The following is a 144,179-nucleotide window of genomic DNA, read 5'->3' as shown; positions in this document are numbered from 1 at the left end:
CTTGAGGGAAAATGAAAATTTTAGATTTTTTTAGTACTGAGCAAATGGAAGTTGAGCTCGCATGATACGTCATAGAGTTGCCAATTTGTGTTTGATTGATCACAACTTCAAAAATCCTAACTACCTTATTTTTAATCGGAATTTGCTCAAACTTTCACTGACTTGTTTCTCTCATTTTTCTACTCCTATTAAAAGTAACTTAATTTCAGGGTGGACTTCCCCTTTAACGTTATATTTTGCGATTTCGGCTTTCTGTTCATTCTTGATGAGTGGTTAAAGGAAAATTTCAGTACGTCACTATTCATGCTGATATTCTTAATTGTGTTGCTATTTCACCGTAGCATTGACCAAAATTAATGATCAAAGTGTATTCCATGTTGATTCTATTTTCCTCAGACTATGAAAATGGCGTCAAAAACCATGATCGCTCTCTACTCTCTGATTGCCTTGGCCGTGGCAGCAAGTGCTTTGGTCAAGGAAGATTTGATCCAAATTCCTGATGCGTTGAATGTAGAGGAGAACCAGAGCGAGGGCCCCGACGGTAAGTAATTCATTTTTAATCCTGTCAACCAACTAAATGAATAACTAAAACATGATAATTCCAAAACGATCAGCCTAAAGCAATACCCAATAAACAAAATCACGTGAAAATCACGTCAATATCAAGGTATCGACTTGAGGAGAGTTACGTTCTTCAAACACCGGACATTTACGTAAATGTGTTAATACGTTTTTTGCATTAGGTAACTTAAAACACACGTACACTAAATCACGCAATTGTCATTGCAATATCACCATTATAATAACGTGATTATCCCTACCTATGAGACCATGGTTTGTAAACCTAATACTCCCGTGTTTGTTTGGTTATGAAATTACATCTTCATACACGAAATTATCGCGTCACAGAAACACGTGAAGCGTTAGTGATAGTTTTAGTCAAAATATCTGCATGAAATTCACGTGAATATTACGAGGCTGACTTGAGATGAATCATGTTCTTCATTCACGTGAAATTTACGTCGAAGAGGAAGTATATTACTGTAACCCGCGTTCAACCCAATAATTACGCAAATGTTACACAATAAATGAACCAAAATAATGACGTTCTCATCCCGTTTCTGAACATCGTGTCTTGGATCTTCCATAATTACGTCCAGGCGCGCCGGAAGCAGTTTGGGATTAGAGGGGGTTGGGTGGGGGGTGCAAACATCCCAGAAGAGAAAGCTAGTTGCAACTGGTCCAGTTGATGAACCATTTAATGCCAACTGCATGGTAACCCTGGAAATTGAAATGGGCTAAATGATCCAGATGATCCAGGCCAGTTATAATTCAACTGGTCTAGCTGAGCCATTAGAACCATTTGGTAAAACTTCCAACCAATTGAACAGCAACAATACTTCAATACTGGTACGTCTGTATTTCCAATGTAAGGGCATTGGTAATAAGTAGACTTACATAATTGAATTAATCGAAAAAAATTCGTATACTTGTACTTTATTGAAATTATTTTAGTTCACAGTTAATGTTTTCCTTATTCATGTTTAACTATTTATACGAAGTAGCGAAATGTCCTAATAACTGGTAATTTATATTTGTAGTATTTTCGAAATGAATGGCATATAACTAAATCATCAGTAATTAAGAAATATGCTGTAAATTCAGATAAATTGTTTAAAAAACATAGACCTGCACGCACCCCATATTCAATATGGAAATGAATTGGTGTCAGCTGGGTCAATTCGAAATATGCCAACGCTCAGTCATCAACTGGTGCAACTTGAAATATGCACACTCCAGTTATTAACTGGTGCAATGAAAATATGCCAACAGTCAGTTATCAACTGGTGAACATAGAAATATGCCAACAGTCACGGGATTATCACCACGGAACTTAAATGGTAACTGTGAAACCATCAAGACACCCAAGAATAACTCATTTTCACACATGGAAAACACGGAATACCCAGCTTATATTAATAATCCGTTTGAGTCACGCGATCATCACCGCGGAACTGCTGGCAACTTTGACTACGATTTAAATAGGTGTTTTAAGACACCTAATCATGACTTATTTTTCACACCTAAAAGTCACGTATGCCCAGCTTAGATTAATAATCCGTTTGAGTCACGAGATCATCACCGCGGAACTTATGGCAACTTTGACTACCATTTAAAAAGGTGTTTTAAAACACTTAATAATTTCTAATTTTCACACCTACATATCACGTTTTCACAGCTTAGATTAGTAATCAGCTTGAGCCACGTGATCATAACCAAGAAATTTATGGTAACTTTGAAACCTTTTAAAGAGGTGTGTAAGACACCTCAGAATTACTAGTTGAATATAACCAGAGATTCACGGACAGAACAATAAGACGATTAGCCGGTGTAAGTAACGTGATTATTACCATCAACCTTTGAATAACCTGTGAAACCAATCAATAAAGGTGCTTACAAGACCAAATAATTACGTATTTATCGCCACCATTGGTTAACTGACAAAAAACTCGTTGCTTGGTCAAGTGGTTATTTGGTCATAAACACTTGATTTACAGAGGTAAGTGGAATCACGTTATTCCAGTCGCGTGATAAACTGGTGGTTTTTAGGTTAGATGAAAACGTGAACAGGAGTACCTTTTTTGTTTAAATGAAGGCACGTGTCGATAACGTTTAAATCTAGTTCAAAAGGCACTATACTTTAAAATCACTTAAAATACACTCCCAAAAGAGGTTACTTTTTGGTGTTCTGTTTATTGGGTAGCCGTACGATTGTGCGGTCACCTATTGAAATGTGCCAACATGACAATGATGTTTTTACATAATCCGATCAGGTTTGAAGAAAGTGTGCCCTGAGGTTTGATGATAGAGAGGGGGGGGGGGGGGGGAGGTGAAATATGAATGTTTTTTTTAATCAGAGTTGTTTTCAGTGTTGGAATTATATGCATTATATATAATTCTCCTTTTATCACCCTGACTCTCTTTCTCTATTACAAAAACGCGCAATGGGATTTCATACGTGGTGATATGCGTCATAGAGGGTTGTCATTATCATTACTACAGTCTATTGAAGGCCACCAAACGAAAACACATAAAGTGGGCCACTGTATGCAGGTGGCCTTTCTAGACAGGTTCTTCGACACACATTCTCTTCTAGAGGAAGGCTATATGAGTGACCACTATAGGCCAGTGACATTCACTGTCGAATTACATAAATTAAATGATTGGTTGTTAAATAATAAATTAGTTATAAATATTGATAAAACTCAATTTATGTTATTTACAAATAGAAAAGTTGAAGATGATAATTTGATTATTAATTTAAAGCTATAGTTTGAGTTTCTTTTACTAAATATCTCGGTGTTGACATTGCATGAGGACATTGGTGTCATATGTAACAGAGTTGCTAATGGAGTTGGTATTATTTATCGATTAAGACACTTCCCAAGATATATTTTGATTATGTTGTATTATGCCCTGATAAATTCACACATTAATTATTGTAATATTACATGGTCAAATGGTTCTGATTATTTTATGACGAAATTATTTGTATTTTTACAAAAGAAGGCTGCTCATCAATTTACGATGCCCCGTTCATTGCCAACACTTTGCCAATTTTTAAACCAATTAAAGTTTCTAAATGTTAAATAATTTTGATATTGCTTTATTTATGTTTATGTGTTCCAAGTGTTTATTGCCAAGGTCCGTGTCATGTAAATTTACATTCAATTATGAAATACATTCTCATGAAACTCGTAATGCTGGTAATTTTCATTTTCCTAAAATCAGTACAAATGTTGAATTTTTTTAATTTTTTTTTTTAAAGGGCCAGTTTTATGGAAAAATATCCCGTTTAATATGAAAAACTCCAATTCAATGAATATTTTAAAACGATTTTATAAATCCCCTCTTTTATCATTGTATTCAATCTCAAAATAAATGACGTTACGATTCAGTTAATGCACTTTTTAATGAATTCCCCCTCCCCTCCCCTTCTCCTTCCCGCTCTTTTTGTTCTTTCTTATTTTGTATTGTTGTTAAGGTTTTCACTGCTTTTCTTTTACTTTTTTTCTTTTCTCAACAATACAGTGTATACTTTTTAAGGGGTTGACGTTCATAAGGCTAATTGCCCATACAATTTTGTTTGCTCCTTCCCTTCGTATTTTTCTTGTAATAATTGTTTTATCTGTATACCATGTGTGTATGTTTTAATGTTTTTTTCATGAAGAATGAAATGAAATGGAATTAAATGAAATATGAAATAATAGCATCACCTGTTCTGAGTTCAATAAAGTCATTACCATAATCGTGCATAGCACCTGTTTTGTCACCATGCTGATGGACTTCTACATGAATTCGTGTGATCCATGTTTTAGGGATCGCTTTTTTTTTTAGCTTCGAACCAAGTGCATAACAAGTTGATTTCCAGATATAAAATTTCCATTTTATATAATATCATTAATTATGAAAATCCCCTTGTTAAACCAATTTTTAAATTATATGTCAAGTTGTATATAGCTATTGTACCATCATACTTTATTTCGAACATGTTTGTACATTAAAAAAAATCCAACATATCTAAGTTCACTCCAGGATACCATCAAATCAACATACAAATTAGGCATATTATGTTTTGAAAAAAGCATCAACAATCTTTAAGAGAACAATTTGTTTTTTAATATAAAAGACAACGGAGATATTTTGGTAATACTGAAATAGTTTACACAAATTTTGAGATTATTAGCAGTTTGATAAAAACAACTTTTTCATGAATACATTTCTCATTTTCCAAAAATTAAGGATTGATTTTACTTTTTCAAATTTCCTTAGAGAGGTAATTGCCCAGCTACTTGGCTGGACCATCATTCAATTTTAAGCCTTTTCTGAATTCTAATCGAGTTGACATTGTTATTGCTTTTGTTTTTATAACATTTAAATTCGGCCCAGCATAATGATTTTTTACCATAATCCATCCAGTTTAGTCTTAACCCACTTACAGCTCCTCTACATTTATATGTTAACGATTGATTTAATTTCATTTCAACTTTTTCCATTTTCTCTCAATTTACTTTCGATGGATTTTCGTCATTTTCATTACTAAACTGAAACTGAAAAACAAAATTTAAAATGCTCAAAATCACTTTTTGATCAAATTAGAGTACGTTTCAGGCCATTTGCAGCATTTCAAACAATTTGTGTGCGCACACCTCTGCGCGCGCATTTTCGTGCGTGATGGCCGTACGTAACGTAGAATCGCCATTTTCTTTCGCTAAAGTTATTGAGCATTTTTTTCCGAACAATTTGATAGCATGTTTATCTCTTTATGACCATTAATAACGAAATGAGCGTCCATTCAAGATATATGTTCGTGCGTACGAGTTCTTGTAATACATAGCATATATGGACAAAAACATGCCTATACAAAATCCATTATAGCTCTTTCGGATGCCCGGTGACCCCAATTTTTTTTCTCATATTCAAATAGAGTATGTGTCGGAAAAATGATTTCATGTCTCAGTTTGCCCTTAAGTATATCATGACATCATCATATTGGTCTTAGAACTCAAAATACGAATTTGCATATTATGACTTCAGCATATTTATCGAAAATGGATTGTAACTATGTAAATATTGATCGATTTTCTTTCAAATGTCGATATGTTGTAGCTGTAACAATCCTTAACAAGATCAGCGCACACAGTTTTTAATAACAGACCACCTTAATCGTCCTCAGTGACAAATTAAATTTCTCGTTATACTTTTCATCATCAGTACAGGTTTCATCATTATAAAGACAATAAAATGGGATTATTAACGTTTTCCTTTTCCTTCTGTAGTTTGTGGTGAAGACCAGGATAAATGTGCCCTTGTTGAAACGTGTTACGATGCAAGCGACAAATGTGATGGTATATATGACTGCCCAGTTGGTATCGATGAATTCAACTGTGAAGGTACATTGTTCAACTTTATATTTATTCTTATGTTTTAATCTTTTTTTCTTTCTTTTTTCTCGAGACGGGGATGGGGATTCATGCCACAATACTGAAGTTTGAACTATTAATATTGTCATGGTAGCTTGGCTAAATGAAGTAGCCCCCAAAATACAGTTTACGAGGCAGGAGGCTGTGTTGGTGAATCTAAAAATATATTCCGACTTAAGTAATAGATTTGGTATTATTCAGCATAAACAGTCAGACTATTCTAACTTTACATCCTAATATCATAGCTCTGCCTCTATCATTTTCCTGAATATTCCCATTTGTGAGCCAGCGACAATGTTTTGGTAATATTCAATAGGATTGGATTATGAAATTCAAAATTTGTATTACCATTGTGAAACCTAGAGTTAGATTTTATGTTTTGGTTAGGATTATGTATATCTGTAGTGTTGGGTCAAGGCTGAGGTTACAAAAAAACATCATTTAGCGCAGGAAATTGACGCAGAACAATTGTTGCAGGAGCAAATTATACAACCATCATGATAATTGGTACATATACCAAGTACAGGTATCATACAAATTATCGGCTGACAGATGTATTTTGTCTGTTTATTGCTTACTATTATTATACGTATTATAATTTTGCGCCACCTGTGCCTTAATTGGAGGCGAAAAGCGAACTGAATCACTGTAACCCCCCCCCCCCCCCCCCCCCTCCCGGTGTAACTGAATGGGGGTTTACTACACCGGGTTTTCCCCCTACTCTTATATACGAATAGTGCAGTGTGTTCATAACATGCAAAGTATTGACTCTCCTCAGTCTACACGGGGCCTCCATTTAATTTCCAAGGGGTAGAGTGTTTTCCACTTAACATAGCCTGCATTAATGAAACAGGACGGGCACATTAACACATAACGCAAGCTCTCAGTCATCCGCCTAGGTTGGATTCGAACCCACTTTCTTTGGTTTTACATGCAGAGGCTTTACCGATTGAGCCAACTCACCTCCTCGCCTTACTACTTCCTTAATAAGTGTAGTTTAAAAGTTGTATAAGCTGTTAATTCTTTTAACTATGCACCAATTCTTTGATAGTTTAACAAATTGATGTAAAGCACTTTATTTGTATGAAGCACTATAGAAATGAAATTTATTATCACTATTATTATTTTCATCAATTTCGATGATATTATCATTACTATTTTTGTTAATATTTATGTAAGTATTACTGTCATTATTATTATTCCTATCCGTCTTCAAATTATTATTATTATTTTTGTTTATTATTATTATCATTATGTACAGGATGTTTCGGCTGTAGTGATAGGTCCGACTGCCTGAATGATGTTCGGGTTTGTGACTTCTATAAAGACTGCTCAGGAGGGGAAGATGAGTCTGAGAGTCTCTGCAAACATTCTGAATTCATCAGTAAGTCTCTGATAGCGACTAACTTTATTTAACAATAACCTGCCTTTAGAGACCACTAATATATATAGAGAGGGAGAGAGAGATAAGCATGATAGAGGGAGAGAGGATGGGAGAAAGCTAGTTGTTATATATCGCCAATACTGGGTCATTTTGCTTTGTTCGAACTTTCATTTTAGTCTTCATGTAAATTTTGATTGACTTTTGGACATGTATATTTCCTACTTCACATTTTCTATCAGGCAGAGCTGCAAGGCTCTGTCCAAATTTTGACGAGAGAAACGAAATGGGGGTCACGATACCCCACCTGAATTACATTGGTTCCTGTGTAATAGTGGTGGCATATATTTTTAATGAGAGCTTTTTGTAATGTAAAGGTTCGTTATAAAATCAAAGAAGAGAATGTACATCATTGATATGTTTTGCTTTAATTGTCTCTGCCCTTTTTAGAGAATGTTCAGGTACCAACTGGAGACTGGGTGACTATTGACCAACGCTCTGGTGGTGATGAGAATCGCAACACCCCAGCAAGCTACTTCAAAAAGTTCACACACTATGTATTTCAGGGCGAACCAGGTACAACCCTTTTCATGGAGTTACTGGATGTTACCTGGTCTGATGGCCCGCTAGTCTCCTTGTTTGAAATCTCTGCTGGTGCTGGAGACGATCCCACAAACGCAGCAAATATTACTTATTACTTGGCACATGGAGATAACGAAGCAAGCATTAGCAACTCTAGGAACAATTCTCTCAAGAACAACACAGGTTTTGCTATGATCAATTTCCCCAAAGGCATACATGCTTCTGTCCAGCTACGGGTCACAGCCATAGGTAAGAACCTTGCACTCTTTTCTGGTGGCTTCTATGGAATGTGTCCTGTACATTTATCCTTATATTCTGCGCAATGTGTTATGTAGCTGACTACCCCTTAACCCCTTGACTACTGAATTCTCTGATGCCCATTGGCTTAATACAGGGACAACTTGATTCCTGTCGGCAATGGGTTAACCCTAATGAGGCCACGGGGGGGGGGGGGCATTATGCCCCCCCCCCCCCCTCCGCGAATTTTCTGATTGTTCAGGAACGCATACGGATGAAGCCCCGCCGCTCACTGACTTTTTCCTTTCGAGCCTTGGGCATCTTTTAAAAGAATTTGTTTGAAAATCGAACGTATACAATTACAAAGTCACGTGACCTTTTGTCTTTGCATGTCAGCCCGAAAATCGCTCATTTCGTGATTTGTGTAAAAACATATGGAAATATCATTTTTTCTAAAAAGAGATAAAACATTTGTTCTTTGGTCTTGTTTAAAGTTTAGGTTTTTGTTTTGGAGGTCAAAATAGTAGACTGTAGTTAGAAATCAAATAAAACAACCAAAACAATAAAATACATAAGTAAAAACAAAACAATGAAATACATAAGAAATTATCAAAACAAGAGGTAACATAAGGAATAACCTGGCTCTTCCAATTTTTTTTGGTCATATTATTTTTCCATATGGTCTAATGAATTATGTAGTGAGGAAAAAAAATGGTTAAATATGAAGAATATATGATTTATGGTAAAAATGTTAATTTTATGAACTTATTTGCATAAACTAATACAAATATGCAAATGAGTGAATTTTTCCAAAAATTTAATTTACTGTAGTATTCTATACATTTTACTTGACATGCATCCAATTTTCGCGGCGATCGGCCGTTTCACATAATGCCCCCCAGACAGAAGCAGTCTTCTTCATGTTTTTCCCATTTTTTAACTACCAAATTTCCTCAAGGTGAGGTCCACGAGAACCCAACAAGCATGTGACTTACTTGATCTTTTCTTAAAAGCTTTTATGGGGTACTAGGTGGACATAGTTTCCATAGATTCAACGATTCCTTAAAGTTTGGGATGCATCCACATGTCATTTCTTGTTTGCTTTTCTTTTTAAGCATGCGAGAGCCCTGAGAGTCTATGTTTTGGATCTCCTCACTGCATGGACAGGGCCAAGGACATATGCAATGGGAAATACGAGTGTGTCTACAGTCAAGAAGATGAACTGAAATGTGACGGCGGTAAGGCTGATGACAATGATGCGATGGCCATTATGATTGTGATGATGATGATGTAATGACTGTGATGCGATAATAATGATGGTGATGATGGTGGTGACGGTGATTATGATAGTGATGATGGTGTTGGTGAATGATGATGATGATGATGTTGTTGAAGATGGTAATGGTAGTAATGATATGATTACAATTGTGACAGAAAAGCCTCATTAATATAACTATGTGCAGCCTCATTCACATTCCTGTATGTTGTAGTAGACAGCCACGACACAATGAACACACCTGTTAAAAAAGTACCATGGTTTTACCATCGTTTTAGTAAACAGCCAAGACACAATAAACAAACCTATTAAAAAATACGATGGTTTTACCATCGTTTTAATAAACAGCCAGGACACAATAAGCATACCCTTATAAAAGCAAGTACCATGGTTTTACCATCGTTGTAGTAAACAGCCAGGACACAATAAGCAGACTCTTATAAAAACAAGTACCATGGTTTTACCATCGTTGTAGTAAACAGCCAGGGCACAATAAGCATAACTTTATAAAGTACCATGGTTTCACCATCGTTGTAGTAGACAGCCAGGACACAATAAACAAACCTATTAAAAAAATACCATGGTCTTACCATCGTTTTAGTAAACAGCCAGGGCACAATAAGCATATCATTATAAAAACAAGTACCATGGTTTTATCATCGTTGTAGTAAACAGCCAGGACACAATAAGCATACTCTTATAAATACAGCACCATAGTTAGCATGCTGGTACCTATGGTTGATGGTAAGTTGAACCAAGAACTAAGAACCAAGGTAGTAAGTAGCATATGGTATATACTGCGATTTACATTTATGTAGCTCTTAACGCATGGATTAGTGAGTACATGCAAGACCTTTGTTGACTGAGAAACTTTTTTTTCACCCTCTCTCGCCATTTACAGTTAGTACTAACAAGTAAAATTCAAAACTGCGGAAGTTGTGTAAAATAAACAAAAATGCATCACCCTAAAAAGCATTTCACATATATCGGAAGTATAGTTGCAAGGAACAATTCCTTTGCATACCCACTTATCGCCTTGCATGGAATTAGATGTACATGTATAATATAGAAAAATGAATGGTACATACCCTTTTAGTCATTTCTTTGCCATGATGGTGTTTTTGATAAGATGGTGTATACCGGCCATCTCCTTTGAATGAGTTCCAAGATAAGTAATTGTGATGATGATTTTATTGGTAATATTGTTAATTTTATTAGGTGGTCTGTTGTCAACAGACCACCTATTGATTTCGTCAGAATTTTCTTTCTTTCTTTCTTTTATTATTTATTAGGTGGTCTGTCGTCTTCGACAGATCACCTATTGTTTTCGTCAGAATTTTCTTTCTTTATTTCTTTATTTATTCTTTATTAGGTGGTCTGTTGTCTACGACAGATCACCTATTGTTTTCGTCAGAATTTTCTTTCTTTCTTTATTTATTTATTTATTTATTAGGTGGTCTGTCAACGACAGATCACCTATTGTTTTCGTCAGAATTTTCTTTCTTTATTATTTGTTCCCTCTTGAAACGCCGAAGATACCACGGTGCGTGCAGCTGAATGTACAATGGCGTCTTATTTTGTTTACAAGCGACAGATTCCTTTATTTTTGTATCGCTGCATTTGTCATCAAAATAAAACCATGCGCGGGGTTTAGAGTGAGGCAATAGATTATACATTTAGCCTGACGGTAGTGAAGTCCGTGCATGTTTGTTGGGTAAAAGTTTACCCAGGCGCGGATCCAGGATTTTTTAGGGGGGGGGGCAAACTTGAAATTATGCGAGCCAAATTAAATTCCATTCAATTATAGAGACAGAATACGTATTAAGTCCCACCCCCCCCCCCTCCCGCGCGAATGAGGGGGGGGGGGTGGGTGCAGTGAGGGGCGAGTTTCCCCTCCCTCCTCCGCGAAACGCGGAAACTTTGACGTTTCGTTAAATCATTAGAGAAACAAGACAATTCGTTGTACAGTTCTCGACTCTTAATCCTCGTCTGAATTCAATTTTCCCCTCCTGCGCGAAGCGCGGAAGCTTTTAAGTTTCATAAAATCATTATAGAAACAAGATAATTCCCTGTACAGTTCTCGTCTCTTAATCCTCGTCTGAATTCAGGTTCTCCCCTACCGCGCGAAGCGCGAAACCTTTTAAGTTTCATTAAATCATAAGAGAAAGAAGACGAGTCGCTGTACAGTTCTCGACTCTTAATCCTCGTCTGATTCAGGTTCACCCCTCCCGCGCGAAACGCAGAAGATTACACGTTTCATTAAATCATTAGAGAAACAAGACGATTCGTTGTACCGTTTTCTACTCTTACTTTTCTACTCTTACGCCCCCACCGCCCCCACCGCCCCCACCGCCCCCCCCCCCTCCCGCGCGAAGCGCGGCAGCTTTTACGTTTCATTAAATCATTAGAGAAACAAGACGATTCGCTGTACAGTTCTCGACTCTTAATCCTCGTCTGATTCAGGTTCACCCCTCCCGCGCGAAACACAGAAGATTATACGTTTCATTAAATCATTAGAGAAACAAGACGATTCGTTGTACCGTTTTCTACTCTTACTTTTCTACTCTTACGCCCCCACCGCCCCCACCGCCCCCACCGCCCCCCCCCCCTTGGCTTCGCGCCTGCGGTCAGATAAAAACATTTTGATACCTTGTCCGACCCCGGAAGCTCGGGGGTTTAAGGCAATAAATTACGGTCAGATAAGCATTCAGGGGCCCGCCTTAGGGCCCCTGGTTGGGTCGAGGCAGTGGAGCCCCCGGAAGCTCAGGGGTTTTAGGCGTTTAACTAATTGTCAGATGAGCTTCTTTTTTTTTATACCTCATTATTTTGTGACACTGGCAGGACACTTTTTGGCGTGGGATCCACGGGGCAAAGCCCAAAATAAATCGGGGGTTTGGGGCAATAAATTACCGTCAGATGAGCATATTTTGATGCCTCATTATTTTTTGACACTGGCAGTTAACTATTGTTTCTTTCCTGCTCTCTTTCTTTTTTATTTCTCTTTAATATACTTTTTCAAAAAAAAGTGGGGAGGGGGGGGGGGGCTCGAGGCTCCCGATCCCCGCCGTTCCTCAGGCCCTGACATGTAGGAATCTCAAGAACCATATTTCTTGCCTGGCTGTTAATTCGGAATTTGGAATTCGTCATGTTCCAACTAACACATACAAAACTATAATTTACTAAAAAGTCAGGTAATTATGTCATTTCAGCATTATTTGTAATCCACCGTTATGGAATTAGAAATAAACCACGTTTGAATTTGATTTCCCCAAGCCCCCCCCCCCCCCTATCAGTACGCCAGTATCACCTCTTTTCCTTTTTTCTTTCCCCTTCCTTCTCTCTTATTTTCTTTATTGGGGGGGGGGGGGCAACAACCTGGGAGGCAAGGCCCTTTCTGCCCCCCGAACTCCTTCTTCCCCCTTTTCTTTTCTTCTTCTTCCTCTTCTTTCTTTCCCTTTCTCTCCTCTTTCCCTTTCCCTTCTTTTCCTTTCTTCTCTCTCTTTTTATTTTTTATTTTTTGCGGGGGGGGGGCAAGGCCCGCTCGCCCCCCCCCTGGATCCTTGCCTGAGTTTACCAACACTGCGTAACCAATTTCGGGTACACTTCACCGAACAAAAATGCATATTCCCATTTTTACCCCTTATGTGCAAAGTTGTATCTAATTCTAAACTGCGCTTGACTAAGAGTGCACATAATTATACACCTCTTCATTTTCCCGCTAGCAGAATCACAACATGTCACATTCGACTACTCTTTCCGAAATGCAATCGGGTGCATGCATATTGTTAGGATACATAAAACAAAACCTGAGAAACAAATTGATATTTAATCAACTCTTATACTTCTTCTTGACTTTTATTTCACCAGCATCGTAATGCTCCAAGTAAAAGTTTCATCGAGAAGTTCGGGAAGCAGACTAGCTGGATCTTCTCCATGTGGTCAGACGACATCTCCGTTTACTGAGACTTTTGTCAAATTAATGCGAAAACAAAAATAATTGGTGATCAGTCATCACTGATCTTAATTAGATATAAAAAGTGCAATAAATATATATAATACAATTTGTATCTCGTTTCAAAGTAAAGTATCGATATGCTTACATGTAGCCCAATATAATTTTTTTAAAGGCAGTTTAGCCAATGCACTAGAACATTTGATTGGTTGATATTAGCGTACGATCTTGTACATGACTGTGCTTCATAATTATGTAGAGGAAACATGGAAAGGGAACCATTGAGGTGTATACATTAAGGGAGTGTATCATGACGAGAATATGTGTCTTTCCCGTGGCCCTACTCGGGGCCCATCGGGTATAATACGACTACGGACAGGGGCGGATCTAGAATTTCTTGCCGGGGGGGGGGGGAAGACACTTTTTTTTTTTTTTGGTCACGAAATTTTTAAATTTGACATTTTGCTCCGTTGGGAAGGGGGGGGGGGTGGGCGGGGGGTGGGTAAGGTCATCTTTTTAGGTCAGCCATTGGCATAAATAAAAAATTGTATCATTTTTTTTGGGCCGGGGGGCACGCCCCTGTTTTTCAGTACATTTTTCCCCTTTAATAGCAGCTGGTTCATGCCCTGGTTATATCTCTCATAGATTTTTGCAATAGTTTACTATATTCTCTTCCTGATGTTCACACCAATAAATTACAAAGAATTCAAAACTAAGCAGCCAGACTAATTACTAGAACTGAACGCAGAGAACATATTACACCCATACTTAAACAATTGCACTGACTGCCATTGAAGTCCCGTATTAATTATAAAATCCTTTTACTGACATATCAATGCCTAAACGGTACAGCCCCGTCTTAACTCCAAGATCTCATTCTACAATATACCCCTCCAAGAAAATTAAGATCAAATAGTAAATCCCCCCTGGTAGCTCCAAGCACTCAAACAAAATATTATGGCACTCGCTCTTTCAGAAATTCTTCGGCCGAATTGTGGAACAGCTTGCCTGATATTGTCAAACAGGCAAGCACAACAAAATCATTTAAGACTCTGTTGAAGACCTATCTTTTTGTAAATTGTTAATTTTGATCCAGCTGTTTAGTGACTTCTTTGGTTATAGTAAAATGTACATATATCTAATTTCATTTTCATTTAATTTTCATGTTTAAATTTGTATTACCCGAATGTACAATCTATTACATGTAAGCTTTATAGGAATTGTGTATCATTATTGTTGTTTGTAATTAATTATTTTCATGTATCACGTTTTTCTAAGCGCATAGGGACTTTGTGTTAGTGATATGCGCTGTACAAATAACGTACATTATTATTATTATTATTATCTAAACAGTACGTTCCGATTGTAAATTGTCAAATTTTTAATCAGCTGCTTTATTCTCTGACACGGTGTGCACAAAACAGTCTCATTAAAATGGAATGACGTAATAATTCCTCCTCGTGATATTTACTTTTGTTCATGTCGTGAGTTGGGTGATTACGACAACAACAGAAAGATAGAGAGAGAAAGAGACTGAGAGAGAGAAAGAGAGAGAGAGAGAGAGATGGGGGATAGTGGGGTGGAGAGATAGACAGGGAGCAGGCATATCAGAGAGGTAGAGAGAGAGAGAGAGAGAGAGATGGAGCAAGCGTGTATAGAGGAGGATACAAGTGACAGAGAGAGAGAGAGAGAGAGAGAGACAAAGAGGGAGAAAAAAGAGGGGGAAGTGATAGACATGGAGCAGGCATATTAATAGAGAGAGATAGAGATTGGAGCAAGCCTGTATAGAGGATACGAGAGAGAGAGAGAGAGAGAGAGAGAGAGAGAGAGAGACGGTGGAGAGATAGACAGGGGGCAGGCATATCGGAGAGGTAGAGAAAGCAGGCATAATAATAGAGAGAGATAGAGATTGGAGCAATTAGCCTGTATATAGGATACGAGAGAGGGAGAGAGAGAGAGATAGAGATTGGAGCAAGCATGTATAGAGGATACGAGAGAGGGAGAGAGAGAGAGAGAGAGAGATGGAGCAAGCATGTATAGAGGATATGAGAGAGGGGGAGAGAGAGAGAGAGAGATGGAGCAAGCATGTATAGAGGATATGAGAGAGGGAGAGAGAGAGAGAGAGAGAGATGGAACAAGCATGTATAGAGGATACGAGAGAGGGAGAGAGAGAGAGAGAGAAATTGGAGCAAGCATGTATAGAGGATACGAGAGAGAGAGAAAGAGGGGGAGAGAGAGATGGAGCAAGCATGTATAGAGGATACGAGAGAGGGAGGGAGACAGAGACACACAGAGAGAGAGAGAGAGAGAGAGATGAGACAGGGAGATCTATGGTGTCAGTTCAGTTAAGTGACTCGGTAATGCTAGGAGTCCACTGGGCCGGCGCCAGTTGGCGCCAGTTTGCGCCAATGCAATTTACTGTGGCGCCTAGTGTCGCCAATAAGGTGCCTAGTGGCGTGTAGTGGCTCAAACTGCCTCCCAACTGGCTCGTGGTGGCGCATAACGGCACCAAATTTGAATGTGGCGGCAAGAAAATTTCAAAATGTTTGAAATTTTCGTCGCGCCACTTGCATCGAGCAATCAGCGCCAAGTGTCCGCCAAGTGGCACCAAATGGCGCGAACATATCGCCCTTTGGCGCAAACAATCCGCCTATTGGAATCCACTGGAATGTAATGGCGCGCGCCAAGTTGCGCCAATGAGATTTCGCGCCACATGGCGCCACTTGGCGCCAAGGGGCACCTTGTTTGCGCCACTACGCGAGCCAAACGGCACCCGATTGGTGACTACTTCGCGCCGAATGCCACCTGATTGCCCGCCATTCAGCGCCACTTGCCGCCTATAACAGCAGGGCGGCATCGCAGGACTTTCTCACAGTGATGGCGGCAGTTCCCCAAGCTCTAGGGATGAGGTTGTGCTGGGCATCCTCCTGGTCCAAAATGCGGACGTCCAGTGCCTGATAGTGCTTCCTGATGAGGTTGTGCAGCATGACGGCAGCTTCAATGAGCAGGCGGACTGTGTCTGGTTCCTGTTTCATCTGGCCAAGGAAGCACTGGAACCGCAGAGCCGGAATACCAAAGGCATTTTCAACCACACGCCTTGCCCCGGACAGCCTGTAGTTGAAGATCTTCTGCTGTTGGTCCATGTTACGACGGCCATAGGGCTTCATCACGTACGTCGTCATGGCGAAGGCATCGTCTCCCACGAAGAAGTACGGCATAGGGTGCTCTTCATCATCATGGGGAAGAGGAGCTGGATCTGGGATGCCTAAAGTGCCAGCTTCAATGCACTCCTTCAGTTCACTGTTGTTGTAGATCTGGGAATCAGACTGATGGCCAACCCCACCCACATCGATCCACAGGAACTGGTACTTTGAATCTACCAGAGCCATCAGGACAACCGAGAAGAACTGCTTGTAGTTGAAGTAAAGGCTGTCTGATTTGCTGGGCTTCTGGAGACGGATGTGCTTTCCATCATAGGCTCCCAGACAGTGAGGAATATTCCATCTGGCTTCAAAATCACCTGCAATTACCTCAAGCCAGCCTTCACTGGTTGTGGGGGGGGGGGGAGATGACTTCTGCAGCATACTCATCCACTACCGCTCTGGCTACATTAGGGACAAACTTCTGGATGGTTTCCTTGCCCACTCGGAAGTTGTAAGACAGCTCGGCATAGGTGGCCCCAGTGGCGAGATGAGGCAGATAGAGGGACAACTTGAGACTAGGGGAATGGCCTTCCTGATGTGGGTGTCCTTCTTCTGCAAGTGGGGTGTTAGCCTGACCAACAGGTCATCAAACATCTCTGGGGACACCCTGGTGTAGTTCTTGAACTTCCTCCTGTCATTCTCACTCAGCTCTTCCATCAAAGTGTGGTACTGTCCATGTTCGGCCCTCAACTGTGGGTGGAGCATGGGTCTAAACCACCAGTTATGCTTCCTTTTCTTCTTAGGAGGCTCTTCTTCTTCAGGATTGGCCAGCATAAGTTGATAGGCAGTGGCCACCTCAGCATCTCTCATCATCTTCTGATGGAGCAGCATCATCACTCCAACATTATCAAAAGCATCAGACATATCAAAATTGTAAATATTTAGTAGAGATGTTGTTCATACAGCAGCTGAGGAGGGTCTGAACCAGGTAGCCAATGGCCGGTATTTATTTAGTCGGCAAGTAGCGCCAAGCGGCGGCAAGTTCAAACCAATTTGGTGACCTTTGGCACAAACTAATCACCAAGTGGCGCAAAGTAGCCGTCTATTGGCGCGAATGGCGCCAACAGGGTGAATTTTGGAATCAAATGGCCGTGTAATGGCGCAAACTGGCGCGAACTGGCGCAACATTTTGGAGCAAGCCGGGTGGCATTTGGCGCACGCCATATGGCACCCAGTTTATTCCACTTGGCGACACATGCCGAGTGGACATTAATTCGGCGCCACAGCGAGCCACTACGCGCCAATCACATAATCTTTGGCGCGAACTGGCACCAACTGGCGCCGGCCCAGTGGACTCCTAGCATTACATTGTCTCAGATTCTGAACAAAATCCCGGATTTCACAAGCTGCAATGATAATTATAAACCTTTAGGTCAGTCAGGAACCCCAGGACTTTTACAAGCCGATCGTCTGTCTGATTATGTGGCTTTCACTTATACACTCCGGGGCCCGTACGGCGAGTAAAAACATACATTTTGGGAATTTTCGGCCGGTGTCCGGCCGGTGTGACCGCGCCGTTTGTCCTACCAGTTTCGTTTGTCCGTCAGACATAATATGCGGGTTTTCTGCTCGCACGTGCGGTTTGCTATCCGCACATTCTATCCCCCCCCCCCCCATTGTTTTACGTGTATATTTGATAAAAGGAAGCAACTCGGCAAATTAATGTATTTAGACTCATTGTAAATCATGTGGTTGACATTTTTTGTAGAAATTACGTAATAATAACTCTACAATTTTGTTAAAGCAAATGGGCCAGTCCTTTTGAAAGTAGAAGTGAATATTTTCTTTAAAACCTTTATTCTATGAAGGCATACTCGTGATATCGGCCCCACAACTGTAGTAATCGATTATACTTTTAAATGTGGCTTCGTACTTCAACCAAATCACTACTAGTATATACTCGTGATACAGTCCCCGCCCCAAGTATTTGGGGGCGTTTTGAGGTTTAATGAAGAAGTTCAATGGGAAATTAAAGTGATTACATATGGGGTTGAAAGTGAGCGGGGGGGGGGGGGCTAGAGTATTTAAGATAAGGTAGAGCGTGGCACAAATTGGCAGATGCTCAGGGGGTAGGGGCATTTAATTACGGTCAGATGAGCATATTTTAATACCTTATTCATGACACCGGCAGGTCACTAATTGGCGTATGGTCCAAGGGGCAGAGCCCCCGGAAGCGCACGGGTTTTAGGCATTAAAATTATGGTCAGATTAGCATCCAGGGGCCAACCTTAGGTCCCAAGGTGGGGTCCAGGGGGCAGAGCCTCCGGAAGCTCAGGGGTATGGGCATTTAATTACGGTCACATGAGCATACTTTTCTATTTCTTTCTATTTAATTCTCTTTAACATACTTTTTTCAAAAGTGTGGGGGGGGGGGGGCTTAAGCCCCCAAGCCCGCCGTTCCGCGGGACCTGACAAGTAGGCCTCTAAATAGTAAATAAGCACATTTCTTGCCAGATTGTAAATTGTCATTCTCCAACAAACGCATAAAAAGTACAAATTACTAAAAAGTGAGGAAAAATCCCGGAAAATTAGGCCATTTCAGCAACATCTGTAAATCACTGGTATAAAATTAGAACAAAAAAAAAAATCACTTTTAAATTTTATTTTGGTGCGGGGGGGGGGGGTAGCAACTGGCTGAATACTTACACCTATGGTGTCGAGGAGCTCTTTCTTTATTTTTTTGTTCGGTAATAAATAAGGTTAGTTTATGTGGGTGTCACTCAGGCGCGGATATACGGGGGGCGACGGACCCGCCCCCCCCCCTCTTTGAAAAAAAAGAAAGGAAAGGAAAGAACAAGAAAGGAAAGGAAAAAGTAAAGAAAGAAGGGCTAAAAACACGAGTTAGAAGTAGACCCATCAGGGCGCTCTGTTATCCGTATCAGGGCAAAAAATTACACGGGGGCTCGGGGTGAATTAGCCCCCGAAATGCCAAAAGAGCCCCCGAAAGTCATAAAAGTAGCCCCCGAAATTTTGTAAGTATTTTTTTCCCCCTGATCCGTATATAGGACAAGGCCCTGGGGCAGCTAGCCATACTCCGATATTTGGGTCGTTTTCCGATCAGAACTAGCCCTAACTATCATTCCAGGATTTTGCTTCAGAACCTGAGACAAAGTTACCCAATACCTTTAAGTTTCAAAAAGTAGACTTCATTGACCTGTACATAAGCTTAGGAACGGGGGGGGGGCTTGGGGGCACCGCCCCCAAAAAACATACCCCCTCTGTCTTACTCACTCCTCTTCTGTCAGGCTCTTACCCCCCCCCCCCTCTCTCTCTCTAACATCCCCTATTTCTTTTGTTTTCTTTTTCTCTTTTGTTTTCTTCTTTTGCTCCTTTTCTTTCTTTTCTTTCCTTTTCTTTCTTTCCTCTCCTTCCACTTTTTCTCTTTCTTTCTCCTCTTCTCTTGTCTTTCTTTCCTTTCTTTTCCTTTTCTTTTCTTTTCCTTTCCCTCTCCTTTTCCCCCTCCCCCTTTTTTCATTTTTCCCGACAGCAGCGCAATTTTACCGACAATATCCTGACAGGCGGGGGTGTCGCACCCCCACACCCCATTTGGACGCCCCTAGTTGTAGGGAGTTAGATTATATACAATATTTAAGCTTTGCGTAAATATACAATATTGCACGATGTTTTTCCGTCCTCACATGTAAGGAAGAAATATTTTCAAGATTTTAAGTCAGATAAGATACGATTTTGCGATCGTAAGGCATTATGCAAACGGTGGCGTCCCCTGTATTATGTCTTTTCAAAAGTAGGCCTATATTTTCTTTTTAGCTTTGATAATTATATAAATACATCCCCATAATCTAGCTAATATATTTCCCCAGCTCCAGTGGTGACAAAAAAGGAAAATATAACACACACATAATCTTATCGTAATCTGTCCCCCTTGTGCGAAATCCCCCCCCCCCCTCAACTGATAGTCAAACTTTGGTGACAAGACGATAAACTTAACAAGGAAACCACCTCGGCCAGGAAAAAAAAGATTTAGAACGTGAAAGTAAGACAATATTATATATGCTTTCTGATTACCAACCTCTCCTACGAGATGGCCCCGACAATAAGACACTATTTCAAACTCGTGGGAGACAGTGAGCATAGGATGACAATATATAATGCTTTTTCACAATAATAAATTCCATAAAGATTAATATGGTTAACAAAAACAAAACAAAAAACACGACAATATATTCCTGTTCTCAATGTGTATGATGAATTGACAGGTGGTATGTATATTATGATGTGTTTGTTCTGTAATTATCTATCTTGTTTCATGACAACTTACATCAGCCTTAATTTTCGTTCTATTTGTTCCCTTTATTGTATTTTCTTTTTTATTATGGTTTGGTTATTTAAAGTAATTGATTATTTCGTGTGTGAACCTTTAAGCATGTATATATCGACTCGAATAACTATTACATTCCGTATTTTCCCTGTGTTTGTTCTAAATTTATCATTATATCAGGCCCCCTTGTTGCTACGAGGGCTAGATAGCCCACCCCCAAATTTAAAATGAAGACAAATTTCTCACAGCATGTTTAACTTTAATTTTGTTGCACTAAAAAGACCTTATCAGACCTTCTTACCCATCACCCTCATCCCAACAAAAAAAAAAGACAAAAATGTTTGATTCCTATTTGGATTGCATTACCTCTTTGTACGATACATGACGCGAAAACCGTCAAGGTCCGAAAGCGTTCAAGCCCCCTTTCCCCCAAAGTCTCAAACAAATCACAATTATAAAGTGCCCCCACGTCTCACCCCTCTCCGGACAGTAGGTAGGCTCGTGGTCCGGCCCAACCCCGCTAAATAATTTGTAGGTCCATAAGTTCTACTAAAAGCTACTTTCTACAAAAACATAATTGTCGTATAACAATGACAATTTCTGAATTAGCAAACTCAGTCCTTAAATAACTATGAAAATGGGCCTGCTTGGTCTACTTAATGTCGCATTGGCATAGCCTGGATAAGATCAGTCGGGGCACGGTGGTGGGGCAAAATTCCCACAAGAAGGTCAAATTATGATACGATTATATATGTTCATGTTTTCCTATTTTAGCGTCACCATAAGGGCGGGAGATGTCTCTAAATAATTATCAAAGATAAAAGGTGAAATATACCTACTTAAAAACAAGACAAATATTCAGGGCCATGTGTCGCCTTTGGGGTGTCCTCCGTCCAACATTTCCCTTTGTTATGAGCTTTTTGGATATTGCTTAGGCCTGTTTCATTTTATGAATAACGACCCTCATCCCGTATTATGAATAGCGACCCTAACTCTGTATTATGAAAAGCGACCCTCATTTCTTATTTTGAATAGCGAACCTCTACTCCTATTATGAATAGCGACCCTCATTTCGTATTATGAATAGAGACCTCCTACTCTTATTATGAATAGCGAACCTCATTTCGTATTATGAATAGCGACCCTCTTGTCGTATTATGAATAGCGACCCTCTTCGCCTATTATGAATAGCGACCCTCTTGTCGTATTATGAATAGCGACCCTCTTCTCCTTTTATAAATAGCGACCCTCTTGTGGTATTATGAATAGCGACCCTCATTTCGTATTATAAATAACGATCCCTACTCCTATCATGAATAGCGGACTTCATTTCGTATTATAAATAGCGAACCTTTACTCCTATTATGAATAGTGACCCTCTCGTCGTATTATGAATAGCGACCCTCATTTCGTATTATAAATAAAGACCCCCTACTCCTGTTATGAATAGCGAACCCTCTTCGCCTATTATGAATAGCGACCCTCATTTCGTATTATGAATAGAGACCTCCTACTCTTATTATGAATAGCGAACCTCACGTCGTATTATGAATAGCGACCCTCTTGTCGTATTATGAATAGCGACCCTCTTCACCTATTATGAATAGCGACCCTCTTGTCGTATTATAAATAGCGAACCTCTACTCCTATTGTGAATAGTGACCCTCTCGTCGTATTATGAATAGCGACCCTCATTTCGTATTATAAATAAAGACCCCCTACTCCTGTTATGAATAGCGAACCTCATTTCGTATTATGAATAGCGACCCTCTCGTCGTATTATGAATAGCGACCCTCTCGTCATATTATGAATAGTGACCCTCTCGTCGTATTATGAATAGCGACCCTCATTTCGTATTATGAATAGAGACCCCCTACTCCTATTATAAATAGCAAACCTCATTTCGTATTATGAATAGCGACCCTTATGAGTAATGAACCTCATTTCGTATTATGAATAGCGACCCTCTTCTTGTATTATGAATAGCGACCCTGATTTCATATTTATATGAATAGCGACCCTTGTGAGTAATGATTATCATTTCGTATTATGAATAGCGACCCTCTTCTTGTATCATGAATAGCGACCCTGATTTCATATTATGAATAGCGACCCTTATGAGTAATGAACCTCATTTCATATTATGAATAGCGACTCTCATCTCACGTTATGAATAGCGGTCCTTATGATTAACGAACCTTATTTCTTTATGAATAGTGACCCTCTTTTACCATTATGAATAGCGGACCTGCAGGTATGGGAAGTTCCACGTTATGAATAGCGGTCCTTATGAATAACGGTCCTTATGAATAGCGAACGGACCCCGCTAAAACAACCCCACCTACCTTCGTAATACTCTATGAACAAGATCGTACGGAATGTCGGGAAATAAAGACAAGGACAATTTTAATACTCTCTTGTGTCTCCCATAGAAATAATGTTCGGATTAGATAATAGGTCATTCTAATGTTCGCACATTCTATAAATGTGATTGACAAGGCTCATTAAATTGCCTTAGGTAGAATTTTCGAAAGTCTTCACGATTATATTGGTGATATTTTTCGTGGTAGAAAAGCAAAGCTTGTAATACCATTAATCATTGTGAAATTCCATTTTTCTTAATCAATTTCTTCCAGTCAAGAACATTTCGGCCATCTTGGAAGCAGCAACGCGCTGGTCTGAGGCAGATTGTGTGGTCTGTCATGATGCCCTTGATCCTCGCCAACACGTCACGCATAGCCGCTTTAAACGTTGGGTCGTACAACATCACTCTCTATGTGGCGGAGTATTTTCCTGACTTCAATGTGGCTTTTCTGGGCTGGGTCACACTGGTGTCGTCCTTTCCGGGCAGTATCTTTGGCGGGCTCCTTTGTGATATCCTGCGAAGAACTTCCGGTATACGCGGACGGCTATGGTTCAGTCTTGTTCTGATGGTAAGAATGATGATGTGCTGAAGGCTCTGTGTACATGCATGAGACTTTATTTTAACTGCGCCATTCAATAAGAAGACATCCAGGCATTATAACAATTATGCATAACACGTCCAGGCGCAATTTCCAACCACAGACGTAGCCCTCGAAGCAGGGTGCGATGGCCTAGCTGCGTGGTTTTACATTATTTTGTAATTAAATCGACTTCGACTGCAAACTTGAGTTAAAATAACCTCGCCAAAACAAATATGAGCTCATTCTGAACATTGGTGTGAAAACTTCTGGCGCGGCCGCTGTAGAGGCAATTTTGGCATGAATTGGTTTAAATTGATAAAACCAGCTGAGGAATCGATGACCGTGGAATAGTCACGTGTTGAGATCGGCTGTGCGTTGCATTCTTTAAGAAACTTTGAAAACGCCGGCAATATAATTAAAGCCTGGTTTTGAGAGAAAATTACCGATTGTGGAAAGGCGATAATTATATTTTAATGTCAGATAATTCTTCAATAATGGCTGGACGGAGCTTTCGCAAAGTCGACGCGTTATCACGTTATTATTATGAAGGAGGGAGTGGGAAAGGGAACAAATATGAAATAGGTATATACTGACACTACTTCAGATTTATGTGTACTGCCATATACAGAAACCGGAGAGCGCTCTATGTAAACCTCCCCGAAAGTTGACGCAATTGAAAATACATTAAAGCTGTGGTAGCGACGTCGGTAAAATAACCTGCTTTAATTAATCATATTTGTTTAATGGGACACGTCTCTCTAACCCTATAGCTCCCAGACACGGGTCACGCTGCCCATGAATGGGACCGTATATATCGCTATGCCTTTGAGCAGTGGCCTAAGATGGGTCAGTACATTGAGGAAGCAGAATGGCGTCGTGGCGAGGCCCACCGGTCTTTCTACGTTGATTAACTACAAATTTAAAAGGTCATTGATAAGTGGGAGGTCACAAGAGGGGAAAGTAGTATTCTCTTTTAATGTTCCCTTTCCCCCAATCCCTTTTTCCTTCATTTTTCCTGTTCTGTCGGTTTATTTTTCTTTTCATCGTTTGATAGGGCAACTTAATTGCCCCCCCCCCCGATTCCCTTCGCACCCTCCTACTGTCGCTGTTGTTTTGGTTTTCATCTGCAGATTATCGCGTTAGTCGTGTCACCGCTGATCTTTCAAACTCGAGGTAAGACGGTTGTTGCTTTATTCGGCATCTATTTCGCCGCCAGTGACTGGTTCTACGTAGTCAATCTCGCCGTCATCTCCGATCTTACACCCCTCGAGTGCAAGACGATCATTTTCGCGCTCAACTTCTTCTTCACAAATTCCTTAGGAGGCGCTGTAAATCTGACCTTTGCTCCGATCGCATCCTTGGTTGGTCTCCGAACAGCGCTGACGATCCTGAGTGTCTTGCTTTGTGGGATCAGTGTTGTTGTTTTCCTCATACCCATTGGAGTCACGGAGCGCCTTGGAGATAGATTTCGAGTGACTGGGAATGAAGAGGAAAATACGACTGAATCTGGAGAAACAACCCCTCTTATGGCTTCATACCGTTCACTCTCGACGTGAACAGGGTGACTCTAGTGTCAATATTAACTTCCATGTACATCACTCAACAGCCAATTTATAATCACGGTTTCCATGGAAGTTACCATTATTGGCAAACTTGTAATATCAATAATATAGGTTTTATCCAACGTGGCCCCATTAGTGGTTTCACGAAACAGTGATTGTATTTATCTTATGGAGACGCGTTAGGATGAAATGTATTCGAATAGGACTTCCGAAAACTGGCAGCTGTTTTTTTTCTAAGTTACAATTAATGGTCGATATCTTGTAGGCTTTTGGGATGCACTAAAGGCCATAAAGTTGATCTCCTTTTCCATCCATCTGTATGGCATAAAAAATGCCTGTCATACATGCAAACGTAAACACTGATAAAGATGGAGTTGGATCCTCCTCGTACCAGAAGGTGGGGGTATAGGATATGGGGAGCGTCAGTTATCATAACGTAATTAGGCTCGACTAGCACTTGTGCTAACTTCTAGTTCCCATCAACAACCTCACCTAAATATTAAGCAATACACATATTTAAGTGTATATCTTTTGTACCTTTAATAGTATGGAGAGCTATGTCTAAATATCGTTTTAAACCCATTAATTGTTCAATTAACATAACTCTTATGTTATGTATACATGTATCAGTATTATTATTTGCATTGTATGATTGTTCATAATATAATGCACTTTCATTATTGTGATGTATTGTTGTAAATAAATTCAAATTCAAACTTAATACTTCTGTATCAATAATTATGTAGTCGTAGCAACAACAACTCTTATTTTGATAATTCAAGAGGGATGATTCCAGCTGGTCACATTTTGTAGACCAGTAACCTTCCTTCTATTTAAACTGTTATCCTCTGTTGAATTTCTTACGTTTTTTACCTTTTAAATTAAGAGTTCCACAGTACTCTATTGGCGGTCCCGTCCTGTTCTCACTTTTTAATTAATTTTAATTTAATACGTTTCTAAACCAGCCTTGTGTCAGCTGCGTAACTTAGGATCCATCCGTAAATACCTAACTCGCAGTGCCACATAGAAGATTAACCCTCCTTTGATTTCATCCCGTCCTGATTTTGGAATCGATCTGTTGTTCAACTTATCTCAAAATCAGCTTGTACGATTACAAAAAATGACAGAGTGCTGCTACTCGCGAATACCACTCCCAATAAATAATCCTCCATCTAGCTTGAGCAGACTTCCACGTCATACTTTCACTCCACATAACCATTTCAAATTCAATTCCTTTCTATCTCATGCAGATGACCGCGATTTGTGTTATTGCAAAAATGTCACCATCATAATGGCCATTAAATGGACTGAACAAAGAGTACACTGAGTACGAATATTGATTTTTTTAATATTTTATTTCATTTTATTTTATTTCATTTCACCTTTTTTCCAAATATAATATAACTGAATAACAAAGAACATATAAATGTAAGATAATACAACATATACAAACAATAATTTCTTCATGTCAAAATGTTTTGTACACAATATATGTACATATAACAACGAAACTTAATATTTCCATAACATATTATCATAAATTATAAAGTTATAAAGTATTATCCGAACTATTGGAAAAGTGCAGGAGACCGCAATCATAAGCAAAGCTTGACAAGGATGGCGGCCTCAAAAAACAAAAAAAATCTTAAGGTAAAAAATTAAAATGAAAAGGTGTTTAAACGATCTTTGTGTATGAGTTGGTGAGTGTATATATTGTGTGCGTGTGTGTTATTACATCAAAAGCTCTCTTATAACGAATGCTCCCATCAGGGTGTTTGTCCCATAAATTCCTATGGTGCACACATCATATTGAGACTACACAGTTATTTTCTTCTTTAGCATCAATATGACAGATACAATCTTTCTTCTAATCCCTGGTTAGCAATCACGTACATCATGTTCATCGATACACAAATTGCTTCCAGATAGTGCTCTAATAAGAATAAAATTTGCTGCGTAATTTCATTTCACAAGATAACAAAGATAACACCACGTCATGTTTAATTTTCATTTTAATTAACCCTGGAAAAAAGTGGCTGGGGTGCATTTCTTTCTGTCCCATCGAGACTATCCACAGCTATCCGCCATGGTTACATCGAATTAGCCCATGATGAGTAACCAAGAATGATAATTATTGACAAATGTGAGCCCCAGGAGTACTTCACACGCAATACTGATGCAAGATAAATCTCAATATACACACACACAATCAGGGTAAATTAGGTTCTCTTGGCATATATACCCCATTTCCACCTCATTCATCAAATTAGCATGTTATGATAATTGTCCTTTTTCCTCTCAGAAAAAGCAATTAATCTATCCCTGACTCCCTACCACAAAAGTGTCTCTTATGCTACGGTCACAAAGGTTCGTACGAACGATAATTTCGTACGAATCTCCCTGTTTTTCCATTGTATTCCCGAATTTCCATTGTCTGAAAATCGTTCGTACGGCATTCGTAGCTGTACGTATTGGCATTTGTGACCGAGGCTTTAAGTTGTACCATCTTACTTCTTTTCTTTCTTTTGAAATAGGTTGCACTTCATAATTCAATCTCGTTGGACAGCTGCTTGTGCAAGGCGAGCTAATCATGGATAATTTGCCAACTTGGCATCCTGGACGTAGGCTTGTATTAATTTTTTTTTAAATCCAACTTCATAATAATAATGCTTTGTTCTTTTATAGCGATTATATCAGGTTATAGTACATCCAATCACCATCTAACTTTATTCTGCGCAGTCAGGTTAAAACTGAAGAATATTTTCTTTGTTTAATCCTATTCTATATTGTTGTGGAGTTGAGGCACTTGACCAATTGAGAGACAAAAGACCTCCTGGGATCGCCTGTTTGAATAAGAAGTTTTTTTTTATAGTTTTGTTTACATCTGAACACTTCGATAACATCCGTTGATATCAAATTCTTATTGTAATGAGTCACTAATAAGAGGTAACTTTCGAGGACCCATATATTGCCAACTTTGTTTTGACATTAAGAGGGGTGATAACGTCATTTTTTGTTTGTTTTTAATTCTGCATTTTCAAAATAGAACATAATCATATACATAAAGTTTTAACAAATCTTCATTTTACATACTTATACATCGTTAAGTACATTAAAGGTAATACAAAGTTTTGGTATGGGGTCATGAATTTGGTTCAAATGGATATATTGGAAGCATATGCGATCCTAAAATATTCAGTGATCGTTGTCGCGGTCGAAATCGAGTCTAAAGTTATGAAATTGTACACAATAAAGACTTTATGTTGTATAGCTCCCTCTCAAGGTCAAGATATTCATTAAGCTATAAAACAATGTTTCTCGACTAAAATCGATCGTTTAGCTATTCCCGTTCGGAAATTATATATCACAACTACATATTCTGAGATTTTCATGGTCGCAGCTACCGTTGTAAGGACGTAGGCGCTATTATTGAAATTTATCAAAATTTACCGGGAGCACCGGTAAATATTTATATTCAATATTTCTCAAAAACAGAAGTGTTTTAGCGGCTAAATTTTCTAGTGCTTTTAATACATCAACAGGGGCATCCAAATATATCAAAATTGTAAAGAATTACTATACTCCCATTTTTCAAAATTTCCCAAAACTTTGTATTACCTTTAAAATAAGATGCATACAAACACAAATATAATTTTAATGAAAAAATATAAATTACAGAAAACGCAGGAGACCGCCATCATTGATAGATGATCCTTCATTCACCCGTCTTTTGCTTCTTGAATCTGAGCGTCTGTCAATAATGAGGATAAAAAAAACTTCAAATCTGACAAGCCAGATCATGATTCATGTGTAGTCGCGGATAACTATCTCGTTTGTAATGTACACAAAATAATTAATTTCTTTTTTTCTATGACTTAAAGGCATCGCTAATTAACAATGTTAAATCTGAGATGCATGGCCCTACGTGATATCAGTGTTTGTGATATGGTGTAATATTGAAGCCACCCAAAATTGCGCTTCAAAATTATCATGAAGTGCCTCAAAAAAGTTTTTAAAAATTGCGTGACCGGTTTTACCATACTCATATTCTCCAATAGACTGTAGTAAAAACCGTTGCGAAAACGGAAGTTTGATTTCGATTTCCAATTATAAATTGATAATGCCTAGGTCACATATACACCAGGCCCCGTAAGATTTCCCCTACCCGGCGGCTTACCGTGGATTTAGAGATCGTACAGGAACCTTCCGATTTTCATTTCTACGGCATGTGTGGTCACATATTCTGCGGCGCCCGGGAGGTGCCCGGAGAAAATTGGTCGAGTGAAATGCAAGGCGCCCGTAAGGGTGACGGCAGTGTGCCGGCCGAGTGCCGGCCGGTAACCTTACGGGCTCCGTCCGATGAGCAGGTGTACCGATGGCTCCCGAAAGGTGCCCTGCCGGGGCCCGGCCGGGGTCCTCAAGGCGCCCGGCCGGGTGCCGTGCGGTGCAATGAACTACAGAGTGAGTCAGAAAAAATATCCCACTTTTTTAAATTTGTATAGTTTGAAGTATGAATATTTAATCATGGGTTTCATGATATATCTTGATAGAGTTATCCTCCCATATTTTCATTTGAATCTCTGCATGCATCAATGAATATCAGACAATCTTTACAAGACTGCCAGATCTCACTTGCGCCAAGTTACTGGGTGAGGAATAAAATAGTGCATTGAACAAAGACAGTCAGACACGTGCACACACACACACACACACGCACACACACCACCCCACACACACATACACGCACACACAACGCATACAACACACACGGTGACAATTGTTTCATAATTACCCCTTTTCTGATTGAGCATTGATTTTTATCAAGATCGCTGAATGTTTAAGTGACATAAACCTAAAAATCTTTCCCTTTTGTACACATTCACTATCACCATTATGTCATCATCATCATCATCATTGTCATCATCTTAATCTTCATCATCATCATCATCATTATCACCAACATCATCATCATCATCAAGAGCACAACATCCGCCAATGCGCACCAAGAGGACAGCGGCCACTCAACTTTTCGTATGATAAGAAGAATTCCCGACAAAAATTAACAGTTTGGATGGGCCTTGTCGGGAATGGAATGCTCATGTGTGTGCGTGTGCCTGTGCCTGTGCGTATGTGCGTGTGTGCGTGTGTTTTTCTCTGTCTGGCTAATCGGATAATTGAAAAAAACTGGCTGTCTTTGTTCCTCGCCTAGCAACTTGGCGCAAGTGAGATCTGGCAGTCTTGTAAAGATTGTCTGGTGTTAAGTCATGCATGCAGAGATTCAAATGAAAATGGTACCTAAATGTACTGGGAGGATAACTCTATCAAGACATATCATGAAACTCATGATTAAATATTCATACTTCATACAATACAACTTTTAAAAAGTGGGACCTCTTTTCTTATTCTTTTTCCTCTTCTTTCTTTCCGTTTAGATTTTCTTTCCCTCTCCCTTCTCTCTCTCTCTCTCTTATTTTTTTTTTTGGCGGGAGGGGGGTGGGGAGGGAGGAGGCAAGAGCCCTTCGCCCTTCCCACGTTTCCCTCTTTCCTTCTTATTCCTCTTCTTTCTTTCCTTTTATATTTTCTTTCCCTTTCCCTTCTCTCTCTGATTTATTTTTTGGCGGGGGGGGGGAGGCAAGAGTCCTCCGCCCTTCCCCCGTTTCCCTCTTTTCTTCTTCTTCCTCTTCTTTCTTTCCTTTTATATTTTCTTTCCCTCTTCCTTCTCTCTCTCTTATTTATTTTTGGCGGGGGAGGGGAGGGGGAGGGCAAGAGCCCTTCGCCCCCGTTTCCATCTTTTCTTCCTTCCTTTTTCCTCTTCTTTCTTTCCTTTTATCTTCTCTTTCCCTTTCGCTTTCCAATTTCTCTCTCTCTCTCTTATTTATTTTTTGGCGGGGGGGAGGAGGCAAGAGCCCTTCACCCCCGTTTCCCTCTTTTCTTCTTATTCTTCTTCCTCTTCTTTCTTTCCTTTTATATTCTCTTTCCCTTTCGTTTTCAAATATCTCTCTCTCTCTCTCTCTCTTTTATTTATTTTTTGGCGGGGGGGGGGGGGAGGGCAAGAGCCCTTCGCCCCCGTTTCCCTCTTTTCTTCTTATTCTTTTTCCTCTTCTTTCTTTCCTTTTAGAATTTCTTTCCCTCTCCCTTCTCTCTCTTATTTATTTTTTTGGCGGGAGGGGGGGGGGTAGGTAAGAGCCTTTCGCCCTTCCCCCGTTTCCCTCTTTCCTTCTTGCTCTTCTTTCTTTCCTTTTACATTTTCTTTCCCTTTCCCTTTCCCTTCTCTCTCTCTCTCTCATTTCTTTTTTATTTTTGGGGGGGGGGGGTGAGGAGGAGGCAAGAGCCCTTCGTCCCCCCTTGTTTCCCTCTTTTCTTCTTATTCTTCTTTCTTTCCTTTTATCTTCCCTTTCCCTTTCCCTTTTTCCTTCTCTCTGTCTCCCCCATCAACACAGTAATAACGAAAGAGACCACTCTGTAATCAAGACTATTCCATTTTATTTAATACATTTTCGATATACTTAAATTGGCAACTATTACCTTCTGTCCCAGATCCTCATTTTAAACGACTGATGCGAAAGACTAGTCGACGCACCCTTTCGAGAAAAGCCCCCCCCCCGCTTTTATCGAAAGGGTGTGTTAAAACGGTACTCCGCTCTCAACGGACCCTTTCGAGAAAAGCCCCCCCCCCCCCTCTTTTATCGAATGGGTGCGTTGAGCACACCACACCGCGCCGCACCGCACCCTTTCGATGAAAGCCGGCCTTCTGCGGTCGCGTCGTCCGTAGACGTATAATACGGTATTATACCAGTGGGGTGTTTCATAAAGAGTTCGTAAAGTTACGCATTAATTTACGAACGACTTGTATATGAAGTGCCAGATAGGATGCCCAAAGTTTTTTCTGATATTTCCAATAACCTCAATTAAATTATGGCAAAAAATATACTTTGCATTAAAAATGGTTGTTATAATAAGAATGTTAATCTACATCTGCACAGTTCAACTTAATAAATAATAATCAATAATGATTGAGCAACCCACTTGGCTTTTCATATACAAGTCGTTCGTAAATTCATGCGTAACTTTACGAACAGCTTTATGAAACAACCCCCCCCCCCCGATTGGCCCCGAGTAGGGCCACTGGAAAGACACATAGTCTCGTCATGATACACTCCCTTAATGTGTACACCTCAATGGTTACCTTTCCACGTTTCCTCTACATAATTATGAAGCACAGTCATGTACAAGATCGTACGCTTCGATGCATTATATCAAACAATGAAACATATTGCTCCGGTTGTCTCATTTTCGCTCGCTGGACGTATATAGCAGACGACAATCGGCGGATTAGACGACACTTGGTAGTGAATTTGTATGTGAGATTGCTTTGCTAAATGTAGTAGGCCAGTAAATGGGTTGGAGACGACAAGTTCAAATATAAATGAAAACAAAAGAAGCTCGGATATACAGTTGAAGTCCACTTTATTAATTATATAAGTCAGCCGAAGCTCAAGTCGTTACAAACGAAGAGTAATTATTTTAGAAACATTTTAAATATAAGCTGCTTCTCTCAGAGGCTGGGCGGCCCTATCGACAGTAAACTAGCAGCACATCCTAAGCATAATTATTAACGGAATGAAATAAACTAAACTAAACTCAACTAAAACTCAATTAAAAACTCAAATAAACTGACCTCAAAATCCCGCACATGGCATTTAAATACTCCAGCACTCGACGAGGCTTAGATACCACATAAGATTACCAGCCAATCAGGAGGACCCTTACGAAGACAACCAATTACAAGGTTGGATATATAAAATTACCCTTACGTCATCCGACCAATTAAGAGAGGAGTTATACCTTTAATTGATTATAACCAATGACAAAGCATAATAGATAAGAGTGATTTGAACTAGTCACCGACAAAAATGGGAGGAGTTTATCTCTTTGCGAGAATATCAGGTCCCCGGAAAAACAGTCTATTGTCTAACGTGTTATCGGAAATGAACACCTGTACATCTTAATGCAGGAATTCATTTCCAACGTGCTTATCGAAATGAACACTTTAATCTAATGCAAGAATTCAAAACCAGGGGTTCTTTACCCGTTCCCAGCATACTATTGGAAACATAATCAATGCTATTTAACTTTTAGGTGTATACCAAGTCAAACTAATAACCGTACAATTAATCAACCCAGCCTGGCTCCTCTATGGCTCTGCGCCCCCTTTAGGTCAATGTGTTGCCCAAATCAGCGTGCCACTACATAAATATTAAATACAAAAACATTTTCCATATCTTTAAACTATCATTGATATCTGAAAATTAAACAGTTATTAAAATAAACCTATACCAAACTACATAATAAAATGAAATACTTGACGTAGGGGAGTTTGATGTGGTGCACAATTGCACCCCTCTGTAAATAATCGAATAGTCCATGGTGATCATGTTTTTGCTTACCTCGGCTAAATGTTTGCTTTTACTAGATGGAAAAATTACGGTGGGGGGTTGGATGAAATGGACATAATGAACAAAGCAGAAGTGATCTATGATAATTCATGCTTCTCATTCTTCATGTGCTTGAACTATAATCTTGCAATCGCTTGGCAAACTGAGTCCAAAGTTCGACTTGTTTCACATGTGTTATATAGTCAATGACGAGCTTGCAACCTATTTTGATCAAATTACGGTGGGTGAACTTTCAAAAGTCAATGGGACATGAGGGCTCCAATAAAAGAGCTAGTGATAACGTACGTCGGGGTGGATGTGGTTTTCGTTTAAACAAAAAATGAATTTTTAACGATTTTGGGGGGTAAAATTCCATAGGCTAACATGTTAGGCTGCTGACTCTGACGATAGAGGGCGTTGTGAAATGAGACTAAACGGAGCTATATGTGTTCCAGTGCATTGGCTAAACTGCCGTCAACAAAAAAAAACTATATTGGGCTTCATGTAAGCATATCGATACTTTACTTTGAAACGAGATACATAATATATATATATATATATTTATTGCACTTTTATATTTTAGAGGCAAAGGTTAAGGTCAGTGATGACTGATAACCAATTATTTTTGTTTTCGCATTAATTTGACAAAAGTCTCAGTAAACGGAGATGTCGTCTGATCGACCACATGGAGAAGATCCCGCTAGGCTGCTCCCCGAACTTCTCGATGAAACTATTACTTGGAGTATTACGATGCTGGTAAAATAAAAGTCAAGAGCAAGTATAAGAGTTGATTAAAATTTTATCAATTTGTTTCTCAGGTTTTGTTTCATGTAACCTAAAAAGGGGCATGCACCGATTGCATTTCAGAAAGAGTAGTGGAATGTGACATGTTGTGATTCTCCTCGCGGGAAAATGAAGAGGTGTATTATTATGTGCACTCTTAGTCAAGCGCAGTTTAGAATTAGATACAACTTTGCACATAAGAGGTAAAAATGGGAATATGCATGTTTGTTCGATGAAGTGTACCCGAAGTTGGTTACCCAGTGTTGGTAAACTCTTACCCAACAAACATGCACGGTCCGTTTTTCCGTCTTATGTGTAGAATTTAACCCAACTCGTTTAAGATTGTGAAGATACCTATGGAAAAATATGGATGGGATAATTCTCCCAATTATAAGTAACTTTACGTTATTAGAAGTAACTCCATTCCCACTATACGAAAGGGTAATCCTAAAACAGAGTAAGATAACATTTAGTGCTCAGTTGTTTAATCATCTTATTGTTCAATCATCAATCAAATGACAACGACGGTTGTTCGTGCCTGGATTTTATGAAATAAACATGCCCTCCATAATGTAATTTGTGTGATGTCATGCAGAGTCTTTTTGATCCAATTTATGCAAACTTAAGAACCATCTTGTGTCATGATTGTTGAGTACTGCTTTGTTGTCTTTAAAACAACACACTCATTTATAACATGAACATCGCAAATAATTATTACCAATAAAATTATGTATTTTAAGAGGTCAAGACGTATCATTGGCCCTAGAAGCTGCTCTGTTAATTTCGCCTATTTTGGGAAGTAAAAAATTCATAAGAGGACACATTTTGTGACGATATCATCGCCAGAGAGACATCAATATAAAGATCTGGAAGTAATTAGTAATTCTAATCGATTGGAAATTAAGATACTCCTTTTTTTCCCAAGCCATTCATAATTAGCCAGGATTCACGATGTACGCTAAACCCACAGCCACACCCTCACAAGACACATACACTTTGAACATGACGGACAAAGAAAGAGGCCAAAATATACAGTTCCTCATTCTACCCTTAAAAATTGCTGTGGTAGACAAAGGAACATCCCTTCACTGCTATTATGTCAAAATGTGTAGAACAGGTGAATATGCATGTGACAGCTGTTCTACCCTTTTTTACATAATAGCAGTGAAGGTATTTTCCTTTGTCTACCACAGCTATTGTTGAGGGTAGAATGAGGAACTGTATATTTTGTCCTCTTTCTTTGTCCGTCGTGTTCATAGTGATACGTGGCTAATAGACCGATCCCCATCTTTTTACAAACCTCTGACATACCTTTTGGACAAGTCCAAGCAGCGGATGTTTACTGCGCCATATTGAAACATAGCTAAACTGATGCTAGTTTTTGGGTTCCAAAGGGTTGTCCGAATCCTTGAAGGGTGTACCTGCAACATCAAGATGAGAGGGTGAAGTTATCACAACTGGTTTTGATCCTTGAACCTCACAGTTACGAGGCCATTGCTTTGCCACTGAACCATGACTGTACGCAGCGGGAGCTAGGGTAGGGGACAGTTCCCACAAATAAAAAAATAAAAATAAAATGCAATACATTTTCAATAATTCAATGAATTTCTGCCGGTCCCCAACATAACAAAATCTTCTGTGTGCCCATGCATTGAGCCATAATGCATGGTCGTACAGAGGATTATTTTTTATGTTGGGGACCGGGTAAAATTGAATGAATTATTGAAAATTTATTGCATTTTCTTTGTTTTTTTATTTGTGGAAACTGCCCCCTACCCTAGCCCCCGCTGCGTACAGTCATGTTTAGTGGCAAATGGCCTGGTCACTTTGAGGCCCCAGGATCAAAACCGTGTCGATGTGCCATATTAGTGCCCTTTTGAGGGGCATTAATCCTCATTACTGTCATTTACGACTTAAGGGCGTAGGTCCCCTAGTTGATAGACATAGTAGGATACACATGCTTTAGCAGTCACGCAAACAAACACTGGCAAATTATTATTCAATACAATCTGAGAATGTATACCGTTATCTATATATATTAGGAATAAATCATCAAAATAATTCCATAAATTGGGGTGAAAAAAAAATATTCCAACTATATGACCAACAGTGTCCATGAATCGAATATTGACTGTTCATATTTGTAATCATATAGATGTGCACTGACGTACTGATGGGGAGGGGCAGGCGCGTACGTAGGGGGTGTGGGGGTTAAACCCATCTCTAATTTTATATATTGTTAAAAAAAAATAAAAAAAAATTGATGTCCTAAAGGAGGAGGGGAAAAAAGGGTTCCCCCCCCCCCCCCTCAAGCCACTGAACGAAATATCTGACGACGTAATTTTTCAATTTCCGGGGCAAAAAATAATTGATCTTAGGTACGATAAGTGCCCTTTTTCACTTTTGAAATGCGCCCGCTACACCTCTGATAATTGCCCTATTCAAATTAGAGAGATTACCATTTTACTTTTACAAGTACCCCTTTTCCTTTGTAAGAAGTGCCCCCTTTTAGTAAATATCCCCCCCCTTTTTTTTAACTCGGATAAGCACACATTTCATATTCACATGTGCCCCGTTTCCTTTATGATAAGTCCACAATTAAACTAAAGAAGCTTTTTTCCTTTCTCAAAAAATGCCCATTTTTTGCTGTGAAAAGTGTCCCTTTTTTCTCATTAGTGCTCCCCTTCATCTCTGGTAAATGACCCTTTTCAGGTACGAGAAGTTACTCCTTTTCACTTCAGATAAGTGCCCCCTTTGGCTCCGGGCCGATAATTGCCCCTTTTCAAACCTGAGAGATACTCGATTTACTTTGACAAGTGCCCCTTCCCCTCCTGATAAGTGCTCTTTTCATCTCTAATGAGTACCCCCCTTTTCACCTCTAAGAACTGCCCCTTGTTATTTTGACACGTTCCCTTTTCCTTTCTAATAAATTCTCTTTTTCCGACTTCTAAGTGCCACTTCCCCTTTTCACAATTACCTCTTTTCATTTCCGATAAGTGCCCCGTTTATTTCATCGTGCGCCTCTTTTTGTTATAATAAGAACCACTTCCCCCTTCTCATAAAAGCCACCTTTCAGCTCTGATAAATACCCCTATTATAATTTGATCGATTCTCCTTTTCTTTCAACAAATGCACATTTTCCTTTATTATAAGTGCCCCTTTTTCATTCTCATAAGTGCCCCTTTTCAGGTGCGATAAGTCCCAAATTTTACCTCTGATAATTTCCCTGTTAACAATGATACGTGCCTCTTTCCTTTTTAATAAGGGATCGATCCCCTTTTTATCTCTTGTAAACGCCCCTATCAAAAATCTGATGGGTGCACCTTTTCCGTCGACAAATGTCCATTTTTCATTTTCATTAGTGCCCTTTTCATCCCTCGTGCGTGCCTCTTTTCAGGTGTAAGAAGTGCCCCTTTTTTACCTCTGATAATAACCCTTTGTACTTTGACACGTGCTCATTTCCTTTTCTAATACAATTTTGTCTTATCCCTTTCGACAAGTGTCCCCTTTTCCTCTCATCATTAAACGTGCCCCTAATTTAAAGCGACTGAGTGCAAGTTCCCTAAAGCTCGCTACGCTCGCTTGCATTTGAAGATTTTCGCCCAGCGACCTCACCAATCTTAATTTTTGTCCTCGCTCGCAAAGGAATATTCAGACCACCTCACCCAACTGCAAAATATGATGCTTAAGCAATATCTTGTATGATGTTTAAAGAGAAACAAATATTGAATCATCCCTGATAAGGTTATAGTATTTATCAATGTCTTAAACAAATATATTTTCGTTTTGAGATTTCCATCAAGTTTAAAAAATTGATAAATGTGGCAAACACCCCGAGAGTAACACTTTTCGGGGAAGAATCTGTCATGCCGGTCAACCCGAGCAAGTGAAAAAGTGTTCAAAATCGTATTAGGACAACTACCCCCTGTAAAATCACCCCCGAAAAACGTCCCCCAGAAAACTTCCACCAAGGACAATTACCTCCCGTAAAATTACCCCCGGAGTATTACCTCCCCCGCCCCCCCCCCCCCGGGAGAATTACCACCAAGGACAATTTCCACCGAGGACTATTACCCCCTGAAGACAACTACCCCGAGGACTACTACCTCCTGGGGACAATCACCCCCGAGGAATTTGCAACAGTGTGACGTATAAATGTGAGCTTCTCTCCAAATTGCTAGTTACACAATATTTCATAAAATTCCACGTGATTTTTCGCGGGACATTACTGTCCGTCATTTGTTCATCACCTACGTGATTGAATTATCTAGATAGTTATTATCTTGGTAATTCAAGATGTTTCGGGAATATTGTGTGTGACACCGCCAATTAAAAAACGTACTGAATTTAATACTCACGCGAGGCATGTTTAAATGGGTCTTCGGCGAATGGGTCATCAACTTTACCGTTTTGTGAACCGCTGCCCAGATCTTCGAAGAAAAGAAAGGAAAGGAAAAGAGAAAACACAAAATGTAAGACGTAATTAATTGTTAAGGTGAATATGGACGAACATAAACAAAACACTACCTTCTTATTTCTCAATGTAAAAGGGATCAGAGACAATTAAAACGAAATAAAATATTTTCTTGGATACATCATCAGAAATCAAACATTGTTTTGATTCAAGAAACATTTTAACACCGGAATTGGAAGTCATCGTGAAATCAGAATTGAATTATTATTATTATTTCTATAGTCATGGCACAAATCGCTCAATGGTTATGTGTAAACGAAAAAACAAATATGATGAACCACTTGAACATTTTATACATCTTGATGGTACAGTAGTAGCAATTAAAGATTGGAATGTGAGAAAATTTCATTTTAGCAAAAGAGAAGCATTTTATGAGAATTTATTTCAATGGTTGCAAAAGGTAATTATGCAAACGATGTTTAGGTGTTGGTTCGAAACTGGAATAGCAGACATAATGCCCAGCTGGATACTCGTGGTATGTCGTATGCATATAAACAGGTTGGGTGGTTTAGGAAATCGACCAAGTTTTTTAATCTAACTGATGTTTGGCGAAAAATGTTTCCATTTAGCCAACAATACTCTTGGCATCAGTAAGTCTCGTGGTATGTCGTATGCATATAAACAGGTTGGGTGGTTTAGGAAATCGACCAAGTTTTTTAATCTAACTGATGTTTGGCGAAAAATGTTTCCATTTAGCCAACAATACTCTTGGCATCAGTAAGTCACTCAATATAATATTTTCACGTCTTGACTATTGGCTGGTAATAGATTCAATTTTGTGTTATGCGCAAACAACTGATATAAAGCCAGTTCCACAACGTGATCATTATGCAGTCACCCTTAAGCAGGGCTCCCACTTAGCCGAGTTGGAGCCTCGAGTTGTGGCGAGCTGGCACGAGCTTATGGAAAGCCGTTTTATCATTAAAACATATTTCTTGATATCACGAAATCAAATTCTCGATATCAAGAATTACTTCTTGATATCAAGAAATATGTTTTAATGCTAAAACGGCTTGCCATAAGCTCATGCCAGCTCGCCACAACTCGAGGCTCCAACTCGGCTAAGTGGGAGCCCTTCTGAAGACCGAAAACCGTTATCACTTTTAAGGGATGTGGTTCATGGAAAATTAATAATTCACTTTTTTAAGGATGCCGACTTTAAAGTGAAATCAAAATTTGATTCATAAATTTGAATCAGAAAGTACAGACCAAGATGCGCAGATGAAATGGGAAATGTGCAAAATTAGAATTAAAGAATATACTATAACATATAATAATAACAATAATAATAATAACGAGAAATTTAATTCGTCATTGAGACGAATTAGGTGGTCTGTTATTAAATCTGGTTGACTCTGATCTTGTTGAGAACTGTCACAGCTATATCAAAATTTGGAAGAAAATCGACCAATATTTTACAGAGTTACAATCCATGTTCCATAAATATGCTGACGACATAATATGCAACTTCGTATTTTGAGTTCCAAGCCGATTATACTTATTTATATCAATGCTAGCTTCTCCATGGTAAACATAGTAGGGGCGAAATAAGAATACAAGGGCAAAGGACAGAGCCATAGAAAATTAAGGAACATTACAAAACATAATGTTCATGAATACTAATTAATCCAATTGTATTGGGTCATTGCGAAGACTAAAAAAATCAATCCTCTCGATTTTGACTGGAGAAAGTTATTGAAATCTAAATTTAAATAATACAAAAACAATACAGTTAAATAATTCCATTTTAAAGCACTTCACCGTATAAAATCCTTCAGATATCATTAATGTAAATGAAAATTTGTGAGTGAAAATGTGTGTGCTTTTTGCAAACAACAGAATCATTTGTTCATGTTTTGTTACAATGCCCAAAAGTAACATTATTCTGGGAACGCAATGTTGCATTTATTCACTATAACTTCATAACAACCACTGATATAAAATGAAAAACATTTGATTCTTTGTATAGAATCTCACTGCTCGATTAAAAAAATATATAAATACTAGTATATTCATAACATACGCACAATAATGTACAGGTGTATATGTTAAATTACCTTCATGGAAAAACGTACAATAGCTTTTTGATATGGCAAATGTTTAAAAACAAACTGCATATAGATAAAATCACAATTATCTAATGCTCCTCAGCATTTTACTCCGGGATTTTAAACTATTACACTATTTTCCCGTTTTTCTAACCAATGTAAAGTGGATGATTATGAATTACGTATTTAGATCCTCTAAATGTAATTATTGCTGTTGAATGTGTTTATATTTATTTTACACATCCTTTTAATGTTGTCGATATTGATGATTTGAAAAATTATTGAATAAATTACCTCTGAAGAAGAAAATATATTCTAAAAATCAATCAAATGTCAACGATGGTTGTTCAAGCCTGACTTGTAAGAAATAAACATGTCCTTCATAATTGTATTGTTGTAATGTTATGCAATATTTTTTTAATAAAAATTATGCAAAATTAATAGTCATCTAATCTCATGATTTTTGTAGTAGGCTACTCCCCTTGTAGTCTTTAAAACAGCACACTCATTTATAATTACCATGCCGGTGAAAATGACCATCGTAAATATAACCAATCAAATTAGCAGTATTACTATTATCAACTTAGAGGTGAAATTCAAAGAAAATCACAAATATGTCAACTAATGTATCACTAGAAACTGGTGAACTAACAAATGGCCATCGTACAAGTTTTAGATCAACTACATATCGGGTGATTTATAAAAATACAAATACAACCACCTCCATAGCATCTGGGATATACGAAAGATTCGCCGGAAAAATAACGATGTTTTAATGACGTCACTATATGGACCAATACTGCCCAAGCAGACAACATCCCATTAAGAATGAACATTATTGCAAAGCTATTATTTTTCAAATTATAATGAGTTTAGTGTTTATAAATGTAAGGGCATGTCACACCATTCAAAAGGGGATATGACCCGATTCTGAGCAAGCTGCAATACCAAAATAAAAGACCAAAATTGATCGAAGCAATAATAAATCAATAAATCTAATCAAATCAAACAAAACTTGGCTGGTAACTAAATTCATCTGGAAATATCATTTGTAGGGATAAGAAGTGACAACAAGTATCATCTAAAAGTGTTAAATCAGCGGCTTTCTCTTATACAGTCAAACCTGCCTTTAATAGTGGCCTATATACTCTTTATAAATGTCACTGGCCTATAGTGGTCACTCATATTGCCTTCCTCTAGAAGAGAATGTGTGTCGAAGAACCTGTCTGGAAAGGCCACCTGCATACAGTGGCCCACTTTATGTGTTTTCGTTTGGTGGCCTTCAATAGACTGTAGTAATGATAATGACAACCCATATTTCTATGACGCATATCACCACTTATGAAATCCCATTGCGCGTTTTTGTAATAGAGAAAGAGAGTCAGGGTGATGAAAGGAGAATTATATATAATTATATATAACACTGGAAACAACTCTGATAAAAAAAAAACACATTCATATTTAACCCCCCTCCCCCCCCCCCCCCCCCCCCCTCTATCATCAAACCTCAGGGCACACTTTCTTCAAACCTGATCGGATTATGTAAAAACATCATTGTCATGTTGGCACATTTCAATAGGTGACCGCACAATCATACGGCTATTGCTTTAGGCTGATCGTTTTGTAATTATCATGTTTTAGTTATTCATTTAGTTCGTTGACAGGATTAAAAATGAATTACTTACCGTCGGGGTTCTCGCCCTGGTTCTCCTCTGCATTCAACGCATCAGGAATTTGGTCTTCCTCGACTAAAGCACTTGCTGCCACGGCCGAGGCAATCAGAAAGTAGAGAGCGATCGTGGTTTTTGACGCCATTGTCATAGTCTGAGGAAAATAGAATCAACAAGGAATACATTTTGATCATTAATTTCGGTCAAAGCTACGGTGAAATAGCAACACAATTAAGAATCCCAGCATGAATAGTGACGTACTGAAACTTTCATTTAGCCACTCATCAAGAATGAACAGAAAGCCGAAATCCCACAATATAAAGTTAGAACGGAAACTGAAGGAACAAATTGCGCGAAAAATGACGGGCTTCGAGACTCTGATGAATGCTAGGCTAGGCGAAAGGCTTCGGAATGTCTACATTCAATCATATTCTTCGCTATCTGGAACCAAACAAATGAGAATGATTATAATGCCCTGTTGATAGACGATGTTCACGGTCCACTTCTGTACTGCTGTCATTACATACACTTAAAGGCTTTACCCCACCCAAAATATTTAAGAAATCGAATTTAATACATGATCTGACAACAGTACTTCACGTACCACCTTCTAACATTATCAAACTCAAGCTTGGGTATGAGCCATTATAAGTTTAGCATGTTTGTTGAGTAAAATGTACCCCAAATTGATTAAACACTATCTAGTATTGGTATAAAGTCTTTAATACCCAAGAAATATATATGGTTTTTTTTTTGTTGTTGTAAATTGTACCCAACTTTTTCGAAGGGGAAATCCACTCTTATATTAAGTTGGTTTTAATGAAAGCCGAAAAATAGACAGAACGGGCCAGTGAAAATATAAGCAAAAACTGATTATTAATAAAAAAAAAAGTTATTCTTTTTGTTGAAGGTGCAATCAATGCAACACAAATTGCCAACGCTGTCCCCTCCCATTTGCCCTGTACTAAAAGACTTCAAAGATTGATATATTCCTGTAAGACAATATTCAAGCATATATTCACCCTAAATATAATTATTGCAAATATGTTTTATACAACCAGATCTATATGAAACCAATTACCAATCTATCCTGTCGTCAATATTTGAGAAAATGAAAGTTTATGAACTTTTCTGTACAGACCAAATTGTTATTATTATTAATTTGACGTCAGCGCACCTGTGCTTGGAAGGCGAAAAGCGAACTGAATCACTGTAACCCTCGGGTCTCTCCTTTCGGTATAACTAATTGGGGATGTGCAGGTGGAACACTACACCGGGGTTTCCCCCTACTCTTATACGAATAGTGCTGTGGGTTCATAACGTGCAAAGGTGATGACTCTCCTCTACACTGGGCATCTATTTAACGTCCTATCCGAGGGACGGGGTGCTTTCCACTTAACATAGCCTGCGTCTGTGAAACAAGGGGAGAGGCACGTTAAAACACAACGCAGGCTTCAGTCATCCCCTACTGGGTTGGATTCGAACCCGAGACCTTTGGTTCGACAAGCAGACGCTTTACCGACTGAGCCATTGGAGAGTGGGTCGCAAGATACGTCACAGTGTTGCAAATTTGTGTTTCACTGATGACAGCTTCGAAAGGTCTATTAAAATATACATCTTCCGTCAGTAATAAAGCATGATTTACCTATTTATTAATGATGATGTTTCTATTCACATTATATTACTGAGTAAGCGATAAGGTCCCTTTTTGTTAATAATCGATATCATTATCAATACAATTACAAAACTGACAGAATTTATAGAAAGACGTCTCATGTGCAACAAGAATACTTGGGCCTACCTGATTTCGATGTGGTGCTCGGGTAGAATTCTGTGAGATGATAAATGATAAACTTTCTCGAAGCTTGATGTGACGAAGTGTCTCTATCCAGCTACCTGTTGAAGTACTGCCTAGATAGCTTCTACTAGTTTTATAGAATATCGAAGGCCATCGCGACCATCTGCTCTAACCTTGGGTGAGAAAATACAATTATTAACTGACAATTCTCGTGTACAAGTGTTAATTGCGTCCTTGTCAATATGATTGAATTTGCTGCAAATATTTAGAATCTGGACACGGTAAACCACATAATACACCAACGCTGAGTCCTCATCCGATCTAATCATTCTGCGGGGTATCAAATATGTTCTCATTGATTCATCACAAATACCGGTGTGTTGGCTCAGTCAGTAGAGCGTCCGCCTCACAACCGGGAGGTCGTGGGTTTGAACCCCGGCCGCGTCATACCAAAAGACGTTAAAAGACGGGAGTTGCTGCTACCTTTGTTTGGCGTTCAACAATAAGGAATAGAGCAACGTCGATCTGGCGCTGCTCAGTGGCTGCCGGGCTCACGATCAATTGGGCAAAAAGAATTTTCATTTTCGGTTTAACTTAATAAAATTTGGAGTGGACTTTAAAGGGTTATTATTATTATTATTATTAATACTGTCAGAGATATCATAATTAAATCTCCATCTCAATCCAATGCCAACATGGCTGCATAATATATATATTTTTTTAGACGAGCTTTAACCAGTCATTACCAAAATTATAAACAAAGTTATCAATTTCCTGATGTTTTGAAAACGGCACAAATCACTCCTCTTTTGCAGCAACCGAATTTGCTTCATACGCCTAAAGTACAATATAGGTCGTATTAGAAATGTTCGTGATCGAAAATCCACCGAAACGCTTATACACGCATTTATCAAGATAACAATCAATCAAAGCAGTAGCCTTCGTTGTGGCCTTCCGGACTCACGCATTGCAAAACTCCAGAGAATCCAAAACTCTGCTGCCATGCTTGTAACACGCACACGTTCTTGTGATTACATTACTCCAGGGGGGTGTTTCACAAAGACTAAGATTGACTTTAAGTTGTACTTGACTATGGCAGGCCGTTCATGCCACTGTTTGCTGAACTTTGCTCTCACCATTTCTTGGTATTGGTCTCTCAAGGGACGAACAAATCATGGTCACAAATCTACATTTTTTTGATAATTCAATAATTGAAGGAAAAATAGTATCTAAAGATCATAATGGTGAGAGTAAACTGTGGCATGAACGGCCTGCCATAGTTGAGTCTAACTTTAATAAAGTCGATCTTAGTCTCTGTGAAACACCCCCAGTACTTCGCAAATTGCATTGGTTGCCGGTGTTGACCGCATTATGTACAAAATCTTGGTTTAACTTAAAAATGTATTCATGAATTGGCACAAATTTATCTGCATGCAAGAACTAATCCACGAATACAAACCCTTACGCAATCTTCGGTCATCTTCACAATTCAACATAGCGTCTACTTCGGTGTCAACTCTTTCTTATAGTCACCGCTCTTTTTGCAAAGCTTCTGTTGAACTTTGGAACAAACTACCTTTGCATGTGAACAACTGTAAGACTGTCTACCAATTCAAAACATGTCATTATACACATTTATTCGAATTGCTTTTGATGATTAACTTTATTATACTCTGTTCAAATTAATGTATATTTCACATGTATTTCAAGTTGTAGGTTTTATTTGGTGAAATTTGTTGTTGTTGTTGCTTAATATGTAATTGTTTTGTCATTGTATTTTGTTAGTTATATCGCTCAGAGATTTCGATGGAAAGTACTATATAAGCTACGATTTTATTATAACTATTTTATTGTCCATCGCTCCGACCATAGCTCATTTGCCAAGACACCACGTTGATCAAAACTGGAAAGTTTCCAAATGACATTTGAATTAAAAAAAATTAAAAATATATAAATGCACTAAGAGGCTTCAAGTAATATTACAAATTATCTGTGACTGGCTTAGAACTAGTTTCTGAGGGACCAGTCACCGAAGATCCAAGCATTTACAGGTACCTCGAAAAGAGTGCATGGTACTGTACAGCGCTCAAAATACACGGGGGCGATGGGCGATTCGCCCCGTGAGCTCCATAATCGCCCCCATCGGGTTGTCCACGGGGGCGATTGCAAAATTAAAATCGCCCCCGTGGAATTATAAAATAAAGATTTTCAGCGAATTGAATAATATTGAAAAGGATGCAATTCATAGTTGTACTCGATAATTCTCACTTAACATATTCTCCCTCTCTCTCTCTCTCTCTCTTTCCCTGTCTTGCATAAAAAAATATGAAAATAATATTTTGCCTTGAATAAGAAAAATTGAAAATGTTATCAGTATTAAACAGGGAGAAGGAAAGGGGAGGAAATTAATCAAAACAAACATTGAAGAATCCAATTCAGTGTTCTTTCGTGATGCATAAGAATGAAAGTGCATTAAAAGGTGAAATAATAAATTGAAGTGCGATGATATTCTTTGACGTTGATTGATTGAATAAAAAATAATGGAACAATATGGTCTGAGGGTCAAAGTTTCATCCACCATCGTGTTGTTGAACAGTTGAACACTATTTGCAATTTAATTTTAATGCCGTGACTTGTCGGTTACGAGCAGAAGGTCATATCAGGCTTCTATATTCTATAATACTATCAACAGATATCTGGATAGAGACACTTCGTCACATCAAGCTACGAGAAAGTATATCATCATCTCACAGAATTCTACTCGAACACCGCATCGAAATTCTTTTCACCCTTTTTTTTTCTTCCTCCTCTTTTTTGGTCCCTTTTAGCTCTCCTTTTTTCCTTTTCCTTCCTTCTCTCTCTTTTTTTTAGCGGGGCGGGGGAGGCAGAGACCTTTTGCCCCACCCCCATCCGCAACTTGTTGGCGGGAAAATTGCAACTGCATGATATCCCCCTTTTTTTCTTTACTTCTTCCTCAATTTTCCTTCCCTTTATCTCCTCTTTTCCTTTTTTCTTTCCATTTCCTTCCTTCCTTCTCTCTTATTTTTTTTTATTGGGGGGGGGGGGGAGGCAACAGCCTGGGAGGCAAGGCCCTTTCGCCCCCCCCCCCCATCTCCTTCTTCCCCTTTTCTTTTCTTCTTCCTCTTCTTTCTTTCCCTTTCTCTCCTCTTTCCCTTTCCCTCTTTTCCTTCTCTCTCTCTCTCTCTCTCTCTCTCTCTCTCTCTCTTTTGCGGAAGTGGGGGGGGGGGGGGGGGGCAAGGCCCGCTCACCCCCGCTGGATCCGCGCCTGCATCTACCTTATATCTACTAACGTTAGACCCTAATAATGGATCTAGAAGATTGATTGACCTGGTCTCAGTGACGGGTAAACTTTTTTGTTCTCAATTACTTGGTCTAACCATGAAAACCGTCTAATTTTACTTTAGATTTTCAAACAGTAACAGTTACGACCTAAATTAGGCCTAAGGCCAAGGGCTGTACTCTACATTTTAATAACAAATTAACGTTAACGTTAGACTTAACTTAAACTGTTGTTTCTCTGTGATACAAGCGGGAAAGGAACACTTCTTTTTTCAAAAAGAAAGAAAGAAGAAAATTCCCCCTTTTTTCCTCCTTCTTTTTTCCCAGGGGGGGGGGCGGGCGGGGCGCCCCCCCCCCCCCGTCCCCCTGGATCCGCCACTGATCACGGGGATAAAAGTATAGAGCTATGAAACAAGTAAATTTCTAAGAGGGAGAATGCCGATTTAAATAAATGATAATGATAAAATACCAAGGAATTTAGGAGTTTCATGGGTACCAATCCAATGGAAATTGTATTAAAATAAGAGCCCCCGTTAGCACTAAAAGAGCCCCCGTGAGAAGGTTCACGGGGGCTATTTTTTTTGGAAGAGCCCCCGTGGACAAAAATTTAATTAGAGCCCTGATGGTACATATGATTTCTATCCTTCATCAAGAAGTAAAAAACTAAGAATGCGAACTATAGGCTATAAAAATACATTATATCAGGAATCAAGTACAAATTCACACCTTTGTCCAAAATACACACAGACACGCACACACACACACTCTCACACACACACCTATATATATTATATTGTAAATGGATGTGCGTAAATTGTACGTTTGTATAAATATCACTATTATAATAAAGCTTGAATCTTGAATCTTTAATAAAAATATTTATGAACATATAACTGTACATTCAATCAATGCTTACATTTAAATTGGGTCGAGTTGAAAACTTTCTAAGCCTAATCTATATAATTTGGATTTCACACCGATATAAAAAGGATCTAGAAAGTTTTTTTTTTGCTTTTGTGAAACCTTTAATTTTTCAAACATTACAATTTGGATACCATCATCATGATCATCATTTATTACAGTCAGGATTTTCCCTATTTTAAGGACTTACCGACTTTCGCGCCATGTTGACACTCCCTCCACTTCTTCTTGTCTTGGGCATCCGCCTAGGTTAGACCAAACTTTCATACTGCTTTCTCTCTTCACCATATCTTTTCATTAAATGTTCGCTCTTCATTTCCTTCTTTTTAACTGACGTCCACTTCCAGATCCTACGCTCTTTTAAAGGTAAAGACCAGTTATGGTCAAGCGATTGCATTGTGAAAGAAACGTTGTGGAATCGATCAGAAAAGGTTGATCATCTAGCATCTAGAATCTGCAAGGTTCTGGAATCATCAAATTGATAAGAAATTTGGCCCATTCTTCGTAAAGTTACAAGCACTATACACAGAAAGATGTATATGGGACTACCCTATATCTCTCACAAACCATGAGAGAAACAAATTTACCAAATATATGAATTAGTAGGCGGTTTCCCGGCAAATTTTTTATCATCATGTATTAGTCAAAACATATTCTTTCACATGATTGGTAATGAGAGCTTCCATTTCATTTTTTTAAATTGGGGCGTTTCCAATACTGGTCTTTACCTTTAACATGTTCATCATCTTCCATTCTCAGCACATGACCCATCTATATCTCTATCCGCTCCTCTTTACTACTTCCAAGGCAGCTTCTTGCAGACCCAACCTTTCAATGAGCTCACGTCTTGTGTCCTTTCTATCGGAGAATTTCACACCACACATATTCTATTTCATGGCTTTTCCTGTTCTCCTCAAGATACCCTATTCTATCACTTCACAATTAGCATGTGCTAATTTCCTTAATCAATTATGGATAACTATTAACATTCCCATGGAAACCATTTGATCTTACAAACTCTTTGATAAATAGCACTAGGATATTCAACTGTATAAACCGCAGAATATTCCTAGAAGATTTGATTACAATATTATTGATGATAATTTAATTTAATTTTCAGTTGACTTAACTTCTCCATGCAGGGTTACATTTTATGGCCTACTTTTGAGGAGCGAAGTAGACTTTCGTATTGAAATATCTGATGAATTTTGGAAAATGATTCGACGCGAAATACTGGAATAGTACCGAAAATATATATTCTGCTCATCGTTATGTACTGTGAATAAATCAAAATAATGTTAATAATATTGGATATAAATTTTATATAGCACAAATATCTACCCTGCATAGTACGCAAGGCGCTCCAACTATTATCCCCGGCTCTGCTAGGCAGCCGATTTCAGCGCTCACAGCATTCAAGGAATTCCTTCCTACAGGTCCCCGTTTAACACCAGGGTGGAGAGTGGCAAAGGTATATTTATATCTTGCACAGTCCAACAACTTATTCACTAGACCACAACACCTCTACAAATGTGACCAGCTGAAATCATCCCTTTTGAATTATCAAAATAAGATTTGTGATGTTGCTACGACTACATAATTATTAATAAAGAAGTATTACGTTTGAATTTGAATTTATTAACAACACATCATAATAATGAAAGTACATTATATTATGAACTATCATACAATGCAAAGAATAATACTGATACATGTATACATAACATAAGAGTAATGTTGATTGAACAGTATGGTTTTAAAACGATATTTAGACATAGCTCTGCATACTATTAAATGTCATAAAACATAAACACGTAAATATGTGTATTGCTTAATATTTAGGTGAAGTTGTTAATGGGAACTAGAAGTTAGCACAAGTGCTAGTCGAGCCTAGTTACGTTATGATAACTGACGCCCCCCCATATCCTATACCCCCTTCCTCTTCTGGGCCGATTCAACTCCATCTTTATCAGTGTTTACGTTTGCCTGGTTGAAAGGCATTTTATGCCATACAGATTGATGGAAAAGGAGATCAACTTTATGGCCTTGAGTGCCTCGATCCCACAATCCTACAAGACATTGACCATTGTAACTTAGAAAACCAGCTGTCAGTTTTCGGAAGTCCTATTCGAATACATTTCATTCTAACATTTACAAAGTATATATACATATAACTATATTGTGAATCATTTATATGCCTGCCTTTTTTACTGTATGAAATCCAACTTATGGTTGCAATAAATGAATGATATAATAATAAGACGTTTCCATAAGATATACACAATCACTGTTTCGTGAAACCACTCTTGGGCCACGTTTGATAAAACTTATAGCATCGATAACAAGTTTGCCATTAATGGTAACTTCCATGAAAAACTTGATTATAAATTGGCTGTTGAGTGGTGTACATGGTAGTGACTACAGAGTCACCCTGTTCATGTTGAGAGTGAACGGTATGAAGGCAATGAAGCCGTAAGAGGGGTTGTTTCTCCAGATTCGGTTGTATTTTCCTCTTCATTCCTCGTCACTCCAAATCTTTCCCCAAGGCACTCCGTGACTCCAATGGGTATGAGGAATACAACAACACTGATCCCACAAAGTAACACACTAAAGCTCGTCAGCGCTGTTCGGAGACCAACCAAGGATGCGATCGGAGCAAAGGTCAGATTTACAGCGCCTCCTAAGGAATTTGTGAAGAAGAAGTTGAGCGCGAAAATGGTCGTCTTGCACTCGAGGGGTGTGAGGTCGGAGATGACGGCGAGATTGACGACGTAGAACCAGTCACTGGCGGCGATATAAATGCCGAACAAAGCAACGGCCATCGTAACTGGAGTTAGAGAGATCAGCGGTGACACGACTAACGAGATAACCTGCAGATGAAAACCAAAATACATTATACTGATATAATAATAATAATAATTGTAAATTTATAATGCGCAGTTTCTATATGTATATACTCAACTGCGCATGACATATTGGATATTATTATTACCCCGGCTTTAGCTGTGCTGCCATTATAGCGCTCTAGCATTTCAAGGAATAAATTCCTACCGGGTACCCATTTACTTCACCTGGGTGGAGTGTGGCAAATGTAGATCAATATCTTGCCAAAGGACATTAGTGCGGCGGCGGGACTCGAACCGCGGACCTTGTGATCGACAGTCCGGCGACGTATCCACTCGACCACAACACCTCTATCTGATGATATGCAATTATAATTATCATCAGAAAGAATCATGTCAAAATCGTTGTTCCGCTCATGATCAGTGGCGCAGCGACACTGACAGTTGAAGGGTAGGGAGGGAATCGAGACGGTCAATATTTGTTGCCCTTTCAAACGGTGACAAATAAAACTAAAACGACAGGAAAGGAAAAATAAAGGAAAAGGGATAGCGGAAAGGGAACACTCAAAGAAGACGCTACTTTTCCCTCCTTCCCCCTCCCATTTATCAATGACCTTTACATTTTCATGTAATCCACGTAGAAAGACCGGAGATCCCACCCTCGGCACGACGCCACTTACTTCCTCACTGTAATGACCCATGTTAGGCTATAGTACCCATTCATGCCACAGTAAGCAGTGGGAAATTGCCTCTACAGAAGACGGCCGCACCTGAACTTGAAGTTGTCATAACAATGTTCAGAATGAGCTCCTTTTTTGGAGGTTATTTTAACCAGCGCATGGACCTACTACGTGTTTGAACTCAAGTTTGCAGTCCAAGTCATTTTCGTACACAATTAATGTAAGACCTTGCGCTAGACCATCGCATCCTGCGGGGCTGTGTCTGTGGCTAGAATTTCGCCTGGACGTGTATATGCCTAAAAGTCTTCCTATTAAATAGCGTAGTTTAAATAACGTCTAATGCACGTGCACATGCAGAGCCTAGCTTCGGTACATCATCATTCTTACCATCAGAACAAGGCTGAGCCATAGCCGTCCGCGTATACCGGAAGTTCTTCGCAGGATATCACAAAGGAGCCCGCCAAAGATACTGCCCGGAAAGGACGACACCAGTGTGACCCAGCCCAGAAAAGCCACATTGAAGTCAGGAAAATACTCAGTCATATAGAGAGTGATGTTGTACGACCCAACGTTTAAAGCGGCTATACGTGACGTGTTGGCGAGGATCAAGGGCATCATGACAGACCACACAATCTGCCTCAGACCAGCGCGTTGCTGCTTCCAAGAGGGCCGGAATGTTCTTGACTGGAAGAAATTGATTATGAAAAATAGAATTTCACAATAATTAATGGTATTACAAGCTTTGCTTTTCATTTCGTTAGTCCGATGAGAGCATTAGAATCTACCACGAAAAATATCACCAATATAATCGTGAAGACTTTCGAAAATTCTACCTAAGGCAATTTAATGAGCCCTGTCAATCACCTTTAGAATATGCGAACATTAGAATGACCTCTTATGTAATCCGAATATGATTTCTAGGGGATATACAAGAGAGTATTAAAATTGTCCTTGTCTTTATTTCCCGAAGTTCCTTACGATCGTGTTCATTGGCCCGAATTCACAAAGGAGGTTTGTCGACAAACCGAGGTTTATGTACGTCATATGACGCGTTTTTACGCGTTTTTTTTTACAAACCTGGTTTGTAAAAACGCGTCGAAGGTGGGCAATACGAAGGTGGGCAATAGTGGGTGGGTTTTTTTCAGCTTGGGGTCTGCCTTCTGCACTAAGGGTAATACTAATTTTTGTATAATAATTGTGTTAATGTAATCTCTTTGGATTATCAAAAGCACGAAGTTAGTCCCTGTGACATTTAGAAAGTAACTTGAATAATTTATGATTATTACATTAACTATCTAAGGTCCTCTTTTGATAAGAAAGGTAATTTTATCTAGTCTTTGGTACACACACCTTAAAAGGTGTTCTTTTTGACATATTTACATGACATAAATGGTATCCCTAAAAACTGATCAACATTTTATAGGAAATGTTAGATTTCAAGTTGATTTTCAATAACAATGAACAGAATTTGAATCTTTCTCCCCCCCCCCCCCCCCCCGGGGGGGGGGGGGGAACTAAGATTCGGTTTGGACGAGGTTGACGCTCAAGCCTCGAAACCCCTACTCATTTTCTTTTTTTTGGGGGGGGGGTTCTCGAAGTAAAGCCCATTTTCACAATTTTCGAAAAAAACGGACCAATATTTAGGGATCTTTTTGTAAAAATGGAACCCACTAGAGCGGCACACCCCCGTATGTTTTAATATGTGAGTACCCCTCACACCTCTTCTTTCTGCTATAGAAGTAACCTTTAATTTATATCAATGCATAATTATATCAACACAGGTGGAGGAGTAGTTTCAAAGGAAATTCAAATATTTGTAAACACCCGGATAATCTTACTTCTGATAATCTCTCGGACTGACTTTTCGAAATATGATTTTCATAAAGTACAACAAAAAAGTAACTCTAAGGGTCTTCATAGGTGACCCCTACCCTTCAAACTGTTTATAATTATTGTTTGTATTAGTGCTACGACAATTCTCTGTAAATTAATGACCTCCCTCCTACGATCTAGTATTTGTTTATCTTAACTATAAACTTAAATATTAAAGAAATGGGTACGAAAAGTGTATGTACGGGGATGTTGCCGATTTTTGTCATTCCCTAAGTTTTCATCCAGTTGAAGAAATGCATTTTTTTATTTAGTGTGATCTTAATATCCAAATTAACCCGTATGATTATTTCTTTTCTCCTCTTTTATGCATTATATTTTGTATAATATGATTCTGTTTTATTTCATCCCGTTTAAAAATTGTATCGTTAAGTAATTGTAAATGCTGCATGTATGGTGGAAGTTCCACTTTTGTGGACAAGAATAAATCAATCATCAATTTTTTCTTAGTTTACCTACCTGCCCTCGACAGTGAAATACTTTTGGATTCGCCATGAAACAGGAACCTATGGCGACAACAACCCCCATGGCACCACATATGTAGTAGCACCATCTCCAACCGATACCGTCACTCACAAAGACGAAAAAGTAAGCGATGCCGTACCCTGCAATACATCCGTAGTGTGCTACCCCAAAGACAAGAGTGTGTACTTTCTGATAGGGACGAAAGATGGAGAGAATTATTATTACTATTAATGCTTAAGCCAGTGCCATTAGTTAAGGGGTGTAGATCCAAACACCTACAGCTTCTTCAATACTAAATCATATCATATATGATGTACTCGACACAGGAGCCATACTTAACCTCACCAACGCACCACCACATACACTGTCTCATAGTACTTACCGAAGGAAAAACGCTGGCAAGATAGGCATAGGCCACGGGCATGTGGGGGCATGAGCTGCAAGAAAACATGATAGGACAGTAACATTTTTAGTTTAAAAGCTTCAGTCTCAAGTAAACTGATTCTGGAACTTCATCTGCAAAGCTGATGAAAAGAAAGGCGTCGCGTATTTTCGCGATCTCTCAAGACTTAAACCAATTACACACGAGGTGTCCTTTCGACAACACCATTAACTGCCTGCTCTATAACCACGGCCCTGTTTCAAAAACTTCTTATCAATAAGAAATACTAAAAATGGTATGACAAATAATCTGTCAGCCAATCACATGCAATGATTTAAGTGGCTTTTAACAGTTGTTACTTGTTACTGATAACAAGTTTTATATGAAACTGTGCTCTAAAATCAATGAACAAAATCAGCCCATACGCCAGGGCGGCCTTTTACGAAGACGTCGAAGGTACAAGTTTGCCGATATCCAATTGAAACGCGTGTATTAAATTTTAACTCGCGTTTCAATTGGATGTCAGCAAACTTGAATAGTTATAACGCCTTGTACTTCAATGTTATATTTGCACTTTCGTTGGTGCAATACTCTTACACAATGCATCTAAACAGCAGCATTCAATGACGCACTCTTACGTCAGACACCTGACGCTTCGTGTGCAACGGATTAAATGAACAGGGGCCCGTTTCACAAAGCCTTTTTTCAATGACAAATGACAAAATACAGTGACAAGTCTGCTGATAACCAATCGGAAGCAAGAATATCAGTAGCTTAACAACAACTGTCATTTGTCACTGATGACAAGTTTTGTGAAACGCCCCCCCCCCCCCTGTTCTAAATTGTCAGAATGTCTCACACGATAATGGTTTCGACTGCGCCGTTGGGGGGGGGGGGGCTAAAAGATGTTATCATTTTTTTTGGTCTTAACATATGGTTACAAATAATACTATATTGCTGCTCGCTATTTAAAAAAAAGCGTGCAGAAAAATGATATTTGATCTAATAACCCATTGGAATAAAATAATTCGACACACAAATGCATACTTAGTACAGTGGGAGTCACGTGATGACATAAAAATGTTTCAGTTATGCGGTAGGGTTTACATCTACCACTAGTATCTAGTATATCGTTTCTAACGAAGTAAAATACCATGTGGATTTGTTTCGCTTAATGCTTGATTACACTTTGTATATTTAATCCCCATTTATGCTCATTCAACCATTATTTCAGCCTTCTTTTTGGCAGAATATACTTAAACCTATAGCCTATTCCCTCTTTCTTTACTCACAAGGCCGTTGTTCGTTACGTAACGAAAGCGGTTTTTTTTTTCTTCTTTTAAAACTGCATTGTTACTGATTGTGCATGCATGCCATTAACACGATCATATCGACTTTTAAAACATTCCACTGATTAAGTGTAATGTCTACATGCACCCTCATGTATATTGCATAAATAGGTTGCGTTCGGACTACAATCTAGGACTACGTACGTTGCATGTAAAACGTCATTGCCATGTTCCCACATTCCAAAGATGATGGTATAATTAGGCATTTGGAATTGCCTTGGGTTCATTTCGCGATTGTATTTGACATCGTGTCATTATAATACTTGTGTCAGCATTAATGTGTATATTCAAAACATAATTATCGTTCAGTGATGGCATCAAATAGATGTATGCTAAGAATGGAAGGTGTGTGTGGGGAGGGGGAGTGGGGGGATGGAGATAGTGTGATGGCCCAGTAGTCGATCACATAGGATGGGATGATAGGCTCGATAGAGTTTATAAACAACGGAGCTTGAGAAAAAATAAGAAAAAATCTGAAGACGTGAATAAAAACTGGATAGGATGGTGAGTACACATTGGGGTTGGGGGGGGGGGTATACCTACTTGTTTAGGAGCATCTTGGAACTTGGGAAGATGGATGGTAAATTCAGAAGAGGAAAACTAAGAATTGATAGTTGACAGGTCATATAAAACATCACGAAGAAGATGGCTACGGATAGAGAGGGACAGAGAGGGCGCTGTGTTTACCTGTCCTTAGCAAAACACCTTAAGGGAGAGTGTTTGGGGAGGGGAGGGGAGGGGAGGAGAGTGGGGAAGGAGGAAGCAAAATGCAAGTCCAGTGTATGTGGTCCTTTCGTTTGTTTGCCTGAACACTGCCAGTTCATATTCCGAGTAAGTTAAATGAATAAAGATGCATACTTACAATACTCCAAAGAGGAACCTTAGAAGGGCGATGGCCCAGTAGTCGTTCACATAGGCTGTTATAAAAGTACAGAGTGTCCACAGTATGGTAAACAACCCTATCACAAAGGGTGGCCTCAAAGATAACCGCTGGATCAAGCCTACGAGGGGAATACTCGTAACACCTTGGACGATCAGATAAATTGGACCGGCCAGTATTTCAAAGAGTATGCCTTGTCCAGTGTACTGTATCCCACATACGTCTGGTAGGAATAGTGTGCTGTTCTCAGCACACCTTATGCAAAATTGAGAGAAAGAAAAAAGTGAACGAGACGAAAGCAAAAACATGAATTTTTATCAGACTACAAGTCAAAATAGTTATTTGAAGAGACACGGTAACAAAACTTATCGAATATTGATGATGGAATAATAACCACACCTTTTTCGTTTGAATAACACTAGTCTAAGAGAAGAGAATGGGGTCCTGAATAGAGTATTCGTGAATGATAATGAAGAAGATGGTAATGCATTATTGCCATGACATTTTTATTGTTCGTATTATCGAAACGCAATCTCGTTCTTAGTTCAGGCAAAATTTCATAAAGTTTCATTTTCTTCGTTATGGATGACGGAAGACATTTTTTGCCAAACAGGGGTTGTACATAAACATATTTCTCATAATTATATTTAGGGTACATGTATGATTGAGAATTTCCTTGAGGAAAAATATAAGATTTCGGACTCTTTTTAGTACAGAGCAAAGTATAAGAGGGGAGCTTGCAAGATAATAATAATAATATTCGGCTTTCATAAATAGCGCCCAGATACGTCACAAAGTTGCCAATTAGTGTGTTAGATTACTTGCACTTTAAAACATTCATAACTATCCTATTGTTTCTAAAATCTGCGCTCATTTTTACTCTAATTTTTCAACTTCTATTTAAACCAATTAAATGTCAGGGTGGACCAGCAAAGCACAGACGCACACAGTTTCCAAGCCAGGATTACGATTCGACTATCACGACATGACTGAGAACCAGACTAGGCGTAAATAATCAAATCTGATTGAACGCGATAAATATAACCAACAACACAACAATTCAGGGTGGACTTCCCCTACAGAAATGTATTTCAAACAGAATCGGATATCCAAGATAGGCCAAAGCTTGACGCCTTGTAAGCCCATAAAATTAAGGGCGCGTTCATGCTTGATTTTGACGGCCAGAATCAGGCATCTGTTACGCGTTTAGTTTAAAACACGCTTGCGTTCATGCTCACTTTTGTAGAATCACCGAAAAACGGCGATCACGATCGCCGATCGTAAACTTACAAAAAGATGCGTTTACAATTTGTAAACGCGTTTAAATAGGGTCAACGCACTGACCTCTAGTGGGTCTACGTAGCATGCGCACACAGGTTTGCGAATCCAGCTGAAGGCCACCCAAGGAGAATTGCCTGGAGAAGTGAGCATGAACAGTGCACCGTGGAACTGCGATTACGATATGAGCGTTTACGATGAGCGTTACAAAACGCTCATTCTGCCTTCAAAATCAAGCATGAACGCGCCCTTAGTTACTACAAGCATTATAAAGGGGTTCTAGGTGATGCAGAATAGCAGGTATCCCTAAGCGAATAATCTCAACAAGATGTAAAGCTGTTGGAACCATAAAAGTGAAGTTTTGGTTCCTACTGTCTGAAAATGGGAAGAGAGGGAAGTACGGCGGTAAGAGAGGGCCGAGAGAATGGCATGCATAATAATGTCGACAATGAGAGGGATAGAAAGATACTATCGGAGAGAGCGAGAGAGAGAGAGAGAGAGAGAGAGCGAGAGAGAGAGAGAGAGAGAGAGAGAGAGAGGGAGAGATCGAAAGGAAAATGATTCCAGGAAGAGACACGATTTTTACATTTTTCGTGCACCTTATTAAAACCCGAAATATTATACAGGCAAGTATTGAAACGTAAATTGAACATCTTACCTTCCGATTTCGGAGCACAATCCATCTAGATCTCCCGTCATGTTGTGATCATGAAGATAGTCACGTGCCAATGTTTCGTTGATCACCTGACATTGTGTTTCTCCAAACTCCAACTCGTTGGCCATTCCGAATATCGTTACGATTAGAAGATACCTGGTATGAAAAGTTGCGTAGCAATGAATAGTACGTAGAAATTCAGATGTATTTTCTAGTTTTAATGATGATTTTAGATTTACATTTAAGGTCTTGCTTATATTGTTTGGTGAAATAAAGCTTTAACACCTATATATAACGGCACAGATTGATAGAGATGGGCGGGAAGGGGGCATACCCGTACACAGTACATGTGGTCAAAGGCTTAAGGCCATAATCATACTCAAAGTGTGCACATATTCGTAAAAATGGATATTGACTGCTTTGAGGGACACGGTTAAAGCTATTTCTAAAGGCGAGCTCGAAATTGTACTGTGCCCCGAGGAGCAATAGTTTTAACCGTGTCTCGAAAAATGAGTAGTCAATACTTTTATTTATATACCGCATCCTCTGTGTCAATTCACAAAGAGCGATATTTTAACAAAATATGCCTTTCAAAATGTATTCATTTGTGGGAAAGCATTGGACGTGTTTCATTTTGAGTTTCCACAGTTAACTTCAAGCGAAACCAATGCGTCCCTGCACTGTGGACACGCAAGTAGAAGTGTACCCGGTCAATATTTTCACTATACTACCCAGCAGTCAGTAGCGAATTTCATGCCTGTAGTTCCGACCAACCAGAGGCCTACAATGTTCATATGCAATATATAATAGTTATGGTACGCATTATGGCCCGATGAGCTAATTTATGGCTCATGCATTTCTCTTACAAACCGAAAAAGCAATAATAAAGGTTCAATCCCCCGGAACATTAACTGGATACGCCACTTACTGCTGAGTGAAGTTCAAAACGTTGAGGAATGTGACGATAGCTAGGGCGTAGATTCTCCATCCTAAACTAATCGATTGCTCATCAAACTCGTAGACCCTAATTTGCTCAGCAGGCTCCCCCTCTTCCTCTTCCCTCTCTTCTGCTTCCCTCTCTAGTTCTTCTTCTAAAAATGCTCTAACGAACGGCGATTCCTGAGAGTACTCCAGCCATAGAAAGTCAGTTTCGTCGCCCATGGCGTCAAATTGAGACCCTCAATCAGCCGATGTGCCCATGTGAGGAAAACGTGGTAGGTATATCGACCTGAGTCGTATAAACATGGATTTATTCCTTTAAAAAAATAGTGTTTCTTTCTCGATCGGAGAAATGAAGAGCAGTCAAACGGTAAAACGGGATATCATGGCAACTACTGGCACAAAAGCGTAAGAGAGTGATTTTGGGATTTGTCTGTCTGCCTCGATCATTTTCAAACTCCTAAAAGCACCTCAGCTTCTAATCCCACCGCTGCCACCAGTTTGAAACTATAATGTGTATCGAAGCCACTAATCCACTGATCCTATTATTATATCATATTGTCTGCCTATTCTCTATTGACTCTATCTGCGAAGGATACAACTCCGCAGTTCTCAAAACCTTGAGGAAATCAAGAAGAAGAAGAAGAAAAAGAAGGTATCATTCAAAAGCCTCATTAAAACTCGACTATTTCTCTGCAAGATCTGATGCAATGACAATAATAAGTTTGTTTGCCTACGGAATATTCGAAGACTAAATCAACAGCTTCAATGTTGTTTATCCTGGGGCCCGGCCTGCAATTCTTATTACCCCAGCGATTGCCGCGGTTACACGTTTGCACCCGTGTGGAGAGTGGCAAACGTGAATTACTGTCTCTCGATTCACTTGAAGTAGTGCCGGGCTCGGATTCGAACCCGTAACCTGCCTAGCTTGGACTGTGAGTTAGGTGAATGAACCACAACACCACTAGTTGTACCACTGCAACTGTTTATGATCGGAGAATAGTACCAACATTAATTTATTTCGTTATTGAAATTGACAGGATAACTTAACCGTTCCTAACGATCAACCAAGCAGGCTCGCTTATAATAATGAGTATAGTCCGTAGGCCTCGTCCGTGCACTCAATAAAAACACATCACTTATTAGTAGCTTCTTTGCACTGCATGATATTTATCTTCTGCATTCTCAAAACATTCATATTCATTATGTTATTGGCCTACGGGTTGGCCTACTCTCGTGTACCTCGAAGATACATGCATGCATACACACTTGCTCAGCGTTTTGATGATCTTCAATTAGCTTCCAGGGTAGAAAATATATAAATTACACTGTAAATTGTGTCTATGCGATACTTAACATCAGCTGATTCGGGTCGGTCGGGTAATCGTAAAATCATGTTCTTCTTACCAATTGTTCTCGTTCTGTTTGTCTCCCTCCGATTTGATATTTAAGCAAATCACAGTTTATTCCTCACTCCTAGTCCTAGCATCGCAACCAATTAGCACCAAATTTAATTCCTCGGCGTTATATACGCTACTGCATTGATCATGCAGAATAATATTCTCGCAGAAGTAAATTAGTTGCAAGAGTTCATGTTGTTAGTTGTAATGTTTGTCCTACTTTAGCTAGGGCATTCACGAACACCTCAATTTGAACCACATACAGAATATATCCTATCTTCTCTTGAACGAATACGCTCAACGGCACTGTGTGGGTGCTGATGTTTCTGCATGAAGGCCTCACGTATATAACACTCTCCCTTTTATTCCCTTTTTCAAACTCATCGTTTTCTCCTGGCCTTTATGTTGTACATGCATGAGTGAATGTAAATACCTGCTGCTACTCAGCGAAGGGGATTATTATCTCCAAGGCTTGTTTGTTTACATTGTATTATAGGACATTAAGTTGTTAATCGAGGGGAGTGTGTACTCTGAAATCGAGTGATCACCGACGTCACTCCCAAGAAAGTGAAAATAGAGTGAAAATTCACTCTTGTCTTTTTATAGAGTAGATGACCCCTAGGTCCCTCCCCTACCCTCCCCCGCCCTCCCCCGATTAAAAAAAAAATAAGATTGGCAAATATGAATCGTTTTTATCCTTATCTCCGGGCCTTATCCTTGGCGCCGACAAAAAAAGAAATTTGAGGAAGACCTTTTTTTATCGGATAATTCTCACTTGATTTTTTTTTTTTTTTTTTTTTTTTTGGGGGGGGGGGGGGAATTTCGTCATTACTTATCCCGGTACAGACAGCACTTGCCAGATAATATACTTACTGTATAAGATGGTTGACATTTTTATTACCTCTTATTTTTCAGTATTGGAGGAGTCACGGTATAGTGGTTATCGCTTGGCTCTCAATCAAAGGGTTTAGGATTCGAATTCCATCTGTATTTTTCCTTTTCATTAACATTATAAATGATAGCGATTCAATGATCGCAGACAGATAAAGAAACTCCATTACATATTTATAATTAAGGAGCATAAAATGTATTTTTATTCATTTATTTAAATGTATATAGGCCTATAAGGATTTTCATTTCATAATCAAGATAGACAGTGTTACAAATAAATCATATAATTGAACAGACATTATCACATAGCATACATGGCCCATAGCAATTAGATTTGCCGAAGCAGGGCATAACACACTGGCGTACTGGTGGGGGCGCCAGCCACCCCCCCCCCCCAAAATAAAGTTGAACCATGGCTTATGTTCAATTCCATATACAAGTGATGTATAAATGTTCGTGATATCACATTATTTTTAACAAAATGCGCGTTTCTCCATTTCTGTTGCAAACTGACACATTCCCAAATGGCCAGAAAAATATGTGTTTTTATAGTCACTAAGGGGCCATGGCCACTAACAATAACACTAGTAAAAAAAATCCTTTCCAAAAGCAACGGTGACAAGCACTGCCGGGCGTTCCATACTTACATCATGTAACACTGCACATGTACCGTTAAGGGGCCCAGTGGGGAAATTGAATTCAGACAAGATCAAGAGTAGTGAACGGTACAACGAATCGTCTTCTTTCTCTAATAATGTAATGAAACTGCAAAGCTTCCACGCTTCGGGGGGGGGGGGGGGGGGGGGGGAACTGAATTCAAACTAGGATTAAGAGTCGAGAACGGTACAACGAATCGTCTTCCTTCTTTAATAATTTAATGAAGAATCAAAGTTTCCGCGCTTTGCGCGGGAGTGGGTAGACTGAGAAATAACTTAGTTCCTGGCCCCGGGTTTATAGAGTTAAATGTATACACATTTGGACATTGGCATTAACATAATGTGTCGGTAATTGGTTGCTCGTTTTGTCGGTAATCGTTGGCCTCTACACCCTCCCCACGGACAAAGATCTAGCGACGCCCCTGATAACGACACAGTTTATAAACTCAAGAAAAATTTTGCAAGTACTACTGATGAAGTACCGGACCACCGTCTTTGTGCATTGTGCGGCATCAAAGCATATACAACGTCTCAAGACGTGACAGATCACTTTTTTCTAACTTCTAACCAATCAGAAGGCCTCGTTTTTTTTCCAGGAAGTGCCGGTGAACATTAATGCGCCAAATGTGGTTCTCAAATTGCAAAAGATCCCCACTCTTGGAAGGGGTACGTAGGAGACAGCAATTTACGTTATATTACTCCAGGAAGTGCCTGAAAATGCGTATAATTTGGTTCTCAAAATGCAAATGCTTCTTACTCTGGGAGGGGCCCAGACCCACACCCGCTTGGTCGCTCCGCTCCCTCGTCGCTAAAGCCTCGTTCTGTCGCTGCATCGTTTTACATATATTTAACCCCATGCCATTTTGTGCCCCCCCCCCCCGGTAAGAAATTCCTGGATCCGCCACTGCCGCCCATACCCCTTGAGCTTCGGGGGCTCCGCCCCTTGACCCCCGCCGAGGCTTTGCTCCTAGACCCCACTTTGCGAAACGTTCAGCGGGGCCTGCATGTTAATTAAGGTGGGGTGCTGCGGATTTTTTTTGTCAACCCCCCCCCCCCCCCCTCCAAAAAAAAGAAGTTTTTGCTCATTACGCCACTGGCATAACATATAAACATAAATATAAACAGATGCACAGGTATGAATGATACATATTACAATATTAGGGCCTATATTATATTATATGACTTCCTCGATACATTTCACTTATTCATCATTCACAATGCTTGCCATTTAATTTATACATCCATGATGTTTTGAACTGACTCGATTCTCTGTTTGTATAATGAATCTTAATTGTAATGAATATAAATATGTAACCAATAAACTTAAAATTCAAATTTCAAGAGTATTTCAAATGTACATCCATGAACAATTGAAAATGTGCATCAACAGAATCAGGGGCGTACGCAGGGGGGGGGTTTGGGGGTTCAAACCCCCCCCCCTTTGGTATTTTAATGTATGTAAACCCCCCTAAAAAACCTAAAACCCCCCCCCCCCCTTTGGTTTTTTTAAATTTTTTTTATTACCCACTGAGCGACTTTTCGGCTGGCTGAGTCGTTGCGATTTTTTTTGGCCTCCAAAAAAAAAAAAAAAAGTGTCCGCTTACCCCCCCCCCCCCCCCCCCCCCCCCCCCCCCCCACTGAGCGACTTTTCGGCTGGCTGAGTCGTTGCGATTTTTTTTTGACCTCCAAAAAAAAAAAAAGTGTCCGCTTACACCCCCCCCCCCCCCCCCCTGAGCGACTTTTCGGCCGGCGCGATTTTCAAATTTTCGGGAGCAAAATATTTTAAACCCCCCCCCCCCCCCTTGAAAAAATCCTGCGTACGCCCCTGAACAGAATAATGATTAATTGACTGTTAAGGTGTTGTTCTTGCGAAATACGTCGTTTGTGTTTATGTAGAAGGAAAAGAAAATAAAACAAATAACTTATATCAGAGGCATATCAGTTTGGAAAACGGGAATTCATGCATGCGTCTCCTGGCAGCGCTGCGTTCATTATAAGTGAAATAAATCTCTGATACATATTATGGTTAAAATACTTTATTTTGTTTTGTACCCAACTAAGACCCTTTTTTAAACCGTCCTCTTTTCTCCATTCTTTATAATTAAACAGATGTTTTTTTTTATTTTCCCCGGCATTGCTCTGACTTAAATAGAGGTAAGGTTGTCAGGTAGCTAGACTATTAACAGTTTTGAGTTATATCTTTGTTTTCGTTCATCTCTGTCAATTTCATCCTTTTAAGAAGTTAGATTTTTATTGAAAGATTTTTATTCCACCAGGCTTTATATTTTATTATTACATAACAATTTCAACCAGGCAATATCCTACATAAACACAGTGTGCAAAAAAAAAATTAAGAAGAGATCAATTTGTTCATGTATGTCGGGTACCCCACTGGAAATAAGCTCTCGAACTTTCGTGGGTTATCCTGTTCAAGCTGATTTAATTTAGATATGTTATTCTTTCATATTGTTGTATGTTGGAGGCCTGGCTAATAAAATTAATCAATCAATTAAATCGGTGATGATCAGCTCTCACAATAACCTTTTCCCTTACTTTTTGTTTTCTTTCTGAAAGTGATCGAGCCAAGGTTTTGTACCAGCAAGGCTGGTGATGGGAAAGAGGGACATGGGGGCAAATTGCATTAATTGGAATTGTATGCTCTTTTATCTACGAAGATCTCAGGTTTGTGGGACACCCCTCCAAGAATCTATACACCCTGAGAAGTTGTTCAAAAAAATGCCAACAAAATTTGCAATCAAAAAGATTTAAATATGACTGAAAATTGGAATGTCTCCCTCAACGCTCAATATCTGCAAGGTAATAACTCACGTTGGGGCAACGATATATCGCTCATTTATCTTTTGAATCTGTCTATAAAATTGTGGAATATATATAATATATATATAGTCTGACTTCAGGAGGAAGTATGCCGATATCAGGACCTGAGCACTCGAGAGATTTGATATTTGTGAGTATTCTTTTCTTCTATGTTTGTTTGTTTGATGTAGATCTAGACCTTTCGGTCGAGCCCTCCGGATGAGTTTCTCATCGGCTTTGCTATGAATATAGCCGTGAGTTGCGGGGACCATCAGCTCGAATGACCGCTCGACGCTTACCGGCGCGGTGTTCTGGTAATGAGAAAAAGCAAAAGCCTATTTTTATTTACTTTTGTTTGTAACTAAACGTCATTCAAACTGTTGATATTGAGCTAAAATATGATCTCATCTTGCATAGTATATGTTAACTAAGTAAGACTGCTCTTGTTTAGGAATATTATAAATTCTTAACTCCAGGTCACCGGCGTGAATTTGTTGAAATTGAAATGAAGCTGTTGTCGTTGACTGTTTAGTGTTGATGTTGACAACTGACAAGTGACAAACTTCACAAAGACAATAACAGTTGAAACGGCTCTTGTGTGACCTTGTCTTGGTTTCATGCCATTCAACAAATACGACAAAGATGCATATTTTGGTGATTTTTTGTTGTTTCTTATTATTTAGACCCTAGACTAGATCTACTTTTGTTTTTTTAGTTTGTGTAATTGTTTGATTAAATCTATGAGTATGACTGATTATGTGTATGTGTAGGGTCAATCATGTTATAATATAAGTTATATTAACTATAAGTACCAGTAATATAGTTCACTTGAAAATGACAAAAATTTTCTTGTCATTATTGTGTGGTACTAGTGTACTTTCGTATCCATTTTTGACCCGTAACTCCGGCGTGGAGAAAGCCTAATAAAACACACCAAAAATCAACGAGATCTAAATCTTCATCAATAGTTCAAATAAAGGTCATGATTTAAAACTTGTTATGTTTCTTACCTGTTTCATGTCAATTTTCTTGTCTCTTTTGGAGTAATTTTCCTAAAAACCAAGTCATTATAATATACACTTTCTTACAGGTTTCACGGCAAACCGCCGCACAATTACAATACCATTGCAGGCAGACCCGCGTGCGTGAAGTTACAGTCGATAAGTTCACGCACGCTCCCACTAGGGCTGCGACGTGTAGTTGAATGCTCGAGTACCCGCACTGTTGCCAACAACTCGGGTACGATTTCTCGTACTCAAATATTCGGCCGCAAAAAAAAAAAAAAATCCCAGTCACCTGGCACTGTCAAGGCCGACGCTTAACCGTGCCAGGGAGAGCGGTGGCCGCTGGCATGGTGCCGTCGGTAAAAATGTTTCCAATTCAAGCACTGTCAAACTCACCACTCAGAAACTGGGACCAAATGTCCGGATTTCTGTTTGGACTTGGAGGAAAATGGATTATTCTGCCATCTTTGGTTTTTAAAACAGCATTGTTGACTGTCGTTATTATTATTAAATCGGCGCCTTCAACTGCAACTCGAAGTAAAATTGCATGCGTTTTTGGCGACGGACCTGGGATAGTACTCCAGCGGTATGGTGATGGCAAAAAAAAAATCAAAAATTAAAAAAAAAATCCAAAAAAAATCAAAAAAAAAAAAAATCAAAAAAATTATAAAAAAACATGGCGTCCGAATATTCAAGTATTTGCTTGTAAGCCTGGGAGTGTACTCGGGTACCTCATTGCACTGTTGTCGTGCACAGCCTTAGCTTCCACGCCCGCACCCCTTCGTCGGTACGGTATGTAATTGCAATGTAATTGTGCAGCGGTTTGCCGTGAAACCTGTGAGAAAAATATTTTAATGTCTTTTTTTAGGAAAATTACTCCAAAAAAGATAAGAAAATTGACACAAAAGTGGTAAGAAATATAATGACTGTATCTCATGACCATTATTTGAACAATTGATGATGACTAAGTTGATTTTTGGAATGACTAAAACTTTTGTCTTTTTATTATTATTATTTATTAGGCCAATCTTAAAAGCACAATACAATGACATTTTGACAGATCATGCAATACATAAACAATACAAGAGGAAAAGGAAGGGAGCAACGTGTGGGCCAGGGCTCACAAAAGTGAAATTCAACGCTATTACCTGGAGGCATGTGAGCCCTCACAGGTTGCTCCCAAATCATCTTAGATGTAAACATAACATTGACATACACACAAACAATATTGCACATTGTTTTACAAAAAAATACATCTTAACTCCCCCTAACTTACTCCCCCCCCCCTCCCTCCAAAAACTAAAACTAAAACTACACATTTATTACATATCGCATATTCCTACAAGTAAGGATATCGTTTAGCCTATTTAGGAGTACAGAGGAAATTAAAATCATGATACAAGCAGCATTATACTAGGTATCACAGAAGAGCTGCGTTGAGTGGGGACACACAGAGCTGAACCACGCAAATTCTCTCTTTGTGAAGGAAGATTTTCATATCATGGAAAAAATAAATATTATAAAATTATATGTCTCTCGAAAGCTCAGGATTCTGTCTTTCATGTCATGTCATTTTCATCAAAATCCATTAATTACTTACGACACAGTTGCTTGAGATTTACCCTCTAATTCGTACGGTCTCACTTCGTTTGTCGCCATTTTTTTTTGACGGCCGATTTGTATCCCTAGTTTTAGCTCAGTTCGCTTGAACGCCATTCGTCTTTGAGTTTTAAAAATCCACTGGTTGGAAAGAGCACATCTTAAGCTTTATTTTCATATAAAAACTGATGGGGGTATGTTTCAAAAAGATCGTGAAAAATCAGAGTGAAAAGTTTGAAACAATTTTTCTATATCAGAAAAACATACTTTTAATTCAATTTTGATACGAGAAGAAAGAGAATTTACTGGAGAATACGATCATGTAAATATTAAGAATGACCGCTAGATGGCGCTAGAGCGCGAATCCGGTACAGCTGTACTCTGTGTATAATACGCACTGAGCGAGAGTGACTACAGCGAGCAAGCCCCCAGCTTCGCACGGCGACCCGACGGGCAACGTGGCGGCCACGTGTCGCATCACCGCACCCGCCGCTTGCCGTCCCATCAAGATCCGAAACGGAGCATGAATCTGAGGCTTCAAATATCGAAACTGAGGCAGGATTTGCAGCATTTGGCGAACAAATTAGTAAAAACATATATATTTCGACGGAATTATTATGCTATCGTAACCTAAACAGATTTTAAAGCGATCACAAGACCAATAATACATGTTTGTGTTTTTCCACTCGCAATTTTTCTCACACGTCATGCGAGTGAACTTTGAATTTCAAAGTGACTTTTTAAGAAATTCAAGAACAAACTTGTGTAATCTTTGATAAGAGGGCACTTTTTTGGGGGGGAAGGGGGTCAAGAAATTTTTTAATTTTTTAATTTTCTCCGTGAGGGGGGGGGGGGGCACGTCCCTGTTTTTCAGTCCATTTTGGGGGAATTTAGGGCTGATTTTAGCATATTTTTTTGGCCGGGGGGGGGGGGGGTACGTGCCCCCTGTGCCCCCCCCCCCCCCCTGGATCCGCCACTGCCATACTTTCTATTGATGTGCAAAAATTCATTCCCCTACCATTAACGGTTTTCAATTTAGGCAGACTTGAAAACACAAAAAAAAGCTTAAGGGTGCTTTAAAATATGAAGTTTTAAGAGTTTAGAGCCTTTTTCAAATGCCATTTAAAATTAATTTAAATGGATTTGATGGTTCAATCTTACAGAAATGATTAAGCTATATACATACCCCAGATATGTCGAAATTCAGCCCCACTTCATAGACACTCTTAAATCTAGCCATGTTTCAAAACCCATGAAAACTTGTTCCGGCGACGCAAAAATAGCCATTTGTAACACGCCTCAAAATGGGCTTCATTTAATTATTTGAAAAATTCCACAAAAAAAAATATTTGTCTAAAGAAGCTGGAAAAAAATAGGCATGTAGAAATCCATACAGAGAACAGATTTCTTGAAAAGAAAGGTGATTCATCAATTAATTACAAAATTATGTCACCTTGAAAATGGCTAATTGTCAGTTATAGCCTAATTACGCAAAATTTGACCATTTCGTTTCTTATGTAAGTGGCCATATTTTCAAAAGTACTTATTCAAATTTGACAAATGAGGTATCAAAACTCCTCTTTCCATGTGCTCTAAAATGAAATTGGCAGGGGAAATGAAATGTAGATACTTTCAAACTTTAGCTGTGATACCTAATTATACTAAAGTAATGAAGAATTAAAGAGAAAGGGAGGCTGGTATCTTCAACCGGGTGGAGTCAAATCTTTGAAATCAGACATAATGTACTTAGTTAAAGACGCAGGATACAAAGCCTACAGTATGCAAGGGCCTAAAACAGTATCAAAATGTAAGTGTATAAATGATTAAAAAAATACAAGTATACAGAGAATATAATAATAATACCTTGCTCAATGTTATATACATGTAGGCCTGAACAAATCATGTTTATATCAGTACGGTAAGCCTATTAATATTTAATAAAGAAGTTAAAGTAATTAAGTACAATACAATTGTTATATGTAATATATATATAGTCCAGCATCATGGCAAGATATCTATTAAGAAAAATAAATGGAAACTAGTCAGAGGATATAAAGTGAGGTAATATAGATACATGTACATGGATAACCGGATGAGATAACACTACAACTAGGCACTATCTAATATTGCTGCTTTTGAGACCCGAAGAAAAGAAGACAGAGAGGATACCACTGCCTCATCTCTGACAATGATGGGAAGAGTGTCCCAAAGTCTTGGAAGTCGCCTTGAAGGAGAGAAGAACAGAGAGTTAGTACGAGAAGGAAGATGGCGAAAGGACAGAGTGTGGGGGGGGGGGGCGAGGATTGATGAGCATGTTATCAAGCAGAGCTGAAATCAATCACATAGACCGTATAGACATTTCATGGCAAATGAACACAAAAGGTTGTATCTACGAGAAACTAGTGAATTACCAATTGAGAGAGCGGAGTCTCTCGTTGTATGGCACCACTCCACGAGATTGATTCAGTGCAATACGCGTGGTCCTCTGGATCCGTTCAAGTTTGTTTCCCTGGGAACATGTCATTGGGTGCCAAGCTGGAATGCCATACTCTAGTATCGGGAGTGCTAGTCCTCTGTAAAGACAAAATATAGAGTTGCCAAAGGACATCGGTGCTGTTGCAGGGATTCCAACCCGCTGAGGTTCACAGTCTGGCGACTTGCATATCCACTAGACCACAACACCTCTACAATTGTGTGTTCTGTGTTTTCTATATTGTATGTATCTGTATCTTATATGTTTTTTTTATGGATTTGAATTGAAATAAAAACTTGAAACTTAACTTAAATTGTATTTAATCAATTATTTGTTTATTCATTTATTCATTTATTTGTATTTATTAATTTTGTTTGTGCCCTTAGGAAGAGGATGACTTGGCCTATGAGGAGGAGATCTTACGTCATCCGTTCTCTGTCAAGTGTTGGCTGCGTTATACCGAGCACAAATCTAAAGGCCCCCCGGCAGGACTACATCTCATCTATGAGAGGGCCCTCAAGGAATTACCAGGAAGGTAGGTGGAAAAAAAAAGTTACATGTGCTTTACATTTGTAGCGACGTTGTAATGTAAAACTTTCCCACTAGTGTGAATACATCTCATCTAAATGTATGAGAGATAGCCCTCAAGGAATTACCAGGAAGGTAGGGGGGAAAAAAGTTACATGTGCTTTACATTTGTAGCAACGTTGTAATGTAAAACTTTCCCACTAGTGTGAATACATCTCATCTATGAGAGAGCCCTCAAGGAATTACCAGGAAGGTAGGTGGAAAAAAAAATTACATGTGCTTTACATTTGTAGCGACGTTGTAATGTAAAACTTTCCCACTAGTGTGAATACATCTCATCTAAATGTATGAGAGAGCCCTCAAGGAATAGGCCAGTTTCGGCGGTTACGTAATGCGCGGTTACTGTAACCAAGCCCGACAAGCTTTGTCAAATCGCCATTTTGAATCTGTGCATTGTGTATTAGACTGTCGGTTCTTGCCGTTAAATTGCATTCATATCTTTCTATCAAAACTGCGTGTATACATATGAATTTCTGTTCTGGCCGGAAATGTCTTCCAACTTGCCATTCATCAAGCTGAGTTTCAGGCAGCTGCAATATTTTCTAAGAAAAAGAGGAGTTTCGACTACGGTATACACCCGAGAAAAGACTCGTTAAATTAGCGTCCGCAGTAGCGGACTAGCCTGCCCGTAGCCCCTGACCTACGGGGTCCGTGTCACTCGGTAGACGTGACTGTATGGGGAAATTACAACGGGCAGGATTTTCGTTGAGTGAACTAGTTACATACCTCCCTTAAGTTTGACGATATTCCTGACTTTGGGACCTATGACGTATTCAATTATCTAGTAGAGAATATGGCGGACCATGCATTTATGATTGTCGAAAACTGAAGGCTTTTAAGAGTTTTGAAGACTTTCGATTGATATTTCCCGATGGCCATAGATTATGTGGCCTGGAGAAGCTCGAGTACAATCCTCCCTCTAGTTAGCTCTCGGCAGCTTATGATAGCGACTTGTGACTAGATTATACAGGTCAAACCGACGCAAAAAGACAGAACAACCCAACTTGAACAAAAAGAAAAAATATATAAATAATAAACAAATAAAAAGTAGAAGTCTACAGATCTAATAGAAAATGTAATAACAGTTTTATTTTTAAATGTTTTTTTTAAATAATAATAATTGCTTCTTGAAGTTGAATAACGAAGGTCCGGCATAATTGTAGTCTAATACTAGACTATTAACTTTTATTTTATGAAAATCAAACTTAATTCCTAATCTTATTCTAAACAATAAAATTATTCATCATCCTGATTCTTCTTCCTTGCCATCATAAGGTTTTTTTTTATTACTTTTATTATTCCCTTTTTCCATTGCTCTATCATTCTTTTTCCTTGTTCATTGTTTTTCTTCATTTTTTCCTTTCAAAATTATTTGTTTATCATTGTTCATCATTCTTATTCTAGCTCTTTGTCATCGGACGATATTATTTTATAAATATTATTTTATTAACAAAGACCTTATATATTATATTATTACCTTAATTGTCATTATTTCTCGTTGCCTTTTTTAATAATATTGATTCTGCGGTCAGTGCTTGCTTCTCGTTAGCCGTTTCTCGTCCGCCTTGAAATAGTCCGTATCGAGGCGTTTCACAAACATTTTTTAATTCGTAAAATTGTTTTCATTTTGAAAATGTGAATCGCGCCTACACGAACACGAACACGTGGTACGCGCGCACGCTTCTGCAAGCAGAGGTGACTGTGTGTGCGAACGAGTGGAAAATAGTTCATCACTTCTTTCATTTCTACGTCCTAATTTGTTCTCAGATTCAAGCTAAGGTAAATGCAAAATTGAATGGAAATTACCGATATCGGCTAGCTAACTTATATTTTGGTGCTTCGCTTTCTATTTCATCACTGGCTTTCAAGCCAATATCGCTTGTATCATCGACCTCGTTTTTCTTCTTTTTGAGGGGGTATCGTGCGCTGCCTGTACCGGGGACTTGGCCGAACAGGTTTAGCTGCAAGATGTAAATCGCTAGTTCTGTACCAGCAATGCTTTTCTATTATTCTTGCCTAAGACTCAGCGATTTTAAAGATCAAATGTATGAAGAACAAAATCACATCTCAAAGATATTTATTAAGTTTGAAACTGCCTCCTTTTTCTTCTCTCTCTCTCTCTCTCTCAAAATAGCGAAAACAAACGATACAATCACACCTAGCGAATACAGTCATGTATGGTGTGCACGCAAAGTGTAGTCTGCTACGCACCGCGAGTTCTTTGCTTGTCCGACCCTCCGATTACGTAATGCGATTTAAAGGTCTCTGAATACATTACGAAACTGGCCTATTACCAGGAAGGTAGGTGGAAAAAAAAAAGTTACATGTGCTTTACGTTTGTAGCAACGTTGTAATGTAAAACTTTCCCACTAGTGTGAATACATCTCATCTATGAGAGAGCCCTCAAGGAATTACCAGGAAGGTAGGTGGAAAAATCGACAAGTTTCATGTGCTTTACGTTTGTAGGAACGTTGTATTGTAAAACTTTCCCACAAGTGTGAATACATCTCATCTATGAGGAAGGTAGGGGGGAAAAATGTTACATGTGCTTTACGTTTGTAGGAACGTTGTAATGTAAAACTTTCCCACAAGTGTGAATTCATCTCATCTATGAGGAAGGTAGGGGGGGGGAGTTACATGTGCTTTATGTTTGTAGGAACGTTGTAATGTAAAACTTTCCCACAAATGTGAATACATCTCATCTATGAGGAAGGTAGGGGGGAAAAATGTTACATGTGCTTTACGTTTGTAGGAACGTTGTAATGTAAAACTTTCCCAATAGTGTGAATACATAAAAGTTACAAATTGGGGACAACTTTGAAAAGAGAAAAAAGTAATTCTGGACCGTCTTGTCCAGGTTCATGTACATGTAAGTACCTCTCAGAAACCATTACCGGTAGTGTACTCTTGGTTCATTTCAGATTTTCAGTGTCACAAACAATGGGAATAAACATAATAAATACAAACTAGATCATAGATTGAAAGCAACACAAATTCCCAATGTGGGAATCAACAGAGGCCACTCTGTTAGATATTGTCCTTAGAAGCTTCTGCCTGTACTATCATGCCCTGCATGTAAGGAAAGGGGGGGGGGGGGGAGGCAGGCGCGGATCCACGGGCCGGTTCTACCATCCCCCCCCCCCCCCCCGTAGTCTCACAAACCGGTAATAAAAAAATAGGGATAGTAACATAAATTTTACCTCAAAAAAAAAAAATAAATAAAAAATGGCCCCGGCCCCCCCCTGACCTGCCAGTGACACAATTAAATTAAACTTTTGAATTCCATCGCCCGATGGCTGCGATGGCCGTCTCATTTACAAGGGCCAGCTAGGTCTGCATCTGATGGTTGCTATGCATGCATGTCATGATGTACATGTACATCTGTAATACCTCGCATGTAGGCTGCTAGACTCTAATGTTAGTCGCTTCCATGGTATTTATCATTGAAATGGCCAGGCTAGCGTGTAAAAAAAAATTACGCCTGCGGGGCCTGTGTATACGCATACAACACTGATCTTTATGATGTCTTTAACGTGACATATCTTCTCCCCTTGCAAACAAGAAAGAAAACAAGGTCATTAAAAGGGATTAAGCAACAAATAATGATTGTGATTCAAATTGATGCGAATATTTGTTTGAATAAGCACTGCTATTCACCAGAATCTTCTTCGTAAAAACAACTTTTACAAATCTCAGCCATGCTTACTGAGGTGAGACGTTCCATTCAAATTAAAATACTCATTGAAGAATACACTTCTCCAAATCTGAAAGTGATCTTACAACACAGTGGCAGAATTGCATGGCTAAGATTTGTAAAAGTCGTTTTTACAAAGAAGATTCTGGTGAAAAGCATTGCTGATTCAAAAAAAATCCTTGCATCAATTTGAATCACAATGATCATTTTGTTGCATGATCTTTTATTAAATAACCTTGTTTTCTTTTTTATTTGCAGGGGGAGAAGAAGCTATGTCACGTTAAGAAATCATAAAGATCAGTTGTATTATGCATATATAAATATGATAACAGAACAAAATGTTGATCATCGATCAGAATGTCATTTTGGAATACCTATACAAATACCTGATCTTTCTGTGCTGATACCACATTGTCTTTAGCCCGTATCAGTATTAGTATGAGCCAATATAAAGTTATTATTCTTTCTTCAGTTCAGTATAATGCTTTTCCTCAAAAATAGTTTTGCTATTTTTTTAGGGTTTAGACGCTTTGGTTTCAAACAAATATATGTGCTCTTATCCGACCCCCCCCCCCCCCCCCCCACCCCATCAAGGGCTGTTTCATCACGGACCCTTTTTACAATTGTTACAATTTTTACAATGGGTGCCCCCAAGCCAAAGGTGCTTTTCCTAAGAGTTTCTTGTAAAAAAAACTGAGGTTGTTGCAGAGGTTTTTGAATACCATTAAAAGCATCATCTCAAGTGTGATATTAAAGGGATCGGGTAACTTCATCTCAGATTCTGAAACAAAATCCTGGATTTAGCTCATGCTTCAATGATAATTATAGACTTTTCGGTCAGTCAGGAACCCCATGACTTTTACAAGCCTGTCTGATTATCAAGATATTTATGATTGGAAATCTAAAACAAATTTTGCGTTTTCCTAACGGTTTTCATAACACTACAGTCTATTGGGGAAAACAAGTATAGTAAAACCGGTCACTCAAAGATTTTTAGCTTTTTTGAGGCACTTCATGGTCATTTTGAAGCGCAATTTTTTTAGGGCTTCAATGTAACACCAGATCAAAGACACTGATAATGCGTTTGGGCCATGCATCTCAGATTCAACATTGTTAAACGATGCCTTTAAAAGTATCATTTCAAGAGTGATATTAATATGCCAAAAATATTGTCTTTATTACAGCTACAAGCTCTGGTATAACTACCTGAAGCTGAGAAGGAAGGCGATCAAGGGCCGTTGCATCACGGACCCTGGATACGAGGATGTCAACAATGCCTTTGAGAGAGCCTTGGTCTTCATGCACAAGGTGAGTCAAGGACGTTCAATTTCAGTAGTGGAGTGCGATGGCTCAGTGGTCTGGTAGCCTGGAGGTCCCAGGTTCAAAACCAAGTCTATGCACTGGTGCCCATTGGTATAAGATCCATCCTCGTTCTAATGGGAGGCAAATGAGGTACCCACCATAGACGGGTGGCCCGCACAGGAAGACACTAAGACCAGTTTTACCGTATGTATATAAAAAAAAAGAATAAAAGTAAACCCTGGAACCTGAGGATTGCAGGTCTGATAATTACCGGATTTGAGTCGGTTTATCGATTTGTTCCCGATTTTTCCCTTATTTTCTCTAATCTCTCCTATTTTCCCCCTATTTTTCCCCAATTTATCTTACTCAAAAGGGGGGAATGTTGTTAGAAGCCATTTTTTCCCCCGAATCCTCTTCTTCTTTTTTTACTCAAGGGGGGCGTGGTTGAGGAAAAAAAATAAACCTTTTTTTTTTAGTGCTCACTATCACCCCTAGGATTGCTAAAAAGAAAAAAAGTCATCATTGAATGCCACCTGACCTTTATTTTCCAGATGCCCCGAATCTGGCTGGACTACTGCCAGTTCTTGATGGACCAGTGCAAGGTCGCCCGGACGCGCCGGACGTTCGACCGCGCCCTGAGGGCCATGCCCATCTCCCAGCATCACAGGATCTGGCCCCTCTACCTCAAGTTTGTCCGCTCCATGCCGCTCCAGGAGACGGCCGTCCGGGTGTACAGGAGGTACCTCAAGGTATGTTAGAGATCGTGTGACACAAGTTATAATAAAACATAATTTTTTCTTGGTTACGTTTTTTCTGGATCACACTGTATAGACAGCTAGATCGGTGACTAACGGCCGCACTATGGCGGCCGAGACCGGACAGCAAAGTGCAGTCACACCAAAAAAGCCGGCAGCGAGAAAGTCACCAAGCTATCTCAGAGTGCATTTGAAATGGGGTCGTGAAAGTAACTAACATCCATACATTTGGGGGTACTATTGGCGATATCGAGAGTTGTACAGCATGCTTGTCCATACAACGTTGATATGAGAAGAAGAATAATGTGAGGTTTTTCATGCCCATAAAATTGTTACGATTATTGATGCTCAGGATGTACATTTTCTTCATTTTTGCAGCTGTGTTCTGAGAATGCTGAGGAGTACATTGAGTACCTGGTTGACATTTTGCGCTTGGACGAGGGCGCTGTTCGTTTGGCAGACATCGTAAATCAGGAGGCCTTTGTGTCCAAAGAGGGAAAATCAAACCACCAGGTGAGGCACTTAGACCTGGGGAGAGCGTTTCACAAAGACTAAGATCGACTTTAAGTTGGACTTAACTATGGCAGGCCTTTCATGCCACTGTTTGCTCTCACCATTTACTGCCATTTGTCTTTCAAGGGACATACAAATTATGGTCACAACATACAGAATTCACACTTTTTGATAATTCATTATTGAAGGAAAAAGTATTATCTAAAGTTCATAACGGTGAGAGTAACCAGTGGCATGAACGGCCTGACATAGTTAAGTCCAACTTAAAGTCGATCTTAGTCTTTGTGAAACACCCCCAGTGTTCTCATTAAAAGTCGATTTGAAAGAGTTGCGTTGCACCCCTGAAATGGTTAGACTTTGATCAGCTTTCATGTGTAAAATCAAGTAGCGGCTTAGTTATGACACGGGAAATGCTTACTATTGGTATGTGTAGGAGTCATGGCAACAAGACGAGGAAAGGCCTCTGGTAGATTGCCCCAACTGACTGCAGATGTAGATGCAATGAGTGCCAGTGGACGTCCACAGCACAAGCCTTGGTTCACATCACGATAGCACTACCCACCCACAGTCCACCCTTACAATGAGAATGGTGTCCTTGACTCATTGTAGATGTAATTCAATTCGTTCAATTTGTTTCATTCATTTCAATTTCAATTTCCATTTTCAATAAAAACAATTCAAAGATATATACAATAATAAGCATTTGCAATATATAAGAAAATGAAACTAGGGAACTAAAAAATAAGGCCAATTGGCCTTGTGGAGGCATTGTTCCCCGAACAGTAGTTAAGAGATTTACATAATTGACTCCATATAATCTCAGATTATTGTAATTGTAATGATAAATAATAATAATTAATGTTGTTACTATCCTAATTATTATCATTGTTATTATTATTATTATTATCATTAATATATCATTTTTATAATATTCCGTTATACAGCTGTGGCATGACCTCTGTGACTTGATCTGCAAGCACCCGACCAAGGTCACGTCGCTCAAGGTCGATCCCATTATCCGGGGAGGGATCAAACGCTTCAGCGATGAGAGGGGGAAACTGTGGTGCTCTCTGGCTGACTACTACATCAGGAGCGGTCACTTTGAGAAGGTGAGTGCTTCGTTAACTCTTTGCTTTAGTTGAATTTAACTCTATGTTAGACTTAACAATTATGGAAAGCCATTAGCATCTATGAAAATATGTTGTATAAGTTATTTTAAAAGGTAAAAAATGTTGATACAAATCATTCATATTTTCTTTTATCAAGGAGATTTCATATTCTTGATGTGGAATTTATAAAAAGTCTAAAATATTTAAATTTTCACTTTTGAATATATTTTATTTCAAGGCTACAAATGGCTCTCTAAGTCCAACTTAGTTAAGTTCGATCTTTGTGAAACACCCCCAAGTTTAGATTAATCTTGCTCTGGGAGCTGTATGGATCTTGAAGCTTTGGTTTATCTATCCCATGTTAAATACAACGTGGCACAGGGAGATTATTTGTGTTGGCATAGAAAGAGTTAAGTAGGCAGCTAGCCCTACGAAGTAAAAAGGGAACTATATATATATATATATATAACTGATCACTTTAGATAAGATTGTTAATGAGAAACTAGAAACTATTAATGAGTGTAAAATGTCTTTATTCAAACAAGGATGTTAAGTATTAAATCACCAAAAGACTTTTTTCTTATTTTCAGATTAATAAGAAACCTTGTTTTTGATAGGACTAAAATAACAAACCTGTGTTCAATGTGGAAAACCTTAGATTTTAGATTGAATTTGTGATGTATGTTTTGAATTTTTTATTTCATTTAAAGTAGTAGATCTCTGACAGGTGGGCACCATAATATGTTGCTCAATTAAAAAAAAAGGGAATTTGATGGAACTATTTAAGTACAAATAAGGCCACCTTTTAATTTTGTTTTGGTATTCCAAGATTCTGGACTATAATACCTGTGCAACTATTACATTATCGTTTATCTTTAAATTTCTTTTATTCAGGCAAGGGACATCTATGAAGAAGCCATCTTTACAGTGAAAACTGTCAGGGATTTCACCCAGGTAAGATTAACAAACAATAATAATAATAATAATAATAATAATAATAATAATAATAATAATAATAATAATAATAATATGTCTTGTTACCCAGGGTAGCCTCATCAGTATTCATACTGTTCTCCCTGAGGGCCCTGCAATCATGTCATTACAATAACTCCTTACTCTTGATTTCAGGTTTTTAGGTCATACGTAAAGTTTTTATTTTTTTCCTCGTTAGTAAAATAGGCTCTGTTTGTGAGTTCAAGCCCCTTGCAAGGAACTTATGTTTTTTAGCAAGGCACTATAATGCACTATAAATCTATCTTAACTATACCATGTACATGGGAAATAAAGGGAACTTGGTAGGATGCAGAAAGATACTGTGAATGAAATTGCCTTATGCCCTCATGATGACCCTCAGGGAGTGGAGAGAGTGCACATATTGTGTGCATTCAATATAGTACATTATATCTACAAAGATACATGTAGTATAATTATGTAAAGTGCTTAAAAATGTCTGTATTAAAGAGAAGGTTGAGTTCTGGGAAAGGTGATAAAAATCATTTTGGAGCTTTTTCATTCTTTTTATGTTACTGAAGAAGAGTATCGTAAAAATATATATCCCCCAAAAGGACAGCTCTTCAAATGCACTCATATTTGAAATATAACAAGTAACAGCTATTAAGTGTCGGACCAAACTTTCATGCCACATGTTTGTTTTCTCTAATATACACATTAAAAGTGCACATGACTTTTTGCACAACCACACGGAATCTACCAATGCCACTCAGGGAGTGGAAAATGTGCATACATTGTGTCTTTGGGGGTAAGCCTGAATCCGAACTTGTTTTCAATAGCAAATGCTAAATTTCTATGACAAATTTGCTCTCAGCCAATCCGATGCCATGATTTCTATAGCTTATAACAATTATTGTAACTTGTGATTGAAATCAAGTTTTATGAAACAGGGCCCAGAACTGTACTTTAAACACTATGAAATCCATATTATCAGTCTACATTTATTTTATTTTTTGGTTGTACTTGCAGGTGTTTGATGCCTATGCTCAGTTTGAGGAGAGCATGCTGAAAGCAAAGATGGAAACCTCTGCGGAATCTGGTTCAACGGAAGATGGTAAGCTTGATTAGTCGAGTGGTTTAAGCACTTCAAAGGTCATGGTTTAATCCCTGACACGGCACTAATGTCCTTTGGCAAGGCATTAATCTACATTTGCTGCTCAATACCCAAGAGAGAAATGGGAACCGTGGTAGGATGGTGAAAGCATGTGTTAGTAATTTCCTATGCCCTTACGGTGACCATATGGTAGGGATATTCCCCAGGGAGTAGAGATGGTGCACATTGTGGGTGAATGAAACCGATGACAGGGTTATAATATCTGTGAAGCGCTTAGAGACGGTATTCTGTATTAAGCGCTTTATAAGTCTAGATTATTATTATTATTTTGTGCTAGTCCAGTCGACATGGAAGAAAAAGTGCCTTTATACCGTTGAAACTTCATCCTTGTAGAGAAGTGTCTCTGAGCAATAGCATGGTTTTTGGAAACAGAACATTTTGTCCTCTCATCCAGTTAGTTTTAATTTATCTGGATTAATTACAAATCCTTCAATTACTTGTAAACTTACAAACTCCTATCTCTTTAGATAGAGCTGCAAATGATTTGAATCGATCGAACTGTTTATGTTTAGTGGGTTTAACAATAAATTAATTAGGATAGTTATTTAGCTTTTTATTGATAGTATTCGTATAGGGTTTTCCCAGAAAGAATGATGTATTTTATCTTTATATTGTAAAGAATTGTAATTAGACAACATTTATAACAAATTTGTATATTATGGTATTTGATGAGAATGTTTAGTGTTATTTTTAAATGTTGTATAAACATATGCCATTTAGCTTATCGCTGCAAAATGTGTTATCTCATAAACCATTTCTTAAATGAAATTGAACTGATTCTAATAAGAAGAATTTTTTTTCTTCATTTCTATCTGTCTAGATGACATCGACATAGAGCTGAGACTGGAACGGTTTGAAGACCTGATGGACAGACGCCCTCTGTTGTTGAATAGTGTCCTATTGAGGCAGAATCCCCACAATGTCCATGAGTGGCACAAGAGGGCTAAACTCTTTGAGGGGAAGCCTAAAGAAGTAAGTTGAATGCACAATTCATTTACGGTAGATAATATTAATACTACTACTACTACCGTAAATCTCCGTGTATAAGATGCAACTGTGTGTAAGCCACACCCTTTTTTTGGGGGGGGGGCCAACTTCGTAGACAGCAAGCCAGGTCCGTGTTAAAAAACCCACGCGGGGAGGGACCTTTATTTTACTGCGAGGTGCAGTTGAAGGCGCAGATTTGTGCTTGTGAACTTGTCACATATAATAATAAAAATGTTGTTTTAAAACTAAAGATGACAGACAAATTTTCCTCTAAGTCCAAACAGAAATCTGGCCATACAGGTAGTGTTGTTCTAGTTTCAGAGTTGTGAGTCAACACACTTGTATGACTGATCTGGGAGACATTGCGAGGCACAGTGCAGGCGGAGAGGCATAAATCGACACTTAAAAAAAAAAAAATTTAAAAAAAATATTAAAAAATTATACCTGTGTATAAGATGCACCCCTGTCTTTCAAAAAAAATTTCGGCGGGGAAAAAAGTGTGTCTTATACACAGAGATTTACGGTACTACTACTAGAGAGAGAGAGAGAGAGAGAGAGAGAAGGAGAAAGAGAGAGGGGGAGGGAAAGAGAGAGAGAGAAAGAAAGAAAGAAAGAAAGAGAGAGGTCACTTGGACTTGGGTTGCAATTGAGTTATAGAGTAACATGTAGATATAGGGTTCAACTCTCTGTCAAAGATACAAATTTGATTAGTTTTAGACCTAGACTAATTGTCGCTGGAGCTTCTGTTAGGTAATGAACACTTTCAGGGAGGGTGTTCAGACAGTGCCTCACATTTTTTTCTTCATTTCATCATCTACATGTACATTTACATGCATGTCTTTGTCCTCTCTTGTGCACCAGGTCATTAACACCTACACAGAGGCTGTTCAGACGGTGACCCCTCAGCTAGCGACAGGGAAGCTTCACACGCTGTGGGTGGAGTTTGCCAAGTTTTACGAGAAGCATAGCCAGATCATGGAGGTGAGATGGATTCAAACACTATATGCCTTTCTTATGACCAGTCTGTGAATGGATGATTGGGAGAAAATTACAAATGGATTACTGTAAAACCAGATCCTTTAATGTAAATGAATTTTCAAGTTGTCCCGGTTTGCGCAAAATCAATTCTGCAAAATATATGAATTACGACACACTGATATTTTTGCACTTTATGGAAGATTCTTTTTTGTGAAAATAGCTTTAGTTAACAATTTTTGAAAACTTGTTAGAAAATGTTACATATTCCTGATCAAATTTCAGAACACTCATACAAATACGGGTAGTAAACTGGGGACATTAATATTCAGGCAAAATATTTTCCAAATACTGGTCATACTTGCATGTATATTAAGTGGACTGAAAATCAAAATGTTTTGAGGTGGTGTATTTGGAGAAATTATTTATGCTTTTGTGAGCATATGGGCTGCTTTGTGGGTGTACTTTGCAGGTGTTGTGTTGTGTAAAGTGTATGATTGTGTGTGTGTGCGTGTGTGTAGGTGTTATATGTGGGTGTGCGTTGAGGGTGATGTGTGTGCGTGTGTTTGTAATTTGTGCGTGTGTGATAAACGATGTTTTATGTGGGTGTGATGCGTGGATGTGGGCGTTGGTGTGATATGTGTTTGTGTGTGTGGGTGTCACATGTGGCCCAACACGAAGAGAAAGGTGTTGTTATTGGAAATAATAATAATAATAATCTTTTAAAGTCCACTCCAAATTTTATTAAACCAAAAAAATGGAAATTCTTTTTGCCCAATTGATCGTGAGCCCGGCAGCCACTGAGCAGCGCCAGATCGTCGTTGCTCTATCCCTAATATTGATGAACGCCAAACAAGGTAGCAGCAACTCCCGTCTTTTAACCTCTTTTGGTATGACGCGGCTGGGGTTTGAACCCATGACCTCCCGGTTGTGAGGCAGACGCTCTACTGACTGAGCCAAAATACCTCTGCATGGCCAGTTAATCCTCTACTGTTTAAACAAAAATTCACATCAACTTGGTCATCATCTGGTTATCTCATTTCTTGATACAAATCCTGTAGTAATTAGCATAATTCATATTGAAGATTAGTGTTTCTTGATATTTGTTAAGAATCAAAGACTGGTGTAGATGTACTCTAAATGATGCAGTCAGACTAATATATCCATGGGACAAAATACCAGTGTATGTGTCTTCATCTTCCTGGGATAGGTGGCTGGGCAGGTAGACAGACTTACCTGCAAAACTTTGCTAAATACATGAACCAAAGTTGCACCAATGTACATTTTACACCTACAGTTCATGTACATCTTGTGATAAAGAACTTACCGGTAGTGTGACTGTAAGTTTTGTACAAAAATTGAAGAAAAAACCAAAGTGTATGTGCAATCATGCATGAATTTGATCCTTTACCACTTCCCTCAATATGTGAAAAGAAAATTGTATTAAACTCTGAATGATAAAATGGTTTAAGAACAGAGGCAAATTTTCCTCTTTTTTTTTTCTTAAGTAGGAACACAAAAACTGTCAAATCTGTACATCCTGGAGTAGCACTCATTACGGTTATAACTTATAATTATAAACATTTCACAACTTTCTTCAATTCAGAAGAGTTGTAGAAACTTGCATATCAGTACATTACAAGGTGATCAAATCTTTTTACTCAGTCATTTACCATTTTACCACACACTATACATTTTATTGTAGAAGTACAAATCAATTAAAAGACAGTGAATGCTATTGACTGGTTGTTGCACAATTTATGTAATAGAATAATGAGCTTGACCTAAAAATACATTTTAAAAATTCCATTTCATTAAATCATCATCCAGTTTGTAATTATTTTGGTACTAGGAGGATGCGGAAAAGAAAAATATTTTAATGTCATGACCCAGTGTCTCTGGTAGTAAAGTTCAGAAGTAAATAAAGACATGCATTTATCAGAGCTGCCAACTAGTACGGATTTTACGTAATTGGTATGGAAATTAACGATCAGTATGGAATGTTGTCTCAAATTACGGATTTAAAAAAATAAAAAGTAAAAAGGATATATATATATATATATATATATATATATATATATTTATATTTAATTTTAAATATCGTAGCGAGTGCTGTGAAGTATGGCGGCCAACCAACACACACCGAAAAAGACGGAAAAGGATCAAGTATTCTCTTAATAGGAGCCATTTTTCATGGAAAACTGTGTTGTGATGACCTGAAAATCAATATTTAACAACTTTGTGTGAGGAAAATTTCAGATAATCATACGCCCATGCTGGCTTGCCGTTTTTTTAGATTCCTAGCGCTGCATACAGTGTAGAAAATTACTGATTTTGAGCCTTGTGATTACTGATTTTCTGTTCTGGAGTTTGGTAGCTCTGATTTATACTCAAAGATTTACACAAACATTTACACAAAGTAGCAATATGATACAAAAGGATTTTCTCTTAATTGCTTTAATGCATTTTGATATTGGATACTGTAATGTAGAGAGTTAAGGATTTTAAAAGCTCTTTTGGAATGAAAAGAAGGAAAATGAGGTGAAGTCAATAAATTTCCCCAAATACTAATCATTATTATCTATGTAAGGCTTCCAAGTGGTTCAATAAATCAGTGTATTCAATATCTTTAGCGCAGTACCCGGATGACTGACTAATATTGTTCTCGTATTGCTCAGTCATCTGGGGGACTTCAACTATTGATATCGATGTCACACGAAAACAAAGCCATATTTATTGAGGTCAATTTTTTTTTAATTACACTGGTCAGACTAATATAGATACATGTAATAATAATCATATTGCATGGCTTTGTTTACCTGTGATTCAAGAATATATTGCTCTCACTGAGAGACAATATTAGACTCGTCTTTGACTTGTCCGATATTGTAACACAATGTAGCTCGACCAATATACAATATTCTTGTATCACACGCAAGGCTATCCAATATTATATAAATATTAAACAGTCATGCATTATTTCATTACATTTTATTTCGCATGGGAGTGAAATAGCACTATTAGTTTCAACCAATTTTCTTTAAAATTTTGGTAAAAATTAATAGATTTGCTTTAGAATAATTAACAGTATGATGCACAGTGATAAATGATTCATAATCCAATCCAAATATATATATTTGATATTTGATACTGGAATAGAGGGAAGTAAAGGTCTTCATTTAAAATTAAGACGAAGTTATTAGAACTTTGCTTTCAATAGTCAATAATGCAATGTACATTATTGCATGATTTGAATACACCATCTGATATTTGAAACTGCAATGGAGGAAAGAAAGAACCCTTTTCATTATTGGAGTTAAATTTCTTTGAATTTTGCTTCTAGTTAAAAATGTTCGGCACATGAATGTTTGAATTCATTACCACCTTCTGATATTTGATAATGCAAAGGTGAAAAGTAAGTTCACAAAAACTGTCATGGAAATAAAATGATATGAAAATTAAGAAATGCCCTCAAATATTGATCATTTTAAATGCTTCATTTATACATACAGTACATTTGTAAGGCACGGTTTCAATATATGCCTTTTAATATTTGATACTGTAATCAAGAAAAATACGCTCTTTTGATATATATTTCTAAAAGCTGGTGTGAATTTAACAAAATTCAGACGGGGCAATGTAAAGATCAATATTATTACATCTTTGGATATTTGAAATTGAAATTTTAGTAAAGGAAGTATTCTTTATGACCTTTCATTATAAGCTGGGGTTGAAATCTGGGTCAAAGAAATCATTTACTTAATATGACGTGACACATGGATGAAATTACTTTTGACACTAGGCAGACAAGATGCAAAAAAAGATAATATAGGTTCTTTCTATGATATTCAATCTGAATATGGACATGAATAGGTTATCTGATCTACCGATGCAAACAGTGCGTGTTGGGCAAGGTTTTAATTGCATGACTGGTTGTGGAGCAGGTTTCACAAGATGATCCTAATACTGGCCACAACCCTGTCTATAACGTTCATTAAAGGGATCCGGTAACTTTGTCTCAGATTCTGAAACAAAATTCTGGATTTAGCTCATGATGCAATGATAATTATAAACCTTTTAGGTCAGTCAGGAACCCCATGACTTTTACAAGCCGATCGCCCGTCTGATTATCAAGATATTTATGATTGGAATTACAAATTTTGAAAACCGTTCGCCTGACGGTTTTCATAACACTACAGTCTATTGGGGAAAACGAGTATGGTAAAACCGGTCACTCAAAGAATTTTACTTTTTTGAGGCACTTCTTGATCATTTTGAAGCGCAATTTTTTTAGGGATTCAATATTACACCATATCACAGACACTTATAACACGTAGGGCCGTGTATCTCAGATTTAACATTGTTAAACGATCCCTTTAACAAAGATACCGAATTAGATACGAAACTGAGATCGGTTTTGAATGTGCACCTATCTAATCAATTACTTAACATACTCTTTTTTATTTCAAACATGTGTAAAACCATAACCTCTGGGAGCCAAAGAGTTGGACTCATTTTATAAACTTTAGTATTTAAAGATAAAGACCTGTTATGGTCATGCGTTTGCATTGTGAAAGAAACGTTGTGGAATCGATCAGAAAAGGTTGATCATCTAGCATATAAGTATTGGTGTGTACTGCAATGTTCTGGAATCATCAAAATGATAGGAAATTTGGCCCAGTCTTGGTGAAGTTACAATTACTGTACATATATCTATCAGGTCCAAATAGATAAAATAATTTACCAAATATATCAATTAGTACTCTGTTTCTCGGCAAAATTTGTATCATCACATATTATGGTAGTCAAAACATATTCTTTCACATGATTGATAATAAGAGCTTCCATTTCATATTTTGAGAGGGGGGCGTTTCCAAAATTGATCTTTACATGTACCTTTAAAAAATGATTTTGGTTCAATTAATGAAAACAATTTTTCATGGTATATGTAACAAGCTTCGTAGTTTATTAAATCATTTAGAAATGTATGAGGAAAGGCATACTGTTTGTTGTCCTTTTAGAAAAAGTACAAAAAACAAGCAATTTAAATATTAGATGGTTTATTAAAACCACTTCCAGCCCTCAAAGGATTTAATGCATCATGTAACTTTAGTAAGATCTCTATAATATCTAGGGCTATCGTTGGCACTGATTTTTATTGTTGACATGTACATGTATCTAGGGATGTCATAATGTATGAACAACTTTCGCGAGATTGACATAGTGTTGGCGTACATGTACCTGTGTCAACAATACTTTCTGTCTGTCTGGGGCCGATAGAATGCACCATTCAATCCCTTAATTAATGTGTGATTGAAAGCTGTCAAAGAATTTAATGCATCAAGTAACTTTAGTAAGATCTCTGTAATATCTACAAATGTAGGGCTATTGTTGGCACTAATATTCTCTGTTATGTCAATCCACTACCAGTAGGGCTGTCAAAATATATGTACAACTTTCCCGAGATTGACATAGTGTTGGCGTCCATGTTAACATGTACCTGTGTTAACAACACTTTCTGGCTTTCTGGGGCCGATAGAATGCATCATTCAATCCCTATATTAATAGGTGATTGCATACCACCAATACAAAGAGAGATACTGGTGCATATATCTAAAAGCCTGTCAAAACCGCTCTATGCTCCTGAAGTTACATGTATTGATCATTTTGTTTGTTTGTATAAAATACGAGCTACAGACTGATTATTGGCCATGGAACTGAACTCAAAGTTGGTTTGAAATGGTTCCACAGAATTCTGATTGAGCCCGCACTTTCTGAAAAAGGATCTAAAGTCCTTCAATCTCCACCAGTATACCAACGTATTCCCGAACCAATCTACAAGGTATACAATCTCCATGGAATACACCACCGGCAGTCGATGGCAGGAGGTCAGGTCATCCAAGTAAGAAAATTCAATGTACATTTGGAGGATGGCGATGAGCGCAAAAGCTAAGAGATTCGTGCCGTAAATCAACCCCAGCGTGCGCAGGATCTGACGATTCTCGTCCCGACGCGCTCTCATGAGGGCAGCGGATTTCTTAGTGATGGCGTTGAAGATGACGACGTAACATATCCCGGTTGCCAAGGTGACCAGGAAGTTGATGGCTACCACGAGGATGAACATCCCAGGATGTTCATCCTTGAGAGTAACAAAGCTGGTGCCTAGTCCAACTCCAAGGATCCACAGGATGAGGCTGGTTGCTAGGCAACGGGGCGTGGTGATGATGCCATTGACGCCAAACGGGTCTATAGAGATGGTGATGAGCTGGTAAGCAGCTACCAAGAGGATGCTAATGTTGGACATAGAGCTGGAGATGCATATATTCCAGTTGTAGAAGCAAGATTCAATTTCGAGCTGGAAGACAATGTGGATGAAAGAGGTAAAGAATTTTAAAATTAGGCATGAACTCTCCTCTGCCACTAAAGTGTACAATATTGACATGATCAAAGTAAAAAAAAATTAAATTTCATTATTGTTTAATATTTCACTTAAAGGGATTAGGTAACTTTATCTCAGATTCTGAAAAAAAATCCTGGATTTAGATCATGCTGCAATGATAATTATAAACCTTTAGGTCAGTCAGGAACCCCATGACTTTTACAAGCTGATCGCCTGTCTGATTATCAATCGAAACAAAATTTTGCGTTTGCCAAATGGTTTTCATAACACTACAGTCTATTGGGGAAAACGAGTATTGTAAAACAAGTATTGTAAAACGGGTCACTCAAAGATTTTTACTTTTTGAGGCACTTCCTGATCATTTTGAAGCACAATTTTTTTTAGGGCTTCAAATCAATATTACAGCATATCACAGACACTGCTAACATGTAGTGCCATGCTTCTCAGATTTAACATTGCGCCTTTAAGCTACATACATGTACATATCTGCCGTTGGAACAACAAGCTTCACAGACATACCAATTTAGAAATTGAAATGTTGGACACACAGTTAAGATTCTTGGGCTGAATTAGGCACCTACAGTGTGGAACAGATTAGACAAAAAAAGAATCAAAAAAATTCACTAGTCAGGACACACACACATTACAAAATGACAGTATCCAATTCTGTATTTTGGAAAGCTCGAACTTAAAGTCATATAAAACATTTTGTTTGAGATGTATTTAAGTGATTGTTTTGAAAAGTCATTGTAATTTTTAAACTGGAGTTACATTAGAGGTACTGTACAACTGATCTTATGCCAGGCAGAAGAGTGAAAATGGATACGTGACTCACGGATATATTTCTAGAAGTCTTTAGTTTAGATATGTTATCTTTAATTGACTTCATCAATTTCTATACTCACAATTCAGTCTGCACGTTGACAAAATAATAGCTTTGCTTCTGTCTTATTTCATCACATTTCAATCAAAGCCGAGGAAATGTAAACTTAAAGCTAATCTTGAGATCTGGTATGGGAATCATATTTTTAGAGAAAGTTGCTATGATTTATCCTGGATTGTTTATCCTGCAGTAGATTGGTTGTTTTACCCAGTGAAATAAAAACAAACGCACAACTGGGCATCATCTTTGATAAAAACCACAACTCCCATTTACACATACATGTAGTGACCTGTGTTAAGCACATGGTGTCGGGCCTATTACCCAGATTTCCCTATCTTTCTATGCTCATTACTCCCCCACTATACATTTAATACCAAAATTGGTTGGCACATGTCATTTATTTTTAATCTTGAACATTCAGTGTCAGTTTTGTTGGATTCTGTGAGAATTTATTTTTCAGAACTCAAGTTTATCTTTTAATCAGAATTTATTTCGCGACCTTTGCCATACACATGACTGACTATTGCATACCATATCACCATACCAGGGGAGTGTTTCACAAAGACTAAGATCAACTTTAAGTTGGACTGAACTATTGCAGGCCATTCATACCACTGTTTACTCTCACCATTTACTGGCATTTGTCTCTCAAGGGACGTACAAATCGTGGTCACAAATCTACAGAATTTACATTTTTTGATAGTTCATTATTGAAGGAAAAAAATATCATCTAAAGATCATAATTGAGAGACCAATGGTGAGAGCAACCAGTGGCAAGAATGGCCTGCCGCATGTAGTTAAGTCCAACTTAAAGTTGATCTTGGTCTTTGTGAAACACTCCCCAGGAATAGCATTCCATTCACCTTGTTATGTAGCGTCGTTGAATACAGAATATCCGACACAGGGTAGGTGAGGGTTCCCAGCAGATCGGCAGCGAGCAGGTTAATGGGAAAGATGTACTGTTGTCTGTGAAGTTTCCGATGGCAAATGATAGGGACGAGAGTGGCAATCTTGAGGACGAGCGTGAATGCAAGAATGCATTGGCGAAACCTATGTAAGACGACGAAGTCCAGCACGTCGCATGGCGGTATGGTGGTGTTCATGGTGACCGCAGGTGCTGAAGTGTCTTCCATGGTTGTTCCTTGGTGGCTGACACTTTCTTCAGCAAAATACTTATGTCATTGGAGTATGGATTAAAAAAATAAATAACTCATTGTTAGAACTTCCAGAGCAAAATCCTTTCCAAATTTCCTGGCCTGCCCTCCACAAAGCATTTTAGTTTGAAACTCTCTTCATGAAAAAGGCAGTTAAAGTTGAAACTGTTGTAGACTCATCAGTAGATACATATTTTGTTATGCATGACAGCAAAGCCAGTCTTGCACAATTACCTTAACATTTTGCACATGTGATGGATACATGATAGAAATAAAAAGTTAGTTTCATGCATTTATGGAACATGTTGTATCTCAATTTTTCTAAAATTGACAATTAAGTCCTTATTCCACAGAGCGCTTCAGTTATTTAAGTTCAGGCTCATAAATGTTGAGGACAAATGAAAACTGCTTGATTTTTTAGAAGAACTTGATACATCAAAATGCTTCCAAATCTGTGAAAATTAAGTCTTTCCTGACTAGGCACTAGGCATTATAATACATGTACACTGTAGATACACCTTGCCATATCCAAATTCTTTCATGATTGATATCGAAGGCGTTTTCTTCTTCAAAGCACTGCTCTCATCTTTTTCTATGATTGGCGATTAAGTCCTTGTGTCACAGAGCACTACACTTTAAGTTCAGGCTTATAGTTGTCAAAGACAAATTAAAACCGCATGATTTTTTTAGAAGAACTTGATATATCAAAATGCTTCCAAATCTGTGAAAATGAAGTCTTTCCTGACTGGGTAGTAGATATCTCACCGGAGTTGAGAGTTGCACCTTGCAGCTAGTATCCTAATTCTTCCATAAGCGATAATGAAGGTCTCTCTTCTCTCCTACAAAGCATAGCTCTTGCTGAGTTTCGAACAATAAACAGAGAATAGAAACAAAATGCATGATAGCGTCATTGGTAGAACCTAGAAACCTGAAAGACAGGGTCGTGTCACTTTTCTAATTATGAGCATAATGTATCATATCTATTACCTTGGCAACCTCATGGTCAAATAATTGTCGCCAGTTGTTGAAATAGGGGCCTCTGCATTACCAGATAATTGAATGATATTGTGTGCGGTGCTCTGTCAATCAACTTGCATATTGGAAACCTGTCGGCAAACATTGCATGCGCTTTTGAAAAGCGAACTAGTTAGCGAGTCATGAAGTTCATTACTGGGATGTAATCGATATGAGCTCTCGATTATTGATTTTAAAACTGGGGTTGTCATTTGCCATGGATTTTTGTTAGATTTCATATTCCGAATGTAGATATTAATTGCATGTTGCTTGCCATTAATTTTTATACATAGGGCTAGGGCAATCATGTTGTGCCTGTAGAGAGGGGGGGGGGGAGATATCTTGTACATGTATACATAAAGACAGATGGGCAATCTTTAGATTCTAGTACCCAACCCCTCCCCCTCCCCATATAAACATACACAGAAATTGAAAGTTAATAATTTATTTGGTATTAATTTATTGTAATAACATATATATATATATATATATATATATATATATATATATAAAAAACATGAGAGTTATTACCGGTATTCAGGAAAATACAAAAATAAATGAAAGAAAAAGAAATGCTGCTTTATGAAATGCAAAACTAGTCACGGTGTGAATAATTTAGAACTTTTGTCGTTGAAATATACAGGGTAATCGAAGATTTAATGTAGCACTAGATGGCACAAGGACATACTTATTAAGATGTATATTTAACCGGCTCTCTGTATAAGCTTCATAAAACAAGAATGATAAAAAAAAAAGGTTAATTAAAATGTGGACAAAAATGAAGAACAAGAATTTTTCATTAATTTGTGTGGAGTAGTACATCAGAAAAGTGTGTGATAGGAATATCAAAATGTCAAATCAGCTAGCTCACACAGCTGTCTGATGTGTATGTAAGGCCAAATAAAAAAAAACATGTTTAGCGTCCTGCTTTTTCGAAAAATAGGAAGGAGGAGGCCTTTTTTTTCTTCAAAATGGCCGCTCGGTACATTTTCCCTGATTTTAAAATCAGAAATAGATCCATTTTAGCAGTGTTTTTCATGTTTTTTTCTTTAAAAAAAGTATTTAATTTTTTTTTCAAAAATAGGAGGCGGCCCCCAAAAAGGAAGGGGACGCTAAACATGTATATTTTTTTCAATGGCCTAATAAAGGAAAACCTTTTTTGGGGGGAGGGGGGATTTCTAAACAATTGTGACTGGACTGTTAACCCGCAGTAGTGCAGTTTTCTAAAGGTCTAATCAATCAGGCCTAATGAATCAGCTTTTCCAAATCAAATTGGCATCAATTATTTGTAGTTCCTACTATTTCGTTATTAAAAAAATATATATCATTCAGATGAATGGTGTGAATGAAAATTACAAAAAACAACAACAACAAATTGCCAATTTATACATGGAAATAGTGATGATAACTTTCAGTCTGTGTTGCCAATATAGAGTCTTGAATGACCATTTCTGATTAAATGGCTCTTATTGTAACATAAACAGACTCAAATTTTCCAGTGACTTTTGCTCTATCTGCTCATGTACCTGTTGTGTGTTTGATGTAGTGTGAATGGCTGAATGTGATGTGAATGAACATGGTGTGCTTTTAAAGTGTGGTGTGAATGAACAGGGTGTAGTATGACTGGGCTGGATGTGGTGTGAATGGATATGATGTGGTACATGTTGGTGTGGTGTGACTGGACAGAGTGTGGTGTGACTGGACTGGATGCAGTGTGAATGAAATAGCTGTGATTTAAATGGACATGGTCATGTGGTGTGAATGGACATGATGTGCTACGTGCGGTGTGACTGAACAGGGTGTAGTGTGAATGAAATGTTGTGATTTGAATGGCCAGGGTCATGTGGTGTGAAAAGACAAGGCGTGGTATGAATGGACAGAGTGCAGTTTAGATGACCAGAAATAACTCTGCTATGAATGCTTGCAGGCTAAGGTTATCTTTGAGAAGGGGACCAAGGTTGAATACATAAAAGTAGATGAACAGACCACAGAGGGTCTGGTGTGAATGAATTAATGTGGTGTCTGAATAGACGAGGTCTGGTGTGAATGTCCAGAAAAAGCATCTTCTTAATCATTTATATCTATTTTATCCTCTATACAGGCGAGGTTTATCATTAAGAAAAGAACCAAGGTTGAATCTATGAGTACATAGATGAATTGACTGGAGTCTGGTGTGAATAGACTTTATCTGGTGTGAATGGACAAAATAGCTCTATTTCTAATGGCATTTTATTTATTTGTGTCCTCTATACAGGCTAGGGTGATATTTGAGAAAGAAACCAAGGTTTAGTACATGAAAGAAGATGTACTGGGTAGAGTCTGGTGTGAATAGACTTTATCTGATGTGAATGGACAAAAAATAGCTCTCATTTTTGGCATCGTATTCATTTGTGATCTCTATACAGGCTAGGGTGATATTTGAGAAAAGAACCAACATCGAATCTATGAATGTAGATGAACTGACCGGAGTTTGGTGTGAATAGACATTGTTTGGTGTGAATGGACATGAAAGCTTTATTTTTTAATGGTATTAAATTAATTTGTGTCCTCTATACAGGCTAGGGTGATATTTGAGAAAGGAACCAAGGTTGAGTACATGAAAGTAGATGAACTGGCCGGAGTCTGGTGTGAATGGGCAGAGATGGAGATAAGACACGAGTAAGTGAATGCAAGCTTTATCTCACGTTCATATGCATCGCTCTTCATATTGACCTTGTGTATGATATATACAGGACCACAGGAAAAAGTATAAATCTAAAATTTCAGCTCCTCCTATTTTTGGTTCTGTAAGACAACAATGAATGTGTTAGAACACAAGTTTTATGGATATTTTAAAAGGTAAGATTTAAGGATATATAATAATCATAGTCCTTAATTAAGACTTTCTTATTCTCACTTTTATGTGAACAGTATGTTTTCATAAAGTAATGATAGCACCCATGTTTGCTTTGATTTAAGCAATCGTCTCATTTTGTTATATATTTTATATATATATAATGCAAAAGGAAATGAGAGAATAATTGCTTATTTTGTAGCTTAAATTAAAGTTCTCCATTGCCGTCATCCTTTTTTTATTTTTTGTTTGTTGCAAACATACATGTATATATATAAATGATTTATTTGATAATGAGATGATTATTAAAGATATATGACCTAACTGTATAATGTCCTTCTCTTGACCTTTGCTGCACAGGAACTATGATGCTGCACTGAAGCTGATGCGTAGGGCGACGGCGGCACCCGGCAGGAAGGCTGCGTACCATGACAAGGTATGCCCAGTTTCTTGTGGATCACGATCATGAAATTAAAAGTGACTCTGTAACATTGTTGAAAGTTGATGAAAAAATTGCATAATGTTGGTATGAAATGTTACTTATAATATTCCTTTTACTGTACTACCCCTCTAACATGCAAAAAATCCTGGTTTTCTTTGAAGGCGTCACTGTGCAACTCCCTCTAATTGTAAATTCTCACAACCATTTTTCAAATTTACCCAACCGTTTTTTCATGAAAAAAAAGACATAAGACAGGCTTTTAAAAATCTTTCAACACTTGATTGTCTGGAATGGTGTATAGAGCTTATTCATTGCTGTATGACGATTTACATTCACTTAAAATGTAACTGTAATATAATTGTAATAATGTAGTTTGGAGAATTAAGGAATCGATCAGATCATTTTTTTCCAATTTGTATTATTAATTTTCTTTTTTTTCTGTCTGTTTCTTATTAGAGTGAACCTGTCCAGAACAGACTTTATAAGAACCTGAAGCTCTGGTCTATGTATGCTGATCTAGAGGAGAGCTTTGGAACTTTCAAGGTGAAAAAACATGCTTTTACCATTTTATAACACCTTTGACGATGATGACAATATTTTGCCTTCATAACCTTGTAAAACTATTGTTTATGATACAGAGTACCAGGGGTGTGTGTAATCACATCCATGATTTGTGCGTTACCAATGTTGTAAGCGAATCAGATCGTAACTTGAGAAGTTCTCATGTTAATTTGCATTGCCAATTTGATACCTTCCATGTCACAAAATCAGAATTTCACATTGTTAAACCATTGTTAATTGATGTCAAGTATTTTTCTGTATGTATACAAATATTTTGTTAATGCTTAATTAAGCCCAAGTCAAAACATTTAATCGACGGTTAAACGACCGCATCCTTTGAAACCGTTTAGCATTTCTCGCTCCGTTTAAACATTATTTTTGTGCAATTTATTACATGTGAATTCTTTTTGTTTTTGAGATTTAATTGCCGATACGAAACTCCTAAATTAATAATTATTGGCAAGACTTTGTTGCCCGTACAGAGATCTAAATTAGCTTAATGTAAAGCGTAGGGAAATGTATCATGCAATGCGCTATATAAACGTAACATACCGGTACTATTATTATCATTATTGTTTATGATACAGAGTACCAAGGCAGTGTACGATCGTGTCATTGATCTCCGTATTGCCACGCCCCAGATCATCATCAACTATGGCATGTTCCTGGAGGAGAACCAGTACTTTGAGGAGGCTTTTAAGGTTAGTTCCAGCCTTCCAGGCATCATCAAATTTCAGATCATGAATTCTTTTATTAAAAAATAATAAAATGTATACTTCGTGAATGAGAATAGACCAGTGCATGGTTAGCATACATGTTTGTCCCAAATGACCCCGAATATCCACAGATCTTCAAAACATGAAGAGGTCCCACTTTGTACATTTTAAAATAATCACTCCTACAGCGATGGAGGTGCTACATAAATAACCTTTGTTTCTCCTTTTCAAAAAATACTTCTGCTTGTGTATCATGGTGTGCACTGCTTGTGCATAAATGAATAATGATTACAAAGCTTTCATGAGCATGTATCCAGTATTTTGTCTCCGTGTATTTCACAATTTGGTCTGCAATGACCTTTTTCTGCTCATACTCAGACTGCAACTATGAACTGGCTTATTACATCCCATGGAAATATATTGTACATACATGTATGATCATAGGACAAGAAATGATGGTTGGGGGATTTGACAACTGTTACTTTAAACGAATCGGAATGCCATTTTTATGTTGTTCATTCTTCAATACAGCTGTCTGGAATTGTGTCATATTTCATGTCATTACATTCATATAGCTACATTTGTACACTTAACATGTTGTCACTTTTGTACACTTTAGTTTTGAGTGATTTAGGCAGTTTAGTGAAGGAAGTCGGTCTTTTGATTATCTCTCTGTTAATTTTCTTTGATTATTTTCAGGCATATGAGAAGGGGATCGGTCTCTTCAAGTGGCCAAATGTGTATGACATCTGGAATACCTATCTTACAAAGTTCATGGAGAGATATGTAAGTAGTCAGATTCTGTAATTTTGAGTGAGTGGGTTATAACGTACATGTCAGATATCAATTGATTTGTTGATTAATGAGTGAATGAGTTGAGCCAGTGAATGAGTTTGAGTGATTTAATGATTGTATTAAGTGAGTGTAAGTTAATATGTTTGAGTAAGTGATCAAGTGTGAGGTAAATGCAGTGAGTGAGTGAATTAATGTGAGTAAGTTTCATAATGTGCGTGAGTGAGTGTGAGTTATATAAAGTGAGCGAGCGAGTGAATGTGGGTTACATAAAGTGAGTGAGCGAGTGAGTATGGGTTACATAAAGTGAGTTAGTAAGTGTGTGTGAGTGTAAGTGAATGAGTGTGGGTTACATAAAGTGAGTGAATGTGTGAGTTACATAAACTGAGTGAGTGTGAGTTACATAAACTGAGTGAGTGTGAGTTACATAAAGTGAGTGCATGTGGGTTACATACATATAGTGAGTGAGTGTGAGTTAGATAAAGTGAGTGAGAGAGTGTGGGTTACATACAGTGAGTGAGTGTGGGTTACATACAGTGAGTGAGTGTGAGTTATATAAAGTGAGTAAGTGAGTGATTGATTGTGGGTTACATAAAGTAAGTAGGTGTGGGTTACATAAAGTGAGTGAGTGAGGTTGATTTACATAAAGTAAGTGGGTGTGAGTTACATAAAGTGAGTGAGTGAGGTTGATGTACATAAAGTAAGTGGGTGCGAGTTACATAAAGTGAATGATCTATTGAATGAATGAGTGACTGATTGGCTATGGATGTCTGAGTGAATAATTTGAATGAAAGCTGTAACGAGTGATTAAATTTATTCTAATTCTTCAAACCATCTCTATTCTAGGGAGGCAAGAAACTGGAGAGAACCAGAGACCTCTTTGAACAGTGCCTTGAAGACTGTCCTCCCAAATTTACCAAGAGTGAGTTGCTGCTTCTTTTTTAACTGCAAATTTTCTGTTAAGAATGTTAAATGTTTAATAAAGTATGATAAATATACGGAATTGGTCTCTGCAATAAAACAAAGCAAAGTTACTTATGAGTTCTCATAGTATTAACTAGAATTATCTTGTCCTTACCTTGATCATAACAATTAATGCATCACAGTTTTAATATATATAAAATGATTAAATAATTGTTATATATTTATTTCCATTTGATGCTGAACAGCTTTGTACCTGTTGTATGCCAAACTCGAGGAGAAATACGGATTATCCCGGCATGCTGTGGCCGTCTATGACAGGGCTACCAAAGCAGTGCTTCCCAAAGAGCAACACGAGGTATATATTATGCAAAATTGTTATCGTATGCAATTGTTTGGAATGGTTTAAATATAACCATGAAAAACATGGCTTAAATTTATTGATTGTATGAGTAATACTAAAATCAAATTGTATCTAATGACTATAAAGAATATCAAGATTTTTCAATGATTTGGGTTCTTTTTGCCAGATGTTCAACATTTACATCAGGCAAGTTGCTGGCATATATGATGTAATTTTCATTTTCTTGATTAACAAGTTTCAAAGAACATCCTTAATAAATTTGATTCTTTTTGGTCGATGTTAAGCATTAACATGAAGGGAGGTGCTGTTGCTAAGATATATGATGTGATTTTCACCTTCTCAATCACAAGTTTAATTTTTTTTAACTTTTTTTTTTAGTTTATAATTTTTTATTTTTTTTAAATTTTTTTTTAATTATAGATGTTTAACATTTACATCAAGCTAGTTTGCGGGTGATTTATGATGTAATTTTCACCTTCTTGATCACAATTTAACTTTCAAAATCCATCTCAATAAATTTGATTCTTTTTCGTGATAGATGTTCAACATTAACACCAAGCCGGTTACTAAAATAAATGATGTGATTTTCACAAGTTGAATAAAAAAAACATTCTCAATAAATTTCACCCTTTTTTTGTTAGATGTTCAACATTTACATCAAGCGAGTTGCCGAGGTGTACGGCGTCACCCAGACCAGACCCATCTATGAGAAAGCTGTGGAAATTCTACCCGACATCGAAGCCAGAGAGATGTGCCTCCGGTTTGCTGATCTGGAACGCAAGCTGGGCGAGATCGACAGAGCGAGGGCGGTCTACGCTCACTGCTCGCAGATGTGTGATCCACGCGTAAGTTTATTGATGGTTCTTCATTTTCATGAGAATGATTAATTGGTAGATTCAGTGGGGGGGGGGGGGGTATCCAGATAAAAGAGGTATGAAGATATGAAGAAGATTATTAATATTTATGAACAGGGCACTGTTTCATAAAACTTGTAATCAATATTAAATGCCACAGATCTATGACAAATCTGCTCACAGTCAATCAAGTGTAAGGATTTCAGTAGCTTATAACAATTATTATATACCTCACTTAAGAAATCCAGCCATCTGATTGGTCGAAATTGCAGTCATAAACTTTAACTGTTCCCGAAAATTCCCAGTAACCATGGTTAAAACAGTTCAAAATCCCAATAACCATGGTTATTGGGAAAATAGGTCAGTCTCCATGGTTACCCCATAGGTTTACATGTTAAAAAATGGTCTGAGCGATCGAGGATACCGTACATGTGCGAAGAATTGGTCGGTAATTTCAATACAATTGAATCTCGATCGATCTTACCGACAATTTTATCTTGCATTGTTGACATGAAGACGAAAATAAACTTCCAAAAACAAAAAAACAACATCTGCCGATAGATCTTGATCTAAGTTCGTGCCAATATGCATTGCAAAAGTAAAAGAAGGGCCCGTTTAATGGAGCAGCGGCGAAGCATCCACCACTCGAAGCCGTTTTTAATCCATTTTAATGTATATATTAGAGAAAACTACTGTATATGGTGACAGAGCGCACGGGCGGAGCGGTCTAAGGCGCTGTCTTTACTCACCCCACCTTTTGTACGCAAGAGTTCGAATCCCATCTTCGACAAAAGTTTTTTTATTTTTTTTAGTCTATTTTTTTTCGGCATATAAAAGTATTAATGACTGCTTTAATATTCGAGAAATAGTTGTTTTATACGCTCTCGGGAAGGTTACAATTGGGCTATTGCCCTCGGCACGCCTCGGGGCAATAGCACAATTCTAACCTTCCCTTGAGCGTATAAAAACAACTATTTCTCTCAAAGCAGTCATTAATACTATATCGTATCTTGTTATCGATAACAAGTTTTATGAAACGGTCCAGAACTGGCTTCCATCTTTTTGACTAATCATATTCTCGGGAAAAGTGCCATCTTCGAGCTAGTCTTATAAGAGGTTATAAGAACGATGATTGCCTAAAACATGGATTTACATTGTATGTGTACCCAGGATACATTGTACACACATTGTTGCTCATACATATATTTCTGCAAGATAATGATTGACTACAGTTTGATCGAGACGTGTAAGATACCATATGTATAACACCAGAGCTTAAACCCCAAATCTCTTGATTCCAAGTTGCATGTAGGAACAAACAAAAGTCAAATGAGTAATTCATACTAATACATGTATATGAAAGTAATGCAAACACATAACAGTTCCAACTGAATTATTCCTACCCTTAACAAGTTTTGTAATTTATTAAGTATGTGTAAAATAGATTTGTCACAATTTGTATATCTTGAGAATGTGACCTGTTGCAGGTTATATGTTAACATTAATCGGCAATGGCCCAAACTCAACCAGTAAAATTGTTATTCCATAGTTACGAAAAACACAAAAGCATCAAATTTATAAGGGGTATGAATAATTTATCGGTAGTTGTTCAATTAACTGTACATATAGTGTACAGTACATCTTTTATAAATGTCTCCTGCCCAAGTACACCTATTAAAGCCCCACAGCTCTACTTATAGCTACTTGCGCCCTCTATATAGCCTACAATGCCTAATCGGTGACCATTGGTCCCCCATGATCCTCTTTTTCTTATGTTAACTGAGAGCTGAGTTGATGAGATAACCACCTGTCCAGTGACCTTGTAGAGCGGCTTAATCCCTCCTGTAAACTATGGCAGATAAACTTTAAAGCCCCACAGCTCTACTTATAGCTACTTGCGCCCTCTATATAGCCTACAATGCCTAATCGGTGAACGTTGGTCCCACATGGTTCCCTAGTTTTTTTGATAGTTGAGAGCTGAGCTGATGAGATAACCACCTGTCAGTGACCATGCAGGGAGGTCTAATCTCTTCTCGCCAAACTAGTGCAGATAGGCTTTAAGTGCACCAAATTCAGATTCCTCTCCTCTCTGGTTCAGCAGTTTGGCTACTGCAGGGGGGTGTTTCACAAAGATCCTAACTAGAACTTAACTCTAAGTTGGACTTAAAAATTATGGACAGCCATTAGCATCTTTGAAAATACTTGGTAAAAATATTTTTGAAAGGCATAAAATGTTTATTCAAATCATTCATATTTTCTATCATTAAGGAGATTTCATATTCTTGTTGTGGAATTTATAAAATGTCTAAAATACTTGAATTTCTGCTTTTGATTATATTTCATTTTAAGGCTCCAATGGCTGTCCATAATTTTTAAGTCAAACTTAGTGTTAAGTTCTACTTAGGATCTTTGTGAAACACCCCCCTGGATTTTAATGTGTTCTATTTCTCTCTGTTGTTCTTTTCTTCTTGTCAAGGTGACGGCAACTTTCTGGCAGGTGTGGAAGGACTTTGAGATCAAGCACGGCAACGAGGATACGGTCAGGGAGATGCTGAGGATCAAGAGGAGCATCCAGGCCAAGTTTAACACTCAGGTATTCAAGATAAGATCAAAGATTCAAGATTTTTTATTTAACCATGACCATAAAAAAACATACAAATAATAATACAAAATACAGTATGGAATATGGAAAGAACAAAAGAAGAAAACAAAATCCACTTTGTGATGTATTTGAGTTTGTTACTGCATGTGGACTCTAAAATGAATATAAGCATTGGAAAGCAATCTACATCTATCAGCTAGTAATGTGTCAGATGATTTCAAGGACAGCTTTTGAAATGTCTGGAGCAATCATCATGACTTTCCAAAATTATCGTGTGAATGGCCGAATAAGCTTGTTTAATCAAAGATATGTTATATTGTTAGTAGTTCTCCAATTTTTCCTTCTGCAAACACGCTCTGACTTTTCTCTTTCGTTTCATTTATCTCATCTCAGGTGAATTTCATGTCAGCTCAGATGATTGCCGCAGAAGGAGCAGGTAAGTCTGAAAGGGATAACTATCCGAGGTTAAAGGTAAAGACCAGTTATGGTCATGCGATTGCATTGTGAAAGAAACGTTGTGGAATCGATCAGAAAAGGTTGATCATATAGCATCTAGCATCTGCAAGGTTCTGGAATCATCAAAATGATAAGAAATTTGGCCCATTCTTCGTAAAGTTACAAGCACTATACACAGAAAGATGTATATGGGACTACCCTATATCTCTCACAGACCATGAGAGAAATAAATTTACCAAATATATGGATTAGTAGGCGGTTTCCCGGCAAATTTTTAATCATCATGTATTAGTCAAAACATATTCTTTCACATGATTGGTAATGAGAGCTTCCATTTCATTTTTTGAAATTGGGGCGTTTCCAATACTGGTCTTTACCTTTAAAGGTCAAGTGGAGTGATCAAATTAAAAAAACATTGTACTCCTCCAAAATGTACCCTGCATCAGTGAAAAAAAGAGACGAGCAAACATGGGACCAGTGCTGTGTGTCTTATCTTACAAGCTCCTCTCCCATTTGCTCTGTACATAAAAAGTTATAAATATTTATTTTCTTGGTTATTGATGTCGGAAAAGACTAACTTCATGTAGTGGTTGTATAGAAATATATTTTCAATAATTATATTAGGCGTAATTGGATAATTGAAAATTTTCTTAAGAGAAAATGTAAATTGTTGAAGATTTTAGTACAGGGCGAATGGGAGGAGACCTCACAAGATACGTGACAGGGTTGCCAATAAGTGTCTGATTGATCACAACTTCAAAAATTCTTAACTTTCTTATTTTCAATTGGACTTTGCTCAAACTTTCACTGACCAGTTCCTCTTATTTTCTGCTTGTATTTAAACCACCTTAATATCAGGGTGGACTTCCCTTTTTTTAAATGAGCTCCAGTGATTAAAGCTGAATATTTTTGAAAGTGTCATAAATGTTTGAGACAACATATGAAAACTACTTGTTAATATTGAGTGCCACTAAAAATGCTTTAGAACACATCTCTCCTTCAAGTTTTCATATTTGTTTTTTGTGGAGCTAATTCTTAATTCATGTAAATTCTGCCCTTTCCATACAAAACACTTGGCATAGTATTAAAAAAATCCACAGTAAAAGAATACAATCATTTGTAGAGTGCCTTGAGCATCACGACCTTGGCAGATACAGACACTAGAGAAATCGTCTGCGTTATTTTCAGCAGTAATACGTATGACAGATTTGTTGTTTCATAATTACGCAGACTAAATATTTGCCATTAATAGTTTCTTTTTTTATTCATTTTCTTGTCCCTAGCCAAAATATCCACAGTATGAGAAATGCAGTCATTTGTAGAGTGCCTTAAGTAACACAACCTTGGCAGATACAACACTATTTCAATATTCATTTACACATTATTAATTTCTTTGTTAATTGTGTTTTCTTGCCCCCGCAGCCAAACCCAACTTAGCTGCAGTGGATGACATGCAGTTACTGGAACAGAGAGCACAGGCACTTGCTGCTGAGGCCGAGGCTGATAAACCAAGACTCAAGAAAGATATTCTCTTTGTCAGGTGAGCTCTCACTCCCTTGCCAACACGCATTGACAGTCTTCCTTTTCAGTACCCTAATTATACTTTTATTCATGCCTATTAATCTAGCTTGTCGACAGAGAAGATTAAATATGAGAGATATTTTTAATGATTTTACCATATGAATGTAAGTTCAGTGGTTGTCAAAGGAAATCCTTAGATATTGTCACAAAAGTTTTGGTCTGTCATGGAATTGATGTAATTTGCATCAGCCCTAGCTCACGGTGTGAAAGACTTCAACCAGTGAAGAAATGCACATGTTAAAATCTGAATGACTAGATAGAGAGTTTCGTTATTTCCTGGACAGCAGTATCCAATAGATCGGTAAAATATTCAAATGTTATGCATTCTGTTCAAAGAATGGTTGTTCTTGACAACGTGTAAGCTTGCCCAATGCTTGCCCAACATAGCAACAAGTAATGTATGCAGACTGGATTCCAAGTATTGTAGTTCATTCATTAATAACAGGTTAATGGAATACCTCTAGGTCCCCAAAAAAGACACATCCATAAATTTGAATATGTTAATAATAAACCAGTCTATTGAGAAAAGTGTTTATCCAAAATTACTCCCACTTGATTCATGTGCTGATGGTTGTTCCATTTTTTTTTTCTTCACAGGGGTGATACTGAAGCTAAGCGGGAGGCGGTTGCCGAGGCAACAAGAGCAGCCAACCCAGCAGAGATCAACATTGATGATGATGAGGATGAGGACAGTGAAGAAGAAGTGGATGGTAAGAGAGAATTATTTTGCTATCTGAATCTATTACAACAATAATTGTAGTACAGTGGAATATTGTTAGAAAGAAAGAAACTCACAACAAGATAACTCTTCTGGCCTTTTTTGGTACTATTTTATTTAGCCTGTTGCCCCTTCTTATAAAGAGTTGCGATTGATCTGAAGCAATCGCAAGTCCTCCAATCCATTCTAAATTTGCAGTTTCCTATCTCTTATGTACATAGTTGCAATCAGTCACAAATTATTTATAACATGGGGCCCTGATATAACAAGGTGCAATATAGCAAGATAATTTCCTTGGTCCAAAAGACGTAAAAGAAGGTTGCATTAGAATTACCATATATGGATTTGTAAAGTTTAATATGTACATATACCTTGTCTCTTATACAGTGGTTCTAAACCTGGATGAGGTCTTAATTTACTTATTTTTTCATCACCTTTGGACCATCTTCTGCTATTTTTTTGTCCCATCTTTCATTAGCAGTCCCATACAATGGTTTTCTCGTCATGATTATTCCCCTTGGTCCCATCTAAGTGTATTCTATGTTGTCATTATTTTACAGAGGTTAATGTGGAGCGGAAAGGTGTCCCATCTGAGGTGTTTGGTAGTATCAAAGCTGTCCAGGATGAAGAGGAGGATTAAGAATAAAGCATTCCTTCAACTTGAAAAGAGAGACGTCTAGCTCGTACCTTTGTGTAGCCTATCTATCCTCATCCATGGCATGAGCAGCAATGTCAGCGGTTGTACAAGACTTGGTCCTGCCACAATTTCCTACACAAGTTACTACACAAGTTGTACCTATCCTAAAATCCAATTGCAACCCTAAACCCTATCCTACATCTTTTGACTATTTTTAGCCTGGATCTATTGTCGCAGATCAGGGCCCCATTTTCACAAAACTTGTCATCACTGACAAATGACAGTTAATGTCATAAGCTAGTGAAATCCTTGCTTCTGATTGGTTATCAGCAGATTTACACTGATTTTTTTGTCATTTGTCATTGAAAAAGGCTTTGTGAAATGGGTCCCAGGTCAATGTGAGCAACGAGGAATGCATTTGTACTATGAATGCCTACATCTTTATTTTCCTGAAACAGAACAAATTGAAACAGAAAAAAGTTACATCTATTGTGAAGTTTATCCCCCCTGGAAGATATTTCATTTCTATTTAAACTGTGAAGAAAGCACTAAAAGAAGCCAAGAACACTATCCCTTGAAAATTTATTTATAACAACTACCGGTATCTAAAAACTTCATGGCATGGAAGGAGTAAGATTTGTCTTTAAGTCGCCAGCACCTTAATGCTTGAACATTGTTCGAAATGTACATGTAGTTGAACTGTATGTTCATTTCGTTTTTGTTCATTTGGCTTGTAATGAATGTCATGCAAGACATGCCTGAAAGTATTACAGAAAACTTGATGCTCGTTTTCAATGAGAATAGTTTCTTTTCATACTGTGGTGTGAGGAGTCATTTCAAAGGAATTCCATACCTCTGTAATTTACCCTTTTTAGTACGATCTTCCATCCCTTTTCCTCTTGGACCTATATTTCAATAGGCATCTGAAAATTGATTACTAAATAATATATCATTGATCGGGTGGTTACGATATTGTACTCATTGCTTTATTCTGGGGAATTGGGGCACTCATGATAAATGATTTTTTTAATAAAATAAACCTGTTTTATTTACAAATTTACATACCGTTACTTTTTTCTGTAATACATTTAATTCCAAATGGTTTAGGTTTTGTAAGAGTACCGGTAATGAATACATTGACATATGGTACATGTTTGAAATCAAAATGCATACGGTAATCAGTAGATAATTGTATTTGACACTGTTTACTTCATTGAACTATTGTGATACTGTCTATTAATCTTCTTGCATTGGTAATCATTGTTATGTACACAATGAAACAAGTAATTCCAATAATGTTCAGATTAACATAAAATGTATGTAACTCCATTTCTAGTGATATTAAAAGATTCATGATTTTCATACTATCTTTCTCCCTTTTTATTCATTTTTTGTTATGTGTGGTAATAATTATTTTATACATATTTTTTATATTTTTAAATTAAATATCTATATTCATCCAGAAACAAGTGATGATTTTCAAGACATTCGCATGATGAATATTTTTAAGTCAATTATCTCAAACTATAGCAGAAGTTTCTATCTTTTACAAGTTCCGTAACCGATTCATGTAATTATAATGACCAATGGCTGATTAACACAAATATTTCATAATGAGTTGTTATTTTAAGCCCAAAATAGCAATTCCCCCCAAAAGAATAAAACAACAATAGGAAAGCACAATAAAGAGGAATAAAATAAAATGTAACCACATAACAGTGAGACTTGTCTTACACCAATATAAAGTAAAAAAGTACACATGAATCGACACACAAATGACTTCCCCACTCCAATGTTTCTCTTATCAAATATATTCTTTATTTCATGTATTACAGTTACACATATTCCATAATCATGGTAGTAATACACTGTCATAATTCTCTTTCTCTTTTGCAGTACTTAAAAAAAAGATTAAAAAAGAACATATAATGCAAGTGTGTTCTTAAAAGTAAAATGACTTTACACAGCCATATAGGGGATGTCATTATATTTCATAACATATGATTTTTTTTAATAAATGCCTTGAATATGTGGTTACAGCTAGCTGTTGGTATTGGGTCATGCGAGAGAATGATTGTTTGCACCGACAGCATAGATTTAATACGCAGTCCCGTAACTGTTAAAACACCTTCCCATTTTAATAATACGTGTACGTCTGTACAACAAAAAAAGGAATTACGGTTTCAATGACATTTAATCCATGTACCATAATTTATGAATTATATCAAAATACTTGAACCTTTCATTATTTTTTAATCTCTCATAAATCCACAACATTCCCAATGCATTGAAGTTTAAATCTAGAAAAACCTCAAAGAACACATGCTTTGGGATGATAAAATGAAGAAGAAAAAAAAAGTGCTTAAACTGTTTCTATAGTACAGGTATGATAAAAGGGAAAAAAAATCACAGTAATATTACAGGAACCGAAAAGTCAAATGACAAAAATGAAAGAAACACACGCTCACATAAAAATACTAAACCAAGAGGATAGTCCTTTGAATAAAAGGATAACAAACCCGACTACAGGTATATTAAATGTACCTGGCATAATATATAATATAGTATTGGCAAGGATAAAATCTCTCCATTTTTTAAAGGATGTCAACATTGTAGGGCAATCTGAGGTATTCTACATGACCTTTTTGTGTACATACAATACATTCTTCTTATACATGAGCTAACACTGGTATTTAGAGTGTCGTAGCATGATATACGGTAATTGCTCAAACAACATTTAACGTGAAGTCTACAGAAACTTGGATTGTACCGAACTTATATTAATGCTGCGTTGAAAGCACTTGTTATAATTTTTGTCTCTAAAAAAAAAATTGCGAACATACTTGTAGTCCCTCCAAAGCAAGTTAGATCTTGTGCTTTCGGTACAAGTTTTTTAGTATGATATTCACAAATATTATTCAGAGTTTGCAGTGGAAATTCATTCTGGTAACATACCATAATTATAACACTTTTTTAATATAGTAAGATATAGACTTCATTGTAAGAGTATATATTCATGTTACACACACACTCGCACACACTAACTGAATGCATGACTTGGTTTCTCCAAAAAAAGTGCGTAAAAAAATATGATGGCTTCCAAGTGCATATCTACCTTTTGTGAAACAATACCCAGGTATCGGTCTTTAATATCAGTGCGTGACTAGCATGATGGTTCATCAACTTTCCAATACCATCATGAATTCACTCTAACAAAGTCCTAGTCCGGCAGCCAAATCCAGATTATTGGCCTAACCTTGTTTTATGGTCTATAGTTTTTTTTTCAATGGATTTTGATTGCTTAGACCTTCTATTTCAAGAATCCGATTGCTGACACTCTGTCAGCCTTGAGCAATTTAAGATATATGACGTCATACAAAATGGCCGCCAAAGTACATGATTTTCCTTTAAAAATGAATAATAAATATATAATAAGGATTTTTTTCTACAATTTTTGGCAGCCAAATGTCTGTATCTCTCTAGGACTATCACTAAAAATATGTTTCGTGGTGTTGCATGGCCAGAGATGACCAGCTTATTTGCATATTTTGAAATAGCGCCCTCTATAAACATATTAATTTGAATAAAATATGTGTGCCAGCCAAATGCCAATTTCTTAAATCTATGTCACGTTGAAATCATATTAAATGCTTTTGGGGGGAAACAATTGCAGTTGTGCTGCATTAATCTTTCATCGTGTTTGGTACAAATTTAGATAGGGTAGGTGTGGGGAATGGAAGCCCCTTAAGCAGATTTGCATAATTTACATAAACATGAACAATGTTACACATACAGACATTTTTGTATTCTCTTTAGTATTTTTTCTCTTTATTTGGTAACGAAATTGTGGTGATGATGTAACTCATTTAATAAGATAACAATGATTAATGACGTCATCACCAAAGGTCTCTCATTACCTACATGTGTAGGTATTAAGGGACAGTTACAATTCAAGACATTTTAAATACAATTTGAATGAAAATGGGATTGTTATAGTTAGTTCAAACACTTTTTGAAAGATATACATGCAGCCAATGAACTTACTGTAATTTTGAAACGATTTTAAAACAATGGGGCCCAAAATATTTCAGTAGTTTTTTGTTTACAGTAATAAAGGTGCTCTCAAATATGTTTAAATACTTTCAGAATAATGTTCTGGCAATATGACTTTTACATTTATCAAACTCATAGCATAGAAACAACTTCTTAAAATTGAATGCATTCAAATTAGAATGGTGACACGTACAACCAAATATGTTTCATGATAGTGCCTTTCAACATGAAATGGACAACTGGGGAGAAGTAAGCCCCCATCTTGGACCTGGTGTCCCCCATTACCTACACACATTTCTGATCAGACACCATTCATAATGTGAATTGCAACACCCATTCACAACACACAGTGGCCATACGCTTTCTGTGATGGTTGGCACATTTCATAAACTTCCTTTTAAAACTATTTTTTTTAAGAGCCACCCCTAAATATCTGCATACACCACAACATTCAGTGAAAATTGTGTTTTTATATCAGAGCAAAATTTTACGATCAAAATTGCTTATCTTGGTCAATTTTGCCAATTTTCTCGTAGAGAGAACGCACTGTAGTCTTCGAAATGAATTGGATATATGCAGTAGTGTTGTTGAAGGCAACATATGTCGCTATATCAATATTGGAGCCAACACGGACAGACAGTGATGGGTTCAAGCTTGGTGGTCTCCAATTCCCTACACCTACCCTACATATGTCAAGAAAAAAATGGCTATGAAAGAATTTATTTTTCAACAAATCGGTGAGAAGTGGTTTTACGGCACACATTATTATTCAATTAATAGGCTTTATTTAGACCAGCATTGCTCCAACGCCAGTGAATGTGGATAAAGCAGTTGACATCTATACTAGACAGATGCATGATTTTCAACAGAAATTACCTGGTGGATTCTATGTCACAATTTCCAAGAATGTTCAAACCGTGGCAGCCATGAAGAAGTCAATGTTGGGGTACAAAGTCTGTGAAAAGTTGATCTACTCCAGAGTAATAGGACTGCAGACAAGTTCAAGAGAGGTCAATGTCAAGGACATTTTGTCATAAGAGCTTTCACCAGTCCCAAAAGCACTTTTTGATGATTCTGGAAAAGAGCACTCCCATGTCAAAGACGGACTTATAGAATTTGACAAAAGTTGAGATGTCAGCCAGGCATGAGACACTGAAACAACCTTGTACAGTCATTGATGGTTGTGCTCTGCTGTGGATGAAAATCTGATGATGTTTGCTTGGTGTTTGACAGATCCGAGAGAGTATTTAGAGGTCATAACGGGTCGAGAGTCTTCCAACTCAGTCCCGCGTCACTGCTGCCCTCCAAGAAACTATCTCTTACTGTTCGTCGTCGTCGTCGTTGTCATATAGATCATGGCTCACCCTTGTGACCCGTTTTATGAGACCTTTTGATCGGCATCTGTCTCCTGCAATCCGGTAGAGTGTCTTTAGTATTTAGAGGGTGGCTAGTGATTTCCTTAAGGTCGTCAGTCCATCTGAGCTTGAGTCTTCCTTTGTTACGTGTTTCTTCAAAGGTACCTTGAATGATAATTTGTCAAGGTTGTCTCCTGATCTTCTGCTAACGTGACCAAAGTATTGTAGCTTGTACTTGTCAATCCTGGTAGCAAGTGGCGGTTGATCTCCGATGATGGACATTAATTGTGTCCATTGGTGTTGTAATCTCTTCATGATATCCCAAGTAGCTTCCTCCAACACCACATTTCAAAGGCAGATATTGCCGAGCTTCCACCCTCCTTGACAATCATTGACCCAAGAACATTATATGAACTTGTCCACTTGATCAACTTCTTCTCCATCAACCACCATGCTCTGTTGCATGTAGTTAATTTCCACCAATCATGATCTTGGTCTTTTTCACATTGAGGTAGGGTCCAAATTATTCACTTGCATCCTTCACTCTTTTTTAAGGAGTTCTAGTAGTTCTTCTGATGTTCCTGTTATAAGTGTTGTCAGTGGAATACTGAGCAAAAACACTAAGAGGGGCAGAAGAACAATCTGCATCACCACCACTCATACATGTTACATGCAGGCCCCGCGGAACTTTTTTTTTAAAGCGGGGGTGGGGGGGGGGGGGGTTGAAGTATTTACGATCAGGAAGAGAGGAGCGCAAATTGGCGTGGTGTTCAAGGGGCATAGCCCCCGGAAGCTCAAGGGTTTCAGGCATTTATTAACTGTAAGATGAACATATTTTGATACCTCATTTCACCTCGGGTCACTTTCTTTCTTTCTTTCTAGTTCTCTTTAACATACTTTATACAAAAAGTGAGTGGGGCTCAAGTCCCCTAAGCCCCGCTTTTCTGCGGACCCTGACATGTAGGCTTTTAAATAAGCATATTTTTTGCTTGACTGTGGATTTAGGATTTGTCATTTTCCAACATACGCTTAACAAATAATAATTTACTAAAAAGTGAGAAAAAACCCAGGAAAATCATGTCATTTCAGCAACATTTGTAAATCACTGGTATCGAATATATAAAAAAAAAAAGTTTGAATTTTGTTTGGGGGTTCAACTGTCCCCAACCCCCCCCCCCCCATACCCTTCCACATTAATACGCCAGAGAGTGTTGTATTGTCGGCGTATCTTAGGTTGGTGATCGTTCGTCCACCAACAGAAACTTGACCATAAAATGCCTTTCTCATGATGAATTCAGCATAGATGTTGAAAATTTATGGTTATAGGTTGCAGCCTTGACGGACAACTTGACCAATAGTGAACCTTTCGGTGTCGCCATTCTCTGCTCTTACTGTTGCTTCTTGGTATTGGTAGAGCGACTGGATGAGTTGAATTATATGTGCTGGAAAGCCCATCTAGCTCATAATCTTCCATAGGCGTTTATGTTGTACGCAGTCAAAAGCTTTGGAAAGATCAATAAAGCTAGGGAGAGAAGTTGTTGAAACGTGTCTCTAGTGTTGCTAACTTCACTATCTTTTCATGACAACAAACTACAGTTGATCGACATCATAATTATATGCGCGAGTCTGCAGGATGATTGGGTGCTCAGAAATAGGCAAAAGCACAAGCAGTCCTTTACCGTCAAGATGAGGTTCTTGTTGAAGTGATTCCAGGCAGTGATGTCATGCCAAGGAAACGTCTGTCCACAACATAGTTATGATGAAGCAGACAACATCAAAGAACAGCAAGCGATTGGAATTGATGCTAATGAGAAGATGTATGTTAGGGTCCTAGTGGATGACACAGACGTCTACGTACTACTTTTGCATATCTACATGACGGACTTATAAAACGCCAATGACCATGGAGACGCCCCTTCACAAATCGAACTGTTATTGATGTTCCTGCCAATGTAGACAAGTTAGGAGATATCATTCCATCGATGTTGGCAGGACATGCGTTGACGGGATGCGACACTCTTGGGGCATACTTTGGCATTGGATAGGGTACAATGCTGAAAGTGATGAAGCAGAAGATTCGACTCCCTTAGGACTGAGTTGGCAGTTGATGCAGCATGGTCATATGTCATCACTCAACCTACTCAATGCTTTGCTTTATGTTATGGACAGTCAACAACCAACTGAATGTCAGAGGCTCGTATCAACGTGTGGCTATCAAGGGTCCGAAGACTAGGAGCTCCAAATACCCCCAAACCTTGCCTCACCTCAAACTACTGAAGCGTTTGTAGAAAATGTTAAGAGAACTCATTTGCAAACATGCGTGTGGAAGCACGCATTACAGTCACGACCTTACTTTGCAGAATTAAGTGTTAAATGACACCCTCTTCCGCATGGAATATTTTAGGGTTCCCAACACTTTAGAGGGCTTTTAAACAAATTTCAAGATTTTGAAGCAAACTTATAAACGGATATAGTCCTGTATCGTAGTGGTAGTTCGTAATTTTTAGGTTAATTTAAAAGAATCTAGTACCTTAGAATACAAATCTAGTTTCTTAACGCTGTCACTGAAAATGGGCATTTATCACCATATGCCACCTCATATCTATGGGACAGAGAGCATAAAATTCAACCGTGTTTTCTTCGAGTATCAAATTACAAAATAAAAAAAATGTGCAGCACAATCTTTACTCACTGTATCCAGTGCATCTGACTCATGACATATGATAATCTCATGTTAGAAATTGGTAATTGGCCATCATTTTGACCTATGCAAGTTAATGTGTCTATAGAGGGCGCCATTCCGAATTATGCAAATTTGCATATCATTTGTGATCATACAGCATCGCAATTTTTATTTAGTGATGATTCTAGAAAAAAATCAAGATATTTGACTGCCATTTAATGTAGTAAAATGCTGTTAAAACTTTTTATATCATTAATTTTGGTTAAAAACGGGATTTTGGCGGCCATTTTGTATGACGTCACATATCTCAAATTGCTCAATGCTGACAGAGTGTCAGCAATCGAATTCTTCAAATTGATGGTCTAAGGGACTATAATCCGAAGAAAAAAAAACTATAGACCCTAAAACAAGGTATATCGAGATGGCTGCCGGACTATCCTTACAGCTTTCAATTTCTAGAAACTCTCACATTATTTAAATTAAAAATCCATCAATGGCAGTTACTTTCAAATTTCTTCTCTGACCTGAGGTTACGAAGCCATGATTGCTATTAAAGAGGCAAGTGATTCCTAATTTCATTTGCCATGTTCAAATCAATCACTCAGGAACTTTTAACAAAAATGTTCTTGTATACCGGTAACCCAAGAAAAGTACAAGGACATTGGAAGCCTATGGCACTTGACAACACGACACCACATGTGCCTGTATGCCAGTATCACGGGCGAGAATCTCCAACTGCGTCCGTTCTCTGGCCGCACATAGAGTTGCCCATGTTGAGATGTACTCTCATTTACCAGACTCCTTTTAGATTTTCTTTTCAGTCGATTTTGTTCTTGTTTATTTCTCCAAAAATAACAATGACCAATATGAATGTTGAAAGATGCCAGGTATTATTTAAATGCCGCTCAACAAATTGTATTCTCGTTTGTATATTCATGTCTTTATCCGGAGAATTGATGCAGCCTAAGATTCTCGTCCGTGATGCCTGCCCTTACACTCTTGTATAATTACAATGTCTATACATGAGCAAAAAAGAAAAAATATCCTCTATTCTGTTTTCTACAGTTACAGGTGCTCAGCCATTGTTTAAGCCTTTAGGGACTTGCTGAACGCTTTGAGCTTCTCAGCTGCTTTGTCGATGGTGCAGTCCTCCTGAGAAATTGAAAACAAACAGAAAAATAGAGGGGAAAAAAATCATTAAACATTCTAATATGCTTGCTTGCTATAGGTATGTGAACCTTTACCCGTGTCAGGTATTCAAGGCTCTCCATTTAATTCAATCTGGTTATAATTTGCTGTCACTAGTGAGCCCAGTGAAATGATCTATGTATCTAAAGGCATTGTTTAAAGGGATCGTTTAACAATGTTAAATCTGAGATTCACGGCCCTACATGATATCAGTGTCTGTGATATGGTGTAATATTGAAGCCCTAAAAAAATTGCGCTTCAAAATGATCAAGAAGTGCCTCAAAAAAGTAAAAATCTTTGAGTGACCGGTTTTACCATACTCGTTTTTCCCAATAGACTGTAGTGTTGTGAAAACCGTCAGGCGAACGGTTTTCAAAATTTGTAATTCCAATCATAAATATCTTGATAATCAGACAGGTGATCGGCTTGTAAAAGTCACGGGGTTCCTGACTGACCTAAAGGTTTATAATTATGATTGCATCATGAGCTAAATCCAGAATCTTGTTTCAGAATCTGAGACAAAGTTACCGGATCCCTTTAACAATGCCAAATCTGAGATGCATGAACCTACGTGTTATCATCGTCTGTGTTATGGTGTAATATTGAAGCCCTAAAAAAATTGCGCTTCAAAATGATCATGAAGTGCCTCAAAAAAGTAAAAGTCTTTGAGTGACCGGTTTTACCATACTTGTTTTCCTCTAATAGACTGTAGTGTTATAAAAACTGTTAGGTTCTGATTTCCAATCATAAATATCTTGATAATCAGACAGGCGATCGGCTTGTAAAAGTCACTGGATTCCTGACTGACCTCAAGATTTATAATTATGATTGCAGGATGAACTAAATCCAGGATTTTATTTCAGAATCTGAGGCAATGTTACCGAATCCCTTTAAACATTCTGTGAATTCTAATTAATAGTTATTTCTCACCTTGATGAAGCAGAAGCGGATGTATGGCTCTCCTAGGCTCTTGTGCTCAGCACTGTAGAATGCACTGCAGGGTATAGTGGCTACGCCCTGTGTGTACAGATGAAATCAAAATCACTCAATAAAAATACTCAGAAAAGGATTTATTCAAAGGGCTAAATTGATCAAATGTTGTTCTTCAAATTGGCAAAAATTATGTTTTTCTTTTATTGTTACATATTGTTCAACAATATTTATGTGTATGGATTTTGTCAAAAAGTTGAGAAAATTGGCAATTTTGATCAAAGTAATGATTCAGAACCTCTCAATTTTGACCCGTAATTTAGAGGGGATGCAGAAAATGCGGTTTTTGTGCCATAATTAAAGGGTAAATACTTTTATTCCTCTATATTTGTATTCTACATTCATTCAGTTTCCCATTTATTTCAAGTCGTATCTTCATAGGATAGGGTCTTTATGGTGATGGCCGTCAGCTGCCATGTGCAGAAGTTTACAATTTTGACACCAGACTTAAAATATACATTAAATGGGTGTAAAGTCTCGTGCACACCAAGAGAAGTCCAAATTACACCAGTTTGATTGGTTGAACTTAACGTTGCATAACAAGAGTCAAATTTACCATAGGTGTAATTAATATAATCGTGAATTTGGATCAAATGAAACACAGCACTTGGAGACTAGCTCTTACCTGTGTTTTTGTGAGGTAGCGTACCATCTTGTAGTCCTGTGGCCCGTCGCCGTATGCACTTACATCCACACCTGCAATGACATTTAAAAAGGGTTAGGTGTATTATATAAACTAACAAAATACAAATTGATCAGTTGTTCGTCTTCAAATTGCCAACATTCTCTTTTCTATGTATACATGTAGCTATGAAAGTTTGCGAGACATGAAAAGTATAGACAACAGCAATAACAGAACATGAACAGGTTCCTGTCGCATATGGAAGGCTAAGCAGTCACAGGACTTCAGCAAACACAGACACCTCGACATGATGTAACGTAACTTGTCCAAGTTACATCATGACTTTTATAATGCAGCTATGGTTGGTCTATCAAATTCTTCAATCTCTAGACTGCAGAGAGTTCTATACAACACTGCGAGAGTTCTGGCAGAGGAGTGAAGAGGAGTGAACTCATCACTCCAATGCTAAGACATTACCACTGGCTCCCACTTCAAAAACGGATTGAATACAAATCCTAACGCTTGTCTTTAAGGCAGTCCACAAGACTGCACCTGAGTACCTGAAAGATCTCCTCACCATAAAGCAATCCCACTACTCGCTTCGTTCTTCTGCCTCTACCATCCTAGAAGTTCCCAGAACCAGAACAACCCATTATGGGGATCGTGCATTTGCGCATGTTGCACCAGTCCTCTGAAACAAGCTGCCAAGTGACATTCAAAACATTCAATGCCTAGAAACCTTTCAGAAACATGTGAAAAAGTAAACTCACCCAGATGACCGTACTTGGCCATCATGAAGTAACCGCCCTCGGGGATGATGGGGATGAAGCTGCTCTCTTTGAGGACCTTTTCCATCTTGTTTCTCTTCTCCTCCAGCTCCCTCGGAAGCTCCAGGAAGTAGCACTCGGGCTGGCCCAGGCGGGAGAACTCCAGCTCCAGGCCCCGAGCTACGGCTTCCTGCAAACGGTTCAAATAAAAGAAAACTATATTTTCAGCCTTAAAGGCATCATTTAACAATGTTAAATCTGAGATGCACGGCCCTACGTGTTACCAGTGTCTGTGATATGGTGTAATATTGAAGCCCTAAACAAAAACAAGGGACACGCTCTCGGCGGTCTTGCCTGCATAACGCGATTCAATATGATAAACCAGAACGTCAATGACGTAGCACTCATTCGCATCTCGCAACAACAAATATCGTAAATTTTATGTGGTACACGTTTGAACTGATCAAAAAATAAAAATTTGATGCCCTGGAAGGGACATAATTTCATTTCATTTGCATAAAGTACCATAAATAATCAATGGAGCAAAATCTTCTGTGTAGAAGTTTAGTGTTCCAAATTTAGCTCTACCAGATAAGGCAAACCAAATCAAAATTGGTCAAGAAATGAGGGAAAAGAAGCAATGTTTGTTATTTTTGGAATAAATTTGCATAAATTACCATAATTAATTAATGGAGAACAATTTCAAAATTCTGTGTAGAAGTTTAGTGTACCACAGTTAGCTCTACGATATAAAGCAAACCAAATCAAAATTGGTCGAGAAATGAAGGAGAAGAAGCCTTTTTTGTGATTTCGAATAAATTTGCATAAATTAGCATAGATAATGAATTTTTACAATTCTGTGTAGAAATTTTAAATCCCCCTCCTAGCCCTATCATATGAAACAATCAGAATCAAAATTGGTTGAAAAATAACGAAGAAGAAGCATTTTGAAAATCTTGATGTTGATGCCACAACAAATTCGAAGTTTGTTGACCTTAAATGACCTTTGACCTTAACTTAGTGACCTGAAATTCTACTCACATGATTGGGGAGACTTGATAACCCTTTAGTCCAAGTTTCATTGACTAAGAAGTTATACTTTCAAAATTGTATCAAAAATTCAAAAACTTAACCTTAGGTTAACTTTTCGATGATGATGCTACAACATAGTCCAAGTCTGTTGACCTGAAATGACCTTTGACCTTGACTTTGTGATCTGAAATTCTACTCCCATGATTGGGGATACTTGATTACCCTATAGTCAAAGTTTCTATTGACTAAGAACTTATACTTATGTTGACGCCGCCGTCACCGTCACCAGAAAAGCGGCGCTAGCTATGTCTCGCTTTTTGCTACGCAGGCGAGACAAAAGTTGCGCTTCAAAATGATCATGAAGTGCCTCAAAAAAGTAAAAAATGTTTAAGTGACCGGTTTTACCATACCGGTACTCATTTTTCCCAATAGACTGTAGTGTTATAAAAACCGTTAGGAAAACGAAAAATGAAATTTCGATTTCCAATCAAAAATATATTAATAATCAGACAGGCGATCAGCTTGTAAATGTCATGGGGTTCCTGACTGGCCTAAAGGTTTATAATTATCATTGCAGCATGAGCTAAATCCAGGATTTTGTTTCAAAATCTGAGACTATATTACTGAGTCACTTTAATTCAACTTTGCAAGTAGATAAGGCTATTATTCAATTTCAAAAAACATATTTAAGCAATCTTCAGAGTTTTGTCACAAGTTGCTATTCTCAAAGACTCAATTGATCAAAATCACATTAATCAAATTTTCAGTGATATGAGGAACATGTATATTTGTATAGTGCCACATACCTGGATCAGTGTTGGGCAATTATAGACACAGTTCTGATGAAGGGTCTGGCTGTTCTTGATCAGATGCTGGGGTCCAATGCTCCATCCAAGCTGGAAAAAGGAAGAAACGTTTCTAATTTGATAGAATCTATAACGATAGAATCTATAACATTAGAATTTCCTTAGGTCGTATCTTTTTAAAAGCGTTAATTGTCTACTGAATACATCTATAAAAATTGATTTCCAATGCAGTTCAATTTGATAACAAATCACTTTTAATACTCTGAAAGAAGGAAGATGAGATAGAGAGAGATGAGGAGAAGGGGTGAGAAAGAAAGAGTGGGAGGGGAAGAGAAGAGAAAGGGAGAGGGGAGAGTAGAGAAGGGGAGAGAGGAGAGAAGAGAAGGGAAGAGAGGAGAGAAGAGAAAGGGAGAGAGGAGAGAAGAGAAGGGGAGAGAGTAGAGAAGAGAAGGGGAGAGAGGAGAGAAGAGAAAGGGAGAGAGAAGAGAAGAGAAAGGGGAGAGAGGAGAGAAGAGAAAGGGGAGAGAGGAGAGAAGAGAAGGGGAGAGAGAAGAGAAGAGAAGGGGAGAGAGAAGAGAAGAGAAAGGGGAGAGAGGAGAGAAGAGAAGGGGAGAGAGGAGAGAAGAGAAGAGGAGAGAGGAGAGAAGAGAAAGGGGAGAGAGAAGAGAAGGGGAGAGAGGAGAGAAGAGAAGGGAGAGAGGAGAGAAGAGAAAGGGGAGAAGGAGAGAAGAGAAGGGGAGAGAGAAGAGAAGAGAAGTGGAGAGAGAAGAGAAGAGAAAGGGGAATGAGGAGAGAAGAGAAAGGGGAGAGAGGAGAGAAGAGAAGGGGAGAGAAGAGAAGAGAAGAGAAGTGGAGAGAGAAGAGAAGAGAAAGGGGAGAGAGGAGAGAAGAGAAAGGGGAGAGAGGAGAGAAGAGAAGGGGAGAGAGAAGAGAAGAGAAGTGGAGAGAGAAGAGAAGAGAAGTGGAGAGAGAAGAGAAGAGAAAGGGGAGAGAGGAGAGAAGAGAAGGGGAGAGAGGAGAGAAGAGAAGAGGAGAGAGGAGAGGAGAGAAAGGGGAGTAAGAAGAGAAGGGGAGAGAGGAGAGAAGAGAAGGGGAGAGAGGAGAGAAGAGAAAGGGAGAGAGGAGAGAAGAGAAGGGGAGAGAGTAGAGAAGAGAAGGGGAGAGAGGAGAGAAGAGAAAGGGAGAGAGAAGAGAAGAGAAAGGGGAGAGAGGAGAGAAGAGAAAGGGGAGAGAGGAGAGAAGAGAAGGGGAGAGAGAAGAGAAGAGAAGGGGAGAGAGAAGAGAAGAGAAAGGGGAGAGAGGAGAGAAGAGAAGGGGAGAGAGGAGAGAAGAGAAGAGGAGAGAGGAGAGAAGAGAAAGGGGAGAGAGAAGAGAAGGGGAGAGAGGAGAGAAGAGAAGGGAGAGAGGAGAGAAGAGAAAGGGGAGAAGGAGAGAAGAGAAGGGGAGAGAGAAGAGAAGAGAAGTGGAGAGAGAAGAGAAGAGAAAGGGGAATGAGGAGAGAAGAGAAAGGGGAGAGAGGAGAGAAGAGAAGGGGAGAGAAGAGAAGAGAAGAGAAGTAGAGAGAGAAGAGAAGAGAAAGGGGAGAGAGGAGAGAAGAGAAAGGGGAGAGAGGAGAGAAGAGAAGGGGAGAGAGAAGAGAAGAGAAGTGGAGAGAGAAGAGAAGAGAAGTGGAGAGAGAAGAGAAGAGAAAGGGGAGAGAGGAGAGAAGAGAAGGGGAGAGAGGAGAGAAGAGAAGAGGAGAGAGGAGAGGAGAGAAAGGGGAGTAAGAAGAGAAGGGAGAGAGGAGAGAAGAGAAGGGGAGAGAGGAGAGAAGAGAAAGGGGAGAGAGAAGAGAAGAGGAGAGAGGAGAGAAGAGAAAGGGGAGAGAGAAGAGAAGGGGAGAGAGGAGAGAAGAGAAGGGAGAGAGGAGAGAAGAGAAAAGGGGAGAGAGAAGAGAAGGGGGGAGAGGAGAGAAGAGAAGAGGAGAGAGGAGAGAAGAGAAAAGGGGAGAGAGAAGAGAAGGGGAGAGAGTAGAGAAGAGAAGGGGAGAGAGGAGAGAAGAGAAAGGGGAGAGAGAAGAGAAGGGGAGAGAGGAGAGAAGAGAAGGGGAGAGAGGAGATATGAGACAAGACGAGAGAAGGAAGAGAGTAGAGAAGAGAAGAGGAGAGGAGGAGAAAGATGAGGCAGAGAATACGTAAAAAGTTGGGAAAATCTACTAAGGATACAGGTACAGTAGACAGATTAAAAATAAATAAATATTCTCCGCATTTAAAATGTTTAAAAATGTACCTTCCACCCTGTAGCACTGAATATTTTTCCTGCGCTGCACACTGTGATTGTACGGTCCCACATACCGGGCAAGGATGCTGTTATATCAAAAGAGACAATGATAAAAATGGTTGAAAATGGTTAGAAGAATTCAGACTGATAGAAAAGCATGTCCAACAAGTCGAAAGAAAATGAAACCATTGTACATCATTATATATTTGATATTTTTGTTCATGTTGTTTATTTCAGCCCGCTGAAAATTAATATGCTTGGATATAATTCTAAGAACCTAGGGGACATTTGAAGTTCTATATCAGAGATTAGGCATGTCAGTGAGTATCAATGCATAACTGAAGGGCATTGGGGAAAACAACTTGGTTTTTATTCCAGACCCTTCTGGTTATTTAGACCACTCATCAAACACACATTACATTGAAAGCCAGAAAGGTATTAACTCTTTTGTGACAATCATTCTATATTTTGTTGTTTGGCTCAATAACTTTCGATTCAGATCTTTACAAAAACATGCCAGATGCATGAGTAGAAAGTGGGGGGGGGGGGGGATTCTGCACATACTGCATCCATTTTATTGTTTCATGAATATCTTGCATTTAATATCTGGAATTTCGAAAAGGAAAATAATCTTTAGAATCCTTAAATTGGCAAAACATTGAGAAATTGAAAACCATTGCTTTTTTATCAAAACTTGAAATTTTTCAACTTTTCAACAACATTCCTTCCCATATAATTATATATATTGTATTCAGAGACATTACAATTTATTAGAACAATGTAGCAATAAAAGAAAATTATTATTGTTGCCAATTTGAAGGACAATATGTGATCAATTTACCGTATTTGCCGGCGTAAAGGCCGCAGTACTTTTGGAAGAGAAAATATCAAAAAGTTGGGGTGCAGCCTTTACAGCGAAAGAGTAAAAAAAAAACCTAAAAATAAATTCCTCCACAGAGAGAGTACATGTATGTTGTCTGTTTGGAGCCAGAAGGGCGTTAACTCTGTGGAAAGTGATATGAGTTAACTCCTTCTGGCTCTCTGCATATAGTTGTATGTGTAGCATCTTTGTCTTTAGTTGCATATCATACCCACCCATTCTTGTGAACTTGTTGCCTGAGTAGACGAGATGTTCATAGACTTCATCGCTGATACACATGACATCGTGTTCCTTGCACAGGTCAGCGATCACTGTTAGCTCTTCTTCACTGAAGATCTACACATGTATGCAATGATAAGAAGAAAATCTTTACAAATCTGTATAAATTGACACCCCGCTTTCATTTTGAGAGCTACTGACTGGTTTTTAAATTGAAACCATGCAGGCCCCTCCGAACAAGTACAAAAAAATGAACAGAAATGCTTGATAACAGCGTTCTGGTTCTGCATGTATTAAGCCATTGAAAGCCACCAATTGGTGCCCATTTGGGAAAAAAGAAAGGAGAACGAGCCATCCTAGAAAATGTGTTGGGCAGTCATTTTGAAAACTACATAATGAATATAAGGCTTCCTCCTAAATTTTATTTTACTGAACAACTAGCAAACTCAAAGTAACAGTCTTTGCATGAGCAGACACAGATATCATTAAAAATAATATCAAAATCTATCAATTTGAAAATAATAACATTCTGGGCTAGTGACTAGATTGTAGTGCTACAGTCAAGTACGTAATGTAATTTAAAAGCATGTCTGGTACTGAATATATTCCTACCGGTATTCATTTACTACACCTGGGTGAAGAGTGGCAAATCAATGTCTTGCCATTGGTGCAGAGGCTCAAACTAGGAAACGTGTGATCCACAAGCTGGTGCCGCATACACTAGAACACTAGAACAACAAAAATGCTGCTGACGAAACAACTAGATTGTGATCGGCTTGGATTGTATTAAGCCTGCCTCGTTCTATTAAATTGGCAACACTGTGTTCCATCCTACCTTTCCAAGTGGGTTATTGGGATTATTGACGACGATGGCTTTCGTCTTCTTGTTGAAGAGACCCTTAAGCTCCTCCGTGTCGAGATAGAAATCTCTGGTTGATGTTACGCCCTCATTTTTCTGTAGGTATAAAACAATAAATAAATAAACAGAATGTTCAGTACAAAACTGTGATATCTAAAGCATTATGTTTTCTGCATATTCAAAAGATGAACACAACACATATTCATGTACATTCATAGTGGTAATTCTAGTGACCATCAAGAAGTCACCGGCCGTCTATCCCGTTACACGAAGCGGGAAGTTGATCTCCTTCCAGTGCTTGATATATAAATCGCTTTTAAAGGGCAATCCAACCGTCAATTTGCAGGAAAATAATTGATCAATTCATTATTCCAAAATTCCTGTGGCGAATGGATTCTTTATAAACAATACAGAACAGAAGTATTTCTACCAGGAAATTTTATGACTTGCCATATACCGTACTGTTTTAAGACTTATTTACTCTGAAGCATGAAGCTTTTACACATTGAAACCACCCATGAAATCATCAAAACTTTCCGTTATGCAGTATACAGTAAACAATCTGTTCCATTGTTAAAATCTTACCGGTCTAAGAGGGATAAATCTTGGGACACCTCTAGCCATCCTGACCATCGGTTCATAGCAGTCAAAGAACGGCTCAATGATGATCACCTGGATATCGAATCAATCAGAGGTTTGAAAGGAATAATTAGTAATTTGTAGGAGTTTAAATTTTGTTGTATTAGAGTATGGTTACTTTAATGTAACATTAGAAAGAATTATAGTTTTGTGCACTAGTAAACCAGCATCATCATCATCACCATTATCACGATCATCACAGCTACCATCACCACCATTATCATCACCATTATCAATATCAGCACCATCATCACCACCACTAACATCATCTTTGTCATCAATACCAGCATCATCTTCTTCATCATCATCAATCATCGTCATTACTACCACTATCATCATCATCTCCATCATCGTTGTCATTATCATCATCTCTATCACCATTGTCATCATCATCATCATCATCATCATCATCATCTTCATCTTCATCATCATCATCATCATCATCATCATCATCATCACCACCACCACCACCACCACCACCACCACCACCTTCTTCTTAATCATTATCATCATCATCATCATCATCATCATCATCATCATCACCACCACCACCACCACCACCACCACCACCACCACCACCACCACCACCACCTTCTTCTTAATCATTATCATCATCATCATCATCATCATCATCATCATCATCACCACCACCACCACCACCACCACCACCACCACCACCACCACCACCACCACCACCTTCTTCTTCTTCTTCTTCATCATCATCATCATCATCATCATCATCATCATCATCATCATCATCACCACCACCACCACCACCACCACCACCACCACCACCTTCTTCTTCTTCATCATCATCATCATCATCATCATCATCATCATCATCATCATCATCCTCCTTCATCCCCCTTTTCCTCTTCTCCCTCCTCCTCCTCATCTTAACTCACCTCATCACCAGGGTTGACGTGGCTGTTGATTGCATAGTAGAGTGACCCGTATGCACCCACCGATACCAGTACACCAGTCATGGGGTCTACTTCACGCCCAATGAACTTGCTGTACATAGCTGCGATGGCATTCACCAACCTGGCATGACCCTGTAACAAAAGATTTTTGTATTTATTTATTTATTTATTTCATTTTATTTCAACAGGGTAGCCCCACCAGTAGTTAAAAAGCTGTCATACTTGGGGGCCCTGCATGACATAAAAATACATATAAAGACATACATATGCATGAAAACATCATTACATGGTATAAATATGATATACCAGAAGGAATAAAGATAAAATTTCAGATGTAAATATAAACTCAGCAAGTATTAATGAAAAAGATGATCATAGAAAGTTAGCATTTGTTATCGATCACAAGTTTTATGAAACAGGGCCATGAAGGTCCACAGCAGATAACTAAATGACTTAAATTTTCAAGTTTATAGATAGGATCATAAAAAAGGACACAAAATAACTAAATATTGTAAAGGTACACATTTATTTTGGAAGCGTGAAAGTATTTCAACGTGAACAAGCTTTTACTCACGTATGACCTTGTGTACTGGTTCATAAGAGGATTGGAACCCGGTGCGAGGATCTCAGTCAAGGCTTGCGTGACGGAGTTGGGAGGAGCAAAGTCTGGAAAACCCTGTAAACCACATTGAATTAATTGAATTGAAATGCTAGTTAATGTGATAATATCAAATTACTGACATATATGTGTAGCAGGCTTATTTGCGCCCGTCTTCCATCTTGTTTGTGATGAGCGTATCGGTCTGGTGAAGACACAATTTCGAGCTTCGGGAATATATTCAGAGTCTGAAAATAGCGGGTTATTTTGAAACTTCATACTCATGAAGACAGGGCCTCAAGAGATTTGAAGTGTGAAAAACCCTGTAAAAATATTTAATAATAATAATAATAATAATATTTAATTTTTATATAGCGTTTAATACAAATGTCTCCAAGCGCTTTACAAATATACTATTACATAGGTATTAAAAAATAATGATGTCATTAAAATACTCGGTGAACAGAAAAAGTGCTAATTCTTTTTGTGGCATTATCACAATATCTTTTGATGTAGAAAAATCTTGGAATATCCGAACATGAAAGCAAAATCCAGCGAATGCTAAATTGTTAGCTAGTTTTATGACTTAGGAGTTAGGACCATATTATGAACAAATTCTGAAAGGCTATTCATCTAAATATAACCTGTAACAAATGAAAATGCAAAGATTACAGCCTTGCCAAGCTTGTAGAATAATAGAAGCACTTCCTAACTGCTTTTAGATGAAGGAGTACATGCACTAACTTATAATTTATCTATTTTTTAAAGTTTAAATGATTTTATTATTTGTTATTCTTACCTGACCAAGATTGATAGCTTTCTCCTCTGTTGTGAGCTTTACAAATTCAACCCTGCATGTATCGAATAGAGAATTAAAACCACAATTATATTCATACAACCTCAAGTACCAGCTCATCTAATCATACAAGAAATGCATATACACTGTAGATTCCATCAATCAAAGTGATGACAAGCATTCAGTAATGAAGAAAATTATTCATTCAGTCAAGAAATACTGATGCTCTTTTATACTGTTTTTTGATTTTTGATTTGATTTGATTTATTTATTTTCCACTCAAATATCCACAAATTAAATGACATATAATTATAAACCATACAGTAATACAATATATAATAGAACAAATGAATTATACAAGTAACGAAAAACTGACAAGTATGTTCGTAATCAAATAAGTTTACAAAGTACATTTATGTTTGAGAATTAAACAACATATTTTAAATTGCTTGATTTAACTGAGAGGGGAAAAAAGGGAATCTCAGAAAAGCTAGGCTTGTTGAGCTAGATTCCCACTGTGACCTTATGTATTGCATAACTTCTTATACAAATGTCTTAAAAGTTCATCTACATTTGTAGAAAAATTGGTCTTAACTTTAATAGCTTTGCTGACAATAATATATTAGAAAGTAATATTTTCCAATGAATCAATATATATTCCAATCATTTTTATTGCTATACTTAAAGGTTTTATATATCAAAAATTGAAGAGCTTGCACGGTCAATATACTATTTAAAGCCTGTTTGCACTAGTTTGGCCAGGAGGGATTAGACCTCCCTGCATGGTCACTGACAGGTGGATAACTCATCAAATCAGCTCTCAATTAATATAAGAAAAAGGGGATCATGGGGGACCAACGGGTACCACTTAGGCATGGTTTGCTATATAGAGGGCGCAAGTAGCTACAAGTTATGCAGTCCCGCTTTAATAGCACTAGTGTGTACACCATCTGCAGCTAGATGTATAAAAATGATTTTGGAAAATGTCAAAGCTATGGAAGTAATAGATGTGATTGAAAAGCGATGGGACTTACCACACACTCCCTTCCAACCCCTTCAGGTGTTCAGCTGCCTTGAGCTTACTGCTAGCCATGGTTTCCTTGAAAAAGAAAAAATTATAATACTTATTAATAAATGAATGAATGAATAAATGAATGAATTTATAAGTAAATTAATTGATTAAACAACAAACAAATGAATGTGTGACAAGTTGATGAAAAACAGGAGATAGAAAGAGGACTGGGAAAAATGGAAGACACGCAACAAAATGAGTGAGAGAAAAGAACCAAAACAAGAATGAGAAAGAAAGAAAGAAAAAAAAGAAGAAACAAAAAAACAGAGAAACAAAGAAACAAAGAAACAAAGAAACAAAGGACCAAAGAGAAGTCAAAGATTTTGGAGGAAAAAAGAGAAATGGGAAAGAGAAAGAGAAAAGAAGAAATACAAAAAGCAGAGATACAGTGACTCTACATGTAATGTGTAGTCTAAAGAAGGGAAGCTTCACCGAAAATAAAATTAGAAAATAAAAGAACAAGATAAGGATATTGTAAGTAATTTGATAATGCACTAATGCAGGGAAACAAATACCAGGGAAATGAAAAATAGTAAAATGACAATCAAAATTGTGATTCTGAATTTCTGATTGCACAGATGGTTCAAATGACATCCACAACACCTGTGCATTTTGGGTTTTATATGATTATATGCCTACGTGTACAACAAGAGCATAAGGTCTTGTCTGTGGCTATCCATTGCAGTACAATACTGCAACTCTTTACTCCACGTAGTGAACCAGTGCTTGCCATTGCCTCAAATACATGAATGACCTTTGAGTTTGAGTTTGTGAAATGTGATCAAAGACTGCTGACAAATGTGTAATACAATAAAAAGTACACTATGCATACGTCGACCCTACTTCACAAGTTTTTTCATTCTTTCTTTCTTTAGCGGATCCAGACACTAGCTAGTACATACTGACTGTCTGGCAACACGTCTTTGAAATTTACTTTCAATTCAGTTGATTGTAAATATTCATTTCATAAAAATCATATTAGGATAATGGAGAAATATACAGGATTTTACTGCTAAACTTCTTTCACCCAATATTTTCTCTTTTCATGTACCGGTATATGGATCATAATAAGAATCATGATGGATGACTAAAAATTTTTTTTTTTTTTTTTTTTTTTAAAGATTGCTGCCTCAGCATTCTTCCACTGATTGCAGTACCATAAAGGTACAGGTAAAACTAAAAGTAAAACAATACAATGCAGAGTACAAGGTATTTTATTACCCTCAACAACCTGCAAATTCAAAACCAACACCTAAATAAAAACTATAAACATACCTCTGTTCCTCACTCAAATTCTGCAAATGTATGAATGAATAACCTCTTTGTAGTGAAAGGCATGCAGCTAACTAAATTTGTGCAGGGCAGCTAGTGCAGTATATACCATGTGATCCAGTTTAAAGGGGTGTGTTCCTTTGTGTACAAATACAATAATCTAGCTACAAGGTCAATGAATGTCTGGGTCTGAGCTACATGTAGTCTGGTTGTGCAGACCCTGATCAAATTACACAAAAATTAATACCTTGTAGTGGTAACTGGTAACTATGGTGAATTGCTGTTTGGTCTACAACCAGTTTGTTTACTACCCAATTAGTCCATTTCCAAATGGTCTACCAGTATATATATATATCACCCAGCCCGTCTACTATGATATCCGCACGATCTCATAATCATTTTGTCTACCTATCATTTGGTCTAATACCGGTCAATAGCTTTTTTTAAAGTTGCCCACAATCCTGCTAGCGTTAACAAGTAGAACCTGGCCTCGTGTGCGTGTGTTATACCATGCACTTCAACACCTTGACACCAGCCAAATTTGGGCGAGTTTCCGGTTTTGAGTTTTTTGGGCAACAGCTACCGTACACTATGAATATGACAGACAAAGAAAGCGGACAAAATATACAGTTCCTCAGGTAGACAAAGGAGCATTCCTTCACTGCTATTATGTAAAAATGTGTAGAACAGGTGTCACATGCACATTCACCATTTTACATAATAGCAGTGAAGGGATGTTCCTTTGTCTACCTGAGGAACTGTATATTTTGTCCGCTTTCTTTGTCTGTCATGTTCATAGTGGTAGTCGCTGTATTTTGAGGGGGGGGGGGGGTTTAAAAACAAAAAATCTGACCGACCAACCTAGGTTCTGGCACCTAAAGGGCAATATACAGCATCTTTTTTTGTGGAGGGAGGGGGGGGGGGGCTATATTCGTTAGAGAGCCATTGTAACAACAGTATCTGCTAGATTTTTTACTCAAGACAATCAAAGTGATTGACTAGGGTCTGTGGTATGCAGACTATCTAGGCACTGTTATATTTCTGCAATTGACTGAAATTATGCAAGGAAATTACTGATCCATGAACTACGTCATTTACATGTAAATTTGTATTCTGATACATCTACCGGTACTACATACTACCGTACTAATGTACTTGTTACAAACTGAGTAACAAAGTCCATTGATATACATGAACTCTACATGATGGCCTTCAGTAGGGACTTTTAGATTCGCACGAAGACAATGTGGATTGCTACGGTCGACGTCCTTTTAATGCACTGCCTTGAATGGACGTCTTAAGTATCAGTCCACGCAAATCTAAAAGTCCCTATTATATGTACGAGACCCTCGATGCGTGACTGTCATGCATAATGTGTGACACTTGGTAGCTCTGCATATTATATCTACAACCTACTGTGCTATATAGATTGATGAATGGAATTGCTGACCAAGAATAAGCTATTTTTTTAATGTAACTAAATTTAATGCATACGTCTTTGTGAAGTGCCTCGTTACATATTATTTCATTCACCTGTTACAAATAATTGTATTTCAAAAGTAAGAATGCAAATTACATACATCATGTGTTGTTAGGTAGGGCAGGCCATTTCCTGCCTACATGTAGCAACAATTAATGTATAGAACTTGCATTCTGACTATTGAAATACAATTATTCCTGTACTACATTTTTCTTTTTAACAAAACACCTTTACATGAATGAAAATAGTTGGGGTACCAGTACAGTGCATTTGGGAGTACATACCAAATAGAAGGTCTGTCGAAAAATCAACAACTGTGGGGCCTATACATTTTGTTGCCTGAAACTTGTCTGTTTGGAACCAGGACTGTACTTTAACATAACGTTAATTACGCCCTTCAATTCAAGGTTTGATACAAATGTATTGTTTTCAAGTCAAGTTAGCAAATTCAAGAAGCTTTAATATTCTTTGACCTTGGCCTCATCATTGATGGCAAAGTTTTCATTAATGGTAACTTCCATGACATCTGAATTAAGTATTAAATGCATGATCCATTTCACTCAACCTAAACTGGCAGTGTCAGAAACCCTAAACAATAAGAGGATGGCTGAAACATTTGGTTCATTTTGATTTTGAACTAATGATTCAATCAGTTTGTGTTGGGATAATCAATCATTCAAAAACTAAATAACTTTCTCATTGTTCATCATAGTTTTGTCAAACTTTTTGTTGGTACAGACCCGTCTGTTTCTCTCATTTTTCTGCATCAATTGAAATATTCTTATCGTGGGTGTGAACATCCCCCTGAGTTCAAGCCAGTTCATACTTGGGTTGGACCCAGAGCTGACCCAAAACAAAATGTGAGTGTGAATACAACATTTGACCTCACTTACCACTGATCTGGTATGTCGTTGACCCCACTGGTAGGAGGAAGATGGGATCACATTGGCCGCCGCTGGTAGGAAGGATGAGGATCGACTGCTCAGGCGATACAGAGACTGAAGGGAGGCTAGCCTAGGCATAACAAATCAAGATCCTGTAAAATGAAAACAGTAATATCTTTATATTTATCTTTGCATAATAAAGCACAATTATTAAATTCAATTCAATTCACTAGTACAAATGGCCTTAAAAGCCTGTCTGCACTAGTGTGGACAGAAATTATTAGACCCCCCAACAAGGTCACTGACAGGTGGCTATATCTCATCAACTCAGCTCTCAATTAACATAAGAAAAAGAGAATCATGGGGGACCAACAGGCACTGATTATGCATTGTTTTGTATACATAGAGGGAGCAAGTAGCTACACCTGTACAAGTAGTACAGTGGGGCTTTAAGAGCACTTGATGTTTAATAGAGAGTGTCAGTTAATCTCAATGTGTTTTGCAGTATGTGGTAATTACACCATAAGACATCCCATTAATTTTCGCTATCACCAATACGCCCCCAAATACCATTGTAGCCTCTTGGATCAAGTTGGATGTAATTTTCGAGCCATTCCCTGGCATATGCCGGGGTACATACATGTCCTAAAGGCTATTTAAGCTAGCTATTTCTAGGTTCCCAAATTTTTGTGATGGCAGCAATGAAAAACAAGAGAAAAATTGTTCAAATCATTTTGACGACCAGATTGAAAAACTGGAAGGCATTCCTCAAAACTTCAAGAAAAATGACCAAGAGCTGCCAACCTCCAGAACAGAAAACCAGTAATTTCCTATGCGGCTACATGAAACTAAAAAAATGGCATGCCAACACTGCGCAGACACATGGTTATCTGAATTTTTTGTGATTTTACTCACACAAAGTTGCTCAATATTGATTTTCAGGTCATCACAACACATCAGTTTTCCATGAAAAATTGGCTTCTATTAAGAGAATACTTTTCCGTCTTTCTCAGTGAGTGTTGGATGGCCGCCATACTGCACAGCACTCGCTATGATAAATCATATTTATGCCCTCCCCCCCACCCACAACAAAAATTAGAATGTTTTTGGGGTGGTTTTGGGGGTGGTTTTGGGGGTGGTTTTTTTTGTAATCCGTAAGTTTAGACAACATTCCGTAATGATCGTTAATTTCCTTACCAATTACGGAAAATCTGTAATAGTTGGCAGCTCTGTTTAGAGTATCCCATAAAAAACTATTATGTCCTTTGGTCAACGAGCCAACGAACCAACCCTTAATTGTGGACCTGTCTCTTAGTATATATTTTAGAGGAGTTTTGCACAGCTTGCCAACAGACAATATTTGTATGCTTCTACTTGCTGTTGCCCATCACACATCCGAATATTTTTAATTTGCATGTTTAACAATATTTAATACATTTTTTTATAATGATCCATTTTGAAGTCATGTTGTTCTTGATAAATCACTATGCTTACTGTTGCAGTGTTGGGGGAAACAATGCTCACACACACACACGCAATCAACGCCGGCATGCGCACTGCGCAGAGGCGCAAAATATGCGACTTGGCCGCGTCATATCAAAGAATGGCAAAACTCAGAGTTCATCTGAAATGGGATATGGGAACGTACATGTATAACTATTGGTGATAGCGAGAACGGTACCCCACCCACTCCAGCAAAGCATAGAGAGTCCATGCTAATGCGTATGGACCTCTAGCACTGCATGTATGTGGTATGCACGGGGTGGATTTTTTTTAGTATTAAGATCATTCACTGTCACTACACAGAGAGAATCCCTTTCAGTGTGTTCAACCAGCCTGTCATTCTGGACATCGGTGCATTGTCACTCAAGAACAATCAACAATTGACCATTGTGTAAATCTTTACAAAGTGAGAATGACTTTAGCTTTGAAACTCATCCAGTATTCAGCAGTGTACTTGCATGGACTATGCCCCTTCTACAATGATGAGTGTCAACTGGATAGAGAAGTTTGCCTGAACTTAAAATTCCTCCATTTACTACGCAAGCCGTGTTTGACTCATGTACAATACAGCGAGGCCAAAGTAGAGAATTGGAGAGACAGCAAGCGAAAGAGATGGAGAAGGCGAGGAAAGAGAGGAGGAAGAGGACTACATTCACGACCTATACCAGTTATGGTCTCGGCTAGAGACTATCATGTAAGTCAACCACGACGAACTCCATATCTGACTCAAATAGCAACGATAGTAACTTCCACATCTGTTTCACACAGAGATGTGCTCCCCTCCGTATATATGGCCAACGCCAGGTCATTAACTAACAAGTTTGATGAATTTGTATGCCTTGTTCAAAGTTTTGACTCGGATATTGTGTGTGTCAGTGAGACATGGTTCAGTGAAAGCATCCCACAAAGCGTGTACAATATTCCTAGATATTCTTTGTTTTCGAAGCACAGGACAGTCCGACGAGGTGGCGGAGTCGCCATCTTTGCCAAAACCGACATGAACCCGACTCACGTGAAACTTCATGTACCGGAAGAGCATGAAATAGTCTGGACGCAAATCAGACCCAGTAGATTGCCAAGGAGTGTTTCATCAATTTACATCGCATCAATCTACTCGCCACCTGATAACACCCATGCAGATGAATTGGTCCAGTATCTCACTTATGCAGTCGACGAGATTCTTTCTAACCATCCCACGGCCGGTATTATTATCATGGGTGATTTTAACCGAACCGATGTGTCCCCGCTCCTTAGGGGGCAAAACCTGAAGCAAGTGGTCAACCGTCCAACTCGGAATCAAGCTGTGCTGGACAAAATTGTAACCAATTTGAATCATCTGTACTCCCCTGTTCACATTGTAGCCCCACTTGGACACAGCGACCACAATGGAGTTACTTGGCTGCCGAAAAAACAGCCACCCCATAAAAATAAAGTGCAACACAGAGTTGTCAGACCTTTCCGTGAATCTAGTGTCCGTCCCTTTGGTAGCTGGATAACGCATCACGACTGGAGCAACGTTTATGATGAAAACGATGTTGAGCGTAAGTGTGAACATTTCTATAACGAGCTTAACACTGCCATTAATCTTTATTTCCAATGTAAGACCATCAGACTACATGCGACAGACAAACCGTGGATGACCGTCGGAGTCAAGGGTTTAATAAACCAGCGACAGACGGCATTCCACAATAATTCCTCAAACCAGAACAATCTCCGCAACAAAGTGCAGAGAGAAATCTGTCACGCGAAGGAAGCTTTTTACCGAGATCGTGTCCAACACCTCAAACACGAAAATCCCAGCGCATGGTATCGCTATATCAAGGTCATGTCTTCCAACATGCAACAGGATATGTCAATCGCACTGGAAGATGTTGACGCGACTGATTCGGTAGCAATCGCCAATGCTATCAACTCCTACTTTGTTAGCATAGCCAAAGACACACCACCCCTTGCAGCAAAGAACATTCCTGCTTATAGACCCTTTCCACTACACTCGATACCTTCTGTCCAACCATGGTCAGTCTACAAGGAACTGTCCAAAACGCACGTTGGAAAAAGTGGCGGTCCAGATGGAATATCCCCACGTTTGATCCGTGAATTCGCCGTTGAACTCAGCTCCCCATTATGCAACATCTTCAATGCCTCCTTTGAGCAAGGCAAAGTTCCAAGTTGTTGGAAGAAATCACTCATTGTTCCAGTTCCAAAGGAAAACCCGCCTACCTTGCACAAGCTGCGACCTATAGCCCTAACAGACTTCTTTGCAAAGCTCCTTGAACTGTTTGCTTACAAATGGCTCATGGCAGATATCTCCCCTGTAATCGACTCTCAGCAATTTGGCAACCGCTCTGGCCTATCAACAAGCCACTACTTATTGAACTTGCTAGAATACTTACACTCCAATGCTGACAAGTCCGGATCAATCACAACAGTGGTACTTACAGACTTCTCTAAAGCATTTGATTTAGTTGACCACAATGTCGCAATCAATAAGCTGTTCACCATGGGTGCAAGACCATCCCTCATCCCATGGGTATGCAGCTTTCTCACAGAGCGTACCCAACAGGTTCGCTACAAGAACCAACTCTCTAGGAACCTTACCACGTCGGCAGGGGTTCCTCAAGGCACCCGTCTCGGACCGCTCATATTTCTCGCTGTTGTCAACGACGCACTTCAGACGTCAGATTGCCACCGATGGAAGTATGTTGACGATCTCACAGTGGCCGAAACTCGCCGAGTGAACTCCCCATGCAACCTCGACACGACCCTCTCTTCCTTTGAACAGTGGTGTGAGGAATCAAACATGCGCCTCAATCCCACCAAATGTCAGGTCATGCAAATCTCCTTCGCGCGTCGCCAACTGCCTCCACCCGAGATAAAGCTTCTTGATCAAATCATACCAGAAAGTCAGCATGTAAAACTGCTTGGCGTGATCGTGAGGAACGATCTTCGTTGGACAGATCATGTCAATAATGTCACATCGAGAGCCACAAAAAAGCTCTATATCTTGAGGATGCTCAAACGTTTTGCTATGCCTACAACGGACCTCCTCACCGTATTCACCTCATACATCAGGCCGATCCTTGAGTACTGTTGTGTAGTTTGGCACTTCTCCCTAACCCTGCACCAAGAGAACCAATTAGAGCGTATCCAGAAGCGTGCCCTTCGCACCATACTAGCCGGTGGGTACGAGTCTTATCAACGTGCTCTCAGCGCTTGCGACCTGGTATCGCTTAAAGAAAGGAGAGAGGACCTTTGTCGGGTCTTTGCCAACAAGCTGTTCAAGAACTTTCGTCATTGGCTACCGGAAAGCCAATCATCAAACAGACAACTAAGACACAGCAACCGATTACGAGAACTAAAGTGTAGGACACAACGCTACAAAAATAGTGCGATCCCACAAATTATCAAACTGCTGAACTCTAAATAGTGAATTGAAGATTAATGTTTGAATGTTGCCTATAAATGTGGAAATATATTTATTCTTGCCTCAAAATTCTTTTCTTTAAATCAATCATTCTGAAGTGCATTCCCATTAACTTGGATAAAATAACTTTTCAATTACATTTTTAATTTGTTTTATATTATACCAGCTCTGTGTTTGTGGAAATGTATTTACTCTTGCCTCAAAATAACTTTTTACAAATCAATTCCTTCCCACTTATGTGGATGAAATAACTATTTTCAATTACATTTTCAATTACATTTTCAATTTTTTTTTATATTATACCAGCTCTGTGTTTGTGTTCCTCTCTCTCTCTCTCTCTCTCTTTGTTCTTCTCTCACTCTCTCTCTATCTCTCTCGCTCCCTCTCTCTCTCCCTCACACTCCCTTCTCTTCTCCCCTTCTCTCTCCACTCCCTCTCCCTCAACATTCCTTTTCTTCTTTCCTTATCTCCCCGCTCCATATTTGCTTTATTTCTGTCTTCCCTTTATGAGTTTAATTGAGGTTCTTGTCTTTGAATTATTGTTAAATAACGAACTGTAAATATGATGTTTTTTTTTAAATATTTTTTAAATAAAATCTCTGTAAATCATGCATGCAATTCAGCCATTGGCTGCGATATGTTGATGAATAAATACCATACTACTACCATACTACATAAAATGTAAGACAAATACAACATAACATAGGTTATGTTATATTTGTCTTACATTTTACAGTATTTAAGATTATTAAATTATTTTTATAATAGAAAAAAAGAATTCAAAACTAACTTTTAAAGCCCTTTTTCCTCCTTCTTTTACAGAGACGGCAGCATGATTCTCTCCTCGATTGCGATGACATCAACACTGCGCACTTTACGCACACCATACACTGACTTCTACATGCGCTACAATTCGCCACAAAGACAGCTCGCCCCTGAACAACTCGACACAATACCCTCCCTGGATATCTCGCCACAATACCCTGGAAAACTCGACCGTAGCAAGTTGTGCAGGGTATTGTTGCGAGATGTCCAGGGTATTGTGTCGAGCTGTCTTGGGGCGGGTTGTTTTTGTGGCGAGTTGTCTAGGCCCCGGTGAAAACATACGTGACTCGTGACCCGTGGCTCTTGCGCAACATCTGACGGGTAGTTTTCTTATCTCGCAGACGTTTTCATTTATTGCTTTATCGCAGGTTTAAAGCACCTAGGCCTCTTATTCCGTACAAATTTCTAGATAGACTTTCGAAATGCTTATTATTAGTATCATTATTAATATTATTATTATTAAGACCCCAAAATTGCTAAATTGAATATTATACTTTGGAATTATAAAGTAATGCTCCGCCACCTCTGTCGGCTAATAGTTGGGCTGAAATGTATACCAAACTCTAAAAACGCTCGTACACAATAGCCTACCGCTGAGCTGTGTACACAACCGATCGCGTCCATATCAACATGCATATATTCGGACGTAAGCGGTCGCGAACGGTCTTTAAAAACAAAGGTCATAAAATCCGAAAATGGCGCACGTTAGCTGAATTGCGGATGGGCTATAAGCAAACAAGTAGGCCAGATGTCTTGAAACCAAGGAAATTTACACTAACGAAACTTGTAAGTTCCATTCTTTATTTATTTGTGATGGGTTATATCCCATTTAATTAATTAGTAGGACATTTGAAAGTGTCATACCGCAGGCTTTCAAATGTGTCGCGTTAATGTGCTGGTGCCAGTGTAGACCGAATTTTCCGTCTCTTTCGTTCGTTAGCCTCTTATTGGGGTAGGGTCGGCTCTCTCTTTAGAGACGGAAGCCGTTTATACACATGTCCTTGCTAACGCCACGGCCAGTCCTGGTCGTAGCGTTTTGCCCCCAAAATCCCCCAAAATGTCATTTTACCTCGAGCATGTTATATTGTAAATTAGGCCTAGGCTATAATAAATCAGTTCCACTTACCAACTTGACTGAAATAATCAGTTTAATAGTCCCTTTTTAGGAAATTATGGGTCAAAATCGGAATCCATGTTGAAAAAGATTTTCAAAATGGATTTCGATTTTGACCCATAATTTCCTAAAAAGGGACTATTAAACTGATTATTTCAGTCAAGTTGGTAAGTGGAACTGATTTATTATAGCCTAGGCCTAATTTACAATATAACATGCTCGAGGTAAAATGACATTTTGGGGGATTTTGGGGGCAAAACGCTACGACCAGGACTGGCCGTGGCGTTAGCAAGGACATGTGTATAAACGGCTTCCGTCTCTAAAGAGAGAGCCGACCCTACCCCAATAAGAGGCTAACGAACGAAAGAGACGGAAAATTCGGTCTAGTGCCAGTGTTGCCTGTTTTACTACACAGTCAGGATAGTGATGCTCCTATGTGTGACCCCACCCCCCTCCCCTCCCCCTCCCCTCCCCCTCCCCTCCCCTCCCCCCCCCCCTCCCCCTTCCCTTAAATTTCCTGGATGTCACCACTTAGATCATATGTCTTGATACTGTCAGTCACACTCCGTCATACTCAGCTCATCATCATATTCATCATCATGATCATAGACTACCAATGCCCAACAACATGCATGACAAGATTTAGGTCTACCAACATTTTCATAATCAAAATGAGAAAAAAGAGAATACATTCAAAACGTTATATAATTTCAGATAATCTACAAGAATGCATAAACTCAAATTCACATTTACCTTATAAAAATTTGCTTCAGAAAACGATATATTTGCACAATTTTCAGGTCCCCTTCCTCTGAGCAGAGCAGAAAAACACCGGTAAGAAGACGAGCTTTGGAGGTGTGTCCAAGACAACAACGCTGATTGGTGGATTTCCGGGTTCGGCAAAATCCAAGACTTTATGGTTTTATTGAAAATTATATTTCGTATTTCTGTTCTGTTATCATAATTTGTTGATGAATTGTGAGAAAAAAAATTGACCTTCATACTAATTCTGAATTCTAAAAAACATTTTCTAGAATTTTAAAACTCTTTTTAGAAATGTTAACTTTTATTAATTAAATGGAAAGCTTGAAATCAATAGCAGTTCCCATTCGTTTATTTTCACGTAAGGTTTACGTTACTTGGAGAAGAAAAAAATGGCTGAAAGTAAGGGAGCATCGTTTTCGGGAACTTCGGGGCCGCCTGTCCAATCGTCGGCTAACCAAGGCTACAAGATGGCAATGGCTCCGTATCAAAGAGAATCCCCGGAATTCAAATATTGTGAAGAAGTGTCTAAATATGACAAACTGGCGAAGATAGGTCAGGGTACATTTGGGTAAGTAACGCGCCATCATCGCTTTTCATTTTCCTTTGATCGGGGAAGGTCGAAGGCTCCGGGCTGGGAGCGCCGCGGGGTTAGGCAGGGAGACCTTGGCTTTGGCACAAGTTGTATAGCAATAACAGCACTTTGTGCGCGCATGTGTACTAAAACAAAATTATGGTCTATGGATTCTCAAAATTCTCAAACACTATTCTTTATTGGTGACAATTGATGAAACAAAACCAGCTGGAAAATAGAATTTATAGAAATCAATTCAATTCGCCAATCTTTTAATCTTAATCTTATCAATGCTTATTCAATTCAGTAGGGGCGCCTTTTCGAGAATAAGGATCGTCTGCAAAAAACGAGGATCATCTTCGTAAACATGGACAGATGCGTCCGCAAAAATAAGGAATATCCGCATTTTCGCTGACGATTCTAATTTCCGAACGGGGCGTTGGTGATGCGAATAAAATGGATTCCGCAATGATTTTCTTGATACGTTTTACATCGACTTTGTACAGAGACTTTCACATTATGAGTGATGAATCCTCGGGAAGAGGGATAACCCATAAAAGTAGACGGTGAACTGGAGGTATTTTATAATGCGGAATATGTTTTTCACATCACCAGCGTGCGGATCGGGAACACGAAAATCGCAGAGCGCCGACAAAAAGCAGGTCTGCGAAAATGCAGGCGATCCAAAATCATTCTTATCTTTCTGGATATTTTAGGGCGCATTTTGTCTGCATATACAAGGATATCCTTGTTCATGCGGACGTTTCTCATTCTCGGACCAGCACCCCTACTGTCAATTATGGGAAATCTATTGTCAATTCCGGCCTGGCCACTTAGTATTCATCGAGTGCATTTCTTGGTCACTGCGCTAGCAGCTAGCAAGCTATCGCTCAAATCTCCAAGGCAAAAATTGCAACTCTACCAACAACAAAAAATGTTGCGAACATGAAAAAAGTCTTGTGTGTGCGACATACATGTAGGTGGGCAATGTGGACCAAGTTTTTTGTGGCTTATTTTCATTGGCTGAGTTGATTATCAGAATGAGTGGAGATTGTATCTAATAACAGGTTTTTATAAAGAAGAACTTACAGGAATTGTGTCCACATGTGCACCTATTTAAGAATATAATCTAACTGTACATTTTTTTTTTCTCCTAGGGAGGTGTTTAAGGCAAAGCACAAAAAGAACAAGAACATTGTGGCCTTAAAGAAGGTGCTAATGGAGAATGAGAAAGAGGGGGTAAGTACTAAGTAACATCTTTTAAATATTTTTAAAGTTGCTACGTTTAAAGAGAAAGTCTGTGCTGGTATAAAGTTTGCTTTGATAAATGAAAAATGAAAAAAATAGGTCCAGAGTTGAAGAAAATCTGAAGAAAGAAGAACAAAAAGGAAAGATAGGAAGTGTTAAAGTTTCGATAGATTATGATTTCTTTTGTGACCAGCTCGCCATGTGTTATGGACTAATGAACTTATCGCAAGACTAATCATTTAGGTACCTTGTAGAATTTAAGCAATCTCAAGCTCAAAGATTCGCTTCATCAGATTTTCCTCAAACTTTGACTGCTCTCTCTTATTTTTACCCTTCTCGACCCCCCCCCCCCTTCCATAACTCCTATTATTGAAACCAACCTGTTAACAGGGTGCACATTTCCACGAAAACTTCTCAAACTACTGATCAAAAGTCAAACAAAAAACTAACAGGTAGTAAAGTTATATGGGTGGTGATATGAAATGCATCTGAAATCATTCATTTAAAAAATTTGTCTATGATTTTTCTGTCTTTTAAATATCGGGGTTGTGACCCCTCTATTTTTAACCATGGCAAAAGATTATAAAAGATGAATAAGAGTGAATAATTGAATGAATAGATAAAGGAAAAGTCTAGAGAAAAGAAAAGAAATGCCCCAGAGTGGAAGAAAAGCTCACTAATACATGTACTTTAAAGTGTTTAAAGAGGAGGTTGAGTTCTGGGAAGAGGTGAAAAATAATTTGTGAGCGTTATCATTCTTACTATGCAAGTGTGGAAGAACATCAGATAAGACATGTTCCCTGAAAAGCATGGCTCTTCAAATGCCTTCATATTCTAAATATGTCATGTAAAATCGTAAAAATCCAGGGTAGGATTTTTACGCCATGTGTTCGTGTAGTCCCATATACATCTTTCTGTGAACAGTGTTTGTAACTTTACCAAGACTTGGCCAAATTTCTTATCATTTTGATGATTCCAGAACCTTGCAATATACACAAATTCTTATATGCTAGATGATCAACCTTTTCTGGTAGATTCCACACCGTTTCTTTCACAATATACATGTAATCGCATGACCAGAACTCAACTTCATCTTTAACAATTGATCTTTCATCATTATTCTTTGCATTTCTAATGTTCATTTCTCTCTGCTTCTTTAGTTTCCTATCACAGCTCTTAGAGAGATAAGAATTCTACAGCTTCTTCGACATGAAAACGTAGTTCCGCTCTATGAGATTTGCAGGACCAAAGGTGTGTATGATTTTCATAGCTATCTGGCCCATGATAATCCCCCATGCAGAGGGACCGGTTTTACCATACTCATTTTCCCCAGTAGACTGTAGTGTTATAAAAACCGTTAGGAAAAAGCAAAATTTGATTTCGATTTCCAATCATAAATATCTTGATAATCAGACAGGCGACCGGCTTGTAAAATTTATGGGGTACCTGACTTACCTAAAGATTTATAATTATAATTGCAGCACAAGCTAAATCCAGGATTTTGTTTAGAATCTGAAGCAAAGATGCCCAATCTCTTTAAGGGGAAGAGGGGTTGCTGTATGATCTCCAAAATAATCCAGTCATCTAAGGGTGAAGGCCATCATATGTGTAAAGGAACTTTGTGAGCTAACAATATCTTTTGAAATCCCTAAGAAATATTTCTGCAAAATCTGTATGATTGATTAGTTCTTAGGGGTTACTTTTCAATTGATTTACTTAAAGTTCGTGTTTTTTCTTGATTTTTCTCATTTTAGCTACCGCATATAACCGGTACAAAGGAAGCATTTATCTAGTGTTTGAATTCTGTGAGCATGACCTGGCCGGGCTACTGAGCAACACCAACGTCAAGTTCTCTCTGGGAGAAATCAAGTCCGTCATCAAGCAGCTCCTGAATGGGCTGTACTACATACACAGCAACAAGGTACTACACAGGGACATGAAAGCGGCTAATATTCTCATCACGAAGGCCGGCGTGCTCAAGCTGGCCGACTTTGGGCTTGCCCGAGCATTCAGTCTACCCAAGGGCGATGCGCCGAACCGCTACACGAACCGGGTGGTGACGCTTTGGTACCGCCCACCCGAACTGTTGCTGGGCGAGCGTAACTACGGACCTGCGATTGACCTGTGGGGGGCGGGCTGCATCATGGCGGAGATGTGGACGAGAAGTCCCATCATGCAAGGCAACACGGAGCAACATCAGCTGACGCTCATCAGTCACCTGTGCGGTTCGATCACGTCCGCCGTTTGGCCGGGACTCGAGAAGCTTGAACTCTCCAACACCCTGGAACTCCCGAAGGGTCACAAGCGAAAGGTCAAAGATCGCCTGCGGAGCTACGTCAAGGACCAACAGGCCTTGGATCTCATCGACAAACTCCTGAATATTGATCCCAAACGGAGGATGGACGCGGCTATCGCCTTGGATCACGACTTCTTCTGGTCGGATCCGATGCCGTGTAGCTTGGAGAGGATGCTCTCCACGCATACCCAATCTATGTTTGAGTACCTGACCCCGCGGAGGCGACAGCAGCATCCTGCCGCTGCCGCTGCCGCTAACCATCGTAATCCCCACCATGCGAATCCACCAAACAGACCATCAACGGCTGCACCAGATCAAAACTTTGACAGGGTCTTCTAAAACTACAGCACTGACAGAAAAGAGACTGTTTTATATTTATTTAATTTGCAAAAATTATTGATCCTAATCATCATCATTCTTTACATAAAATGGAAAAGACTCTGCTTTTGAATGTGAGAGCTTGTTTCTTCATGTTTATGCTTATGTTTTTGTATATGTGACATGTGGGAAGTGATGTTTGTTCAATCTGCTATGTACAGTACATGTACAGGTATGTTCATTTTTCTGTTGCAACCATGCTTAAAGGTCGGGTGACATCCAAATATAAGTCGATTCCTGTTGATGTGCAGGGCCGTTATTCAAACATCTAGATATATTTCATAGATTTTTTTAATATTTTAAAAAATAATTTTCTCAGACCAGTCCTGCTAAGCTCCACCCTAAAAAAAATGTTCCAGATCTCATTCATCTTGTGACATCATCTGTCAATCATTAGTGAGCTAACAAGAGACAGTGGTACAAGTATGTAACTTCCCCCAGCTCAGCACATGCCCAGAAAAGAATTGCATTCTTTCATACAATACCTCCATATTACCTTTCTTTTCCTGGTAATGCACGTCTGACATAGCAACTCCTATATTGGCATTGTATGGTCTATTGTTAACAGGTGGTCAGCTCTGGTGAAGCTACATGTACATGTACATACTATAAATAAAGTCGGTCTAAAACTCTAAAATTGGCTATTTCCACATCATTTCATTGTCATGTT

General features: G+C 38.3%; 6 protein-coding genes across 8 annotated transcripts; 4 read left to right on the top strand and 2 right to left on the bottom strand.

Annotated features, from left to right (window-relative positions):
* Nucleotides 1-5,612: 5,612 nt before the first annotated feature.
* On the top strand, nt 5,613-13,750 carry LOC115929301 (LDL receptor repeat-containing protein egg-1-like). Its single transcript, XM_030998024.1, has 6 exons — nt 5,613-5,619; nt 5,841-5,954; nt 7,246-7,368; nt 7,816-8,196; nt 9,300-9,422; nt 13,328-13,750. Exons 1-6 carry the CDS (start codon nt 5,613-5,615, stop codon nt 13,333-13,335), a joined length of 756 nt encoding a protein of 251 aa, XP_030853884.1. The 3' UTR covers nt 13,336-13,750.
* Nucleotides 13,751-50,579: 36,829 nt separating this feature from the next.
* On the bottom strand, nt 50,580-61,814 carry LOC100893817. The gene is made up of 8 exons (XM_030997676.1): nt 61,600-61,814; nt 60,182-60,811; nt 59,257-59,409; nt 57,303-57,575; nt 55,092-55,146; nt 54,704-54,898; nt 52,742-53,038; nt 50,580-51,701 (listed from the first exon to the last, which is right to left on the bottom strand). Exons 2-8 carry the CDS (start codon nt 60,412-60,414, stop codon nt 51,267-51,269), a joined length of 1,641 nt encoding a protein of 546 aa, XP_030853536.1. The 5' UTR covers nt 60,415-60,811; nt 61,600-61,814; the 3' UTR covers nt 50,580-51,266.
* A 4,123-nt stretch (nt 61,815-65,937) lies between these two features.
* Nucleotides 65,938-107,372, top strand: LOC755644 (pre-mRNA-splicing factor SYF1). 2 transcript variants are annotated; one of them, XM_030997091.1, is made up of 23 exons: nt 65,938-66,107; nt 71,419-71,567; nt 76,499-76,622; nt 77,168-77,365; nt 77,750-77,884; nt 78,829-78,993; nt 79,888-79,947; nt 80,974-81,058; nt 81,939-82,090; nt 82,967-83,086; nt 95,089-95,189; nt 95,725-95,800; nt 96,263-96,349; nt 96,955-97,068; nt 97,783-97,869; nt 98,722-98,797; nt 99,045-99,154; nt 99,802-100,005; nt 102,491-102,607; nt 103,010-103,052; nt 104,495-104,612; nt 105,251-105,363; nt 105,932-107,372. In XM_030997091.1, the coding sequence occupies exons 1-23, from the start codon at nt 66,066-66,068 to the stop codon at nt 106,009-106,011; spliced, it is 2,556 nt and encodes an 851-aa protein (XP_030852951.1). In that variant the 5' UTR covers nt 65,938-66,065; the 3' UTR covers nt 106,012-107,372. The 2 variants fall into 2 exon arrangements, with proteins under 2 accessions (XP_030852951.1, XP_030852952.1); XM_030997092.1 differs by lacking the exons at nt 65,938-66,107; nt 71,419-71,567 and adding an exon at nt 74,011-74,042.
* A 7,211-nt stretch (nt 107,373-114,583) lies between these two features.
* On the bottom strand, nt 114,584-139,129 carry LOC593717 (kynurenine--oxoglutarate transaminase 3). 2 transcript variants are annotated; one of them, XM_030997093.1, is made up of 15 exons: nt 139,005-139,129; nt 131,395-131,537; nt 127,712-127,776; nt 126,681-126,732; nt 125,858-125,959; nt 125,266-125,415; nt 124,307-124,393; nt 123,698-123,817; nt 122,859-122,979; nt 121,773-121,849; nt 119,505-119,594; nt 117,670-117,856; nt 116,903-116,973; nt 116,218-116,304; nt 114,584-115,251 (listed from the first exon to the last, which is right to left on the bottom strand). In XM_030997093.1, exons 2-15 carry the CDS (start codon nt 131,521-131,523, stop codon nt 115,186-115,188), a joined length of 1,404 nt encoding a protein of 467 aa, XP_030852953.1. In that variant the 5' UTR covers nt 131,524-131,537; nt 139,005-139,129; the 3' UTR covers nt 114,584-115,185. The 2 variants fall into 2 exon arrangements, with proteins under 2 accessions (XP_030852953.1, XP_030852954.1); XM_030997094.1 differs by lacking the exons at nt 131,395-131,537; nt 139,005-139,129 and adding an exon at nt 129,025-129,106.
* LOC100889248 lies at nt 133,679-136,315 on the top strand. The gene has a single exon (XM_030998022.1). The coding sequence runs from the start codon at nt 133,679-133,681 to the stop codon at nt 136,313-136,315; it is 2,637 nt and encodes an 878-aa protein (XP_030853882.1).
* Nucleotides 139,130-139,329: 200 nt separating the features above from the next.
* Nucleotides 139,330-143,777, top strand: LOC593706 (cyclin-dependent kinase 9). Its single transcript, XM_793176.4, has 4 exons — nt 139,330-139,584; nt 140,745-140,826; nt 141,996-142,086; nt 142,590-143,777. The coding sequence occupies exons 1-4, from the start codon at nt 139,406-139,408 to the stop codon at nt 143,468-143,470; spliced, it is 1,233 nt and encodes a 410-aa protein (XP_798269.1). The 5' UTR covers nt 139,330-139,405; the 3' UTR covers nt 143,471-143,777.
* The last annotated feature ends 402 nt before the right edge of the window (nt 143,778-144,179 follow it).

Source organism: Strongylocentrotus purpuratus, unplaced genomic scaffold, assembly GCF_000002235.5.
Source record: "Strongylocentrotus purpuratus isolate Spur 01 unplaced genomic scaffold, Spur_5.0 spur5_scaffold_4, whole genome shotgun sequence".
Classification (NCBI taxonomy): Eukaryota; Metazoa; Echinodermata; class Echinoidea; order Camarodonta; family Strongylocentrotidae; genus Strongylocentrotus; species Strongylocentrotus purpuratus.
This window is presented reverse-complemented; position numbering and strand designations above follow the sequence as displayed.

Coding starts and splice junctions, on each gene's coding strand:
- LOC593706 (XM_793176.4), top strand. CDS start 139,406: ATGGCTGAAAGTAAGGGAGCATCGTTTTCGGGAACTTCGGGGCCGCCT. Junction 139,585..140,744: donor ATAGGTCAGGGTACATTTGG/GTAAGTAACGCG, acceptor TTTTTCTCCTAG/GGAGGTGTTTAAGGCAAAGC. Junction 142,087..142,589: donor TGAGATTTGCAGGACCAAAG/GTGTGTATGATT, acceptor TTCTCATTTTAG/CTACCGCATATAACCGGTAC.
- LOC100893817 (XM_030997676.1), bottom strand. CDS start 60,414: ATGGGCGACGAAACTGACTTTCTATGGCTGGAGTACTCTCAGGAATCG. Junction 57,576..59,256: donor TTGTGCTCCGAAATCGGAAG/GTAAGATGTTCA, acceptor ATTTTGCATAAG/GTGTGCTGAGAACAGCACAC. Junction 54,899..55,091: donor TTGCCAGCGTTTTTCCTTCG/GTAAGTACTATG, acceptor CGTCCCTATCAG/AAAGTACACACTCTTGTCTT.
- LOC593717 (XM_030997093.1), bottom strand. CDS start 131,523: ATGCCTAGGCTAGCCTCCCTTCAGTCTCTGTATCGCCTGAGCAGTCGA. Junction 127,777..131,394: donor AACGACATACCAGATCAGTG/GTAAGTGAGGTC, acceptor TTCTTTTTCAAG/GAAACCATGGCTAGCAGTAA. Junction 116,974..117,669: donor GGCCAAGTACGGTCATCTGG/GTGAGTTTACTT, acceptor ATGTCATTGCAG/GTGTGGATGTAAGTGCATAC.
- LOC100889248 (XM_030998022.1), top strand. CDS start 133,679: ATGGCCAACGCCAGGTCATTAACTAACAAGTTTGATGAATTTGTATGC.
- LOC755644 (XM_030997091.1), top strand. CDS start 66,066: ATGCCGATATCAGGACCTGAGCACTCGAGAGATTTGATATTT. Junction 77,366..77,749: donor TGTACAGGAGGTACCTCAAG/GTATGTTAGAGA, acceptor TCATTTTTGCAG/CTGTGTTCTGAGAATGCTGA. Junction 96,350..96,954: donor AGAGCTTTGGAACTTTCAAG/GTGAAAAAACAT, acceptor TTTATGATACAG/AGTACCAAGGCAGTGTACGA.
- LOC115929301 (XM_030998024.1), top strand. Junction 5,955..7,245: donor CGATGAATTCAACTGTGAAG/GTACATTGTTCA, acceptor CATTATGTACAG/GATGTTTCGGCTGTAGTGAT. Junction 8,197..9,299: donor GCTACGGGTCACAGCCATAG/GTAAGAACCTTG, acceptor TTTCTTTTTAAG/CATGCGAGAGCCCTGAGAGT.